The sequence below is a fragment of the Mirounga leonina genome, unplaced genomic scaffold (assembly GCF_011800145.1).
Source record: "Mirounga leonina isolate KUSES-001 unplaced genomic scaffold, KU_Mleo_1.0 Mir_53, whole genome shotgun sequence".
NCBI lineage: Eukaryota > Metazoa > Chordata > Mammalia > Carnivora > Phocidae > Mirounga > Mirounga leonina.
This window is the reverse complement of record NW_023270807.1, coordinates 25,432,356-25,576,534: the sequence shown is the minus strand read 5'-3', so window position 1 is coordinate 25,576,534 and position 144,179 is coordinate 25,432,356. Positions and strand designations below refer to the sequence as shown.

The 144,179-nt window shown below is 36.4% G+C and overlaps 1 protein-coding gene across 6 annotated transcripts; it reads right to left on the bottom strand.

The window, feature by feature from the left end:
• Positions 1 to 44,006: 44,006 nt before the first annotated feature.
• PHF3 (PHD finger protein 3) lies at positions 44,007 to 129,180 on the bottom strand. 6 transcript variants are annotated; one of them, XM_034991466.1, is made up of 16 exons: positions 128,855 to 129,180; positions 118,155 to 118,423; positions 85,924 to 86,085; positions 79,612 to 81,394; positions 73,587 to 73,896; positions 63,790 to 63,973; positions 60,941 to 61,088; positions 60,702 to 60,858; positions 59,027 to 59,143; positions 57,197 to 57,328; positions 56,062 to 56,197; positions 53,186 to 53,381; positions 52,524 to 52,671; positions 50,129 to 50,218; positions 47,825 to 48,020; positions 44,007 to 47,396 (listed from the first exon to the last, which is right to left on the bottom strand). In XM_034991466.1, exons 2-16 carry the CDS (start codon positions 118,396 to 118,398, stop codon positions 45,277 to 45,279), a joined length of 6,123 nt encoding a protein of 2,040 aa, XP_034847357.1. In that variant the 5' UTR covers positions 118,399 to 118,423; positions 128,855 to 129,180; the 3' UTR covers positions 44,007 to 45,276. The 6 variants fall into 6 exon arrangements, with proteins under 6 accessions (XP_034847357.1, XP_034847358.1, XP_034847360.1 ...); XM_034991467.1 differs by lacking the exon at positions 128,855 to 129,180 and adding an exon at positions 128,548 to 128,616; XM_034991469.1 differs by lacking the exon at positions 118,155 to 118,423 and having other exon boundaries at positions 45,277 to 47,396.
• Between the last annotated feature and the right edge of the window lie 14,999 nt (positions 129,181 to 144,179).

The window sequence follows — 144,179 nt, the reverse complement described above, 5'->3', positions numbered from 1 at the left end:
GAAGAGAAGTTAATGAATATGGAATAAGGAGTTCTGTTTGTGGAACTATGGGGTATTATACATCTTGAGTGACCCTCCCAAAGGAAAATGTTGAAATCCGAATAAAATATAAGGTGTACACATTCAGAACACTGTTACCTGAAGTGAAAACAACACATCTATAGATTTCAAATGAAACAAAAGCAAGACTCTAGAAAGTAAGCATCAAAGTTGCCTTTTGCCCTGAGTTCCTGCTAAAATGTGAAGCGTGTATGAACTTACCCTTTGAGGGCTGCACAGGTGACAGTGGACCTGCTTTAAAGACTAAGGACTGCCTGAGGTAGGGGATCAAATAGTGGACTCCTTACAGGTCTGCGACTCCTAAGAGCCACACTGTCAAAGAACAAAAGAAAAATGAACCTTGTTTTAAACAAGGAGAAAGCAAGGAAATTTGCTTATTTTGAACTTGGGATTAGTTTGAAGGGAAAGATGTACAAGAGCAAAGAGCTAAGAATAGACAAGACGCTCCTGAACAGAAAACAAGATAGCAGAACTTGTCATTCTAGTTACCAAGACCTATTAGAAAAGCAGGAGAAATTAAGACAGTTGGTATTGGCGCAAGGTTGTATAGACAGACTGATGGAACAGGATAGAGAGGCCCAGGACAGTCCACACATGGACAGGGCTCATGAGTGGAAAAGGGTGAACTCGTCAGTGAAGAAAGCTAAAACTATTGGTCATCCATATGTAATTGAATCTGTAACCCCGCATCAAACACAAAAAATAATTTCAGATGTATTAAGACTTAAATGTAAAAGGAAAAAAACTATAGTAGTCTGAGAAGACATCATAAAATAATAACTTTCTGACCTCGAAATAGGGAACGCTTTCTTAAATAAGTCATTAAAAAATGCGAACCATAAAGAAAACATTGAAATTTCAACTACACAAAAGATACGAACTTCTGTTCATCAGGTATAGGGTATTGATAGTTAATGCAGTGGCTACATGCATCAACAAGGGTGAATCCCAAAAATGTAATCCTGAATGAAAGGCAGTAATATCACTACATTTATATAATGTTTTAAGAAAAGGAAAACTAAAAACTCTGTTTTCTTCTAGGAGTTTTACAGTTTCAGGTCTTACATTTAATTCTTTAATCCGTTTCAAGTTATTTTTTTTAAGTGGTTAAAATAGGAGTCTAGTTTCATTCTTTTACGTGTAAATATCCGATTTTCTCGGGATTTTTTTTAAAGATTTTATTTATTTATTTATTTATCTATTTATTTTTAAAGATTTTATTGACAGAGAGAGACACAGCGAGAGAGGGAACACAATCAGGGGGAGTGGGAAAGGGAGAAGCAGGCTTCCTGCTAAGAAGGGAACTGGATGCGGGGCTCAATGTCAGGACCCTGGGATCCCAAGACCTGAGCCAAAGGCAGACGCTTAATGACTGAGCCACCCAGGTGCCCCTTTTCTCAGTATTTTTAATGTTAAAATTTGCTTAGAGGAAGTTGTGGAAAGATACATGCCAAGTGCTAAAAAAATGTCAGCCTCACCATGATCAGAAGTTACAAGTGATTTGATTTTCTTGTTTTGGTTTAGTCCCAATTTTATGAAGGTCTTACCTATTGTTTCTATGAAATGGTAAAGGTTGTCAATAATGTTTGTAGAAAGAGTCTCCTTTGTCCTTACTTCCCCCTCCACGTGGCATATAATCTGCCATATGCTGATATTGACATGTATTGTCATGTACTGGTTGATCCACATAGTGCGGACTGCATGAGCTGCCTTTAATCCTCAGAATCTGTGAGGATTTTTCCAGCCTAAAGAAAAAAGGGAACTGAAGATATTTCTGTATTCTACCTGTCTTATCTTGACTTGCTCACTTTAGGAGTTATACTATTGGTGGTGCTTTCAACAACCCCAGCAGCACTTTAACGTCGTCTGTGTCTATAGTTTGCCATTAAGTAAAAACCACTGTAGTGAACTGAGGACAAATCAGTTTGACCCTGGACTCATGGATATATTCATAAAGTAAATTTACTTTTGTTTCTCACTGTCTTTTTAAACCTGCTTAGGAGTCATCCTTTTCTTGGACCTGGATTTAAAACATGGGAGGTCCGTTGAATTTTCTGCTCCAACTTAACTAATAGACACTTTAATTTGCAAATACACTCTCAATTCATTAATTCAAAGGGTCCACTTCAAAATACTAACAACATTTCACTTTGCATGACTGTTGGCCTAAACTCAGCCAGGGCTTACCACATGAACGAAAGGTCTCCGAAAGAGGTGTGATCTGTTACTGCTGTCTTTTCCCAGTCTGGTGGTTTCTGACTCTGCCACACACCACATCCTGGAATGGACTTCTTGATTTGCACCATTGTCTGATGGTTTAGTGTTCCCTGGGCCTGGCAGGGATGAAAAGTAACCCTTTCTCTCATGTGCCCTTGGTATATAGGGTTGCCAGATTTAGGAGTGGAAATACAGGACACCCAGAAAAACTTGAATAACAGATAGACAACAAATAATTTTTAGTATATCTCAAATGTTGTTTATCTGAAATTCAAACATTGCATGTGACATACTGAAAAATTATTCATTGTTTATCTGACATTCAAACTTAGTTAGATGCCTGACATTTTATCTGGCATCTCTACATTTAATGGGTCTCTCACTCTCCTATTGGGGTCTCCCCAATATCACTCTCTAAATCCAGACAGTCTACTTCAAAATGGGATGTCCCCTTTATCTCTCAGATTCTGCCCCAGGTATATACTAACTGGCTCTCACTGCTGAGGTCTCTTAAGCTACCAGGATACCCTCTAGGCAAATCCCTTTTGTATGTCTCCAAGCTGATCCTAACTCAGAGTGCCACAACCCATCCCTGGGATTCACTGCCATTTGCCTCCCCTCTGGAGGGGTTCACAGTTCCTTTTGCAGCCCCAGGAGCTGGACCTATGTGTTCACCAAAGTGAGGGAACGTATAGCAAGCCGAATTTCTTTTCTCTAGGCTCAAGTTTAGGAGGCAGCGACTCTGTTCATAGCCTCTCCCTTAGTGGTGATGTCAGGCAGGGAGAGGGACTTACAATGCTGTTTTTTCCAAAGAAATGATTCTCTAAAGTCTCCAGTTTCCATGTGCTGAACCTTTTTTAATTTTTTTTATGTGGAGTCCAGTAGTCCTATAATCAGTTATTAGCTCTTTCCTTTGACAGTTTGGCTCTTGGTAGTTTGACTCACAGTTCGCTTTGATGTACAAAATCTTTTCTGTCTTGGAACCTCAGTCAAAACTGCCAAGTTACCATCAGCAAGTATATATATCCATATCTGCTCAAGTGTTCCAACCATGGGATCCTCTTTCTCAACCCGCAGCTGTGACTGTACCATCGGGTGGAAAGGAGAATTCTGCACGGAGACCGTTTCCCCCTGCGACCCTGAACATGAGCCTCCACAGCACTGTAGCAAAGGGGCAACTTGTGTTGCTCTGCCTCATGGATACACCTGTTACTGTCCCTTGGGAACCACTGGAGTCTACTGTGAACAAGGTCAGGCAGAAGTTCAAGCCTTGATTATTCACAAATTAACTAAGTCAGTTTTCTTTTGGAAAAGTAAAATGAAAAATATATAATAATCCTGAACTTGCATAAGATCTGGATTTCCTCCGCATTACAAGCACACTACAGGGTGGGAGGGAGTGGGAGGAATAGGGCAGTATTGTGCTAGCCATCATAAATAGAGATGAACCAAAGTCATTCCTCTGCTGTGCTCCTTGTAGCCTAATAGCATAAATTCGTCTTCATGGACTACCACTCAGCTAACACTGGCAGGAGAAGGAGTGTGGTTCTCTACCGCCTATCATCCCCAAATTGCAAGCAAGAACTCATGCTACATTTCAAGCTTTCATCTCCTCCTATAACTTCCCTGACCACCTTCCCCTATTTCTGCCCTTACAGGCAAGATTGATGAGAGGGTTAATAAAACACTGCCATCTTCAAATCTCCTCAATCACACCACAATCCTCTGCTAAAGCTCTAGGAACCCCTGAGGCAAGAGAATCCCTAAGGTGAACAGTGACCACAAACACAAGGTCTAAATGGGGACATTGTAAAATGAGTCTATGGGGAAATCAGGAAAGCATATGCTGTTGAACGTCTCAAGTTCTGCATCTTCCAAAAATCAATGCTTCATATTTCATTTTGTCATATTTAGTGTAGTTCCAAATATCACAGTAAAAATCGTATAAAAGAAGACCTCCATAACACCATGCTCAGACTCCTAAAAATTCAGCTGTGTAACAGGCACAGTTGTGTTACTCTAAGGCTAACGGAATGGCCTGAGTGAACCTGCCCAGCCTGTCAGCATCCAGTGGCACAATCCAAGTGGGTCCTGCTCCTACTTCAGCTTGCTGCCACCTGACTTCTGTCCTTTCCAGATTGAGTGTCAGTAAGGATGATTTTAGGTCTTGGGGCTGGCTGGGACTTCAGAACAGTGTGGCAGGGAATCCATGTAACTCATGGTTAAGGAATCTCAAGAGATTAAGCCAGAAAATAGGGGGTCATGGAGTTTTACCTGCTATCTCCTGGCTTCCTGAGCCTGGATAATCCACTATTACTCTCTCCCACCTCACCCTCCACCTGGAAGATAAAGCTTGAGCCTCTACTTCTCCTATGTAGGAACAGAGGCTGGTGTAGAAGGCGTACAGGAGCCAATCACCAATTGGGTTAGATACACCTTTGCATAATATGCGGGGCTTATTGTAATATCATATTCATATGTGTGGTAAGAACAAACTTAATCTCTCTCAGATCACTTTATCAAATACACTAATGCAAACATTTTTTATCCTATATTCTTTGAGACTCTATGTGTGTTTAACTCTCCTCCAGAAGTCAAAAGTGTAGATAAATGGAAGACATTGAAGGTTTAAAATACTAGTGATTTCGTGACAGAAATTTTAATCATGTCATAAGGTGTGACTGTGAAATAATGAGATGGAGTTTTGTGTCTGGCTTATTATGGAAATCAGTCTTTTTCATAATGACATTAGAGACAGATCTTGATCTTTAAAAAATGGCAGTTCTTAGTTCCTGGAATATGCCACACTCCATCCTGGAATAGGGATTTTTGTCATATCCTTTCCTCTGCCTAAAATGTTCTCATGTTCCCCTCCACACTCAGCTAACACTTATTTATCCTTCAGGTTTCAACTCAGACCTTACTTCTTTAGGGAAGCCTTCCTGGGTTCTCTGTCAGAGAACTGAGGACAGTGACTGTGCCTGTTTTTATTGTTGTTGAATCTCTATCACCCACCATATAGTGCAGAGTAAAAAAAAAAAAAAAAAAATATATATATATATATATATATATATACACATACACATACATACATACATACATACATACATTTGGTATATACATTTCAACTTACTGGCTCTAAAATAATAAAAACTGATTGTAATAGTTTTCAAGAAATAGTTCTTGACTATCGTGAACAGCAAAGTACTCAAAATTTTACCAAGATAGTGTACCTCTATTACTCCCCAAAAGATAGCTATTAGAAAATGAAAGAAATAATAGGACATTTTAACATAGGAATAGTGATTAACAATAGGGCAAGCTAGATTTTTGAAGCTTAATAGCTCAAATGATGAAAACCTGGGGGATTAACCCAAAGTTTGTTTGGGGGGTGTGTGTATATAAATAAATGATATTGCTATGTATATAAATAGATTATAGGGAGATGGCAGATAGAGATGATGGATAGATAGATAGATAGATAGATAGATAGATAGATAGATAGATGATAGATAGATAGATAAATGATAGATAGATAGATGATAGAAATAGTGACAGCAATAAAATTATTTCATAGAGAGTCTATAAAGTATGATAAAAGCTGCCAGAAAACTTGTGTCATCCTCATAGAATTCTGAACAAAAAGTTAACTAATTATATACCCTGCTGTGCTATAAAATGAGTTTGGTTCATTATAAAAAATAAGTCATAAAAAAATCATATCTTAGATGCTGTTGTTTTGACAGGATAAATTATTATGTGGGGGATGGGACTATAGGTTTTAGATTCCCAAATGAAAGTTGTTTTCTATAGTAATTTTTATACTAAAGTTGATTTTAAGAACTATAAACCATGTTTGTGGTGAAGTAGAAATAATGAAGAAAGTTTGATCCAAAATGACAGAGAGAAACTTTAAGTCTAATTTTAAGTCTGTTTTTTTAAATCTCCATTGACCCATTGACTTTGCAATTTTCCAACAGAGTAGCTATGGTACTAAAAGTTAATTTAAAAAAACAAAATAAAGAGCAGATAGCACCCAGGCCTCTGAAACCAGGCCTCAGGGCATTCCTGTGTCTTGCTAGTAGTTGCATTTTTCTTATTCCCAGACAGCTTGTTCCCAGTTGCGTCATAACCAGTACGTCGATGATGCCTCATAATTTCTACTCAGTTATGGACACCTAGAATGTAGAAGAAATGCCTGGGGTTCAATTCACTTTTATTATACTTATAACCTGGTGTGAAAATTATCAATGAATTCAGTACCAGCATCCTTAAACTCACAAATGCCTAACTAATAAGTCCTCTTTTCCCTTCCTCCTTCCTACCTCCCCATTCCAAGAAACCTTAAGTCTTAGAAGGAAAATTAATTTGTACGTGGAACCCCTGACTTACAGCTTTCACACTTACCTAGTTTTTCACCATCTTTATTGTAAATAAGCCCCACCCCAATAAGAATCAAAACTCATGTTTATAATTTCTGAATGACAAGAACAAGATGCAATTGATGGCAAACCTGATGATGCTGGAGAGGGGAAGGATGGTGAAAGGGTGTCACTTGCCTCAAAATACAGTGAAGCACTGGTAACCTTTGTTCTTTTCTCCCTTCCTTGGAGTAGTGCTTGTAGTATGGATTATTTACTAATGTATTAAGATTGTTTACTATTTCCAGACCACATGCCGGGAATAGTCCCTTAAGAAGACAGACAGCTGCCCTGCCTTCGTAGGAGGAGGCTGGCAAACACCATATCCACAAATCAGTGAGGAAAAATACAGATTGAGTTAATGCCAGAAAGGAAATAGAGGAAATAAAAACTCACTGGAAGAGTACATTTTAGTTGGGACGGTCAGGAAAGGACTCTGTAAGTAGGGACATTTGAGCTGACATCTAGAGTGAGAATTAGCCAGGTGTGAATGCATGTGGGACAAGTACTCTAGGCAGAGGCTAAACCTGGCAACAGGAAAATAATATTACATATTTGAGGGAGAGAAAGGCAGCCAGTATTCCCAGAATGGGAGATTGTATTATAAGATGAATTTGGAAAGGCAAGCAGAAGGCAGATCATATAGAATCTTGGAAAACATGGTAAAGAATTTTAATTTCATGCTAACAAAATAAAAAGCCTGTGAAGACTGTAAACAGGAGTCTAAAAAGCAGAAAACTTGCATCCTGATGCTCCTAGTAACTAATGATTTCGTTTCTGCTGTGTCCTTTAACTCTCTCAGTAATGAGATAACTCATTATCTGTAAAGTGGCAATAGTAAGTGTGTCACCTATTTTCCATCTGCCCCCCCTTCCTGGTTCTACTGTCACTCCTCCTGAGGCCCTCGCAGGGGATTGCAGCAAGGGGCTCCCCCTCAGTCTGCCTCCAGTTGAGTTTAGCCAAGGAAGTCATCAACAGGCGATCAGAGGATAGGAGAGCAAGACAGAGTATTTATTTCCCTAGATTCCTTGCCACTAGGTCGCCAAAATTTACCTTTACCCAAGGACACAGTTTCTGTTGGGAGATCCTCACCTACCCCAACGTTAGGCCAAGGAGTGGAAACAGCTCCCCATTGAGACGAACCCCAGGGCAACACCCTGTCTCTTGTAGTTTCCCTAAACCCTGCCCACATCTTTGTAAATGATCTTTTCATTCCCTTATCTTCAAAGTACCCTCTATGAGCATACCATCTGTTCACTGCTAGGACCCTCACTGATATAATAAGTATTATTTTCCCTACCTTACAAAAGTCATAGAAGGTAATGTATATTAGTTCTTTATTAAGTATAAAGTGCTATAAAATACAGAGTATTATTTTCTCCTCTTGTTCTCAAGATCCCAAACTCAGACCAACACTCTTAAAAAAATAATTCAGCTATATTATGAAATAAATATACATCTTGGTATAGGGAGTTCCAGCAGTGTAGAATCATAGGACATTACCAATCATCTTCTAGTCCAACAGTATCAGTTTATAAATGAGGAGACTAATGCTCAGAGAAATTAAATAATGTACCAAAAGTCTCAGAATCAAGTCTCTGGACTCGCAATCCAATTATTAGTAGTTGTGTAATAATTAGTTAATAAATATAAACACGGTAGATAATCTATGAGTTCACTAACACTCTATTTCTAGATCTTAGCAGTCCCTTACAATAGCCATTCCATAACTAAATATAGCATAGGAACTAATGATGTAGAGGTAACATATTTATCAACAACCATCATACTCCAGTTATCTAGGAAAACCTAAAAAAGGGGCAGAATAATCATTAAAATTCAAATAACTTCAGAACTAAGCTTGGTATTTAAATGAGTCATCAATGGCTAGGATTGAAAAGAATCTTAAAAATCACTTAATCCCAACTCTTCTACTTTGAAAGAGGTCAAACTCTGCGTTAGTGGGACTGAGAATTTAAGCCTTCACACCACCAATCCAGTGAGTTTCCCAGGACACTGTATTGTTTATATTTCACAATCAAAATATGAAAACTACCAGTCACATGAAATGAGTGGAAATCTGTGCAGCCTGTGGCATGCAGAACTGGTTAATAAAATGCCCTTGTCCCGGTATTTTAAGTAGTCTGAAGTGTTTTAAAGTGCATGTATATATCTGAGAAGAGAGTGGCAGGAGGAGATTCTCTATCCTAGAGTTACAATTTAAGTGGTGAAATTTGACTTTGTCTATCTACCTTACTCTTAAGATGTCTGACTGATGGGGAAAAGTGATTTTCAAGTCCCTTAAAACATTTTTACCTACAGCTGACAGGAAGAAAAATCCATTTAAGAAAGAGGAGAATTCCTGATTGGCATAGCTTTTCTTCTCACTATGGCCTCACCCCAAACTCCTTAGGAATTCCACTGAGGTATGGCACTGTGATAAGGAAAATATCAAGAGACCACTTGAATTGGATGGCTTTCAGGGTCATAGCCACCAGAAATGATTCAAAATATCTGAGCCTAGTTCCAGAAGTACAGGAATACACAACGTTCACCAGGAGGGCCCTACACCGGCCCTAAAAATTAAACTGAAGCTAAAGAAGGGTGGTCAGCAAGCGATGGCATCTGGGTTTGACAGTTCACAGGACTATTGATCTTAACCTAAAAAGAAATAACAGGTTAAGGTAAATATTTTGCAATCCAGTTTAGTCATTAACATATTCTATTTCTAGCAGAACTCTGGTTTAATTATTTTGCGAGACAGACAATATGCCCAGTTTCTTTTCTCATACACTCAAAGCTTGTTCATTTGCTCTTTTTTTTTTTCGGTTGTAGCTGTATTTCCTGTTAGAATCTATGGTTTACAACTACACATATAACCTTTATTGAATCACAAAATCTCTCCTCTCAATTTATTTTTCCCACATTATTGGTAAATTGCTTTTTTCTTGGAATATTTTTATACCATTAAATTTTAACTATTGCATATTGTTGACATTTAGCCAAATGAGATTCTATAATATGTGTGTTTTTAACTCTTTAGCCTGGAAAATATTGAAAATGTTCCCATTTTTCTTACATTCTTTCCATCCCTAGTGCAATTTTTGTCCAATCATTTCTCATTCCCTAAGGTACAGAAAACCTACTCACATGCTGGCATTTTGAATGAAACAGGCAAATTTTCAAGCTACTTAGACAGTCTTGATGCCAAGGATACTTTATGGTGTACCTAGCTCGAGGTTTCATTGAAATTAATTCAAGCTAATGGAGAAGTTCAGTTCTTCAAGCCTTCCTGACTCATGGGGTGCTTTCCTGCCCAGTCTTTGGCTTTTCCGATAGTAACGGGTCCACAGCACTTACAGATGGCAATTTCAGAAATGTTTGCCTTATTTTCACATGCTCCCTTCCAGGTGCATTTAGCCATGTGAGAATAGATAATTCACAAGCTTTCTTTATAGAAAAAACATGAATTTTAGTCTTTATTTCCCCTACTTTCAATCCCATCTTGATGATTAGTAAGGATGTGGTTACATGTATACTAGATCCTCTATCTCTACAATTTTATAATACATGTAAAAACTAAATAGGAACTAGTTATAATTCCTAGGAACATACATTTTAGTTCTTTAGTCTTCTTTCTGGGTTCCTCAATACAACCTGCTAAATCATAAATGAAACTCAGTGAGAAAATGAATTATATATAACAATTCTAAGGTTTATATGAACATTAAGCTTTTCAAGTGTCTAAAAGAATAGAAGTTGCAGGTGAATCTTAGTAGAAAGAAACAGAAACAACTGCTTTTTCCTAACCTTGGACTTTAGGCAAGTAACTTAACTTTCCTGAACATTGGGCTGCTCAAGTGTGAAAAGAGGATATGTCGAAATCTCTGTTTGGGGGAAATTTTTGGCCAAAATCCCTAGAGGGTCCATTCTCTTTGTCAAGTCCTGAATTAATGATTACTAATTTTTATAAGGTAGTGAGGGAAAGGTTAAAACCTCTAAAGAGACAGACATCTATAAAAGGTTTCTCTTCAACAAAGTCCTTTTTATTTTCTATTCAAGATAACATTAAGTAATGAACAAAAAGCACTCACATTTAATTTGCTGCTCTCTACTACTAATGTTTTCTCCCTTGAAATGTTTCACATGTTGAAACATAAGCCCTGTCCCCCACCTTAGGAAGGCAGGAAAAAAAAAAAGTTTGCTTACAGTCAATTTCTTTTTTTTTAATAAATTTTTTTTAAGATTTTATTTATTTATTTGACAGGGAGAGGCACAGCGAGAGAGGGAACACAAACAGGGGGAGTGGGAGAGGGAGAAGTGGGCTTCCCGCAGAGCAGGGAGCCCAATGCGGGACTCGATCCCAGGACCCTGGGATCACGACCTGAGCCGAAGGCAGACGCTTAACGGCTGAGCCACCCAGGTGCTCCTATGGGTTAGTTTTAAATAGATGCTTAAGTTAAAATATTTTAAACCGCCTAGTTTGAAAAGACAGTAGTTTTATTGTATAAAAGATGTTTAAAAGTATTTCAAACCATTATGATCAACGTAGTAGATATTAACTTTTCAAAATGACCAAATAAAATATTTTTTTAAAGAAACTCATTCTCTATAAAGTATAGCTGATTATTAAATGATTTTAAAAATATATTTATTGAGAAACCACTCAAGCCACATGAAGAGATCCAAAGTACTATCAGATAGAGTTGTCCCTCCTTTCAAAGAGCCAATGATTTAAGTGGAGACCAGGCAAAAGTCTGTGAAAATCAAATCAAAATATGTAATTTAAATCACAGTTCAGAGAAAAAAGGAAGAAATTGACTGCTTTAATTGTTAAACAATGATACAACATGTGCATTATTTCCCACTACTGAGGCCTGAATAGGCAAAAGAAAACAATGGAATTAAATTAGGTATCAACGCATAGGTAAGATTTGGATAGACTCATATGGGGTGGTAAGGTAGCTTTCCTAAGAGTGAAAGCCCCTGTAGGAAAGCATGCAGAAGAACAGAAGGATGCGCTTGCAAATGTGAGTAAACCTCTTCATCTGAAAAGGAAACTTATGCCAGATAAAGTCTAAATTATTAAAATACCTCTGAGACTAGAAAGGAAGAGACCAATGTAAGGCACAATGGATTAAAAAGTCATCAGGGGACGCTTACTGAGCTGGAGGGTGTGCATTTCACATAGACGGTGCTCAATTAACATTTGTGAAGTGAATGATGATTATTTGAGGTATAACCATGGATTGCATATGCATATAATCAATATAATCTCCCAGACCTTCTGTAAATAAGCCTTTGGGACTCCTGAAACAGCCATAAGTCTTCCTACACAAGGTACCTGACTCAATGGCTGACTTTATTATTAATGACACTCCAAGTAGCATAAGGAAGAGCTCACAGTAATAAAATACATATATTTGAAAAGTAGCCGAGATAGTGGTAGAAAGATAAAATATGCCTTTCTCTCAAGGAAAGAAAAGGAAGAGAAGAGAAGAAGGAAGAGAGGAGAAGGTATGTAGAGGGACAAGAAGGGCACACCAAGCAATACAAGACAAAACTAAGTCTAAAATACAGCATGCAACTGAATGTAAAATTAGCTTTAGATTTCCTGGAAATCAAAGCAAAACATAAAATACAAAGATTGCTACTCAATTATTTTCTAATAAAAGAAAGCATACCAGTCATCACATCAAGGACACAGAATTGCGTCCTGGCACTGAACTCTAATGAAAACATATTGAGCAAGCTCCATTTTTTAAAAAAAATGAAATTAAACAGCAAAATATATATTTGATGACAATTTTCTAGAAAATGAAGAGACATTATGTATATGGTCATTTCTCATACTGACACACACTAAAGGCTAAGGGCATAATATAAAGTCATAGATATAGTCATATAAAGTCATAGACATTTTCTTTAAACCATTACTTTTGGATATAAATTGTGTCAGCTAAGTTTTTGATAGTCAAGGCAAAGCCAAAAATTAAAAATTAAGATCTCTGTAAAAAGTCTAGGTATCCTGGTTATTAATTGAATTATATGTTATTTCATGCTTTATTTCATTTACATGCTTTATTTTTAAGATTTATAAGTGACAACGCTGATGTTTTCGTGTGAAAATTAAAAAGTTTAACTTGGCCTCAGTTTAAACCCCCAAATTCTGCTCCAAAAAACATGGAGTAGAACACCTCATCCTAGATTTTGATAGCAGGAATCACCAGATGTTGCTAAGTATCATAAAACAATCTTGTGATTTTATAGAATACTTAATTTTTAAGTGACACTCCATCTTGATGGGCCTCCAAAGATCATTTAGAACCAAATCGCCACCCAAATAACTAAATGAGTTAAACAATTAGTGTTATTCAGCATTATCCATATGGGTGCCAAAGAAAGTCTGCCTAAAGGGATGATTTTATTTTTTTGATAATTGATACTTAACCATTCCTTCTGTTAGCAATTAGCCAACAGGTTCAATTGCTCATTCACACCACTCCCAGTAGACCCTAGTAATAATCCAACAAAGAGAAAGGATTTTAGCTTCCATTTTTGCTACAATAACAAAGTGTATACTTAGTTAACCTAAAATTTGTCCAGCTGCTTAAGTTGAAATGGAAAGGCAAATACTTAAGACTTCACATAGTTAAGGATGGAAAAAAAGTTACTCTATCCATTAGATTCTAACAAGGTAAGAAGCTACATTGAAGTCATATGCACTTATCCATAGACCTTAAAGGCAAATAATAAATTAATAATCAAAATCTTTTGCATTAAACATAATGAAATTGAAAGTATAAAATGGATAGCCCTAAATCTATAATTTGTTGAGAACACAGCAGATGTACATCAGTGAGGAGTATCTGTTTAACCTCATAGGCTTATATGATGTGGAGATTGAGAACTATTTGTTTATTAAGTAGACTATACTTTGAGTCCATCATGAGAAACAGTGTTCTGGGAATTAAAGTAATCTATTTTAGGAATCTTGAGGTCACCGCTAAGAACAGAAACATTTGGTAGTAAAACAACCTTCAATGGGACTTGTTCAATTTAAAGCGATTAGAGGTGTGTTTAAAAAGAGAGGAAAACACCTGGGTGGCTCAGTCAGTTAAGCAATGCCTTTGGCTTAGGTCATGATCTCAATATCCTGGGATCAATCCCCATGTCAGGCTCCCTGCTCAATGGGGAGTCTGCTTCTCCCTCTCCCTCTGCCTCTACCCCCTCCCTGCTTGTGCATGCTCTTTCTCTCTCTCTCCCTCTCTCTCTCTCAAATAAATAAAAATTTTAAAAAATAAAGAAAATTAAAAAAAAAAAAAACACAGTTGCTGCATCCAAGATAGGGAGGTGATGAAATTTTTAATACATGAGGGGAATATTTCAGAGCTTTAGGTTTTAAGAGAAATTTATGCATTTAAAGCAGAGATGTAGGTTAATAAGATGGCAGAATAGGAAGCTACAAGCTCTCCTTCCCCCAACAGACACCAAGTTAACAACAACAAATGGACCATTATACCTCTGTGAGAATTCTAGAGATCAGGTGAGAAGCTACAGTGCCCAGGCCATAATTGTGGAGAGACTGGCTAGATATTACCATTTTGCATCCAAGTAAAGACTTACTTGGGCTAGAATCATCAGTGAGTGTTAAATCTACGGGGTAGTTTTGATGAATAGCAGATATACATGGTCTTACAGTATCTCCCCACAGACAGCATATGAATTGCAGGAAAAAACAAAGCCACAATTATACAATGGAATATTATACAGTAGGAAAAAATCAGTCAACACCTTGACCAGGGTGATCAAAATTAATTTCACCGATGAGGGACAGATAGATATCATGTGTCTCCATATGTGATACCCTGGGAAGAACCCATCATCATCTATGAAGTATTTCAGCCAAGAAAGCATAACCTGCATCTAATTATGAAGGAATATCAGTCAAACCCACAATGATGAATATTCTTTTCAAAAAACAGAGGAGGGGGGCACCTGGGTGCCTCGGTCAGTTGAGCCTCTGACTCTTGGTTTCAGCTCAGGTCATGATCTCCAGGATCATGGAATCAAGTCGCATGTCAGGCTCCCTGCTCACTGGGGATTCTGCTTGAGATTCTCTCCCTCTCCCTCTCCCTTCCCCCTGCTCACATGCATGCTTTCTCTCTCTCTCTCTCTCTCAAATAAATAAATCGATCTTTTTAAAAAAATAACAGGAGGAAAATATTCTTCAAAAATGTCAAGGTCATGGGGAGGAGTTAAGATGGTGGAATAGTAGGGAGACCCTGGGCTTGCCTTGTCCCTCGATTGCAGCTAAATCAACATCGAATCATTTTGAATAACTAGGAAATCAATCTGAGGATTAAGGAAACAATCTGCACAACTGGACAGAGAGAACATGGGAGATGCAAGGTTTGGAGATGTGAATTGGAGGAGAGAAAAGCTACAATGCTGTGAAGGGGAGGGAGTCCTTTTCATGGAGAGAAGTCAGGAAGAGAGGGAGAGAGTGGGAGAGAGAGCAGCGTGTAGGGTTTGTGCAAGACACTGTGGTGTGGGGATCCCCTGGGTCACACTGGAAGAGAATGTTTCCCCTACTGGAACACATTTGGAAGAGGGTATATTGCCTCTTCACAGACAGAAAGCCCACCGGGTGCCATTGCATGGCCATTCAACAGCAGGGGAAAGAGGCACACATAGAGGGCATATAACCTGGTTGCAGTTTTTCACTGTGCTTCACTATAGACTCCTGGAACCTACACAGGTGATGACTGCTTTTCTGGGACAGAACAGTCAGGGCGGTCTCTGGGGTTGAGGAGTGGGTCCATGCCTTGCAGGGTCCTTTAAGATTTGGAGTTTTGAATCTCAGCCACTGGCCAGAGACAAAACACAGGAGAACTGTGGTGCCAAGTATGTTGATGGCCCAATCACAGACAGGTTAAGGGCAGGGATCTGACAAAAGCCTGGGACACAGGAGGGGAGATTTGTTCACTCTTCCATGAGGGCCTCCTGAATAGCAGTGGCCACGAGTTCCCCTCCACAGGGACGAGGGGGAGGTGACACCATCTTCCACTTCTCACTACCTCCCCCCCCCCCCCCCCCCCCCCCCCCACCAGCATGGTTGGACTTCAGGGAGAAACATAGCACCTCCAGTGGAGGCTGGAGTCACTTATGCCAAACCCCACCCCCAGGGTTCAGACCCCCACATGTACCAAGTCTACTGATAATAGAGTGCTCCAAAGCATCAGCTTCAGTTCTGGTGGAACTAGGACCAGGCTTTCCTTTTTTTTTTTTTTTTTAATTTTTAATTTTCTTTTTTTCTCTCTCTCTTTTCTTTGGAATTAGGCTTATAGTTTTTTGTTTGTCTATCTGCGTTTCTGTTCCTTTTCCTTTTTTCTTGGATCAAGTGTTTTTGGTTTTTGGGTTTTTTGTTTTGGCTTTTGGGTTTTTTTAGCAGGCTTATCTTAACAAACAGAGCACACCTAGTTAAGGGTCCAAACACTCACCACTGCAAGCAAGAAGGAACTCTGCAGACGACTGACCTGTGGGAAAGAGCAGCCAAAATGCAATAGCAGAGTGCACACAGCATACACCAGAAACACTTCCTGAAGCACCAGGCCCTGGATAGTGTGGGACTACTTCTTAATATAGTATTACTCTTAGGAGCAGGAAACATAACAAGCTTTCATAACATGTAAAAGACAGAAACCTAGACATAATGACAAGACAGAGGAATTCTCCCCAAAAGAAAGATCAAGAAGAAATCTCAGCCAGGGATTTGCTCAAAACAGATATAAACAATATATCTGAACAAGAATTTAGAAAAACAGTCATAAGAATACTCGCTGGGCTGGAAAGAAGCATATAAGACACCAGAGAAACGCTGGCTACAGAAATAAAAGACCTAAAAACTAGTCATGCCAAAATAACAAGTGCTATAACTGAGATGCTATAACAAATCAGGCCTCAACTGGATGGAATTACAACAAGGATGGAAGAAGCAGAGGAATGAATAGGTGAAATAGAAGATAAAATTATGGGAAATAATGAAGCTTAAAAGAAGAAAGGAAAACTCTTGGATCACGAATATAGACTTAGGGAACTCAGTGATTCCACAAAGCACAATAATATCTGTATTGTAGGAGTCCCAGAAGAAGAGCAGGAAAAAGCAGCAGAAGTATTTAAACAAATTATAGCTGAGAACTTCCCTAATCTGGGGAGCGAAATAAGCATTTAAGTCCAAGAGGCACAGAGAACTCCCCTCAAAATCAACAAAAACAGGTCAACCCCAAGACATAATCATAGTGAAATTTGCAAAATACAAAAATAGAGAATTCTGAAAGCAGCTTTAGGGACAAAAGGTCCTTAACCTACAAGGGTAGACCCAAGGCTGGCAACAGATCTATCCACAGAAACTTAGCAGGCCGGAAGAAAATGGCATGATATATTCAACGTGCTAATGGGGAAATTATGCAGCTAAGAATACTATATCCAGCAAGGCTGTCATTCAGAATGAAGGCGAGATAAAGGTGTTTCCAAGATAAGCAAAAACTAAGGAAGTTTGTGAACACTAACCCAGCTCAGCAAGAAATATTAAAGGGGACCCATTGAGAGGAAAAGAGAGACCAAAAGCAACAAAGACTAGAAAGGAACAGAGGCAACCTACAGGAATAACAACTTTACAGGTAATACAGTGGCACTAAATTCATATTTATCAATAATTACTCTGGACTCAGTGCTCCAATCAAAAGACAGAGGGTATCAGAATGAATTAAAAAAAAAAAAGACCCATCAATATGCTGTTTACAAGAGACTCATTTTAGACACAAAGACATCTCCAGATTGAAAGTGAGGGCATGGAGAACAATCTATCATGCTAATGGACATCAAAAGAAAGCTTGAGTAGCCATACTTGATCAGACAAACTAGATTTTAAACCAAAAACTGTAATAAGAGATGAAGAAGGACATTATATCATAAAAAAGGGGTCTATACAAGAAGAAGATCTAACAATTGTAAGTATTTATGCCCCCAACTTGGGAGCAGCCAAATATATAAATCCATTTATAACAAACTTAAAGAAACTCATTGATAATAATACCATAATAGTAGGGGACTTTAACATCCCACTCAAAGCAATGAACAGATCATCTAAGCAGAAGATCAACAAGGAAACAAGGGCTTTGAATAACACATTGGACCAGATGGACTTAACAGATATATTCAGAGCATTTCATCATAAAGCAGCAGAATACACATTCTTTTCAAGTGCACATGTAACATTCTCCAGAATAGGTCACATACGGAGTCACAAATCAGGCCTCAAGCAGTATAAAGAGATTGAGATCATACCATGCATATTTTCAGACCACAACACTTACCATGCATATTTTCAGACCACAACACTATGAAACTTGAAGTCAACCACAAGAAAAAATTTGGAAAGACCACAAATACACAGAGGTTAAAGAACATCCTACTAAAGAATGAATGGGTTAGCCAGAAAATTAAAGAAGAAATTTAAAAATACATGGAAGCAAATGAAAAGGAAAACATGACAGTCCAAAACCTTTGGGATGCAGCAAAGGTGGTCAAAAGAGGGAAGTATATAGCAATACAGGCCTTCCTCAAGAAGCAAGAAAAGTCTTGGAGCGCCTGGGTGGCTCAGTCGTTAAGCATTTGCCCTCGGCTCAGGTCATGATCCCAGGGTCCTGGGATCGAGCCCCACGTCGGGCTCCCTGCTCAGTGGGGAGCCTGCTTCTCCCTCTCCCACTCTACCTGCTTGTGTTCCCTCTCTTGCTGTGCCTCTCTCTGTCAAAATAAATAAATAAAATCTTAAAAAAAAAAAAAAAAAGAAGCAAGAAAAGTCTCAAATACACAACCTAACCTTGCACCTAAAGGAGCTGGAAATAGAACAGTAAATAAAGCCTAAAACCAGCAGAAGAAGGGAAATAATTAAGATTAGAGCAGAAATAAGTGATATATAATTCAAAAAAGTAGAACAGATCAACAAAACTAAGAGCTGGTTCTTTGAAAGAATTAACAAAATTGATAAACCCCTAGCCAGACTTATCAAAAAGAAAAAAGACCCAAATAAATAAAATCATGAATGAAAGAGGTGAGATCACAACCAACACCTTAGAAATATAAACAATTATAAAAGAATATTATGAGCAATTATATGCCAACAAATTGGGCAATCTGGAAGAACTGGGTAAATTCCTAGAAACATATAAACTACCAAAACTAAACAGGAAGAAATAGAAAATTTGAACAGACCCATAACCAGGAAAGAAATTGAATCAAACAATAATCAAAATTCTGCCAACAAACAAGAGTCCAAGCCCTGATGGCTTCCTAAGGGAATTCTATCAAATATATATATATTTTTAGATTTTATTTATTTATTTGACAGAGAGAGACACAGCAAGAGAGGGAACACAATCAGGGGGAGTGGGAGAGGGCAATGCAGCCTCCCTGCTAAGCAGGGAGCCCGACGTGGGGCTCAATCCCAGGACCCTGGGACCATGACCTGAGCTGAAGGCAGACGCTTAACTACTGAGCCACCCAGGTGCCCCTATCGAACATTTAAAGAAGAATTAATACCTATTAATTCTGAAGCTGTTCCAAAAAATAGAAATGGAAGGAATACTACCAAACTTATTCTACAAGGCCAGCATTACCTTGATTCCAAAACCAAAGACCCCACTAAAAAGGAGAATTTTCTTTTTCAAGATTTTATTTATTTATTTGAGAGAGAGTACACAAGCAGGGGGCTGGGCAGAGGAAGAGGGAGAAGCAGGCTCCCTGCTGAGAAGGGAGCTGGATGTGGGGCTCAATCCCAGGACCCTGGGATCATGACCTGAGCCAAAGGCAGACACCCAACTGACTGAGCCACCCAGGGGCCCCTAAAAAGGAGAATTACAGACCAATATCCCTGCTGAACATGGACACAGAAATTCTCCACAAGATACTAGCTAATTGAATCCAACATTACATTAAAAGGATTATTCACCATGATCAAGTGGGATTTATTCCTGGGCTGCAGGGGTGGTTCAATATCCACAATCAACATAATACACCACATTAATAAAAAAAGGGTAAGAACCATATCATCCTCCCAATTGATGCTTAAGAAGCATTTGACAAAATATGGCATCTTTTCTTGATAAAAACCCTCAAGGAAGTAGGGATAGAAGGAACATATCTCAACATCATAAAGGCCCTACATGAAAGACCCACAGCTAACATCATCCTCAATTGGGAAAAACTGAGAGCTTTTCCCCCTACAGTCAGGAACACAACAGGGATGTCCACTCTCCTCACTGTTGTTCAACATAGTACTGAAAGTCCTAGCTTCAGCAATCAGACAACAAAAAGAAATAAAAGGCATCCAAATTGGCAAGGAAAATATCAAACTCACTCTTTGCAGATGACATGATACTCTAATAGAAAACCTGAAAGATCCCACCAAAAAATTGCTAGAACTGATACAGGAGTTCAGCAGAGTCAAAGGATATAAAATCAACATATAGAAATCTGTTGCATTTCTATACACCAGTAATAAAGCAGCAGAAAGAGAAATCAAGGAATCAATCCTATTTACAGTTGCACCAAGAACCATAAGATACCTAGGAATAAACCTAACCAAAGAGGTAAAAGATCTGTATGCTGAAAACTATAAAACACTGATGAAAGAAATTGAAGAAGACACAAAGAAGTGGAAAAACATTCCATGCTCATGGATTGGAAGAACAAATGTTGTTAAAAGTCTATACCACCCAAAGCAATCTACACATTCAATGCAATCCTGATCAAAATAACACGAGTATTTTTCACAGAATTAGAACAAACAATCCTAAAATTTGTGTGGAACCAGAAAAGACACTGAATAGCCAAAGGAATGTTGAAAAAGAAAACCAAAGCTGGAGGCATCACAATTCTGGACTTCAAGCTCTATTATAAGGCCATAATCATCAAGACAGCATGGTACTGGCACAAAAACAGACACATAGATCAATGGAACAGAATAGAGAGCCCAGAAATGGACCTACAACTATATGGTCAACTAATCTTTGGCAAAATAGGAAAGAATATCCAATGGAAAAAAGACAGTCTCTTCAACAAATGATGTTGGGACAACCAGACAGGAACATGGAGAAGAATGAAACTGGACCACTTTCTTACACCATACACAAAAATAAATTCAAAATGGATGAAAGACCTAAATGTAAGAGAGGAAACCATCAAAATCCTAAGGAGAAAACAGGCAATAACCTCTTTGACCTTGGCCACAGCAATTTCTAACCAGACACATCTCTAGAGGCAAAGGTAAGAAAAGCAGCAATAAACATTGGGACTTCATCAAAATAAAAAGCTACTGCACAGTGAAAGAAACGAGCAACAAAACTAAAAGGCAACTGATGGAATGGGAGAAGATATTTGCAAATAACATATTGGATAAAGAGCTAGTATCCAGAATCTATAAAAAAAAAAAACTCATCAAAATCAACACCCAAAAAATAAATAATCTGGTTAAGAAATGGGCAGAGGAAATGAACAGACATTTCTCCAAAGAAGACATACAAATGGCTAACAGACATATGAGAAAATGCTCAACATCACTCATCATCAGGGAAGTACAAATCAAAACCACAATGAGATACCACCTCACATCTGTCAGAATGGCTAAACTTAACAACCCAGGAAACAACAGATGTTGGAAAGTATGTGAAGAAAGGGAAAGCACTGTTGGTGAGAATGCAAACTGGTACAACCACTCTGGAAAACAGTATGGAGGTCCCTCAAAAAGTTAAAAATAGAACTACCTTATGACCCAGCAATTGCACTACTAGGTATTTATCCTAAAGATACAAAAATAGTGATTCAAAGAGGCACATGCACCCCAGTGTTTATAGCAGCACTGTTCACAATAGCCAAAATATGGAAAGAGCCCAAATGTCCATCAACTGATGAATGAATAAAGAAGATGTGGTGTACATGTATATGGTATGGAATATTACTCAGCCATCAAAAAGAATGAAATCTTGTCATTTGTAATAATGTGGATAGAAGTAGAGGGTATTACGCTAAGCAAAATAAGTCAGTCAGAGAAAGACAACTATATTATTTCACTCATGTGGAATTTAAGAAACAAAACAGATAAACATAGGGGAAGGGAAGATAAAATAAAATATGAGAAAAACAGAGAGGGAGGCAAACCATAAGACTCTTAACTATAGAGAACAAAGTGAGGGTTGCTGGAGGGAAGATGGGTGGGGGATGGGCTAAATGAGTGATGGGCATTAAGGAGGGCATTGTTGGGATGAGCACTGGGTGTTATATGTAAGCGATGAATCACTAAATTCTGCTCCTGAAACCAATACTATACTATATGTTAGCTAACTTGAATTAAATACTTTTTTTTTTTAATTCAAGGTCATAAAGATAATGAAAGGCTGTAGAAATGCTCTAGATGAAAAGACATTTAAAGAGACATGATGGGGTGCCTGTGTGGCCCAGTCGGTTAGGCATCTGACTTCGGCTCAGGTCATGATCTCAGGGTCCTGGGATTGAGCCCCGAGTTGGACTCCCTGCTCAGCAGGGGTCTCTTGTCCCTTTCCCTCTGCCCCTCCCCCTGCTTGTGCTCACTCTGTCTCTCAAATAAATAAAATCTTCAAAAAAAAAAAAGAATAAAAAGGCATGACAACTCAGTGCAACATCTCATTTTCGATGTAATTTCATACTCTAGAGGGAAATATTATAAAGGATATTTGTATCAACTAAAAAAACTAGAATATGAATGTCAGACAAAAGTATAGTATTAACATTACACTTACTAATAACTGTACTGTGTTTATATATAAAGAGAATATCTATAAGTTGTTAGGTGCAAAGAGCCATGATGTATGGAACTTACCTCCAAATGATTCAGAAAAAAAAATATCATATAGATAGCTAGATAGAGCTAGATAAAGGGGTTGAAAATTAGCAAAAGACAAATATGGGTACAATATTCTTTGTACTAGTTTTATTACTTCGATTTTTAATAAATTAAAAATTACTTCCAAACAAGAGGGTAAAAATAATTTTTAAAAGAATATGCAATAATTTGATTAAACTGGTAATTCTCTTCTCCTAGATTGGCTTAATATTGGTTTAATTTTGTACATTCTTTTCTTCCTTTGAGACATAATATTCTAAAATTATTTAAACATTATTCACAGAGAATCTTCAGGCATAAACGTGTTTATTGGCAAGGTATTAAGTCAGGGGTTATTTGACTCACTGTGCAGTGAGATTTGACTTTTCTGGTTGTCTGTTTCTGCTGAGGCCTCCAGGCTGAAAACAAAAGGTGTCATATATACCCACAAGTCTAAAAAGAGTTTATAGACAATGAGATATCACCATACACTTAAAACTTAAGAAATAGAGACAATACCAAATGCTGGTGAGAATGTAGAGAAATTAGATCTTTCACACATTGCTGGTGAACATGTAAACTTGTATAGCCACTTTAGAAAATAGTTGGGTAGTTTCTTAAAAAATAAAATGTTGCTTGTTTTAGAAATCTATGGTTTCCCTAAATTAGATGGAGCATCATGGCAATCCAAGTGTTTTTACTTCCCTAAGCAGGCCATTCTACTTTTTTTACCAGCTTGCACTGGCCTGGTGCCAGTCAATGACACAGCTTTTAAACAGTGGTAAATATAGATATTAGTAATTTCTCAAGGAATCCTATTTATAATTAACAAGGTCATAAAAGTGATGGTCATGACTGAAGTTTGTGTAATCTGGAAAATCACTTGAATTATTAGCTATTCTTCCTCTCAGAAAACTATCCCTTCTGTAACTGCCCCTCACACTGACCATCCCTGAGGCTGTTGGCCAGAACCCAGTAGATCATTTATCCAAGAAGAGGGGTGTTGGTGTTTCCTTCTTAATTAACCTACATTGATTAGTAAAATCTCCTAAAGATGACTCACTGTCAGAACAACTTTGTGTCACTGAAAAACCTGGACTTTTCCCAAATTCTACTTTTTTTCAAGCCACAGTTCAAGTGCCCAGGCTTTCATGAAGATTCCTATAGCTCTTAGCATTCTCCTCCCTTATGTGATTTGTTTTGCACTGTCTTGTGTTTCTGTTCTTTGGGAACCTGCCCTTGCTCTGCCAGCTACTAAAAGTGACCCAGGACAAGTTGCATAACATGTCTGATCCTCCATTTCCTCCTCACAAAGTAGAGGTGATAATAGATTTTACCTCAGTGTTTTTAGGATTAGGTGAGATTACACAGGGCTCTGTAGTTTGTAGTTTGCTATAAAATGTTAAGTATTGGGACGCCTGGGTGGCTCAGTCGGTTAAGCGTCTGCCTTCGGCACAGGTCATGATCCCGGGGTCCTGGGATCGAGTCCCGCATCGGGCTCCCTGCTCCGCGGGGAGCCTGCTTCTCCCTCTGCCTCTGTCTCTCTCTCTGTCTCTCATGAATAAATAAAGAAAATCTTAAAAAATAAATAAATAAATAAAATAAAATAAAATGTTAAGTATTATCACTTCCCATAACTGTATCTCTTCCCTTACCTCCCAGCCACCCAACACAAGTCATGCTGCCCGCCCTCTCTGACCCACCACAGCCCTGCATGTTGGAGGCTGAGTTCCTCACCTGTGCCCATGCTGACATACTTTCATGCTAACCAGAAGGAAAGCACCTTCTCTGATGTTGTAGCTGAATGTACATTCAGTAGGAGACAAATGTACATTATGTGGAAAGATTTGTTTCCTGTTTGAAAATAAGGGTGTACTAAGGGTAACGGAGTAATTGCAGCTTCAAAGTCCAAAGCCAGGAACATCATGACTGCTGTCCTGATTATATTACAAATCTAACAGTCCCTGGAAGTAAATGGCTACAAATAAAGCTGTTGAGATTTCTCTATTGAAAAGATGATTTTGTCATTGTTTGCTGTTGTAGTGATGATATCCCAAAATCTAATATTGGACATAATCCATTAGTTGACTATCATATAGTATATGGTCCTCAAGGGATCCGAACTCCTGTTGCAGTTTACTCTTCTCCATGTCTCATTAAGTGCTTTTGTCTGGTTTGGCACCAGATCATCTCTGAGTGACTTTAAAGTGAAGAAACCTGTCAAACACAAATATGAGCAGGTAATCAAAGTTAATATTATCAGTAGTGAGGTGGGCCTACATCATGTACCTCTTCATGTGCACAGAATCATTTTCTGCAAAGATTTGTGGTATTTCTGATTTCCGCAAAGATCAAATGATTTGAACCTGGTCATGCAGAAACATCAGATGGATCTAAGTGGAAGGTCATCCTAAAGAATACTGTCAAGGATATGGAAAACAGGTAAGATAGAGAAACTGTTCCAGATTGAAGGAATCTGAAGAGACATGACAACCAATTTGCTGAAAGATCACACATGTGAAGGAAGAAAGACAGGAGTCCAAGATAGCTGCAAAGTTTTTATCCTGAGAAACTGGAAAGATAATGTCACCATTAACTAAAATAAAGAAGACTATGGGAGGAACATATTTTTGGAGAAATGAGGAGCTCAGGTTAGGCACAGTTGAGATGCCTTTTAAACTTTCTCAAGGAGGTAGTTGAGTAGGCTGATACATGATCTGGAATTCGATAATAGGTCAAGTGACAGAAATCAGTAAGGAACATAGAAGATTTAAACAACATAATCAACAAGTTTGATATAATGAACAGAAAGAACACAGCACTTCCGGATACACATTCTTGTCAAAAACATCCAAAACATTTACAAATATTAACTATGTTCTAGGCCATAAGACAAGCCTCAATAAATACCAAGAGAATGATACTATATAAACATTTACAGATTTATAGAAAGCTATAATTCAGAGGAAAAACAAGTTAATCCTCCCTGACCATCAGTAACAGGTAGCACTAGGTCTTATAATGATCCGTTTATTCTTCACCTTTGAGGCTTTTGTTTTGGTTTGGGTTTTTAATTTGCTGTACTGAGCTTATTTTTGAGGTGTTTAAAAAGTCATTTTGTCCAATAAATACAAAAGATAGTTTTAAAAAAAAGAGGTATATAATGAAAACAATAAGGAAAATAATTTTTATTTATTTATTTTTTAAGGTTTTATTTATTTTTTGACAGAGAGAGACACAGCAAAAGAGGAAACACAAGCAGGGGGAGTGGCAGAGGGAGAAGCAGGCTTCCCGTGGAGCAGGGAGCCCGATGTGGGGCTTGATCACAGGACCCTGTGATCATGACCTGAGCCGAAGGCAGACACTTAATGACTGAGCCACCCAGGTGTCTTGGAAAATAATTTTTAATAATTACTTTGAAATAATTCTTAACTTACAGAAAAGTTGCTGTAATAAAAAGAATTCCTATATCTCTTTCCCCCATACTAATTGTTTCTTTATTGCATTTTCTTCTTTGTGTCACACACAGATGCCCATGCAGCATTTATCATTAGTAGTCTTTTTCTGAACCTTTTAAGAACAATCTAAAGATGTGATGCCCCATCGTTTCTAAACATCCTTGTGGTTATTTCCCCCAAATGAAATGCTATTCTCTTGTATAACCAACACACAAACCTCCAGATCAGGAAATTAACATTGGTACAACACTACCATCCAACTCATAGACCGGATTCAAATGTCCTTAACTGCCCCAACAATGTGTTTATTCATTTTGATCCAGGATGCTCTTTAGGGATGTATGCATTTGGTTGTCATGTCTCTTCAGATTCCTTCAATCTGGAACAGTTTCTCTATCTTACCTGTTTTCCATATCTCTGACAGTATTCTATAGGATCACCTTTCACTTAGATCTGTCTGATGTTTCTGCATGACCAGGTTCAAATCATTTAATCTTTGCAGAAATACAGAAATACCACAGATCTTTGCAGAAAATGAGTCTGTGCACGTGAAGAGGTACATGATGTAGGCCCATCTCACTACTGATAACATTAACTTTGAAACAAAGAGTCAGTTTGTTTCCTGCTTTGGAAGACAGAGATAGTGTCTTCCTTCAGGGCAAAGAGCAGGCATGCTCACTGCCAATTATAAAAGACTTAGACCTCTAAACTCAGAATTCCTTTTTAAGCAACACACAATATCAATTGTTTCCTCTCACATTTTTCTAAGACAATAGGGGTTCCTGGACTGACAAAAAAAAATTCTGATACTCTTGTTACTGCTTTGCTGTAATAAACTGGCCTTTGTCTCTGACCCAGGTGTTTCATGTTTTCTGCAATTATCTATGAAATGTGGCAGGCTCTTATTAGCTTATCAGTAGGTAAAATCTCAAACACATCACAATTCTTAACAATGTGATCTGGCCCCATAACCTCTTTGAAAATTTTTTTTCTCTTCTCTTTTAAAAATCTCCCCTTCCTGGGGCGCCTGGGTGGCTCAGTGGGTTAAGCGTCTATCTTCAGCTCAGGTCATGCATGATCCCGGGTCCTGGGATCAAGCCCTGAGCGGGCTTCCTGCTCAGCAGGGAGCCTGCTTCTCCCTCTACTGCTCCCCCAGCTTGTGCGTGTGCTCTCTCTCTGTCAAATAAATAAATAAAATCTTTAAAAAAATAAAAATAGAACTCTCCCCTTCTTTATTGCCCCTTCAGTCACACTTCCCTTCTTCCTGTTCCTTGATCATGGCAAGAAACTTCCCACCTCATGGGCCTTGCACCCATTTTCTCTCTCCGCATAGATCCACAGAGGTCATTTATTCAACTCTGTGAGATCTTTATTCTAATATCACCTTCCTTGACTCCACAGGCATACATCCTAATTTTTCTCTTTAGGACATATCAACATCTAACATGTCATACCACTACATACCATTTTAGGCTAAAATCCAAAATACTGACAACACCAACTGCTGACAAGGGTGTAGAGCAGCAGGAACTCTTAATTCATTGCTGATGGGAATGTGAAATGGTATAGCCACTTTGGAAGAGACTTGGACAATTGGAAAGATGTTATAAACATCTTTCATAATTGCCAAAACTAGGAAGAAACCAGGATATCCCTCAGTAGATAAATGAATAAATTAAGCTGTGGTACATCCATACAATGGGATATTAAAAGAATTAAGCTATGAAGAAATGAGACATGAAGACCTGGAGGAATCTTTTTTTTTTTTTTTTTTAAAGATTTTATTTATTTATTTGACAGGGAGAGACAGCGAGAGAGGGAACACAAGTAGGGGGAGAGGGAGAGGGAGAAGCAGGCTTCCCACGGAGAAGGGAGCCCGATGTGGGGCTCGATCCCAGGATCCCGGGATCATGACATGAGGTGAAGGCAGACACTTAACGATTGAGCCACCCAGGCGCCCCGACCTGGAGGAATCTTAAAATGCATCTTACTGAAGAAAAGCCAAGCTGAAAGGGCTACATGCTATGTGATTCCAACTATATGACATGCTGGAAAAGGCAAAACTATGAAGACAATAAAAATATTGGTGATTACCAGGGGTTGGGGAGGAAAAGGGAGGGAAAAATGGGTGAAGCATAGAGGATTTTTAGGACAGTAAAGCTATTCTGTATGATACTATGATGGTAAATACATGCCATTATACATTTGTCACAATACACAGAACATACACTGAAAATGACACTTAATGTAAGCCACTGACTTTGGATGATAATAATATGTCCGTATAGGTTCATCAATTGTACACTGTACAACTCTGTAGCAGGATGTTGATAGTAAAGAGGTTATATATGTGGGGTAGGGGGCAGGGTAGTATATGGAAACTGTACTTTCTGTTTGGTTTTCCTGTGAACCTAAAACTTCTCTAAAGATAGTTTATTTTTAAAAATACTGTGCAAATGTTTAGAAGAAGTAATAGGCAAAATACGCTAACATCAGAGTCTCATGAAGATAGATTGTTGAGTGAAAAAAATAAGTACATTATTTTTTTTTAAATGATTTATTGATTTGAGAGAGAGAGAGCATGCACGCATGCAAGCTCAAGCAGGGGGAAGGGCAGAGGGAGAGGGAGAGAAAGAATCTCAAGCAGTCTCCTCGCTGAGCATGGAGCTTGATGCAGGGCTAGATCTCATGACTCCTGAGATCATGGCCTGAGCCGAAACCAAGAGTCAGACATTTAAGTGACTGAGCCATCCAGGTGCCCTAAAAGTAAATACATTATGCATAGTTTGTATATAGTATGGTTTCTTTTATGTGAAATAAATCAGGTGCTAGATCTAGACACACATCAAGTGTATGTGCATCAGAAAATACAGTCTGGCTACATATTCAATAAACTGTTTACAGTGGTTCATGGGAATTAAGAGAGGAGATAGAACAATGGAATTTCATCTTTTTTACTTTACTTTCTTCTATACTGTTTAAATGTCTTATAATGAATATGCATTACTTTAGTAATATTTACAAACACAATTCCAAAAGGACTCTCACTTTAACTATGCCTGTATTCTTAAACTTTAATTCAATGTTTATGAAAATATGGTCCAAGTAACACCTATGTCAGAAACACCTGGGTCTTTATTAAAATTTACTTCCCAGATTCTATCTCAGCTTTATTAAGGGTCTGGTCTAGGAACGAGATATAAGACTTTACACTCTTAGGAATCATACTGGGTGATTCCAACCTCTTCCATTTTGAACTACAATAAGTCACAATGAATGATGTATTGCTGAATAATCAGCAAATGCCAACACCTCTTGGATAAACACCTACCAGTTGCATATCAATCTGAAAGTGAAGAACAACAGTTAGTTACAGGCCTGGTCTAAAGGGAGAAAAGGCAAAATAACTAGGTCAGTGGTTCAAGAAATATGGTGAACCAACATATACTCTAAGAAGCTCTGTCATATAAAATGAGGCACAAAGAATCTATAGAGATAAAAGCTGCCAAATGTTCAGAACTTTCCTTCTTCCTTTCATAAACACACAGAAGCAACAAGTAATATCTGAGGGACTATAAATCTATATAATGATTCTACTTCAATTCATGTTGAAATGAATTTATTCAGATTTAACAAGAAGGAAAACCCAGAGGTTAGTACTTTCTGAAGAGATATGGATCTAAATTATTGTCAAGTAAACTGATATTTATTTCCATTTATATAATCACTTTAATCTTATTTTGACTTGATTACACTCTACATTTTAATCAGAAATATAGAAACTAAAGAATAATTCATATAGTGATGCCTTCTGCCTCCCACAATTGGAATCATCTTTTTGAAAGCATTCCCAAGAATTTCTATTTCTTGAGATAAGAATAAAACATTCTCAGAATCTATGCATCTGATGCCTCTCTATAATATAATCCAGAGCAGACGATCTGTGCCACACAGTACCAGCCAAAAGGAGCATAGTTACCGCAAGTAATAGGTGGCTTTTCAATAATTGGCTCCATTACAAAAAGCCTACGGTTAGTGGGATTAGAACAGATTTACCATGGTTCAATGTATTTAGTGAGGAGCAACTCTTGGAAGATAAGGTAAGTTCTTAAATGATAAAATTATGTGACTTTATTTATGAGCAATACTGTTTTTCTTAACTCAGGTTTTTTGTTGTTGTTGTTAGTTTTATCTATAAGTGATCCATCTTTCAGAAGCCATGAATTATCCTGGATGTCTTTTGCTTCCTTCCGTATTCGAAAAAAGACACATATTCAATTGCAGTTTCAACCTCTTTCTGCAGATGGCATCTTATTTTATGTTGCACAACACTTAAAAGCACAATCAGGTAAAGTTGGCAGGATGTTTGTGGCGGGGGCGGGGGGGAAGTCCTAACGAATTCCCAGTAGCCTATTAAGTAATGTGTAATAGAGTATTTTTATTTTTTTAAGTCACTGAGCCTATAAAATATGTAAATACTTGATACTTATGTTCTGTTATCACTGCAAGTATATGTTTATGAACTGACTCTCTAAATATAAATTTTAATAAAATAGTAAGAGATTTAGAATTAAAGTTAGCAAAAACCAAATATAGTATATTCTCAACTGTATAACAGTCCCATGACAAAAGAGGTTGAAGTCAAGCATAATAGTCCTATGTCAAAAGGAACAAAATATGTATATAAAAGATAAAGGAAAGGAAGGCATGATTGATATATTTCCAGTAAATCCATCCACATTTATAGCTCCAAAAATTTTCTTTAAGCTATTCAATATATTATCTAAATAGTAAACCTAGGATTCACAGTCCAAAATAAGTTTGTAAAAATATTTTTAACTATAAGAGTAGCACAATTATTACAAAACAATATGAAATAAAAATATCCACGTAGTATATTGCAGTTTAAAAATTGTTTTTTAGTTTTTATTTTACTCTTGATTTCCATTTTCATATATCTTTCTCCAGAATTTTGATGAAGACATTTGAATTTATAGTTACATTTTTATTGCAAAATATTTATAAATTTTACAATTGGCTTTTCTTTCATCTTGTTCCTCAGAAAATGAAATTTTAGTATTGGGAAATAATTAAATCAGTTTTTTTTTCCATAGTCAACATAAATGGTACCCTGATTTTCACAGTCTAATCTAAGTAGCTCTTTTGAAGATGTCTTAATATGCTGCTAAATGATTAGAATATCATTTCCATGTTTCTGTCTCAATGCACTGGTGAAATACCTTCAAAATAATTTCAAGGCGAAAAGATAATTTCAAATAAAAAAAGATAACATGATTGAACTACAAAATATACCTTAGAAGAGATTTGTTTTCCTGAGATTTTATATTTCATTTTAAATTCATGATTAGATCTCCCTGTGAAAATGCCAAATTAAAGAATTGTACACAAATGGAAAATTTCTACTTCTAAATCAAGAGACATTAAAAAACAATCAGCTTTAGTTATGTTGCTCATTAAAAAACCCAGGATTAACCTTTGCATGATAAGGGCATAAAAACAAGATTTTGGATCAAGATTAATTTGGAACTGCACTGGCAAAGAATGTTGTACTGTAGTTTTATAATTAGTATACTAGATACGTATTTATGTTTATGTATGTAAAATAAAAAGCTTATACACATTAACGCATACAGGAGTCCAAGAGCATATTTTTCTTACATCTGTTATTAAATGGCACTGTATTTCAATTCATGTCAGTCAAGATTTTCCTTTTTTCTGCCTCAGACACTGTTTACAAAGAGAGATGAAAATAGATATATTAGTTTCATGTCATGGTTGGTGCTGCATTTGACACTTATGTAAGGAAATCATGAAAACTTTAAAATATTAAAAACCTAAGCTTTACATTCTCAGACTTAGATTAACCTAAAGGTATTTATCAGATGAAAAGCATAAACTTATTTATTAGCGTTCAGTTAGTGCAATGAAGTGGTAAAGGATGTTTCATTTATTTATGGTTGCATAAAATACAAGTGATATTCTTGTACTTTGTACCTTCTTTAAGAGTTATGTCTGATGTAAATGTTAACTAAGACTTATAGCTGACTCTCTGCTGAGAGGAGCTTTTAGTAAAAAATGCCCACTTAACACACAATGTAAAAAAATAAATTTAGATATCAAAAACCAATTAGGTTTTCATATATGAAAAGCCAAATTTTCAGTTAACAAGGTATCTCTATCTCTTTAGAGGTTAATAATTTTAATAATCTCAAATAATATAAAATTTACAACAAAATAATTTCAAAATTATCTTCATTGATTTTAGATCTTTGATTTTGGAAAGAGATTTTAAAGAAATAAACCCTTGGCATCTGTTTACCCATTGCTGTTAAGTATTTTATACTTTAAAGTGAGTGTTTTTATACATAAAAGTTATCAATATTATATTAAGCACAAATTAATCACAGGCAGCCTGAATTCATCTTGATATAGTTATAATCCTCACAAATATGTTTTTTATTTTTTTATTTTATTTTATTTTTTTAAAGATTTTATTTATTTGAGACAGAGAGAATGAGAGACAGAGAGCATGAGAGGGGGGAGGGTCAGAGGGAGAAGCAGACTCCCTGCCGAGCAGGGAGCCCGATGCGGGACTCGATCCCGGGACTCCAGGATCATGACCTGAGCTGAAGGCAGTCGCCTAACCAACTGAGCCACCCAGGCGCCCCTCAAATATGTTTTTTAAAAAGCCTGGTCACCGCAATGTAACTTAACGTTAAAGCATATTTAAACCAGCAATGCAAGATAAGTAAGTTAATATGACCTTCGCTTTCCTTTTCGGGAGATAAAAGTGTATACAATTTGCCTAATACACTTCTTCTATAGTACCTTCATGAATGTTAGATCCTAAAAGGTTGCTTTGATCTCTGATGCATGGCTGGGGTGGAGGTGAGGGGTGGGGGGCAGTGGCAGCACAGATGAGGGAGGGAGGGCCCTAGACATGGTTAAACAGGCATTAAATAGCCAAGGTGAATTCATTTATGATCTCCATTCCATTTCTGAGCTCAGTTTCTTAGAAGGACTGTCCACTAGAGGTCAACTTCTAACGTACACTTACCCTAATGCCAGTCTGTACTTGTGACCCATGACTACAGCCAGGGCCCATATTCTAGTCTCTAAAATAAAGGTTTGCATGACAAAATCTGCTAATACAGTTACAAGAGCAATTTTAGCTTCCAGGGACACAGAGGGGGAAAAGAAAAACACCTCTTTTTGGGTCAAGTCTTCACAAGACAAGAATGTACCAGCAAAACTGTTAAAATAAGCCTTCCTTGGCAGAAGCTATTCCCTTTGCTCTTAGAGTTGGCAACTTGACCAGTGATTTTATAGATCACAGCTTTAGCTTTCCTAATCATTTTTTAGATACTTTATATTCCAATGTAGCCCTTCACTGTAACACCGTTTACCATAGGACACTCTATGAGACAAGTAGCAAGAGAAACTTCTTCCATAATCTGGTGAGAGAATTTGTGTCCACTTAGAGGCCACAAAGTATATTCAGAGTGTTATACATTTTTAAAACTTAGTATCACTTATGTTTCATTGTTCTAGTTTCTTAGAGTACAAAAATTTAGATGATTCAGTCCACATTTAATTTTCTTTTATATAGCCTAAAAGTTTGCAAATGCTGCTTCTCTCTCTTTAGTTAAAATACTATTCATGTTAGAAAATACATGAATAAAGCGAATTTCTTCCTTTTGTTGAGATTTTTTTTTAATTTGCTCATCATTACAGGAAAAAGATGTTTTATTTCTTGCTTTCAACCTCAAGCTAGTATTTGAGAAAGACTCTGAGTCCTCTCACTCCACAACTATACAAAGGTGATTTCTTAACTCAACAATTGTTTACTTAGCATCTAATTATGTGCCAGGAACTGTGCTAGGTGCTGGAGAGCAACCATTGGGCCAAATCAGACAGAGACCCTATTCTCATGAAGTTTACAAGCTAGTGGATGAGGCAGCTGTTAATCAAATAATCACAGATGTAATGGCAGATTATATTCACTAGAAATTCTCTGAGGAAAATGATTTATGAGAACCATACTTTGCATGGACTCACATAGTTTTCTCAAGTGGAAATCATAGGTGTAGGACTGTAGAACTGCTAGGTCTCCCACCAGTCTTAGCGTAATGGTCTGAAGTGGACCACAAGGGTGAACAGAAGAAAAGGACACTATTTGTGGGAGGGAGGTGAGGTAGTGTGGCACTGCCCAAGGAGAAAAGGAAGCAATAGTAGCATGTGACAAGAAATATCCTTGGATAAGAGAAGAAATTTTTATTGGTTGTGAAATGTTCGGGAAAAGGGAAAATGCTGTCTTAAGGAAGATAATGTCCATACTTTGCTAACCTCTTGAAACAATCTTCCATTGAAGGGCTGCATTCTTTTTCTAGGCACAGAGAGTTGCATTTACTTTTCCTCTGAATGCCTCACTGCAACTTCATACACATTCTGGATCATATTTGTTCAGATTTGTTTGCAGATGACTGTATAATTTTAAAATGAGATAAATATTGTGAAGGAGAGAATCATGGTGCAATTAAAGTACTAAAAGAAACAAACCTGACCAACTTCGGGGAATCAAGGAACACTTCTCTGAGGAAGTGGCATTTGATCTCAGACCTAAAGGATAGTAGATGAGGTGGAATGGGGATCTGGCAGAGTGTTCCAAGAAAATGAAAACATGAACAAAGGTTCTGAGGCAAGAACAAGGTCAGTGTTACTGGAGTAAAGAGAGTAGAGGAAGAGGGAGAATACACTCCAGGTAAAGCTAGAGAAAGCAGCTGAGAACCTCCAGAGCCTCTATAGATGTAAGGATTTTAGGCTCTTATCTCAACAACAGTGAATGCCATTAAAGGGTAGTATAATGACCAGATCTTTTCATTTGAAAAGATCATTTTAGCTTCAGTGTAGATTCTAAAATCAATTAGAAAGGAAGGCTCCAGCAATAGATTAAGATAGAGATGACAGAGGCGCCTGTGTGGCTCAGTTGGTTAAGTGACTGCCTTCGGCTCAGGTCATGATCCTGGAGTCCCGGGATCGAGTCCCGCATCGGGCTCCCTGCTTGGCAGGGAGTCTGCTTCTCCCTCTGACCCTCCTCCCTCTCATGCTCTCTGTCTCTCATTCTCTCTCTCTCAAATAAATAAATAAAATCTTAAAAAAAAAAAAAGATAGAGATGACAGTAAACCTAATGAAGGTGGCATAAACAGACAGAAGTTTACAGTGAACTAAAATGTTAATAAATCTGTTTCATTAGAGACCTATCTTTGATAGACTGATTATTGTGGAACAAAAAGATATATGGAATCAGGGATCAAACCTAAATTTTTGAAGAACTGGAGGATGAGGGAGTGACTCGCTGAGTTTGGAAAGACTGGAAGATGCCAGATGTATGGGAGGAAGTTCACAAACTGAGATATGAACTTTGGGATTTGATGTGCCTTTAAAACATCCAAGCAGAGATCTCAACTAGGGATTTGTGTAGTTGTAGACAGAACTTGATGCCAAGGACATGGCTGAAACCTTGGAGAGTGTGTAAGAAGAGGTGTTCATAACACCTGTATTAACTGCTCTTAATTCTTTCTTACTTCCTCAGTCTCTGTCAAAAACAGAATCAGCAGCTTGGAGTAAAACATCTAAGTTACTAATTTTTACATTCATCCTTAACCATATAAAATCATTAAAGGAAAACCTCAGTTTAAGTACCACAATACATTCATTCAGTGTGAAATATTTACAACTAGGAAAAACTTATGTGGCCAATTCCTGAATAATACAAGATATATGTATGAAATACATACACATATATTTTTATCTCTAAATGGAAACAAAATTCTCTAACATTATTGTGATCAAGACTATTGCTTTTTTCCCCAAAACCAGAACTTACTCAAATGGCCAAAAGGGCAAGAGTTTTTAATGGAGCAACATTTTACCATTACTAATTAACTGGTTTTCTTTCTCAACAGGTGATTTTTTATGTATCTCCTTAGTAAATGGTTCTGTTCAACTTCGCTACAACCTTGGTGACAGAACTATCATTCTCGAAACTCTCCAAAAAGTAAAGACTAATGGAAGTACTTGGCATGTGATTAAAGCAGGAAGAGTTGGTGCAGAAGGCTACCTGGATCTGGATGGGATAAATGTAACAGAAAAAGCCAATGCTAAAATGAGCTCCCTGGACACAAATACTGACTTCTATATTGGAGGAATGTCATCCTTAAATCTTGTAAATCCTATGTCAATAGCAAGTGAACCTACAGGTTTTCACAGCTGTGTCCGAGAAGTTATTATAAATAATCAAGAACTACAATTAACCGAATCAGGAGCAAAAGGCGGTTCAAATGTAGGTGACTGTGATGGGACACCCTGTGGGTACAATGTGTGCAGAAATAGGGGTGAATGTATGGTAAATGGCACTTTTTCTTGCAGATGTTTGCCACATTGGGCTGGAAATACATGTGACCAGTCTGTGTATTGTTTGAATTATCTCTGTCTTCACCAATCTCTATGTATACCTGACCAGTCATTTTCTTACACTTGTGTGCTTTGGGTTGGGTGGGAAAGTATTGTGAAAACAAAACTTCATTTTCAACTGCAAAATTTATGGGTAATTCTTACATTAAATACATTGATCCAGATTACAGAAGGAGAAACCTTCAGTTCACTACTATATCCTTAAATTTCAGTACTACTGAAACAGAAGGCTTAATTGTATGGATAGGAAAAGCTCAAAATGAAGAAAATTATTTTCTGGCAATTGGGCTCCATAATCAGTCCTTGAAAATAGCAGTTAACTTAGGAGAAAGCATTTCTGTGCCTGTGACCTATAACAATGGCACATTCTGTCATAATAAATGGCACCATGTAAGAGTAATTCAAAATCAGACTCTTATTAAGGCCTACCTAGATGACAATCTAATTCTCTCTGAGGATATTGACCCCCACAAAAAATTTGTTGCTTTAAACTATGATGGCATTAGTTATCTAGGGGGCTTTGAATATGGCCAAAAGGTAAATAAAGTGACTCAAGAGATTTTTAAAAGAGATTTTGTTGGCAAAATTAAAGATGTATTTTTTCAGGATTCACAAAGAATTGAGCTAATTAAATCAGAGGGATACAATGTTTTTAATGGAGATGAACAAAATTATACAAACTAGTACTTGTGATTTTAATTTACAAAATATATATGTAAATGTAGTTATTTCGATAGTCATTTCTTTGGCACATTGTAGTCTAAATGCTAACACATCTTTTTTGTAAGTTTATAAAATACAGCTAAAGAAACGATTTTGGTTGTTTTCCTACATCCAATATGTCTGTAAATATGTTGATTCCAAAGTTTTCACTCCATTTAGTGTTTGCACATCTGTGAATTGTTTTTAAGTAAAATTTAGGTGGGATAAATGATACAAAGAAAAATAAAATAAAAATGCAAATTAACCATAGGAAAAATAAAAATTATATAAGAAAAATATATAACCATATTCTATTGCATGGCTCAGCTATGATTATTTACATGATTGCAATAATGTGAAATTTAAATATGGACTTAAACCAAAAGTTTTTGCATGAATATGGGAAGGCAGAAGGTGGAGGAAAGGAGAGTTGGCTGGTGAGGGCTAAACACTTATCTTCCACAGTAAGATATTAATAGTTACAGTTTTTGCAACTTTTTTTTAAAGCATATAACATGTCACAAATATGAAGGCAAATATCCTCTAAGAAATGGCTAAAAGAATCGAAAATAGTTACCTCTGGAGAGTAGTGTGAACACTGTTGGGTTTTGTTATAAACCTTATGGACTTACTTTTTAAACCATGTAATTATATAACTGATCAAATATAAAAGCTAAACTTTATTTACACTTAACTTTTCAAGTCTACAGGTCTCAAAATTGGGCATAAAGCAGGTTCTGAATGCCATTGAAAAGTTGTCACACTGATTCTATCTGTACCATTCAAAGCATTAACTTGTGAAAGTCCATTTTACCCAACCACCAGTTATTGATATAATTGTGAGTAGGATTTTCTCTCCCCACCCCACTCCACCACTGCAGATGGGAAAGTAGTTACTGCTGCTATTTAGCATTTTTAGAGTTTAATATTTATGATAATTTGGCCACCAAGAAAGCAACTGACATCACCACTGACACAATGCACTAATAGGGAGGACTATGTGGAGAAAAAAAATTATCTTGGTAATAAGCAACTTGTGAAGTTTGAAAGGAAAAATACATAATTATCTTATTAAATGGAGAAGAGAGTTTACAAATAAAAGGACTGGTGCATGGTTAACTTCTCAGTGCTATTAGGCAGAATTCGGCATGTGCAGGGTCCAGTCTGTATAAAGAAACCAGGTAAGCAACTTATCATTTGAAGGATTTTAGATTTGGGGGGGGGGGTCAGAATGCTGTAGATGCCCTTGGAGGGCCACAGAACTCAAGTTAAGACCTTTGGCACCACTCAATGGGACACAAATTGCCCCCAGGTATATTAAATTGGAAAACGTGTGTGAACAAAGATATAATGTAAATTGCAGAATATTCTATATATAGATTCAAAGTAGTTTGGTTTTGTTTTTAACAGAAACCATGCAAGAAAACTCTGTCCAATATTTGCTGAAAAACTGTGACCTAAATTTGTTTTGGTCCATACCATTTAACTTCGGTGATATTAAAATCAAAGCTGCTCTTAAATTGTTTTGATGGCTGATAATTAGATCTAACTTTAAAGATACACATTTTATGTATATAGGCAAGAAAGCTGTTCTGTGTAAGCCTACCAAAGCTTCAGTGAACCACACCCCCATCACAGCAGGCCACGTGTTCTCTCATAATAAATGCAGAGCACCTATCCTTAAAGCAGCGCTTCCCAACGTTTCAGGGGACCCCTGAAAGCCCATAAATCTTCTGGGGATCCAGAGAACACTTATTTTCTCAATGACAATTCCATGTGAAGTCAGATTTTCTTCATGTATTTCAAACAAAATGACATATTGCAAAACACTGAATGCAGAAGCATATAAGAGAATCCCCCTGTCTTAAGTCAGACTTCGGAGATGTGCAAAAAGGAAAACAATGACATTCTTACTAAGTTTAGTGTAAGTTATTTTTCATACAAATGTCACAGTAACGTAATAGGTAGATTACTGTCAAACATTTTTAAAATTGTAATATTTAATTTCTAAATCGCTAAATGATATAATCCATACATATTTATGGGTTCCCAGTAATTTTTTAGATTAAAAAATTGGGTCCTGAACCCAAAGTTTGAGAATTACTGATTTAGAGCTGCTTCGGACAGCTGCAATTTTACGTTAAGATGTGACCTCTTGGGCGCCTGGGTGGCTCAGTTGGGTTAAGCAACTGCCTTCAGCTCAGGTCATGATCCTGGAGTCCCGGGATCGAGTCCCACGTCGGGCTCCCGGCTCAGCGGGGGGTCTGCTTCTCCCTCTGACTCTCCCCCTCTCATGCTCTCTCTCTCTCAAATAAATAAATAAATCTTAAAAAAAAAAAAAAGATGTGACCGCTTGTCTTCTTCACTACACTGCAAGCTCCAAGAGACTGGAGGCTAGCTACTGGTAAGAACTTAAAACTGCTACCTAGCAATTTCCTGTAAGTCAAAATGACTTGGTGAAAATCTAAAATTTCATGTGGTGAATTATCACCATTATTCATTTTTGCTATCCTTGGGATGACAGTGTTGAAGATTTCCTATGATATGCTTTTCCAACACAAAAATTGATACAGAAACCCTTTAAAACAACTTTACTATAAATGTTACAATGCTTCTGAAACAGTGTTGAATATTAAGGTTTTATTTTTTTAAAGATTTATTTGACAGAGAGAGACACAGCAAGAGAGGGAACCACAAGCAGGGGGAGTAGGAGAGGGAGAAGCAGGCTTCCAGCTGAGCTGGGAGCCCGATGCTGGGCTCGATCCCAGGACCCTGGGATCATGACCTGAGCCGAAGGCAGACACCTAACGACTGAGCCACCCAGGCGCCCCATGTAAACATGTTTTAAAGTAAAGGTGAAACATGTACCAAGCCAGGTGATGGCAATGTTTACCTTTTTCAATATTTTTTATTTATTTGACAGAGAGAGCACAAGCAGGGAGAGTGGCAGGCAGAGGGAGAGAGAAGCAGGCCCCCAGCTGAGCAGGGAGCCTGAGGCGGGGCTCGATTCCAGGACCCCGGGATAATGACCTGAGCCAAAGGCAGATGCTTAACCGACTCAGCCACCCAGGTGCCCAAATGTTTACCTTTTTAAAGATTTTTTTTTTTTTTTTTTAAGATTTACTATTAGAGAGAAAGCCCAAGTGGGGGGAGGGGCAGAGAGAGAGAATCCCAGCAGACTCCCCACTGAGTGCAAGCCTACTGTGGGGCTCAACATGGGGCTCAATCTCACGAGATCATGACCTGAGCCAAAACCAAGAGTCCAACGCTTAACCAACTGAGCCACCCAGGCGCCCCTTAAAGATCTCTTTTAAAGAAGTTGCTGCAAAAAATCATTACTTTGCAGGGTATTCTTTTAATATAAGGAATATTTTAAAAATACAGCTTGGGCATCATATATCCATCCACACTGAATTATTTCACAGAAAAAGCAAAGGTATTTGAGGATATTCGTAGTTATACTGAATTCACTGCCTTTTCTATAAGTCCGTATGTTGAAGTTTCCCCCCATGACTCTGTTCTGAATCTATAAAGTAGACTCATGTTTTCAAGACACTTCTAAGCTATTAACCTAGTATTTCTTGCTCTATACATGAATTACTGAAATTCTTTATGAAGCAGGAATCAAAGAATCAGTGTTGGCACTTTTTTTTTTTTTTTAAAGATTTTATTTATTTGAGAGAGCGAGAATGAGAGAGTACATGAGAGGGGGGAGGGTCAGAGGGAGAAGCAGGCTCCTCGCTGAGCAGGGAGCCCGATGCGGGACTCGACCCCAGGACTCCAGGATCATGACCCGAGCCGAAGGCAGTCGCCCAAAGGGTTGGCACCTTTTTAAAAGTAACCAATTCTATTCATGATTTCGCTTGGGAGACAAAAGTCAATAGTTGATTATGTATATTGCCCTTTGTTGTCATTAGTTAAGTGGTAAACTGACCAAATGTTTTAAAGGGATCCGAGATTGGAATAGTGCAACTGGTATATTTAAATGCTAAAATTAAGTAAACTATTTGCTTTAATAAAATATGATTAACTCTCATAATGCATTTAAAATTAATTCATATCCATCTTTAAACACAGCTACTGGGGCGCCTGGGGGGCTCAGTCGTTAAGCATTTGCCTTCGGCTCAGGTCATGATCCCGGGGTCCTGGGATCAAGCCCCGCATCGGGCTCCCTGCTCAGCAGGAAGCCTGCTTCTCCCTCTCCCCCTGCTTGTGTTCCCTCTCTGTCAAAAAATAATCTTAAAAACACACACACACAACTACTGGGGCATGGGGCGGGGGGGGGGGGGGTGCTCAGTAGGTTAAGCATCTGCCTTTGGCTCACGTCATGATCCCAGGACCCTGGGATAGAGCCCTGCATTGGGCTCTCTGCTCAGCAGGAAGCCTGCTTCTCCCTCTCCCTCTGCCTGCCGTTCCCCCTGCTTGTACTCTCTCGCTTTGTCAAATAAAATCTTAAAAAAACTAGATATTATTAAAAACTAAAAACATCTGATTTAAACTTACCAGTTTTCTGTTACCACATATACATAAACCTGTGTCAACAGCCAAGTGGCTAAACTGTCAACTCCATTTTCTTTTCTATTGTTGGTATTTTTCTTAACTTTTAAACATATTTACTCTGGCCTGAGAGCTGTTAAAACTCCAAAAACTTAGTTTACCTACACATAAGCTAAACTTAAGAATTGTGGTAAGTAGAATGGTCCCTCAAAGTTGTCTACATCCTAACCCCTGGAACCTGTAAATAGGTTATATGGCAAAAGGGAACTGAGGTCACAGATGGCCTTTAGGTTGCTAATCAGTGGACCTCAAAATAGGAAGGTTATCCTGGATTGTCTGGATGGGCCCAATGTAATCACAACGGCCCTTAAAAGTGGAAGAGGGGATCAAAGGATCAGAGATCACAACATGAGAAAGACTCAGCCCCATGTTGTTGGCTTTGAAGATGATGGAAGGGACCATGAGGCAAGGAAAGTGGGTGGCCCCTAGAAGCTGGAAAATGCAAGAGGAATGGATTTTCCCCTAAGACTTTCAGAAAAGGAATGCACTCTTCTGACACCTTGATCTCAACCTGCTGAGATCTGCTTCAGACTTCTGATCTACAGAAATGTACAATAAATTTGTGTGGTTTTAAGCCACTAAGTTTTGAATAATTTGTCACAGAAGCAATAGAAAATAAGACTTCAGAATTAGGATTTGAAATGAATATAAACTTAACAAATCTATACAAGGGAACCACGTGTTTTTGTGTCTTCCTTCTCACTTTGAGAAGTTGGGTTGTTCAATAAAGGGTTTCAGACAGATTGGTGGAATAGAGAGGAAAGGGGATACAAAAGGGACATACATAGTAATCAGGCTTTTGTCTCTCTCTCTCCTGTTCTCAATTCTCATACAACTGGCATGCACACAGACCTTGGAGAAAACTAGAAATGAGCTAGAATTCAGTTCTGACAATAGCAGTCTAACCTTGGGCAAGTTTTTAAATTTTTCTAAGTACAAGTTTCCTCAAGAGACCTCTAAGGTAAGTCTTCAACTTTCAGGCTGACCAAGGCTTATATAAAGCACCCCAGCACAAGGTCTGACATACACAGGGTTCACAGAGACTTTCTTATTGCCACAAGGATTACAAGAGGTGGACTTTTTAAGTATCGAGACACCCTGGTACATTTTACTTAATAGAGGTATGTATATACCATCTTAAGATGGTTCTAAATTTATTTAAAAAGCATCAAACTGTTGTTGAAGAGCAAGTTTTCCTTAAGACAGGAAAAATAAAGATGAACTTCATTTAACTCACGTTTATGTAAGGCTAGTAGTTATAGGTGAGACTTAAACCGAGAATGGCTTTGGATCTACTTCTCATTGAAAACTTTTCTTTTTCCCCCTTTCCTCACAAGTTACAATCTCAGTCATTATGCCTATACTTCTCCCACTCTCCACAATACTTCAATCAACAAGGGGTCAACAGACTTGGTTGTCTGTTGAATATACAGGAGATGGCCACCACTACTAATAGGGGCCTCTACAGGAATGTATCATGTTCCAAAGAGATAGGAAGAAAGAACTTTCAAGCAAGCATTGCAACAATATATACAAGAAACTACTAAGAAGTAATCAAAAACTAACTTAAAGGCTTTCTTTTATTAACTCACTCTTCTTCACTTGTATCTTGTCAAAAAAAAAAAAAAAAATCCAGTGTCTGCTCAACCCCACAACCAGATAAATCAGAGAGCAGACTTACTAACATACATACTTGAAATAAAAAAGCTAACTTTTTGGTTTGAGGTGGTTTTTTGTGTTTGTTTATAGTAAAACCCTGAAAACAATTTCTTCATAATTGTGCAAAAGATGACTTTAGGTTTTATTTACAAACTGACTAGTTTTCTAACAAGTTCATTTCCAAAAGAAAAGTAGACCAAAATTAAACAAACTTTATTTAAATACAAGTCCTCTGTTTCAGAACTTTTATGATGATTAATTTCGGAGGATAAGGATGACAAAAAAAGGGCTGCAAATTAGACAAAATATTTGGTTTTGAATTTACACCCCTTTTTTCTCCAGTAAGAATAGCAAAGCTGATTCAATTTCAAAAGCTATTTTTAACTGTAATCTTTAGACTTTTTAAGAAAACAAGCTTTATCTTTTTAATTTTGTGAAGTCATTTATATTTTTCTTCATTAATATAGATGAGTAAAAATCCTGGTTTCCCCCCCCCCCCCCCCCTTTTTGGTCTCAAGTGTTAGTATCTTTTGGTAGCTACTGCTTTAAATGATAGCAATCAATACAGTAGGTAATTTAGGCTGTAAATAAATTTAAATTTGGATTAACAATAGCCTCCATGTGCTATTTCAAGCAAAACTAGCATACAGAACCGGAGAGTTATCCCATCTCCACCAACAAATCAGAGTTATTTATACATTTTACAAAGAGATTCACACCACGTTTCTCTTAAATAAAAGTTCTGTAATGATTAGTCAGTGTATCAAATTTTGATGGTATACAAGTTTTCAGAAACATACCTATATAATGGGTTATAGCTACACACTTTTTCATTGGTAGTTCTCAATTCTAACCTCTTTAGAACTACATGATTTAACTCAATAGCCTGTAATCCATGACACAGAAATTGTTTTTCCCCTCATCTATTGCCTGACATAGAGAGCTATTACCTGTTTGTTCTTGGTGGAGAAAGAGTTTAGTATCTGATAATTAAAGCTTTAAAGAAGAAATGCTTTTACTACTGAATTTCAAACCACACACACAAAATAGGTGAGAAATTCTTTTATCATATTTAGAATCAAAATATCCCTTAAAATATTTACATTTTACAGTAAAAAGGATAGCAAAACACAAGATCATGTACAAGCTTAAGTATTCAAGTTTCCAAAGAGCCAAAAATGAAAAGGAAAAAAATGGCCTACCACAAAGTTGTAGTATATGGTAATAAATGCCTTCAATGAGTGCAGATTAAAGCAATAAAAGTACTCCCTTGGGCGTCTGATTCTTAGTCAAAAACTGCTCAACTAAATGATTAATATAATCTGATTATGAAGTTGCTTGGCTTTCTGTTGCTCCTCTACAGTTTCTTTAAAAACAGTGCAATTTAAAACAAACTTACAGAGCACACATTACTCTCAAATTAGTCATTATATAAAGGACATTCACTAGAGGCAGTAAATATATTCCATAGTTAACCATATTTACCAAGTAAGGAATAAAACTAAAATTTCTAAGCCTTTATTGCATATTAATAAAACAAATCTTTGAATATACAGCAATGTAAAACTTTTAAAAATATTAAATTCCTATAACTAGGGACAGTTGGTATGAAGAAGGGATGATGGGCACTGATACAGAGAGCACTCTGCACCAACACACAGATTTTATTGTTCTGCAAACCACCAATATTAAAAATTTAAAAGATGGCACAATCCTAGCAGGCAATCAAAGTTTTTAAGATACCACATTTCAGTTATTTGAATGTAATCTTGAAGCAGCCTGCAAATTTTACCTTTTGCTTTTAGCTCTGTCAGTGTGGTCCCTATCTTTGTGGTACCTATCTCTGTCCTTTTCTCCTTCTCTATGTTTACTTTTCTCTCGTTCCTTGTCCTTTTCATGGTCTTCACTTTTAGGTTTATCTGGTTTCTTGTCTACATTCCTACCATCCCGGCTTGCTTTTCCATCTGCTCCTCGATCACCATGTGATAACCGTGCCCTCTCTTTATCTTTGTGCCCTTCCTCCCTGCTTTTTCTGTCTCTGTCCTTGTCTTGGGTTCTGTCTCTGCGTCTATGCCTTTCAGATTCTTGCTCCCATTCCTTTTCATGTCGCTCTCTTTTCAAATGGTGTGAATCACTATAAAATCTCTGTCGATCTCCTTTACCCCTATTAAATGGCCTATCCAGTTGCTGTTGATCTGGCCTACCCCAAGGGTCACTATGGCGCCTTTCTGGTCTTCGAATGTCTTTAACCTGGTAAAAATTTTGTGGGCCTATATACCTTGATGTTTGTGAAAGGGGACCCATCATACGTTGTGGCTGGCCTGTCAGATGAACAACAGGTGGCCAGGGAACCATGGGATTTTGAGCAAAGCCAAAGCCTGGAGGGGGAAGTAAAGGGGGTGGTAAATGTGGTGGAAATCCAAACATGCTTTGTGGGGGAAAATTAGGAGGCCCTGGAAATGGAAATCCAGGGGGGCTAGCCTTGAGATGCTGAAGGTTGGGCTGCTGTGCCCTCATGGGTGAAAAGTTTGCACTTGTTCTGGGGCTGGTGCTTCTGGAAGTAAAGTTGATGCTTTTAGAAGGAAATTCTGATTGACATGTGTTTCCAACTTCAAAATGAGATGATGCTGCTGTCGATCCTCTTCGAAACGGGTGCACAGTTTCGATATTTTGCATTAAAATATCCTCCTGTAAGGGTTTTGCTTGTTCTGTTTGAGAAGTGTGTATGTTTTCTACCGACGGTGAGTTTTGTGCAACCCCTGAATTTTCACCCTGCTGAACACATGAGTTTTTCTCTACAGAAGACAACTTTTCCTCTACATTGATTTGTTCTGTTAAGTGCTCCTTGTGTGACAGACCAGGCAGGATGTGTTTCTCTCCATTCCGGCAATTATCTCCATCTTTGCTTTCTGAAGCAGTTATCTGCTGACTTCGTCCTGCTGCTTGTCTAGGATCCCGTTTCAGGTTGATAAACTGTGGGGACCTTGTTGTATTAGCAACAAGGTTTTCACTGCAACTGACATTACTGTCTATGTTTCCTTTTCCTACATTAGACCTGCATGGAGAACTAGTATTTGAAGTCCGATTATCTTGCAAATTATTCTCTTGATCTTGCAGCAGCTGTCTTTTTAATGTTCTCTCTTTATTCTCCACAGTTTCCTCCTGTTTTGACTGAATTGATAAATTTGTTAAGAATGCTTCTGTAGAAACATCTGGTGGCTTACCTCTGAGGCTAAGACTTGCCAAAGGTCCAGGAGAAATGGAAGAAGACCCCATTACTGATGTTTCTTCTCCTACTACTACTGAATTAACTGTAGATTCTGAGAGATCATCTGCTTTAACCTTTACCTCCTTGGCTTCACCATCAGGTGCTTCCACTTTATCTATTTTCTCTGCTTTGGGGTCGGCTTGCTCATTTATAAATGGAATTTCTTTGACAGTGTTCTGTTCTATCACTGATTGAGCCTGTTCATATACCTGACCAGTCGAGCCCAAAAGGCTCTGAAGTATATCGTCCACGGGAAGAGGTTTATTTGCTAATTCCAGAGTAGAAGGCTGATTTTCCCAGCCAATCAATACCCCAGGAAGGAATCTTAAAGGTTTTGGTGGCTCCTGTTTGGTGACTTCCACTAAAGGTTCAATTACTGTTGGAAGGTCTTCCTGAAGAGTTTGCTGAGGCTTATTTCTCTGCTTATGTAATACAGTTGTAAAAGAATTAAAAAAGTCATTTTCTTCCTCTGGTGTTTCTTCTGCGGAAACGTCTATTTTACTTTTTTTATCAGGTGGCAAAGCCGTTGGTACACTTTCAGAAGTCTCAGCTGTGTGACTAGTACTAGCACTATGTTGCCGTTTCAGTTTCTGACGGATAATTAAGCCCAACAACAGATTAGGTCTATGCAGTTCAAGCCCTGTATGAAATAAAAAACAGCAATTAACAGTCATTTTCGGGACACCTGGGTGGCTCAGTCGGTTAAGCCTTCAGCTCATGACCCCAGGGTCCTGGGATCGAGCCCCATGTCGGGCTCCATGCTCAGCTGGGAGCCTGCTTCTCCCTGTCCCTCTGCCTGCCATACCCCACCCCACTTGTGTGCATGCACGCTCTCTCTGTTAAATAAATTAAAAAATAAAATAAAATAAAAACAGTCATTTTCAACCATTACATTAAAGGGTACATTTTTGCATCCAGCTTATTACAGCCTATTAAATGGGTGCCTGCCCCTGTCAAGTCAGCTCTAGAGGGCTGGATCCTGAGAAAGAAAGCAGAGTCCATTTTGTCACTCTGGTCTCACCTCCCACTTTATTTTATTCATACTCTATTATTAAAATGTATACCTACCAGGCCCATCAAAAGGCACAAGAGGGTGTGGAATTTTATCTGCAGCACCCAAAGGAATAAGGTACATATCTTTAACCTGCTTCATGTTGTTAGCAGCTACTCCATAGCGCTTTCTGCTACTGAAGTATGCAAACAGCAAAGTATAAGAAATTTGATCTTCTTCAGTTACGGGTGTGAAGCGAACCACACAAATTTCCTATTCAAGAAAATAATAAATGATTGTTTAAAATAATAACCTAAAGATCAGCTTGGTTTTAAATATCATTTCTCAATTATAGTAATAATCTAGTAAATTTTATGATGATTACCAAATAACATGATTTACCAACTTAAATGCAGATAAAAATAGTAAAGGGAAGCAACTCTTAGGAAAAGATCTTCGCTGATCCACTGACAGATTTGTTTTATCTGAAGGTGTCCCATAAGACACTGAGTCCAAGGTAATTAATCTGCTCAAGGTGACACAACTTTCAGTGACAGAGAACATATTTAAACCCAAGTCTTTTGGTGTCTACATTATCTCATTTATATGTTTATATGTTTTTATATTTATATGTTACAACCTTCACAAAGGGCTGCCTGTGTTTTCAGCATACTGAAAATTAGTATCACCTACCACCACCACCCTGCCATGTACACATACAGAAAAACACTCAAATCCACTGAAAATCCCATTTACAGGGACTGGATTTAGAAATAAAAGAGGCTGTGTGAAAGACCTCAAATACACAAAGGCCATAAATTTTGTAGAATCCTTTGGCTTACTTGGGAACTTATTTGTGTGCCTCTGGGTTCTAGGTTTTGTTTCCAATAGAAAAAAGAGTTCCAACATAGTATTAATTTGGTAATATAAAAAAAATGGATGCCTTTTCATAAAGGTAGTCAAAAGGGAGAGAGCCAGAACTGCTACAAAGCCTAAATTGATGCAAGTTCCTAAAGAAAACGTACAGATGAGCTAAACTATGGCACAAAAGGTCATCTAAACTGTCCTCTTTCAGGGGTAACAACTATTATAGTGTTTCAGTCAGTTCAGAAAGGAGGCATACTATAAAGTGTTAGGCAGAAATATATGGGGTAGATCAAGAGTGATTCCCAAAATGTCCAAGGGTAATACCAATGCTTTCCGATGACTTTTACTATCATGAGAAAGTGATAGCAAATACATATTGTAACATTTTTTATAGTGCTTCAAAGTTTACTTGTATTCTAACACTGTATCAATTTAAATTCTAAAATCAATTATTGAAAAATATATATTCTTTTTATCTTGAGATCATCCATTCTGGATTATTTCTAATCTTACTAGACGTGTCTAATCTTAAGATAAAAAATTAATGTTCTCTTATTTAAGATTTATTTTTTGAATGTCTGTAATATGCTAGGTACTATCATCCTTGGAGGGAAAAACAATTTCTTCTAATGTAAATTTTCCTGTGTAGTACTGTTCTACACATTAAAGAAATGATGGAAAATAGAGAGAGAGTAAAGAAAAAAATAATATTGTGATAGAGGCTACTAATGATCACCAACTATCTATTCTCTTCCTTTCCTCCTATTACAAAAAGCCTTTTAGCTGGGCACATCACCATCCAATAGAGACAACATTTCCAGAAATTACATTTCCCAGCCTTCTTAGCAGCTTACATAAGACTACGTTACTAAAAAGTTCTTGCCAATGGAAGTTAGAGGAAGTGAAAGGATAACAGCAATTTCCAGGTCTTGCTTTTAAAACAACTAGACAGGCATTCTTCCATTTTTCCCACATGAGTTGATAAGTCAGCTTTGACCACGTTTGACTGATAAGGGTAACATTCTTGGAAACAGGCAAATAATAAGACAGAAGGAAACTGGTCCCTGAATGATCTTGTAGAATCAGAGCCCCAGAACTACTCTGAACCACTGACATATTAAAAAAATAAATTTCTATATTCTTTGAGCCACTATACTTTTAGGGTCTCTTTGTTGCAGCAGCTTAGGCTATGCCCTAAGTCAACAAATGTCTATAATCAAAGCAAGGCAAAATTCCAGGAGGAATCTCAATACTTAATTCTAAAGCATTTCTTCCAAAACACTGACACAGAAATCACTAAGAAAGCATACCAGAAGGAAAGAAAAACCCACCAAAGGAATGCTGGGCTGTTTTGAGCCTTAGCAAATGGCTTTAGTTCAGTTTTGTCAGGAATACTATGTAGATATAGAATTTGTATTGGCTCCTACCCCCAGGATACCCTGCATATAGAACTCTCAGCGATTTACTTTTCAAATATTCTCTCATGTTGGTATAACTAAAGAAATTTCCCTTACCTTGGTTCCTGATGCTTTAATTTTTTCAACATAATCCCAAACTGTCTGAGGCGATATCCTGCCACCTACTTGAATACTATCTGGTAGATCCTACAGTAAAAAAGGAAGGTGAGATCATATACAAAATATAGTATAATAGTCATAATTCATTTAAATTTAGCTCTAAGACTAATTTGAAATGGTAATAAAAAACAAGGAAATAATAAGATTTGCATCACAGAACATAAGAAAGTACAGGGGCAGCAATCAGGCTTTACCTCAAATGTCAACTCCAAATAACTAAGGTGGGTACCCAAGATACAACTGAGATCAAATCTGAGGTCATGTCAGTTCTCATCAGGAATGACAGGCACAGTAAAGGGGTAGTGGCAAGCATACGACACATTGAAAATCCAGAAAGAACACAACAGATTTCAGAATATTAGAGATTGTTTTTCTTCTCTGACCTCCCCCTACCCCACGCCCTCTTCTTGGTGGTAGTGGGCAAGGATATCATTTAATCATTAACAGCTGCATCTCAAAAGTTAAGTTTAATTATAGCACATATTTTTACACAGTAGAGAATAACATTGTAATAATGCAAATTCATTTTTTTAAATGGTAGAATCTTTCTGAAAATAGATGACTATACATAAAATCAGTTAAGTGTGTAACCGAAAATATTTAAAACTAATCAGTATGTTTCTATTTTCTAAGAAGCTGAGAAAACTCATAAAAAGCACAATTAATTGATATTAAGTTTATTTAAATTATTAATTACTTTAAATATTTATTTGGGATTTTAGTCCTAAACTAAAAATAAGCAGAAAGCAGAGGTAGAATTCAGGAAAGCAACCACAAAGAAACTGGCTTAGAAAGGAGAGTAATTTGTTTAAAATCAAATTCCATTGTTTAGGACTTCTTTCCCATTTAAAAGAGTTCTCGTCACCACAGACTGGTCAAAGACTACATCTCTAAACAGATTTGTTCAAAAAGAAGATCATATGGATCCATTTAATTTTCCTCTTATAAAATCAATGTTTCTAAAATACTACTTGCCAAGCAAACTATATGTAAAAGTAATAATTAGGTTGTTTATTAAAACATAATGCTAAACAAATAAACTGATCAATATTAGTTAAGCCACATTACATGTAAACTAATTTCAGCCTAGGGGCGCCTGGGTGGCTCAAGTTGCTTATTCCCCTCAGGCTTTGCACTCAGCAGGGAGCCTGCTTCTCCCTCTCCCTCTGCCTGCCACTCTGCCGGCTTGTGCTCTCTCTCTAATAAATAATTATTTATTTATTAAATAAATGTTAAAAAAATAAAAAATTTTAGAATGTGCTCTAATAATTTACTTATTAAATATTTTTAAAAAATAAAAATTAAAAAATAAATGGGGCGCCTGGGTTGGCTCAGTCGTTAAGCGTCTGCCTTCGGCTCAGGTCATGATCCCAGGGTCCTGGGATCGAGCCCCATGTTAGGCTGGCTCCCTGCTCCACGGGAGGCCTGCTTCTCCCTCTCCCACTCTCCCTGCTTGTGTTCCCTCTTTGGCTGTGTTTCTCTGTCAAATAAATAAATAAAATATTAAAAAAAAATTAAAAAATAAACTCATTTCAGCCGAATACAAAGAAAAGTAATATAATAGAAAATATAATCTCAACAAAAATACAGTACATGTGTACTGATTTATTTTCCTTCTGCATAAACACAGAAAAAGACAACTTTCTTCAAAATAGTTCAAAAATGTCATATTTTCTCATTTATCATAATAGTATAGCTGCTTATTTTCCAAAAATATTTCCATAAATATTCTAAATTAATATTCCATAAATATTCCTTCTTATTCCTGCAGGTATAAAACCAAGGGTACCTGCAGCAACTACAGTCATTGGTCTCATGAGACTGTCAACTTGCTGTAATGTTTCAACTATAACCTGCATCTCATTCACAGAAAGAGGCAGGAAGAACTGTATTCATGCAGTTGGGAAACATAAGCAACAGGAGAATGAGAAGAACTGTTAACAAGAAAAAATCTTCCTGACAGGCTAATACTGAAGACCATACTAAGTAGGTCAATCTTTTATCAAGTCTGTATTTAAAGGAAAACTTAAGCTATCCATGCAGACTCTCATTAATTTTTAATTCTCTGACACAGGAAAGCACATCTTAAAGTATAGGACATGTGGGTTTAAAACTTTCAGAACACAGTTATCTACAGTTCAAAAACTCCATTTGTGAACTCAATAGTTCCATTAATTGAATGGTTTAAGGATCACTGTCAATAGTTTTCTTATGAATGAAAATAAATTTATCATTTAATATTTTTATTATTTATAATATTGTTTTCTCTCCTACTGCTTTTATAAACACATATGTTAATACGAGCAGAAAGGGGCAGAAAAGTTCACAGTACCTCTGTTAAATACTCGGGGGAACCAGACACTGGGTAGGCTTTGGTAACAAATTTTGCCACAGAAGGCATGTTGATAAAACCTTTCCAGATGAAGTTCAATCGAGCCAGGAAGGTAGACTCAACTTCAACAGTTCCAGGCATCTCTGGACTAAAATATGACATTAAAAATTTTCAGCCTTAAAAATCTGCTCATGAATAAATCCATTTTCTACTAAGTCATCAATTATTTCTATTTTAGCATGTCAATAAAGCCAAAATATGTAAAGACTATTGATTAAAGAGTTTAGATTTTCACTTTATAAAAAATTACATTCATATTTACATGGTCGTGTTTTCAAAATCATCCTTCCAGGGTGGCTTAGATGAAGGTACAGAGAAGTACAAGCAATTTTTCTTAAATGACCTATCTCTTGCCTCTTGGGACCAACATAATTAAACGGAATTTTAAAGTCAAGTCCCCACATACAGACTCAAATCTCTAAATTAATTTTGAGTCTTACTCTTTTCTCTCAATTAGTTTAATGTTTTAGAGGGTACAGTTACTTTCTCAAAAGAAAGGTTCCTAAGAAATATGTTACCTTTTTGTTTTTGAAGACCTCCAAGTATAATCTGGCAAAGATCTATAATGATTACTACAGAAATTGTAGCTAAGAGAATATTACCGTGGAGCAGGAGAGAATGTTGACTTCGGAGACTCTTGTTTCTCCTCTTCAAAGAATTCAGATGCCAAAATATTTGAGGTTGAAGACAATGCATCTGCTATACTTTCTGCTTCATTATCTGAATGTTTACGAGATACTCCAACAACAACTTTAACTTTTTTTGGAGAAAGATCATCTACAGGTGGTGCCATTCGACCTAACACCAGATGACATGAAAATAAATCATTTTTGTAAACTGAAATTTCTATAACTTCATCCATTTTGCTTCTAAAGTTACTGTTTTTCTGACTGAATTGTTGCATAACCTTAGATTTCCTAGGGTAATTTTTAACTATCATCTCTCATACTGTGTTGTATTACACCTCTCTAATTGATGGGAAAAATTAGGGGAAGAGGATGCTAAGCAACTTAGATAAGCTGAGATGGAAACATTATAACTAGAACCTAAAATCAGTTTCTTGATACCCTAGCAATTTTTTTTAACTAAACTACACCAAATTCCAAGTCTTGAGAAGAACAGAGTAAAACAACTCTGTATCCTACTTTGTTTTACATATACAGCAGCAGCTCGTGACATAAATGCAGTGCAGTGCTTAGTTACTAAACATGAAAAATATTAGTAAAGTTTAAAAAATGACATTGGTTTTAGGCTATCGCATCAAGAAGGGAAAAAAAATCAAACTTTCTGAAAATAGGTTAGGTCTAGTAGTGTTTAACAAATGTTTTTGTGTGATACCATTAAATTTACTAAACTATTACCACAGAAATGATTAAAATTAATAGAAATAACTAAGAGTATTTTTTATTAAGACAGAGCTAAATGGGTGTACTTAAGAATACTATTACATCATGGATGGCTTTCTTTAAGAATAACAAAGTCTAAAAACACTCTGCCCTTTAAGTCTTTATCACTGTACAGATTGTAAAATATGTAAACAGAATTTTGAGTAGATAGGATTATTTTTATTATAGGAAAATTACTTAATTTGTAATACATTTCATCTAGCCTCTAATCCAATGATGGATGGCAGCAAATAGATTAACCTAACAATTTTTCATGTTACTGAACAAGGTATGTATCATTTCTTAGCATACCACAGTAAAAAAATAAAAATTGAGTCACATCTCCAGAGTTTACAAAATTCTTGATCCTCTATTTTTAACAATAAACTGAATATAATTTAAATTCTTCCTTAATACATCCCCATTTTTTATGCCCTAAATCTAGTCAACCTCCAACATCTATCAATATTACCTAATGTGAGTATTTCAAAGTCTCCACTTATTTCTATCTCCAATGACCACTCTAATCACTCTAATCAAAACTATCTTCATCTCCTACTTGGACTAGTGCAAAGGCTGCCTGTGCAGTTTCCCTCCTTCCTCTCCTGGCTTCTCCCACTCTAATCTCTTCTCAAAGTCAGAGACAGATCTTCATAAAATTCCCATCTGATGTCATTGCCTTGGTAAGAAACCCTTTAGTCACCGTCCACCGCTCTTAGATAAAAGACCAAAATCTTCAATGCAGCTACAAAAGATTTTCAGCATTTCTGATCATGATCTATAAAGTAATATTTTATCTCATGATCCATTACTTACATACACACACTCACATCTCTGTGGGTGTGTGTGTGCATGTGTGTGTATATATATGTATGTGTATGTGTATATATGTATTTTTGTTATAAAAGTAACTGAAACGGGGCGCCTGGGTGGCTCAGTCGTTAAGCGTCTGCCTTCGGCTCAGGTCATGATCCCAGGGTCCTGGGATCGAGCCCCGCATCGGGCTGCCTGCTCCGCGGGAAGCCTGCTTCTCCCTCTCCCCCTCCCCCTGCTTGTGTTCCCTCTCTCACTGTCTCTCTCTCTCTGTTGAAAAATAAATAAAATCTTTAAAAAAAAAAAAAAAAGTAACTGAAACTAAAGTCTCACAAAATGGTGCTCATCTTTGTAAGTGCAGTTCACTGTGGTATTTTCTATTTTGTTTTTCTTTGTTTTTGAAATGCCAGTTAACTACTTACTAAACTGATTTCACTACTAATAAGTCACAATCTGAAATTTGAAAGGCAAAAAGATATTACAAGATGTGATCTCTAAATATCTGTCTCTTCAAACAAATGATGTGCCTCTCTCCTCTTCTCGAATTCACTTCAAGCTCATGCCATTCCCAGTATTCAGAATGGTCTTCCCCTCTCTCTTTGCAGGCTTACTTTTCAACTTTCATGACTCAGCTTAAATGTCAATTCTTCAGCCAAGTCTCCCCAATGCCCCAGTCTAGGCTGGGTCTTTCTGCTAGCTAAATACATTTATAACTGTACTTCTGTAATCCAAATCATCACCTGCCTATCTTTCCCACTAGGTACAGTTTCTCTTAAAGCCTGGATAAGATCTGACTTTTTCACCACTATATTCCCTGCACCAGAAAGTGCTCAGCAAGAACTCAATAAATATTTATTGAATGAATGACCAAATAGAAGAATGCCAGAGAAAAGGTATTTTGGGATTTGTTTCATTTGTTATATATGATAATAAAATATGAATGCTATTTTACTCCTTCACTTAATAAATGACAGTACCATCACAACTGCCCAACATTTCTGATGCCTACTCTAATGCTTAAATTCTAGCCTTTTGCCCCAGGGTTGTTAAGTTCAGATCTTAGATAGTATAGTTAATTCTAGATCACAAACCATACCACAGTATAAAACTATTAACTCAACTCTGAAGACTACCACTCAAAAAATGTGCTACTCCTCAAAGGGAGTGAGCAGGTACCTCACCCCCAATTCAGAGAAAACAAAAACCTATTTAAAGTACAAATACAAGTATCTCTCTTTCAAAATGAAAGCAACATTTCAGAAAGAAAAATTTCCAATTACCTATGCAAATTTTACAGTTAAGATCAAAAAGATGTTGTCTGTGTTGACTAGTGGTATCTTTGGACATAGAATCAATCTCTTCTTTTAGTTTTTCAGTTCCTTCTGTCTTTTCCAATGACTTGTTAGCTGTAGGTTCCTAAAAAAAAAAAAAAAAAAAGAGTAAAAAATTTTAGCAAAGTTTGGCCCTAATTATTAAAATCAACTTATATTTCATGTTGATTTTTTCTAAAATGAAAACTATTCCATTCATAGGTTTTCACTATTTTTTTTTTTTAATTTTAAAGATTTTATTTATTTAGAGTGAGTGAGCAAGCGGTGGGGGGGAGGCAGAAGGAGAGGAGAGAATCTCAAGCAGACTCTATACTGAGCACAGAGCCTGACGCAGGGCTCAATTTCACAACCCTGAGATCACCACCTGAGTGAATCCAAGAGTCAGCCACTCAACCAAATGCACCACCCATGTGCCCCCCTTCACTATTTCTTTAAAAAATAAATGCTAGATACTAATTATTACTTAAAGTAGAGCAAAAACTCAGACATCATTCTTTAAGGCCTCTAACAAGATTTCATATTATTTCCTCACCGATATTTGAAAATAAGAAAAGCTGTACCAAGCTCTCACACCACAGTCTACCTAAGAAGCACTTACAGATTTATAGGCCTATTAAAGAATTCACCAAGTCACAGAGACTCCAGGAATCTACATTTTTTTTTTTTTAAGATTTTATTTATTCATAAGAGACAGAGACAGAGAGAGAGAGAGAGGCAGAGGGAGAGGGAGAAGCAGGCTCCCCGATGAGTGGGGAGCCCAATGCGGGACTCGATCCCAGGACCCTGGGATCATGACCTGAGCCGAAGGCAGATGCTTAACCATCTGAGCCACCCAGGCGCGCCCAGGAATCTACATTTTAACAAGTGTTTTAACAGTGCTTGTGATGCAGATGGTCTGCACACTACAACCAGAGAAACAATATTGTAAACACTCAAAAAAACCATGAAACCAATAAAATGAACTACTTTAAAATATATACATTTTTAAAAATTCTTCTTTTACCTTTAAGAACATTTTAGACAAATCTTTTCGGAACCTTCATGTTTTGAGCACTACAAAACATGACATTTTTATTATTTTTACCTGTATCTCCATGGCTGCTTCCTGTTCTTTCATTGGGGCATCACTCTCAATTTCAATTTCACCTTTATGAGTTATTTTTGTGATTGGTCGTCTTTCCACTTCTCTCTGCTCTTTCTCAATCATTTCTATGGTCTAAAGGAAATATTTTAAAGAAACACTTCATAATTAAATTACACATATTTCCAAATGTACAGCTTTAAATAACAGCTTATCTAAAAATGAAAGCAACATCACATAATTTTTAATCTTTAGGTGGTCTCTCAAACAACAAACATATATTGAGTACTTACAAATGCCAGAGACTATTTTAAGTGCTGGGGTTATAAGCCTTGAAAAGTTCACATGTAACTTAACCAGAGGCAACTAAAGTGCAATGTAATTTGCAAAGGGTTGAAACATGGTATTTATCTGCTTTCTGATTTAGTTTTTTACCGGCTGCCACCAGGAAAATGAGAAATAGCTTCCTCAGATTCCTAATATGATGTTCTTAACATCCCCCCAAAAATGAAAGTTTATTCAAACACCAAAAATTATCAAGTAGTCCCCTGTCAGCTGTCTCCTGACTAAGCATACTTTGTGACAGTGATAATTTAGTTGAACAAACTTGGCAACAAAATATTAAGCAAGTGTAGCAAGAACTACTGAAAAGTAGTCAAGAGTGGAATGGGTTAAGGAAGGTGAAGATGGGTCTGGTCATTAATCTTGCCTTTGTTAGGTGCGAATCACCCTTAAAGAAAGAAATCAGATACATGCCCTAAAGAACAAGCTGGTCTCCAAAGCAGATGGTACTTGCAGCCAGTGTTTCAAAGCAGAAGAGAGCTGTGTACATATTTGGGATATGGAGGGAAAGAAGATGAGGTGATACTATTTTCAACATAAAAGGAAAAATTACACAGGTTGAAAGTGGAAGAATTATATGAATAAGTATAATATATCAAATCAAGGCCTCATGCTTCAAACTAGTTTGGGAAAAAGACCTACACGGAGGCTTAATGCCTGAGATGCAAGTATTTAGAATCAGGTAAATCACGTACAGTTCATATGAACTATAAGTAACCAGTATTTTCTAGCATAAAAAGCTAATATTCTGAGGCCACTGTAATCAAAATAGTAGATAACGTGGTCATCCCACTGTCACAATAACCCCAAGTCATATTCACTTAATCTTTAAAGGTATTTAAAAGTTCACAACCCCCAAATGAAAACTCTTGGCATTGGTTACTTTCAGAATTTTTTAGTTTTAAAAATGGACTATGGTGCACATACTATTTATGTTATATAATAACACTTCAATGAGCTGGGGCTGAAGTACTTAAGCCCACACCAAATATGAACATTCATACATGACAATTTGGATCAGGTTTTATCAATAAATGTGTAAGGGAAAGAAAACCTTGTTTTTCTGAGCTTTTGGCTTTTGAAACTTATGACTAGAAAGGAATTATACACCTATAAAATTTTCAATCTGACTTAATCTAGTGCTACAAATTACCAATATTCATAATACCTTCAAATTGTGTTCTTGAAAAGTACAGATGTGATTAAGATGTGCTTATTTTCCCATCTTTCTGATTTACAAAATATAACAAAATACAAGTTAATTATGTACTCTCATAAATGGAAAAAATGAGAAAAAAGCAGCAGAGACAAAGAAAAACAAAAACTGAATTTTAAGAACTCAGTTAATGGGGGATAAGAAGCACAGAACAGGAAGTTTGTATTACTGTGCATTCTGTGTTAAATTACTTCCGTGTATATATAATTTCCCCCCTATGGCTGAAAAATATAGGTTCTGATATAGTCAAACACCATATTCATAGATAATCTTACATGTCTGTTTTCTCTCCGTCTCCATGCAGCTAACTCTTTAGAAGCCAGTTCTTCTGGACTCATTCTTATAAGATGATCAGGGGTTACTTCTCCTTTCAATACTTTTTTAAATAATATCTGCAAATATTTAAAAATGGGAATGAAGGAGGAGAAAAACATTTTTAAAATGAAATGCTGTATGTATAAAAACTTGTAATAAATAAAGATGTAATAAAAAAATCAGTTCTGAAACCTGATTTACAAATGTTTAATGATTTATATATTATCTACTACAGAGAAATTTATTGACAGCCTTGTATTCTAGGAATTTATCATCTAAGGCAGCAAAATATATCTTTCATATGAAAATCAACACACAGTGGAGAAGCATGTAGAACCATTATGTCTATCCAAAAATTGTACTGAGACTCTGTTCCCTACCCCCGCCCCCACCAAAAAAGACTCTCAGAGTATTCCCAAGGACACACACTCTGTCTTATTAGCCAACCTGTAGTATAGCAAGGTACTGCATAAAAGAACTTTACTGAATGTGAGGTCTTTCATATTTTTAAGATTTCATATGTTTAAGTTCTAACAGGCTTAGAGGGGACTCCAGAGCAAAGAACCCATTGCAAGAAAGAAACCTAAAGGAAATAAATGTTTACTAACTGAAGAAAAGCTTCCAGACTATATAATTCAAAATGTATCTGATCCCCTAGACCATGATGACAGATTGTACATGTAGATTTTTCTTAAGTAGCTGTTAGTATACCTCAAGGAAATACCTCATTTCACATACTATCTATTGCAAATATCATTATACAAACTGACGAACTGTTATCACTTATGTGAAAATCTTATAAAACTTAAGCAAATATACAAGAAGTTTTACACAGTTTTTAGATATCCTCTAAGTCCCAAACAAGAAATGCCAGGAAATGATTAACAGTTCAAGTAATGTTTGCTTCACTGCTAAAAGATATTTATGTATGTATGTATGTATGTATGTATTTTTTAAAAGATTTTATTTATTTATTTGACAGAGAGAGAGCGAGAGAGGGAACACAGCAGGGAAGTGGGAGAGGGAGAAGCAAGTTTCCCACTGAGCAGGAAGCCCGATGAGGGGCTCAATCCCAGGACCCTGGGATCGTGACCTGAGCCAAAGGCAGACGCTGAATGACTGAGCCACCCAGGCGCCCTGCTAAAAGATATTTAGAATTAAAATCATATTTAAATTAACAGAATGTTTTAAAATAGTATTCTTTTTTACCTAAATGTAATTTATTTTCTTAAGGACTGTTACTCTATTTTTAGATTTAAATCAGAAGTACCAATATGCAATATTGTGTTTAGTCACTTAATTTGTCTACAAATTAATTTTGGCTTAATAGTAATTTTAAAGAATACATAATGAATGAATTTTTAATAAGTTGGATTAAATAAGGGACATAAAGCAAAGAAAATTCACATAAATCAGGTTAAGGCAGACTTAGTATTTTATATTTTAATACACTCATTATATAACACTAGTTACCACTATGCAGAATTCATAACTCAGTTCAGTAGCAAATGACTATTAAAATGACAGTCTCACTTGAAATAAATTATAGATCTACTGTATTATAATCTTAAATTCCAATGTATTCAGAAAAGCTGGAAGCATAGATATCTATAGACATGAACAAAACATACTTACATTGTTTTTAGGATCTTTCAGATTGAACATCAGACTTCTGTATTTGTTCTTATATTTAGCATCTGTGTCCCGAAAAAAAGAGAAAAGCTCTTTTTCAATTTTTGTGGCAACTTTTGCTGCTTTTTCCTCTGGTACCTTCAAATTTGAGTCTGTAAGTCTTAAAATTAGAATAATTCAATTATTCTTCAAATACGTGAAGCATATATTATTTAATCTTCTATAATAATAATGTGTGTTACCTTTTCATAAGAATGTCTTTAAGAGAATGTCTGACACTTTGTCTGATCTGATCTGCAGAAGGCTTGGAAGTAGACGTAGCAGGAGGATGCATATTAGGCATTCCCTTTTCAATTTTCTTCTTTTTTAGCTCTTGCTTCTCATGAGTCCCTAATTTAAACAATTATCAAAACTCATTGTTTTTAAAAAGGTATCTTCCTTTTTAATGCATAATGTAAGTTTATAAACAAAATTGACTGATTAAAAATCACTATTTAGAAATAATATCAGAACCCATATTCCATACTGAAATATTTCTGACATTAAAATTCTAATCTATATATGGTGACAGACGTTAACTAGACTTACTGTGATCATTTTGCAATATATAAACATCCAATCATTGTCATATACCTCAAACTAACATAATGTTATATGCCAATTATATCTCAATTAAAAAAAAGAAATTCTAATTTAAATGAATTTTAATGACAAATTAAGTGACTAAAAAGTGGCTTAAAGCTATGAAACGCATATGCCCTTTTCCTATTTTATTTTTTTCCCATTTTTTAAGCTTATTTAAGTATAGTATAATCTCTATACCCCACATATGGGGCTCTGACTCACAACCCCAAGATCAAGAGTCACGTTTTTCTGACTAGGCCAGCCAGGCCCCCCCCCACGCCGCCCCCTTCCCTGCCCCAACAATTCTGAAATCTATCATTTTTATCATTCATGTCATTTTCCCACATAACCAACTTTGATTTGACAGTCCAACATTACCACACTCTTGCATACTAAACACCTTTATCCTCTCTCCTTTAAACATCTGCATTTGCAAAACTACAACCCCGATAAAAGCCAAATAGCCTACAAACAGCTGAAGGCAACTGGAGAAAAATAAACACTGATGCTAACAGATCTTGCTTTAAATTTATAACCACAAATCTGAAGTAGATAACAATCTGCTGTCCTAATTCTATTAAGTTTTCCTAGTAAATCTGCTCTCCACCTCCCAAAACATCTATTTTAGACTTTTTTCTCCTTTCTTCTCAAACCAACAATACCTCCTTCCCCAACTTCAACCTCATTTGATTTTTTCACTTCATATTTTACTAAGAAAAACAGGAAAATGACAGCTATCACATCTTCCCATCACCAAATCTAACCTACCTGCATCTACCCTCCTTCCCACCATATGCAATCATCTTCCCTACTATTAAAATGGATAAGCTGTCCTTTTCTATGACCAACCCTTCTACGTAAATCCCATCCCCTCTTGTTTCTTCATGGATTTTGAGCCCCTAAAAAAGACATCATCAAATTCTCTCTACTGGATCATTCCCACAGTCCTACAAACATGCTATATCTCCCTTAAAAAATTCTTGACCTCCCATATCCCTCTAGCTACCAAACCATTTCTGTTCCCTTTAACAGCAAAATTCTTTAAAACACTAATCAGGATCTCTGATTCCTGGCTTTCCATTCTTCCATAAACCACTACAACTGGCTTTTATCCCCAGTGCTCCACCAAAACCATTCTAGTCAAGGTCACCAATGATTTCCATTTCACTAAATCACATAGGATCTGTGCTCATCTTATTAGATGCCCAGACAACACTGAATTGATCATTCCCTTCTTCTTGAAACTTCATCATGGTCCCTTAGTTCTCTTACCTCACAGACCATCTTTTAGTCTCCTTTGCTGGAACCTCTTGTCTTCTCAACTTCTAATGCTGGTATGCCCCCCAAGTGCTGTGCTTCTGCCTCTTCATTATCAAACTTTTTTTTGTAGCTGTTTATATCTTAGTACATGATTTTAAATAACTATGCACTGATAAATCCCTTGTTTATATACCACCCCTTTAAGTCTTCTCTAAGCTCCAGACTCATCAGCCAAAGGTTTACTCAAACATCTTTACCTGGGTATCTAAAAGGCAGCTCAAAGTTAAAACACCCAAACATAATTTTTCAATTTTCCTCCCCAAATCTGTTTTTCTCAATAAATGGCACCATTTATTTAATCCTCTGCTAAGACTCTCTTTCCTTCACCTACCTATAACTAATCCACCAGCAAGTTCTGCCAATTCTACTATAAAATATATCAGAATCTGACCATTTCTAATTCTTCCACTCTACCTCTGTTCCAAGCTACCATCATTTCTTTCCTAGGATACTACAGACTCCTCCTAACTATCCTCGTTCTCTCTTACTCTCCTACAATCCAATCTTTACAGGAAAACGAAAGTAACCCATCATTACCTTGTACAAAATCCTCTGAAGGTTTCTCATTACATTCAGAATAAAATATAAACTCTTTGTCATGCCCTCAAAGTTCCCACATAATTTTCTCTGAACTCATCTCAACCATCATTCTATCCCATGTATTACTGTCTAACCACTCCACAGTGGCTCTCGTGCTCCTCAAATACCAAGCTTGATTCTACCTTGAAACCTTGAGACTGCACTCTACCCAGTCCTCCAAAAAAAAGTTCCCATCCCTTCAAATCCCACCTCACAATTTACCTCCTCCTACCTAAAACAAACTCCCACCACTCTCCTCAACTGTGACTCTTAACCCCATTTACTTTTTCTTCACAGTGCCTAAACGCTGTAAAAATAGCACACCATTTTGTCTACTTATTATGTCTTCTCCTATTAGTGTTTAAGTGCCATGAGGATGGGGTCTTACTAAGTTCATTAGCCCTTCCCAGAATTTAGAGCAATAGTTTTTAATTTCAAGAAATATCACCTAAACTATTTTTATTGCTATTAAAATGTTAAAATGGTTAAATTTCCCTAAAATACACTAATTGATAGTGTATGAAATATAACTTTATTAATACATAATAATTTTTACTAATCTTACTACCTGGTTTGGAACCTTTTTCTCCTGTGCAAATAACAGTTGTAGTCTCTTTTGGCATTTTTTCACTTTTTTCTTCTGAGGATCTCCGAGGTAAAACTGGTTGTCCCATCTTTCGAAGAGGAGCTAGCTGCCATTTTTTTATTTCACTATCTCTACAGTCTGATGAGTTTTTGCCTTCACCAGATTCCTTGGAAAAAATAGTATTTAATTCATTAGAATGAAAACTACTAAAGCAAGGCTCAAGAGTATGTGGATGAAAAAAATTAAACCTAATTATTATTACAATCTATTAAGATAGCAAACATTATATTCTTTAGCCTAATAAGCATTTAAAGGTTTTTTTTTAAGATGTACAAAAATAACTCTCAATTAATAGCAAAAAGGAGTTTTACTCTCTCATTCAAAATCCATTTGTTAAGCACCTATTCTGCAGAACACATAATAGCCTATAAAGGAGAACTAAAAAACTTGGATACCATTTTCCCAGTAACAATATTAGAAAAAAAAATCAGATATAAGACAGTAAGTAAGAGTTCTTTTAGTTAGCTGTAGATATGGAAAAAGGAGGGAAAGATTGTGGACAAATAGGTATCTATGTTTTACACTATTTTCTAAAACAAATGAAATCACACCCACCTATAAGTTTATCACTTAAGTGCTCGCTTCGGCAGCACATATACTAAAGTTTATCACTTATATTCTCACAGTATCAATTGGCAATTTTAACTTCCATAAAGTAGAACAAACCATCAGGATACTTGCTACTCTCATCCTAATTATAACCAACAAAGAACTACTAGTGAGCTAGAATTCTAAGAGCCTTTAAAGTAATTAATCACATCATGGTAGTGTTTGAAAGAGAGGGAGAAGTTTTTCCATAGGTGGTGGAGGAGTAGGAGACCTTAGTTTCATCTGGTCCCAGGAATTCTGCTAGACAGCTATCAAGTCATTCTGAACATCTGCGAACTCAACCAGAGGTCTACGAAAAGGATAGCTGCAACTCTACAAATAGAAAAGCAACCACTTTCTGCAAGGTAGGAGATGTGGAGAAGTGAATCTGAGGTGATATATGGGAAGATAAGCTGTAGGGGGAGGGAGCCTCTGGCAGCCAGCACCAGAAAGTGATATAGCAGCAGAGCACAAAATCAGAACTTTTAAAAGTCTGCTCCAGTGAGGGGCATCCCTGCCTGAAAGGTGCTCAGATGGCGAAGCACCTAGGTGGGACAGTGTGGTCTCAGGATCCTCGGGGGTCACAGGAAGACCGGGGGGTGCCTGTGTGCGGCAGAGCTCCCAGGCATCAGAGCAGGGAAGCCAGCTGCAATCAGGGAGCCCAGGAGTGGGCTCTCAGCTCATGGTTGCCACATACTGCGAACTGCAGCATGGTCAGGTGACCACCTCTGAGCAAGGGCCCAGCAAACAGCAGAACCACCCCGAGACCCCTCCCTGGGGAGGAGGGTGCTGCAGGAGTCTGTAGGGTTTGGAGATTCGAAACAGGGTCACGTGCCATGAAACAGAAACGCTGGTCACAGTCTGGGTGAGCACAGAATGCAGCCAGAGACCAGGGAGACCACAGTGATTGACTACTTTTCCCTGAGGGCACACTGAGGAACTGGGGTAGGGGGAAGGGGGAGTTCTGGGTTTTAGGGCTGGAGACTGGGAGGCTGCCATTTTCATTTTCATCCTCTAAAGCAGCACAGAAAACCTTCAGGAAACAAAAGTCACATAGAGCAATCCAGAGCCACTTACTTAGCCTGGCCCCATGGCAAGAGCAGTGCAATTCTGCCTGGGAAAATGACACCTGAGAATCAGCACAACAGGCCCCTCCCCCAGAAGATCAGCAAGAACATCCAGCTAACACCAAGTTTACCAATCATAGAGAACTGCAAAACTCCAGTACTAGGGGAAAATAATATACAGAATTCACGGTTTTTCCCATGATAGTCTTTCAATTTTTTTTCTCTTTCCTTTCTCAACCAATTTCTTATTTTATCAACTTTTAAAAATCTTTTTAATTTTCATTTTTACATGGGGCGCCTGAGTGGCTCAGTTGGTTAAGCGACTGCCTTCAGCTCCGGTCATGATCTCAGGGTCCTGGGATCGAGCCCTGCATCGGGCTCCCTGCTCGGTGGGAAGCCTGCTTCTCTCTTTCCTACTCCCTCTGCTTGTGTTCCCTCTCTCGCTGTGCCTCTACCTCTCTCTCTGTCAAATAAATAAATAAAAATCTTTAAAAAAAAAAATTTTTCATTTTTACACTTACATTCTACCCTTTCATTGTATTTAATTTTATTTTTGTATATATGTAAGTTTTTCTTTCTTTACAATTTTGGGATGCAGTTTCTAACAGACCAAAATACACCCAGAATCTAGTGTATAGCTCTGTTCTCTTCACCTGTCTGATCATATTCTCTCTTTTTTATTTTTCCTGTTTTTTGTTAAACTTTTTTAAGTTTTCATCTTTACAGTTACATTCTATCCTTTCACTGTATTTAATTTTGTTTTTCTATAGATATATAAGTTTTTCTTTCCTTACAATTCTGGGATGTAGTTTCTTCTAACAAAGACCAAAATACACTCAGGATATAGTGTACTGCTCTGTTCTGTTCACCTGTCTGTTTATAGTCCTTTTTTTGTCTTTTAATTTTCATTTTTACAGTTACATTCTATCCTTTCAATGTATTTAATTTCATTTTTGTACATATATAAGTTTTTCTTTCTTTAAAATTTTGGGATCTAGTCTTCTAACAAACAAACCAAAATACACACAGGATCCAATGTATTGCTCTTTTCTGTTCACCTGTCTGATTATATATATATATATATATATTTTTTTTTTTTTCCTCACAATTTCCAGTCTCTTCTAACTTGTTTAGTGTATATTTCTCTGAAGTCATTATTGCCATTTTAGTATTTTATTCTCTTGTTCATCTATTCTTCTCTGGACAGATGATAAGATGGAAAAACTCACCTTAAAAAGGAGAACAAGAGGCAGTACTGACTGCTAGGGACTTAATCAGTATGGATGTAAGATGTCAAAACTGGAGTTCAGAATAACGATTATAAAGATAAAGCATAGAAGACACTAGAGAATCCCTTCCTGGAGAAATAAAAGAAATAAAATCTAATCAAGTAGAAATCAAAAAGGCTATTAATGAGATGAAATCGAAAATGGAGATTCTAACTGCTAGGATAAATGAGGCAGATGAGATAATTAGTGATATAGCAGACAAAAGGATGGAGAATAAAGAAGCTGAGAAAGAGATAAACAACTACTGGATCAAGAGGGGAGAATTCGAGAGATCAGTGATACCATAAAGCGAAACAATATTAGAATAATTGGGATCCCAGAAGAGGAAAGAGAGAGAGTGGCAGAAGGTATACTGGAGTAAAATATAGCAAGGAACTTCCCTAACCTGGGGAAGGAAGCAGGCATTCAAATCAGGAGGCACAAGAGAACCTCCCTCAAAAGCAATAAAAATAGGTCAACACCTCAACATATAATAGTGAAGCTTGCAAATCAGGACAAGAGGTCCATAACCTACAAGGGTAGAAACATTAGGCTGGCAGCAGACCTATCCACAGAAACCTGGAAGCCCAGGAAGGAGTGGCATGATATATTCAGGGTGCTAAATGAGAACAATATGCAGCCAAGAATACTTTATCCAAAGGCTATCATTCAAAATAGAGATAAAATGCTTCCAGAACAAAGAGAAACTAAAAGAATTTGTGAGCACTAAACCAGCCCTACAAGAAATATTTAAGGGGATCCTTTAAGCGAAGAGAGAGCCCAAAAGTAACATAAACCGGAAAGGAACAGAGACAATATACAGAAACAGTCACTTTATAAGTAATACAACACTAAATTCATATCTTTTAATAGTTACTCTAAGCTAAATGCCCCAATCAGAAGACACAGGGTATCAGATTGGATAAAAAAGCAAGACCAGGGGGTGCCTGGGTGGCTCAGTTGGTTAAGCATCTGCCTTTGGCTCAGGTCATGACCCTAGGGTCCTGGGATCGAGCCCTGCATCGGGCTCTCTGCTCAGTGGGGAGCCTGCTTCTCCCTTTCCCTCTGCCCTTCTCTGCCTACTTATCTCTCTCTCGCTCTCTGTCAAATAAATAAATAAAATCTTTAAAAAAATTAAAAATTAAAAAAAAGCAAGACCCATCAATATGCTGTCTGCAAGAGACTCATTTTAGACCCAAAGACACCTCCAGATTGAAAGTGAGGGGGTGGAAAACCATTTATCATGCTAATGGACAAGAAAAGAAAGCTGGGGTCATAATCCTTACATTAAATTAGATTTTAAACCAAAGACTATAATAAAAGATGAGGAAGGACAATATATCGTAATTAAAGGGTCTATCCAACAAGAAGATCAATTGTAAATATTTATGCCCCTAACATGGGAGCAGCCAATTATATGAACCAATTAATAACAAAACTAAAAAATACATCTATAATAATACAGTAATGGTAGGGGACTTTAACACCCCACTCACTGCAATGGACACATCATCTACGCAGAAGATCAACAAGGAAACAAGGGCTTTGAATGACACACAGGACCAGATGGGACTTCACAGATATATTCAGAGCATTCCATCCTAAAGCAACAGAATACACATTCTTCTCCAGCGCACATGGAACATTCTCTAGAATAGATCACATACTGGGTCACAAATCAGGTCTCAACTGGTACCAAAAGACTGGGAACACTCCTTGCATATTTTCAGACCACAGTGCCTTGAATCTGGAACTCAGTCAAAAGAAGAAATTTGGAAAGAACTCAAATACATGGAGGTTAAAGAGCATCCTACTAAGGAATGAATGGATCAACCAGGAAATTGAAGAAGAATTTAAAAAATCCATGGAAACAAATGAAAAATGTAAACACAACTGTTCAAAACCTTTGGGATGCAGCAAAGGCAGTCCTAAGAGGGAAGTATATAGCAAACAATATAGCAATACAAGCCTTTCTCAAGAAACAAGAAAGGTCTCCAATAAACAACCTAACCTTACACCTAAAGGAGCTGGAGAAAGAACAGCAAATAAAGCTTAAACCCAGCAGGAGAAGAGAAATAATAAAGATTAGAGCAAAAATCAATGAAATAGAAACAAAAAGAACAGTAGAAGAGAGCAACAAAACTAGGAGCTGGTTCTCTGAAAGAATTAGTAAGATTGATAAAATCACGGCCAGACTTATCAAAAAGAAAAGAGTAAGGACCCAAAAAATAAAATCACAAATGAAAGAGGAGAGATCACAACCAACACCAAAGAAATATAATTATAAGAACACATTATAAGCAACTGTATGCCACCAAATTAGGCAATCTGGAAGAAATGGATGCATTCCTGGAGACATATAAACCACCAAAACTTAACCAGGAAGAAACAGAAAACCTGAACAGCCCCATAACCAGCAAGGAAATTGAAGCAGTAATCAAAAATCTCCCAACAAACAAGAGTCCAGGCCCTAATGGCTTCCCAGGGGAGTTCTATCCAACATTTAAAGAAGTAATACCTATTCTTCTGAAGCTATTTCAAAAAATAGAAATGGAAGGAAAACTTCTAAACTTGTTCTGAGTCCAGCATTACCTTGATCCCAAAACCAGACAAAGACCCCACCAAAAAGGAGAATTATAGACCGATATCCCTGATGAACATGGATGCACAAATTCTCACCAAGATACCAGCCAATAGGATCCAACAGTACACTAAAAGGATTATTCACCATGACCAAGTGGGATTTATTCCTGGGCTGCAAGGGCAGTTCAACATCCACAAATCAGTGTGATACACTATGTTAATAAAAGAAAGGACAAGAACCATATGATCCTCTCAATAGATGCAGAAAAAGCATTTGACAAAGTACAGCATCCTTGATTAAAACTCTTCACAGTGTAGGGATAGAGGGAACATACCTCAACATTATCATAAAAACCACATATGAAAAGCCCACAGCGAATATCATTCTCAATGGGGAAAAACTGAGAGCTTTTCCCCTAAGGTCAGGAACATGGCAACAATGTCCACTATGACCACTGTTGTTCAACATAGTACTAGAACTCCTAGCCTCATCAATCAGACAACAAAAAGAAATAAAAGGCATCTGAACTAGCAAAGAAGAAGTCAAACTCTCACTCTCTGCAGATGACATGATACTCTATGTGGAAAACCCAAAAGACTCCACCCCAAAATTGCTAGAACTCATACAGGAATTCAGCAAAGTGGCAGGATATAAAATCAATGCACAGAAATGAGCTGCATTTCTATACATTAACAATGAGACAGAAGAAAGAGAAATTAAGGAGTTGATCCCATTTACAACTGCACCAAAAACCGTAAGATACCTAGGAATAAACCTAACCAAAGAGGCAAAGGATTTGTACTCAGAAAACTATAGAACACTCATGAAAGAAATTGAGGAAGACATAAAGAAATGGAAATATGTTCCATGCTCATGAACTGGAAGAACAAATATTGTTAAAATGTCTAGGCTACCTAGAGCAATCTATACATTCAATGCAACCCCCATCAAAATACCATCAACTTTTTTCATAGAGCTAGAACAAATAATCCTAAGATTTGTATGGAACCAAAAAAGACCCCAAATAGCCAAAGGAATGTTGAAAAAGAAAACCAAAGCTGGTGGCATCACAATTCCGGACTTCAAGCTGTATTACAAAGCTGTAATCATCAAGACAGCATGGTACTGGCACAAAAACAGACACACAGATCAATGGAACAGAATAGAGAACCCAGAATTGGACCCTTAACTCTATGGTCAACTAATCTTCAACAAAGCAGGAGAGAATGTCCAATGGAAAAAAGACAGTCTCTTCAACAAATGGTGTTGGGAAAATTGGACAGCCACATACAGAAGAATGAAACTGGACCATTTCCTTACACCATATAAGAGAGACTCAAAATGGATGACAGACCTAAATATGAGACAGGAATATATCAAAATCCTAAAGGAGAACACAGGCAGCAACCTCTGTGACCTTGGCCACAGCAACTTCTTGCCAGACATGTCTTCAAAGGTAAGGGAAACAAATGCAAAAATGAACTATTGGGATTTCATCAAGAGAAAAAGCTTTTACACAGCAAAGGAAACAGTCAACAAAACCAAAAGACAACCGACAGAATGGGAGAAGGTATTTACAAATGACATATCAGATAAAGGGCTAGTATCCAGAATCTATAAAGAACTTATCAAACTCAACACCCAAAGAACAAATAATTCAATCAAGAAATGGGCAGAAGACATGAACAGACATTTCTGCAAAGAAGACATACAAATGGCCAACAGACTTGAAAAAACTGCTCATCACTCATCATCAAATACAAATACAAATCAAAACCACAATGAAATACCACCTCACACCAGTCAGAATGGCTATAATCCAGTCGGGAAACAACAGATATTGGCGAGGATTCAGAGAAAGGGAAACCCTATTAGGATGTTGGTGGGAATGCAAACTGGTACATCCACTCTGGAAAACAATATGGAAATTCCTCAGAAAGTTGAAAATAGAGCTATCCTACAACCCAGCAATTGCACTACTAGGGATTTACCCCAAAGATACAAATGTAGTGATCCAAAGGGGCACCTGTACCCCAATGTTTATAGCAGCAATGTCCACAATAGCCAAATTATGGAAAGAGCTGAGATGTCCATCGACAGATGAATGGATAAAGAAGATGTGTACATATATAAAATGGAATACTACTCAGCCATGAAAAAAATGAAATCTTGCCATTTGAAATGACATGGATGGAACTAGAGGGTATTATGCTAAGAGACATAAGTCAATCAGAGAAAGACAATTACCATATGATCTCACTCATATGTGGAATTTAAGAAACAAAACAGGATCATAGGGGAAAAGAGGAAAAAATAAAACCAGATGAAACCAAAGGGAGACAAACCATAAGAGATTCTTAATCATAGAAAACAAACTGAGGTTTGCTGGAGGGGACGGGAGTGGGAGGGGGTGGGGTAAGTGGGTGATGAACATTAAGGAGAGCATGTGATGTAATGAGCACTGGGTATTATATAAGACTGATGAATCACTGACCTCTACCTCTGAAACAAATAATACATGTTAATTGAATTTAAATTAAAAAATGAAAATTTTTAAAAAAGAATGACAGGGAAAAGAACACTATGATATATAATCATAGGTTTTTATAGGCTTTAAGAAGACAGAGTACATACAAAAAAACTGATTTTCTCTAGACTAGAAATCTTCTAATTTTTTATTTACTTATTTTCTATCTCTCCAATTAGATTTACTTGAGAACAGAAACATATTCCAATTAATGCTATACACCCAAGTCTGGTACCATGCTTGGCACACAACAGGAACTCAAGAAATGGTTCAACATAAAATCTAGGTATAAGAAGTGATATTTAAAAAGCAGATTCCACAAACTAGTATCAGCAGAGTCCAAATAAGATTCAACAGTTCACCATCAAAAAGAAAAGGAAGCAGTAATTACTTGGATTGCACATGTCCTTAAAAATCAGACTAACTTCAATTTCTTTTCTGATACAGAGAATGGATAGAGTGGTTTCCTCAAAACATTTAATGTTTCATGTCTTTTCAGACAAGATGGAGACAACTTAGCTAAATGACAAAACAATGAGCTATATTTCTGAATGGCCAAGATATTACATCTAAGAAGTGATGATTAATAGTTAGTAATTAACAGAAATTTTCCAAAGATGTGCTATAAACTGTTCTCAATGGAGCTCTCAATTCTGTATCAATTACTTCGGTGCTAATCAAATCAACAGAAAAAGGACCAGCAAATGTCAGAAGGACATAATCTAATTCTCAAAATGTCTGGGGAGCCAGAAAATACTGGATGCTACAAGGACTGGCAAACTGCAACTTAATCCAGATTTGTAATATAAGAAGTGTCTCAAAGAACTGAGTTTATATATAATGAAGAATATTTTGGAGAAAACATGCTTATGTTCTTCAATCTCAATGGCTAGACTAAAAAATTTCCATGGTTCTTCTAACACTCCAACTCATGTTCATTGTTTCTTGGATTATTATATTTGACTATCCACATATATTTGTTGCCTCTGTTGTCTCTTTCCTACCATTATAAGAACAAAAATAGAAAAATCATAGGTAATAAAAACATACACAATGAAAATTATAAAAATTTAATCAGATAAAGCATTGAATCTTTTATACATCTCTCTGGTAATTGACTAAGTATCTTGAAATTTCTATTTAGAAAATACATTTAGAAATTAGTTAAAAATATAAGGTAAGGGAAAACTACTTTTTAAAGAGAAAAAGTAATGAAGTGAAGTTCCAAGCAAACACTGGGACAAAATCAAAAGAATTAAGTCTACTTTTCTTTAAAGAGACGAAATAACTCTTCTACCTGAAAATAATAATGTCAAATGTGGTTTAAGAATTAGTAGTTATGGACTGAAAAGTTTTAAAAGCTTATCAGCAAGCACAATGTAGAGCTCAGTACCACTTTAATACCACAAAATCACACACACATCCTATCAAAGGAAATCCAAGTATCAAACTAGAGACTAGAAACTACACAAAATACTGTAAGAAATAAAATATATATATTTTGAAGATTTCACTACCTGGTTTCACCACGATTGCCAAAATATTTTGAATAAAAATCCATTCATTTTTATGGAAAAATACATTTGAAAACATACACTTAGAACAATAAAACCCAAAGAGAAATTTCAAATTGTCAGACCATACAAAGTTCTTAAACAGAAAGAATGCATTAATGAGAAGCTTACCCGTTTTAAAATTTTGACCTTGTGCTTCACTGTATCTTCTATATATTTGGTTTTATCATTTGTTGCTGTGTGCTTTGATAACCCAAGCTTTTCATATTCCATTGTTCTATCTTCACTATGGACTTCAACTTTAGCCTGGTTTTCCAAAATATCTGAATCTACTATTTCAGTCTTTTTATCTTCTTCAGCACAACATTTCACACACACGTATTCTTTGTCTTCTTCTCCCATTTGTTGTGCTTGACAAAGACTTAAACCAACACAATCACCATGAAACCAGTCATCACATCTCCCACAGCCAACCATAAACCTGGGAAGAGGGGGAAAAAACTTTGATTTAATACATTAAAAAAAAATGTTAAAAGTGAGCCTAAATTAAATTTTTAATCATTTTCTGATATGTTTTCCATCTTTACCCATTCTATTGGTTCACCATGGAGCAAGTTTTCAAGAATATTCAAGACAGAACTTTTAAGTCAAATATACCCACTCTAGTATGAATGAGAAAATACACAAAACCATAAAGGCAAAATAAAGGGCAACTGACCTTTGTCAGCATATTGCACAGAGTAACAAAGTATAAAATAACCACATTTCTCCTCTGAGAAGGGTGGTAAGATCTGTGAAAATCTGATCACAGACAATCCGTCAAAGTTACAATAACATTTACCCCACACCCCCGAAATCCTATCTAAAACTGAAGAATCGGTCATCCAATGAGTAATTTTGAATGACAAAAGATCGGAGCAAAAACGCAACTCAAAAAATAACAAAATGGAGACTCAGATTGTTTATTAACCACCTTAACTATGTCACTATTCTTTGAGCTCAAAACATTCTGGCTCGTGGTATCAGTGATTAAGCTGAAGAATCTCTTTACATACTTTTGTGTGCAGACTTCCTTACTACTGACCATGCTTTAGATAATAAACTTGTTTCTCTGAATAAAGATATTTTAACATGAAGATATTAATATTCAGGCTGAATTTTTTTTAATTTCCAATCTCTTTATAAAAGTTTCCCTTTACTACATTTTATCTAAGTAACTTCACTAACAATGAAAAAAATCAGTGGACACAAGATTTAGTCTAACTTAAAAATATCTGCAATTACTTTTTAATAAAATGGTAAATAAGATGTACAAATGGCAATTTGAGGGATTTTTTTTTTTTTTTTAATTTTAACCCACTGTTAAGTAAACTAGAGAGCTCACTTAATCATGTTTAACATTCTTCTTTCTTCTTCAGGTTAGTAATTCATGGTATGTTTTTGAAAGGTTAAGATAAAAAGATTTAGGTATATTCTTTAATTAATTAAAGACTTTCTGCTGATTTTGTTAAGAGTGGCACCAACAATGCCAAAACTCATTTTAAGGTAGTACAATAAGTGATACAGCCAACTCTCTTACACCAGAGATTTAAGGTTGAAATTATAAAAATCACTTTCAATCCTTACAGGTCTTGAAAAAAGTCACCGCAACTACTCATTCCTCAGCAGCAGCACGTTTTTCTCTTCCTCTTGTGCCCTTCTACTGTGTATCAAACTATTGCTGCACATTAAGGAAACTTGACTTCATGTTTGTAATTCGCCATTCTTTACCCTAACTAGTAATGCCTGTGCTAGCTTTATCAAGTAAGTCCTCATTTCCCCAAAATGATGGGGAAAGAAACAGAAACAAGAAAACCTCCTGTCTTATGTCAAAACAAAACAAATGTTTTGGATTCATAAGCCAGCAAGAAAACTTTCAAACAATGTGGTATTTGTTTACAAGATAGAAATGGTCTATCTAGGCTTGGGGAAATTTTAGATGGGTCCATGTTTCAATGATACAGATCTTCCAGCCAACAAAATAAGTTTGAAAAATGCAAGTGCACAGTTTTCCTATTGCAAAGTTGTAAGAACTATTTTTTCCAAGTGGGTAATATGAATGTCTTTGAAATACTGAAGGAAAACTAGCAGTCGTTTCCCTTTACTTCCACTATCAGAGCTGTATTATGATTTCTTCAAAGCAAGTCTAAACTAGTTTCAATAAGACACTACTTAAAAACCTACACATTATGGCCATGGTTATGCTGTTAGCCCATATTCAAATCTGAGTATCTAATTATAAAGCACATATTTAAAAATTTCAAATTCTTATTTAATCAGGGAAGAGTTGTTTTATGATGAGAAAACTAAATATTTCATCATGCTTCCTTTCAAGCTTACTTTGGAAATGTCTCCTGAAACTTGACGTTCTGAAAAGCAAATCTCTAGTGCCATCTACAGTTATCGTAATAGTTTAGGATTTTATATAAAAGATATTGCAGTTAAATAAAATTCTGAAGTCATTTATAAAAATAATTTCCACATGTCCTAGGGAAAAATAGAACTAATTCACTTGAAAATAAAACTGATTTTGCAAAAATGTAAATATGGATCATTTTTAGGTCTGAAAGTTAGAAGTACTACAAATTTTATGAACCATATTGAGGGAAAAAAGTCCTATCACAAAGAGGGAATATGATTTTCTTTCCTTTTTGTATTATTCCTCATGGTTTAAAAAAGGGGGGAGAGAGGTGGGAGTATGAATCACATAGCTAACAGAATTATTCCATTTTCTGCTCTGGCCATGAATTTCTGATTACTAATAGGCAAAATCACTTACGGAAACGACTATAACCTGGATGTTAAATATTTCACTAAAAAAAAATAATGTTGTACGGAGTTTACCACTGGATCGGTTAAGTAAACCAGATAGGCATGAATCAGTTAAATAGAAGAGTTCAGAAATATTTGTTGTATTCTTTTACTGTTAACTGTTCATACACAAAGCTTAAAAATAAAAATTAGGTTTGTTATAAGACAAAAACTAAAATTCTAATCTTTTTGGCATAAGCCAAATATATTCTTAGAAAACTTCCAAGTTTCTTCAAAGTAAATCACAAAGGCAAGCAACATTTGAGAACTCCTGTTCTTAGCATATCTGTGTTATGATTACTAACAATGGACCTGTTACAAGATGGTTGTTCAGTTCTGGTAAGTGTGTGACAATCTATACCATATTACTGTGAATGTAGATTCACTCTTTTCTAAAATGATTCTATTCCATATAAACATTAAATCACTGTTTTTGTCACTAACAATCTAATATGCAGACAAAAATACATATCTGTCAAACTCTTAAAATCTTGAGAAAAAACAGAAATCTTTTATTCTGGAAAAAAATTTCCTTCTCAGAAAAAGATTTGTTTGAGTATAAAGCTATGAATCCATCCTGCTATGGAGATTTTGTTTGTTTCTAAACTTCATCCAATATACTAATCATCTACAGCTGGGCAAGAAACTGCAATACAAACTAAAAACATAAACACCTTCTGGAGCGGTAGGGAAACGCTAGAAACGGCAAGATAGGTAATATGAAAAGACCCACACTTCTTCCTTCCAAAATGCCAACTGGCTTATGTAAATATGTCCAAAGATCATTTTTTAAAAATGACTATTAAGTAGTCCGGTTTTGAAAATAATGAGTATACCTTTGTTACAAGGCTGAATGAGGAAAGTAAATGGAAGCAAGAACAAAAGCTTGATGTGTAAATTGTTAGAGTCCATACCTACTGTCTTTAGGATATGTACAGAAGTTGCTTATGGTCAAATATTTATTACATTTGGTGATGCCATGAAGTAATCTATATTTAAAAATGTAATTTCCAACTGAAGCGCAGGCAGGAAGCTAACTTCACTTGTAATACATGTAAAATGCTGAAGTTATAAAACAGTCCTTACAGATGCAAACCTGTCACAAGTGCCAGAAAATGTCATATTAACAAATAGCTTTCCATATGGCTAGTGCATGAAATGAATGAAAATTATCTCCAGATATACCCTTCCTAATAAATTCAAAATCTTACACATGGATTAAAATAGGAAAATTACATGCTGTATGTCAGGTACATTTTCTGAGTAAACTCAATGTATACAAGCACAATGTATCAAAAAAGTAGTGAAGGCTAGTTAATATGTAAAGAAAAAAACAATCAATTACTTACGCTTCTTTATTCACAAAATTGAAGTAATGTGAAATATTGCTTCCCAAATTGATCGTTTCCAGTGTCATTATATATTCATGTTAATTACATTGGGTAAATTCAAAATCCCTACATAGCTAATATTCTAAGTCATTTTCCACAATGAGGCAAAGAAACTCTAGGTTTTACAGAGTAGATACAGAAGGTGGCATGGCAGGGGGAACCATAATGGGACTTAAAATTTAATCTTCATTTTAGGAAAACAACTGATGTTGGTAAAGTGACCCATGGTTAAAAAGCCTAGGCAAACTCCTGAGGACCAGGCCATCAGAAGAGCAGCTTATGGGGCGCCTGGGTGGCTCAGTTGGTTAAGCAACTGCCTTCGGCTCAGGTCATGATCCTGGAGTCCCGGGATCGAGTCCCGCATCGGGCTCCCTGCTCAGCGAGGAGCCTGCTTCTCCCTCTGACCCTCCCCCCTCTCATGTACTCTCTCTCATTCTCGCTCTCCCAAATGAATAAGTAAATCTTTAAAAAAAAAAAAAAAAAAAAAAAGAGCAGCTTATCTGCAACAAAGCTACATGGTGATATACCTAACATGGCTTCCAACTCTAGGCTCAAGTTTCATTTTAGAAACTCATTCAAGTTAAGGTTCCTATTCTATTATTCTGACCACATGTCAGTGTAATGATTTTTAGAAGATTCTGGCAGAGAGAAAAGTGTTGGCTTAAAAGAACACTTAAAAGCACCACCCAGCCCTTAATTCTGAAAATTTAGCAGGCCCACTTTAGAATATCTGAATAAGCTGTTAGAAAAAACCAAAAAACTTAAAAAACAAAACAAAACAATTTTTTAAAACTGGAATATGTTGTTATGAAGAGTAACCACTGACATTTAAAAATAGGACATGGGCTGAATCATAAATGAAGACATAAAAGTTTGTTATGTCTTTGACATAACAGCTGACATAAAACTTTTTACAGAATAGCCCCACAAACTCCCACTGCCTCTCCCCAACCACCAGCTCCCACACAAAATAATTACACAACGTACTTTACTAAATTTTCCCTATCTAAGAAGTTTCACATTTTTATGTAATCTGATAGTACTGGGAAAAGTCATCCTAATATTTACTTTCATGAGTAAGGATAATATTACAATGTGCAAGTTATAATGTTCTTTTATCATGTCAGTGTTGACAGACGTTCCAACAGCAATCTCAACACTTGAACAGGACAATCTTGTACTGCAAACTCCACTTCATCTCCTGTTTTCCTTTTCTTAAAAAGCTAACAAATAAAAAATTCATGGGGAAGGGTCAGGCAGTGTCAAAAATCTATAAACACTGAATCCTAAAATCACTTAAAAGATTAGAATTCATAAGAAATCCTTCAAATCACTAAAACATTCAAAAAATAAATACAGCTTTTCTATTGTGTTACATACACAATTCACCTGGATAATTTAACAGTTGTTTTAGCTACCAAACTTCATTCCAAGGTTAAGTTTGATAGTTATGAAGTGGTGGTATTAAGTCATGGTAAGTGTGCTTCATTTACCCAAAAAAAAAAAAAAAGTCTTCGAAAGAAAAATAGAATTTCCATTATGACCTTTACACTTTATTACTAGTTCTTCTCAAGCCAAATAAAGTAATATATAACTTACAGACCCAAAGCAGTGTAACAATTTTCTGATTAGCAGCAAGCTTTTTTTCTCTTTCAGATGCAGTAACTAAATCACACTCTCTAACTGGTTACAATGACAAAAAAACATTTCAATATATACCAGCCATTGGTCAGGCTATGCTTTTTCAGATGTTCTGGGATGATATATTTATAAATTCAGTGGCTCCATCTTTCTATCATTTATCCAGGATTGATGATTCTTTTTGTTTCTGCAAAAGTCTTTGTATGTTAAATAATTTCTTTCTATAAAAAAGTTCTTACATAACCCCACCCTAAAAAGCAATTTCTCTTTAATGCACATGCCACACACACACACACACACACACACACACACACCTGTTGCCATGTGGTTTTTTGCAAAACCCACACTGCTTGCTGGGAGTCCACATGTATTTGCTTTCAAATGAAGAGCTATGATCTGAGCCTTCTCTTTTTATAGTAGCTATGTTGTCTGGAATGAACAATGGTGGCTCATCCAAAGAAAAACTTCTGCTGCTTCTTCTCTGGCGGGGCTGTAGGTTCTTCTCAGGTTTTTTTAGCTTCAGTTTATCTTCCTCCTTAAAAAGCTCTACACCACCTATATGTTCAAGCTCTTCCTTCACATGACTATTGGTTTTCATTGCTGCAGCCAGCTGCTGGGGCTTATGGCATTGTTTCTGGCTGGAATGTAATAAATGTCCAGTTTGTGCAGGATGATGGGGTTCTTTAGAGCAACCAGGGTGACCATGAGGCTTATCACTCAAAGAATGAGCTGAGGGTTTGGGAACCTGTACTAAATTTTGATCCTGTGATGTTTTTTTCAATGTAGAATGAGCTTGATTTTTCACAGATTTAACACCAGAATTGCAACTCTGAATTTTTGAATCTTTCTCAACTTGTTTTTTTCTCACTTTGACCGGCCTATGGAAATTTTGCTGAGATTCTGGTTCATCAACATTTCGTTTCACACTTTTGACATTAACTTTAGTTTTGTTATGCATTAATTCATGCTTTGCTGCGGCAATTTTTTTCAGAGTATCTGTGGTCATGTTTTGCTTAGAATGAATTATAGGTTTTATTTGTTTGGATTTTACGGTTTTTGACTCTAAGCAAGAAACACTACTTGACTGGCTGTTTCTATCATCCTGAAGGTTTGCTATTTCATGAGACTCCATTTTAAGACTTTCAACAATATTCACCTGTTCTGAATTTTGGTCAGGTGCATCACAAATAGCATTTTCTAAAATACTACTTTCTGGTTCAAAAGCATTAGTATCAACCATCTCTAAGTTTGAGTTATTAAATTCTGTGCTCTCCAACTGCTTATCATTAGACTCTGTGTCTTTACAATAACCCAATGGTTCTATTTCATTTCTTTGAAGGGAGTTCTTAGCTGTATCAGCAACTTCCATGGTATTCTTCAATTGCAAATTACATTTGTTCACTTCATTCACAGAACAAGACAAACCTACAAGGTTCTCTTCGGTCTTATTTGGATTTGCACAAGCAGCAGCATCAGAGAGAGAAGCAGAAGATGCAGGTTCCTCAGTAATTTGGTCATCTTCATGGGATAATTTTACTGTCTCATTTGATTCTTGTTCAACTTTCCCCTTTTCCCTCACTTCTTCAACAACAGTGCCATCTGTTTTATCTGCAACAGAATCATTCTGTTCTTCTTTATCTGAAAACTTAAACTGTGGGCTACTAACAGTCTTGACTTTACATTCCATCAGAGCTTCATTTTTCTTTTCTTCAATACTAACACAAGTCTCTGAAAGGAGTGAACAATTTAATTCATGAGATGTCACATTTGCTTCTCCCTGATTATTACACTTCTGCTTAGAATCTAATTCAGCTTCATCCTTCATTTCAAGACAAGATGACACTGAAGAATGACTTGAAGACATTGATACTTCTGGTACCACTTCAATTTGTCCAATATGTCGGCTGCTCCTTCTGCTCTCTTTATGGTACTCAGGTTTCGGTGACACAGAAACTTCTTTAATCGGACACCTTTCTGGATGTTTCACCCCTGCTTTAGGGGCAGACACAGTCTTCCCAGACGCCTTTTTTGTGCTATTTAAAGGTGCTGCATTTGAACGCTTGGCAATAGTGCTTTGTCGCAAACTTCTTACTTGTTCTATCACAAAGGAAAAAAATAAATAAAAATAACTTAGCTATTTTGCCATGTGTTTTTATTTCAATACAATTTACTTCTTTACTCTGAGTTATAAATTTGCTCATTTCAATGAAAATGTACTGAACAGTTACTCATGATGATGATTTTATATATATATACACACACACACACACACACACATATGTGTGTGTATATATATATATATATACATACCCATGTTAAGTTTTATATTTATCAAAGTTCTATAAATTTTGGCAGGAGAACAAACTACAAAATTCAAACTGTTATTATACTTTACTATAAAACAAGAATGTTTACATCAAGTTTCTTTTCTATAGTAAGTAAGCTGGGAGTAAAATAAGTAAAATGAGCTTCCTTCACATTAATGGCCATCATAAAGCAAGACTGTCATACAGTTTTAAACACCAAATGTCTTTTTTTTTAACATTAAATATCTTCAAATAAATAATACCAAACAAGTTCAGGTCCCAGCAAAATATGAACTAGACCACCTATCATAAACAGGATCTGTGTGAGTTTCAAAACACAGCCTCACAAGAACACAAACTCCTTTTTATGAATGTCCTTCACTTGTATCACCATTTTAGCATATAAGCTATTCCTAAGAAATGAAGCACATGCTAGAGTACTAAACACAGATAAAGAGAAATTACAATCAAAGAAATTTAAGCCAAGAAAATATATCATGAAAGAAAATGTGGAAAATATGAAAATAATTTAATAAAGGTTCCCACCTTTAACAATATTCCTAACAAAGAATCCACTATATAAGTTTCTCCTCTTTTCCCTATCTGGATAAACCCTCCAGGAGAACAAATGGAATGAAAAGAAACTAGAAGGAAAGAGAGCTACAGTAGATTCATTAATGAGAAAAACCCACAAACTGAAATACAAAATAAGCTATTTCCAAGCCTATGCACATCCAATGCCTCCGAATAAACTCTGCATGAAAACTGAACACTATCAATTACAAAAAAAAAAAAAAAAAAAGACTCCTTCCCTTCAATGCAAAACCCTCCTATGCACCAATACTTAAACACTTGCTTATTTGTCATATACCATTAAACTCTTAAGGAAGGTATCATGTGTCTTCATTTGTCTGTAACAGTCCTAGGTGACATGTACAATCCTGATGTGATTATTAATAGCACACTCTTTTACTTTCAAAGGTGTCCTAGTTTGAACAAAAAATTATTTGCTCATCCTAATCTTAGAGACTCTCTTTCTAATTCTCCCAGAACGTGGCACAGTATTTCATCATTAGATAAGTACCCAACAATTTTTAAAAAATTACTTAGTGTGGATTATTAACTATCACATGTCCAGATATATAACATTTTTAAGTAACTAAAAACTTAATGGTTCATTATCAATATCTGGATATTTTTATATACTTTAATAATATTTTTATATATTTTAAGCTTTGAAGACAGCCTGAAATAATTTACAGCTCTACTCTGTCTGCCTTGAAATAAAATAAATGAACTTTTAACACCCATTATCTAGGTTGTTGCTAAAAATGACAAATAAACAGCATATTCAACTATCAAGGTAATTAAGATGAAAAAAACATTTTCCAATAGTAACCGATTTATTGAGCCAAAGATCAAGCTCTAAATATAAACTGCCTTAGTTTGAATCCTGGCTGAAAAGGCCAAGCGTTAATCATTTGTCCATAATTTTCATCCTATTCTTTTCATTACTCAGAGTCACGAGTATTACCAAATAACAGATTTAAAAAGCTGATTAGAAATATAAATTGAGAGTAGGGAGACTGGGTGGCTCAGCTGGTTAAGCATCTACTTTTGGTTTTAGCTCAGGTCGTGATGTTTGGGTCGTGAGATCGAACCCTGCATCAAGCTCCACACTCAGCTCAGAGTCTACTTGAGATTCTTTTCCCTCCCTCTCCCGCCCCCTCTGCTCCTCCCTGCACTCACTCTATAATAAATAAAATCTTTAATCTATATATACACACACATATATATATATATACACACACATATATAAATATAAGTTGAGGAAAAGATGATAAAGTAAATACATGCATCTACCCCACACTAAAGCTATACAAAAGCATAAATCTAAAATGAAAGGAAGAACAGGAGAAAACAGTGACAATTCTGGAAGTCAAACAAGAGATGCTCAAGAAGTAACTGATGCAGGAGAGACCCCCCCAAAAAGACAAACCCTAACATGGCAGTGTCAGCAAGAACCAATACAATTAATACTTCAAAAGGGCTAGAAATTGGTGACCCCAGATGATTCTAAAGTGTGGATGAAGGCAGCGAGTTAAAATGAAGATGAGATGAAAGCTGTTTAAGAAGCACTTAGATCCCTAGCTCCCTCTCCTCCACTCCATCTGCCAGGCAACTGCCCTTTCTTGGTCCTAATCCAAGACTGGAGGCTTGCTCTCTGGAAGAGTATAAAACTGGGTTTCTAGACAGTTAAAAGTGGCAGTAAAGTACACTGAAATTTGTGACATTAAGTGAATTTATATATATTGAAAGCTGAGACACCCTGTCAGCTTTCCTGAAAGGTTCCCATAACATGCTACCAATCTAATGAGCCTAAGGGAATAAATAACCTCAATTCTAGCATCAGGGATTCCTTAAAAAACAAACAAACAACACAACCCCGCATGACCAGAGAACCATACAGTGAAGCTCACAGTAGACAAAACCCAACCCATCCTCTCTTTTAAGTGTTAACCTTTTAGTTTCATACAGTTTTAGTTCCCTACTCTTAAACACGAGCAAACTATCAGACATTTTAGAAAAGTCTCTTGACGTGAAAGATGGAGACAGATAAAGAGAGACAGACAGACAGACAACATGGAGAAAAAAGAAACTATAACTATGAAAGGAGATTAAAAAAACTTTTTAAAACACTTTTTAAAACGTAAGTACCTTATGAAAGATAGCAGAAGATATTGTGTCCATGAAACAAGACCACAGTGCTACAAAAGGACTATTCCCAAAACAAAAAAAAGACTACTCAGAAATTAGAAATGTAAAATTGATGGAAAAGTTGGAGGATAAACATGAAAAGACTTCACCAAATAGAGGAAAAAGACATAGAGGTACAAAGTAGGCAATATAAAGAAAATGGAAGGGCCAGTCCTTCCTACCTAACACTTGAGTAATGAGTTCCAGAAAGCAAGAGCTGAGAAAAAAAAACAGAGGAATTACCAATGAGATAATACAAAAAATTTTCCCAGAACTGAATAATACTTTTCAGACTAAAAGGACCTATGGAGTATCCAGAGCTCAATACTTAAAATACACTTATACCAAGATACATTATCAGAAATACCAAAATACTCGAGCTGAAGAGGAAGATTCCACAAACTTCCAGAAGAAAGTAAATAACATATCAAAAAAGAAAAAAAGGAATCAGAATAAACTTCTCAACAACACTGAAGTTAGAAGAAAATAGAGGAGCACTATTAAATTTCTGAGGGAAAATTATGTCCAACCTTGAATTCTATGTTCAACCAGACTATAATTCCAACATGAGACCAGATTAAATACATTTGCAGACACACAGTTTTAAAATAATGTATCTCTCCATGTTCCTTTTTCACGGCAAACTACTAGAAGTATCACCAAAATGAAGGAGTTATGCCAAAAAAAAAAAGGAAATAAGAACTACAACACCAAACAGAATCGTCAGAAGAATAGTAAAGGGAGATCCTTGGATAACAGCTATGCATCACGCTTATATAGGGCTAACAAACCAGTACACATGGAAGCAGATCAGAAAGCTCCAAGAGACTTCAATAAAATGAAAATGACACAGTATCTGATATGCACACATATTTTTAGGAAAGATTTAGACAACTACCAGAGTAGTTGAGGTGTTATTACTGAAATGTACACAGAAAACTGTGTGTACAAATGTACAAAACTATAAGCAAATGAACAAAAACAACTATTAAATCAGAAAGACAAAAAGTTGTATAGGAAAAGTAACCTTAGTTTATTAAATCAGTCATCTCGAACAGCACAGAGTCACAATAACATAAATAATTACTACTGATCTAACAAAATTACTTACTAGAAGGATGAGAAAATATACTTTTGTGAGATGAGGACAAGAAGACAAACACTAAATTCATCATCTAGAGTGGGAAATCAATAAATACGTACACATCAGAATAATCAGAAAGTAGCAATATACATATGTTACTTAGAGACATGGAAATAAATACCAAAAAATTTAGTAAAACCATCTGGGAAAGTTAATAATGATTTCCTCTGGGGAAAGGAAAATAGGCATTAGAAACTTACAGAATTAGTGAATCCTTCAAATTTTGTAAATATATAATTTCAACAAAAATTTTTTAAAAATTATACCAACAAATTGATATAACCTCAAAATTGATTATTATCAAAATGCTCAGACTAGCAAACATCATGAAAATACAGTCTCCGCTTAGCAAGTTTACAAACTATCACATCTGTCCCTATACCTTTGATTTTCTAGCTCAACCTCTCTGGAAGGATTACCTTGTGCCATTAAACGAGGTGATTTTCTTGGTGATCTCACTGAATTTTCTTCTACTTTGTCCCTCAAATTCCTGTTAGGTAAAATCAGTTCTTCTTCATCAATGGTATCATTGCCACTTTCTTTAACAACTCCTTCATCCATAATATCGTCAAGACCAACAACTAGAGAAAAAACAAAAACAAGAAAATTAATTTTTAAAAATATTGACTACCTTAAGTATTTAAAGGCAGTTACAGAAAACATTGTGAGACATTTTAATGCAATACTATACTACACAGTCTTGAAAATCTAGGTCTACTTCTATTATGTGGTATTGCCACTACCAAGCTCCCAATTCAGCTTTACAAACTTTTACCTTATGAGGTAACTAGTCAAAGAGTGTAGATTAGCTATAATTGTTCTTGATTTGACCTCCACTGTCACTCTCACTTATTATTCACTGTACCTCTGTGAACATCATAAACAACTATACCTGAAATACTCAATTATCCCAATTTTAGTTAAAGTAGTACAAAATTTTAATACCCTGAAAAGCTTGTGATTCTAAGTTCATGCTAGACTTAAAAGATTCAAGTTCGAAGTATAACTCTATTACTTAAAGATTTTATGCTACATGTGTAGAAAGTAATATAGGTACACCTTTAAGTGCTAGCAAAAAAAATATACACAGAGAGAAATGAAAAACATAACTTCCCCCTCTCCCAAATGCCAGGTAAAATAGTAGGTGTATAGCTATATAATTAAATTACCTTCTAGTCAGAGAGCATATCATTCAATGGGGAGGGGGAGATATGGAAAAGGATTGGGGGACATTGAAGAAAATATAAACACTGTATTTATTTATATTGTCATTGGGTTTATTTCTGTACATAACAAATTTATTTCACTTAACTAGCTGACATACAGCAATTCTAAATGTGCAGCTGTACGAAATCTTGTAAAAAGAATGTGATTATTTAGATCAGAAGGCCTGGATTCAAATCCCAGCTAAAACACTTAAATAAAACTTGACCAAGTCACTTAAGCTCTCTTTCAGTTTATCTCTAAAATGAGAATAACAATACCTGTCCTACCTACCTCACAGGGCTGTTGTGAGGATCAAGTGAGATGATGTATGAGAACTCACTTTGTAAACTTTAGAGCACTATACAAATGTTAGTTATTATCTTCATCCTAGGGGTTAGAAGGAACCTCAAGAAGTTATCTAGTCCTCATCTTTGTATCCAAGAAGAACTTCAATTAAAAGAGCTCAACAAGATAGTGGTCTATCCTAAAATTTAAAGAGAACAAAATTCTTTATAAATATACTTTCAAATGGTACAATCTTTTTGAAGAGCACTTTGACAACAAACAGAATAATGAAACTGCTTATATACTTTGACCAATAAATTATAAATAGAATAAATTATGGAAAAAAGCTGGCTAGAAAACACAGTGTGATCTTTGTTAGTAAAAAACAAAATGCATGTGTATGTACATTTAGACAAACAGAAAAAAGATTAGCAGGAAATAGATGAAAATTATAAGTTATTCTATAAAAGATAATATACTTCTTTCCTATTTTCCAGATTTCCTGCTATATGCATGTATTACTCTCAAAAATAGTCTATGCTTCAATCACTATCCTACGCACTAAAAGCTTAAAGAATATACTTCAGGAAAATTCATCAGGACTCACTGAAGATATAATTAGGGGAGAAATGGGTGGAAAGTTCATTTAGAAGGCTATTTCACCATGATGAAATACTTATGCTGTCACACATTCACACACATTCTCAAAAAATTTTAATATTCATTTAAAAAAGTAAAATTTAAGACTACTTTTCATCCCAATTTTATATAAAAGCACATATACAATATATGCATTACAAATATGCATAGATAGAAATAGGAAAAAAAAGCACTGGAGTGTTATCAGTGATTATCTCTAGTGGTAAGGTAGATAAGGAATTTAAGTTTTTTTACGTCATTGTTATACTGTCTCTGTGTTTTCCAACTTTTTTTACAATCACAATGTATTTTGTACTGTAATCAAGAGAAAAAGGAAAAAGTCAAGAGTATGAAAATAATCCAGGAGAAGGGCAATTAAAGCCTGGTTAATAGTGTTTATTGGCAGGGAGTGAAAAGGTATGTTCTAGATTTTAGGGCTATATTGCAAAGCAAAAATCAATGGGATTTAGCAAGCCAAATCCAAAGGTCGATTATTAGGTTTTTATCTTACTCCCTTTCCTCCTGACATAGATGACCCATCTCTCCTTCCTGAATCCCTTTCTCCTCACTTAGCTTTTAAACATCACACATCTTCCTATCTCTCTAGCTATTTTTCAATATCCTTTTATAGAGCTTCCTCTTCTTGCAGAGGTCTACACATTGGAGAACTTAAGGGTTCAGTCCTCCTATCTCTCTTCTTTATCTACACTCAAACCTCCCTAAGTGATCTCATCCAGTACAACCTATACTTGGATGACTCCCAAAATTATCTTCTCCAGCCCCAAGCTTACATTTGACCTCTGGAAGAGTATAATTTGACATCTCCACTAGGTCTAACACGTATCTCAAGCTTAACACACTGAAAATAAACACTGCTTCTACCCATTCCTCCTCAATAAAACTGTCCCTCCTAAGGTATTCCTGGTAATGGAACCACCATTCACCCAGCTGTTCAAACCCAAAACTCTAGAACTATCTTTAGTTCCTCTCTCCTCATATACCACATTCAAGTGATCAGCACATCCTGCTAGTTCTATCTATAAAACACTCGGGGTACCTGGGTGGCTCAGTCAGTTAAGCAGGCCAGCTCTTGATCTCGGCTCAGATCATGATCTCAGGGTCCTGGGATGGAGCCCTTCCTTGGGCTCTGCTTGAGGATTCTCTCTCTCCCTTTACCCTTCCCCCCAGCTCGTGCACACACACACTCCATCCTCTAAAATAAATAAATCTTGGAGTGCCTGGGTGGCTCAGTTGGTGAAGCATCTGCCTTCAGCTCAGGTCATGATCCCAGGGTCCTAGGATCAAGCCTCCCTCTCCCGCTCCCCCTGCTTGTGCTCTCTGTCAAATAAATAAAATCTTTTAAAAAAAAATAAAAATAAGATAAAATCTTTAAAAAAATAAATAAAACCTATCATTCATCTGATCATTTACCACCTCCACAGCTAACATTCTACTCCAAATTACCACCACCTCTTACCAAAACTATACCATAATAGCATCCCAGGTTCTTCTGACACACCCCCTACACACATACACAGTTTACTCCCCACACAGTCATCACTGTGATCCTTCTAAAATATGAAGTCCTATCTTGTTACCATTCTTCTGTGGCCTCAAATTCTTCAATAAAATGGAGAAAATACTAGTGGGTCAGAGGGCTACAGTGATGATTAAACTAATATGTTTAAAAGGCTTGGAACCGTATCTAGCACTTAGAAAGCCCTACATTTCCTGTTAACTTCTGTTTCAGTCTTCCCCGCCCATGTACCCACCATCAAAAATTATGTATTCCTTCTCCCTCACTGCTTTTCCTCAACTCCTCCTAAAACAAATCATATTTTAAAAAGTATCTGAAACTTTTCTTCTAATCCATTCATCTGATTAAAGTAATTCACAATGCAGAATGAATACTCTGGGGCAAAACCTTCCCAAATAGGTATTTGTGTTTTAAAGAGTTTAATCCAACTGGTTCTGCTAAGAAAATGAATAGAAGTAAAGGAGAATCTGGGCTCTTTTCAGAACCCTGCCTATTCTCAGGGACCTCCCACATCTCCCGCTCCTTCTGCCACAAGGCTAACCAAGATTCAGTATTTGATGTCCAACTTTTTGAATTCACTAAAATGCGAACTTTGAGTTACCAAAAGAATGCAATGGCCCAGATTCTTTAGGAGACAAGTGTATGGTCATGGCATACAGAAAAAAACAATATACTTTTTCCTCCCTCCCAGATTCCAGAATTAGATGTCAGTCTCATTTTGAAATTTTGGCATAAAATCTATGATCATACTCAGAAATCCTTGAGCTTGAGTTTAGATCACATTAAAATTCCTCCCATCCCTATCCACAAATGGGCCTAATTAAATCTGCTGAGTTCTGGCGCCAGTCAAGTCTATGTGACGTCCTCCCAACACTAATATTCCAGACTATTTCCAATCTATCTTTTTGGGAAGAGGAGGTAAATGAGATAAAGAAAATAAAACCAAACGATTTGGAGTTAAACTAACTGAATTTCTCAACAACTAGGATTAGTTTAAATCACTTTAATACCATATAAAAGAAAAAAACCACAAGTACAATAGGAAATTCTTCACATTTGACATGCCTTAATTCACACTGGCAGTACAAAGGCCAAACTTAACTGCTTTTATTTCCTCAACTACAATTATTTCCTCTGTTATAAAAGTTGGCATTAAGTATCAGACTTGAGATAAACCTAAAGAGCATGATGTTGAGCATTCCAATAAAGGTTAGATATCTATTTACAGGACTTGTGTTTGAAGTAGAAAAAGAAATTATATGGTTATATTCTCCTAACAGAGGCACCACAACTTTTTCCTCTAATATTGCAGAATACCACCCAGCCTCTACTTAAACTCCCTTCAATGAGAGTTCTTTCCTTTATGGATGATTCATCCATTCATTCCTAGAAGAAGCTGTGGCATGATATACATCAAGTTGTATGTTACATAAAATAAACCATTTTGGGTGAATTTATCACTTTAGATATTAGATGTTCCTAATTTGAAAATATAAATATTGCTACTATGCACATGTATCTTTTTTTTCCTCTTCAATTCCTTCTCTACAATAAACTTTAAAACATAGGTTTACTGAGTCAAAGAATGAAAATATACATATTTTACTATTTTATATATCTCATCATATGTCTTTCCATAAAGATTATAAAGAACTGTGCAGAGAGCGTGTTAATAAGAACTCACTGGCATTGAGTTTCAGATTTTTAAAAGAAACAGTTACTAAAAAACCTTGAACGCTTCAGATGTGTATACTGACTTTTTGTATTTCTTTAGCTCTGCCTACTCCCCCACTCAGGTGTTAAGGTGTTTTTCTCTCCAATGTATACGAGTATTTTTTTGTGTGTGTAAGAATATATATATATATATATATATATTTAAATATTTTATTTATTTATTGGACAGAGACAGCGAGAGCAGGAACACAAGCAGGGGGAGTGGGAGAGGGAGAAGCAGGCTTCCCGCTGAGCAGGGAGCCCGATGTGGGACTCAATCCCAGGACTCTGGGATCATGACCTGAGCCGAAGGCAGCCGCTTAACGACTGATCCACCCAGGCGCCCTGTATAAGAATATTTTATGTAATATCTATGTTACCTATCTGACACAAGTATTTTCCCTTGTTTACCTTATTTTAGTATTATTTGGTGTCAATCTAAGCTAATTTTTCTTCAGAATGTCATCTTCAGTTACTCCAATACCATCAAATTATCCATCCTTTCTGCTATAATTTAACAAATTTATAAAGTTTTATACTTAATTGTGCACAAATACTTCAACTTCTGCCAAACTCAACTTCATACTTTGGGTAAAACTTATCACTATGTCTTGGAAAGGGGATTTTCTATCAAATAAGTATAAAAGAAAGACACTGGGTTAAAGCAAATTAGAACCATTTTTTTCACCACAGATCTTCAGTTTTCAATATGCTAAACAGGCATCATATGAGGGAAAGAACCGCATGTGGTATAACTGTCTTCCAAGCTTTATATTCAGATACACACCCAAAAAACATACACCAAAACACTAATAATGGTTATTTCAGAGATTTTTCCCTTTCTTCTTTTTCATTTTCTAATCCATTTCACAAAAAAATAGTTCTAGAAAAAGAAACTAGAAAGATACACACTAAACAAGTATTACTGGTGCCTCTTTCTTTTTCTTTTTTATCAAAGTTATACATGCATATGGTTTTAAAGAGTTGTCTCTAGTTTTATAAAGTTTGTTAAGAGAAACATTAATGCCCAGGAACCACTTCTCCACTTCCCCCACTAACTTCAATGATCTCACTGGGAAAATGAAGACATTGAACCCTTCATTGAAAGGTTGCTGTGAAAACTGAATTGACTAATACATAACTTCTAATACTGCGCTTGGTATGCAAATAATAAGATCTTAAATGGTAGCAGTTATTAATATATCTTGGCAGATTTTTCCAAATAACTTTCTGTAGCCCTAAGTGGCCTGTATCTGGCTCCTTCTCAACTGTCTAAATAATTTCTCTTATTTTTTTAAATAATTTCTCTTATTGCCAAGATCATTCTATCAAGCTAATGTAAAAGTGAGATGGTAATCATTCCCTAAAAATTTAACATTTTAATTCCATCCTAGAATACTATAAATTACTTACCTTTCAATTAATTCCTTTAAAAACATTTACTGAGTACTACTATATGTCACATGTTGGCCTCGATTATTCTAGATCCCAATGATACAGAATACTTAAGATGAGATGACCTGGTTTCTTCAATAAATGGGTACCAAGAAAGGAGGTTGGGGGGGGGGACTTATAAAGACTGATATATACTTATATACCAACCAAATGAATATATTGACCTTATTTCAATTCCAATTCAAACTTAAAAAAAAATTTAGGGAACTGGGTTAAAACTGAAAGCTGACAGACTGCACATTTGAAAATGTTAAGAACTATCTTTAAATGTTTTAGACTGGATAACATTATTTTGGCTATTTTTTTAAATAAAGAATTCTCATATTTTATTTATTTATTTTTAAGATTTTATTTATCTGAGAAAGAAAGAGCACAAGTCGGCGGGGGAGCAGAGGGAGAAGGAGAAGCAGGCTCCCCACCGAGCAGGGAGCCCGAGGCGGGGCTCCATCCCAGGACCCCGGGATCACGACCTGAGCCGAAGGCAGACGCTTAACCGACTGAGCCACCCAGGCGCCCCAAGAATTCTTTATTTTAAAGATACATGCTGAAATCTTTACAGATGAAATTATATGACTTCTGGGCTGTGCTTCAAATAATCTTGTGGTGGGAGGTAGGTAAGGAGGAGTGAGTAGGGTATAAATGAAATAAAACCAACTATTAACTGTTTAAGCTAAGTAATAGGTACACGTAGGTTCATTACACTATTCTCACTGCTTTGTTTGATGTTTTCCATAAAATACAAAATTTTTAGGGCACCTGGGTGGCTCAGTCGCTTAAGCGTCTGCCTTCAGCTCAGGTCATGACCCCAGGGTCCTGGGATCGAGTCCCACATCGGGCTCCTTGCTCAGCCGGGGCCTGCTTCTCCCTCTCCCTCTGCCTGCCGCTCCCCCTGCTTGTGCTCTCTTTGTCAAATAAATAAATAAAATATTTAAAAAAAAAAAATTTTTTTTAACTGTTTCCATGAAGCTTCAGCTTCATTTTAATGAGGGTGAGACAAGCATACACCATGTTAGATTATAAGTCTTCACACTTCAAAGGAAAAAGTAATACAGAGTGTGGAGAGGGGAACAAAGTATGGTTTGTAATTTTAAACAGAATAGCCAGGGAAAGCCAGGGATACTTGTAATGGCTGTTTACTGCACAACAGCTTCAGGCCCAAAGGGAAAGTGAAGACTGACATCCAGGCCTCTGTCTGCTCTCTTAGAAGGGCACAGGAGAAAAGGATGCCTTTTTCTAATTCCCAAAAAGACACTGTATAGTCTAGAAGGGGTCTGGGGATGACAATGCTGAGATGACTCTGCAGCAAAAACCTGAGCAAGTTGAGGCAACAGCTATCTAGAAGCATATTCAAATACCTAGACTCTGAAGAAGGAACATGCCTAGGATGTCAGAATAGATTCGGGGGCAGGTCTGTGTGGCTAGATTAGGGAAAGTGAGGAGAATAAGAGATAAAATTGCAGAGGTATCAGGGGAAACTAAGAAGGGTCTAGACTACAAGGACTTTAGTTTTTTTCTTTGTGTGAAACACAAAGTTACCAGAGCACTGCACCTGGGTGGCTCAATCGGTTAAACGTCTGCCTGTGGCACAGGTCGTGATCCCAGGGTCCTGGAATCAAGTACCGCATCAGGCTCCTTGCTCAGCAGGGAGCCTGCTTCTCCCTGTGTCTGCCACTCCCCCTGCTTGGGCCTGCTTGCTCATGCATGCGCTCTCTCTCCACAACAAATACAATCTTTGGGGAAAAAAAACGCACATAACAAATTTTCACATGGATTATTAGCTCCATCCCATGCTTCTAAAAACAAGCGCAGAGAAGAAAGCACTTGGCCACCCACTAGCTAACTCTGGAAAAAAGTTCAGTGACCAGGTAAACACTGTTAATATAAGCCTAAGTGTTTAGGGAATACTGGGAGTACTTAGTTGCTTAGGGATTGCTTCTGGATATCTAAATTTCATTTTTTATTTCTTAGTTTTTTTCTTTTTTGGTGGGACAGCACATGGGGAAATCTGTGTTTCACTGTTCATTTACGTATTCTACCAATTATAGACTCTCCTGGGTGAAAAATTAAATATGAATGTAATCATGTAATCACAATCCAAGGGGATAGTAGAGCTATTTTTTAACAGTGGATTACTTTAATCTGACAAAAGGATTGACTAATCACCACTTAAATTAATGCATACTTTTCATTTGCTATTTCTCTACATGGAATGTACTTCACTTACCCAGGAACCCAGGATCTTCAAAGGCTGGCCACTACAAGGCTCTAAGAATGCTGCTATTTTAATGTCACCTCCACAGAGAGACCTCCTCTGACCAGCCCAACTCAAATAAACCATGCCCTCCAGCACCAAACAACCAGACATTCTCTATCGCCTACATTTTTGTAAGCTCCCTGAGGACAGGGGCTTTATTTGTCTCAAACAAAACTGTACCCTCCAGCATTGAAAACAGTCTGGTACCTGATGGGTATGCAATAAATATGTGTTAAATGAACAAACAGTACCAACCATTTTTATGCCAAAACAAATCATTATACTTCACACTGTGGACTAGGCCAGAAGCTCCTGAAGTCCGGAATGCTATTTAATGAGAATGATTCCATAAAACAAAAATCGTTTGAAAAAAATGCGATATAACCATCTTGTAATATGGATCTTACCATTATTTACTGAGTTTCCCATTTTAGTGAATCAGAACTCAGTTATGCACTTTGTTCTATAACACTTGGTTCGCTTTATTCAAATACAAGAGAAAACCAAAGGCAAATGAGGCCAAGAAAAAAGTTCGTAAAGGATTACATATTTTTCAGTAGTTAAGACTTAATATCTCTAATCTGTAACAGCCCAAGAAAAGACTTTTTTTTTTTAAAGATTTTATTTATTTTTTAACAGTGAGAGAGGGAACACAAGCAGAAGGAGTGGGAGAGGGAGAAGAGGCTTCCCACGGAGTGGGGAGCCCGATGCAGGGCTCGATCCCAGGACCGAAGGCAGACGCTTAACAAGTGAACCACCCAGGCGCCCCCCAAGAAAAGACTTTTAATGATATTATAAACAATATAAAATAAAATGTAAACTCCATGAGAGCAGGAATTTGTCATTATGCTTTCTGATATATCCCTAATTCCCAGAACACACCTGAACATAGTATTCACCCTTAAGCACAGTCTGAATGAACTGCATGAAAGTATACAAAAATGTTATTGTTCCCAAGTTTCCATCTCAAGAGATTTGAACCACTACCTTAAACTTGACTCTAGTCAGGAAATTACCCTTAGCAAGCAAAGAAACAGAATAAAACACCTCTACTTCATCACAGTAGTGCTGATTGACCCCTTGCAGGACTCAGAGTAAGAATGCTAACAGTTGTTTACTAAACAAAGACCAGAAATATCCCACCATGGAACAACCAACAACAAAAACCTACTCACTCAAAAAGATACAATTGGTAGCTTTTTTTTCAGGTTATATACATAGGAACTAAATCCTCTGAAGAGTAGAACTGATAAAGTCTCTAAAAGGAACTCTGGCCAAGCATATTACATAGAGATTAAAGACTTAAACTTCCATTTACAATGGCTTCAAAAAGAATACAATACTTAAGAATAAGTTTAACAAAGGGGGTAAAAGATCTGTACACTGAAAACTGTAAGACACTGATGAAAAAAAAAAAAGGAAGATGACACAAATAAATGGACAGATGTTCCATCATGGATTAGAAGAATTAATGTTAGGGGTGCCTGGGTGGCTCAGTCAGTTAAGCATCAGACTCTTGATCTCAGGGTCATGAGTTCAATCAAGCCCTGTGTTGGGCTCCATGCTGGGCATGGAGACTACTTAAGAAAAAAAAAATTTCCAAAAAAAAAAAAAAATTAATGTTAAAATTCCCAAACTACCCAAAGCAATCTACAGATTCAATGCAATCCCTATCAAAATTCCAATGGCATTTTTCACAGAAATAGAACAAACAATCCTAAAATTCCTATGGAATCACAAAAGACCCCAAATAACCAAAGCCATCTTGAGAAAGAAGAACAAAGCTAGAGGAATCACACTCCCTGATTTCAAGCTATTAATTACAAAGCTATAGCAATCAAAACAATATGGTACTGGGCACAAAACTACACACAGATCTATGGAACAGAATAGAGAGCCCAGAAATAAACCCATGCATATATAGTCGATTAATTTATGACAACAGAGCCAAGAATATACAATGGAGAAAGGATATTCTCTTCAATAGTGTTGGGAAAATTGGATAGCCACATGCAAAAGAATGGAAGTGGACCTCTATCTCACACCATGCATAAAAATCAACTCAAAATGAATTAAAGGCCAGAGCATAAGACATGAAATCATAAAACTCCTAGAAGAAAATATAGAGGGTAGGTTCCTCATATAAGCCTTGGCAATCCCGGGCACCTGGGTGGCTCAGTCATTAAGCGTCTGCCTTCGGCTCGGGTCATGATCCCAGGGTCCTGGGATCAAGCCCCACATCGGGTTCCCTGGTCGGCGGGGGGCCTGCTTCTCCCTCTCCCACTCCCCCCTTCTTGTGTTCCCTCTCTCACTGTGTCTCTCTCTGTCAAATAAACAAAATCTTAAAAATAAATAAATAAGGGCGCCTGGGTGGCTCAGTTGGTTAAGCGACTGCCTTCAGCTCAGGTCATGATCCTGGAGTCCCTGGATCGAGTCCCACATCAGGCTCCCTGCTCAACGGGGGGTCTGCTTCTCCCTCTGATCCTCTCCCATCTCGTGCTCTCTGTCTCTCACCCTCTCTCTCTCAAATAATAAATAAATAAATAAAATCTTAAAAAAAAATTTTTTTTTTAAATATAAAATAAATAAATAAATAAATAAATAAATAAATAAATAAATAAATAAGCAAGCAAGCAAGCAAGCCTTGGCAATCCTTTTTTGAATTTGACACCAAACACAAAGGCAACAAAAGCAGAAATAAATAAGGGGAACTACATCAAACTAAAAAGTTTCTGCACAGCAAAGAAAGCCATCAACAAAATGAAACAGCAACCTACAGAATGGGAGAAAATATCTGCATATCATATATCTGAAAAGGGGTTAATATCCAAAGTACACAAAGAACTCACACAATAGCAAAAACAAATAATCCAATGAAATAACAGGCAGAGGAACTGAACATTTTTCCAAAGAAGACATACAAAGAAATAGGTATATGAAAGACGATCAACATCCCTAATCATCAGGGAAATGCAAATCAAAACCATAATGAAATACCACCTCACACCTGGTAGAATGGCTATCTTCAAAAAGACAAAAAAATAACAAGTGTTAGTGAGGATGTGGAGAAAAGGAAACGCTTGTTCACTGTTGATGTGAATGTAAACTGGCATAGGCACTATGGAAAACAGTACAGAAGTTCCTCAAAATACTAAAAATAGAACTAACATATGATCCAGCAATCCCCCTTCTGGGTACATATCCAAACCAAATGAAGACAGGGTACCAAAGAGGTATCTGCACTCCCATGTTGCAGCATTATTCGCAATAGCCAAGATATAGAAACTGAAGTGTCCATCAATGAGTCGATGAAGATGTGGTGTCTAGATAGATAGACAGACAGATACACACACAATGAAATATTATCCAGCCATGAGAAAAGAAGGAGATCCTGTCATCTGGGATTACATGGATGGACCCTGAGTACTATGCTAAGTGAAATAAGTCAAGAAAAAGACAAAGACAAATACTACATGGTATCACTTACATGTGGAATCAAAAAAAAAAAGTCAAACTTATAGAAACAGAGTGTAAAAATGTGGATGCCAGTGGGTGGGGGAAATAGGGAGAGGCTGAGGTTGGTAAAGGGTACAAACTTCCAGCTATAAAATGAATATGATCTGAGGATCTAATGTAAAACATGATGTCTGTAATTGATACGACTTTATTGCATAACTGAAACTTAGTAAGAGAAGTGAAATGTTCTTATCAAAAAAAATATGAACATGAATACATCAGGTGATAATTATTAATTAACTAGATGGGGGAATCCTTTCACAAAGTATACATGTATCAAATCACCATGATACACACTCTAAATACCTTACAGTTTTATATGCCAATTATAACTCATTTCCTCTAATGGTTTTATGCATCCATTGATGATACTTGGTGAATCATTTGTAGTAAAGTGGTGATTTTCTAATGCTATCTTTTCTTTTACATTTATTTGTTGACATTCTTCTGGCAAAGAAAAGTTTTCCCTTATTATCTGCTTATTCTGAACTAGTTCCTCCTGAAGAGGCAGATTAAGGGGAAAGAATGAACATCTGATTATCAGTTTCCAGATCACATCCAGTGTCAGAGGTGGCAGATTATTTTTTTGGCTCTTTCCTTTTAGGTTGTCCTAATTGGTGCACAGATTTAAAAAATACATTAATTGTATCACATTTTTTTTTTTTTAAGATTTTACGTACCTGACAGAGAGAGAGCGAGAGAGCACACACAGGCAGAGGGAGAGGGAGAAGCAGACTCCTGGCTGAGTAGGGAGCCTGATGAAGGGCTCGATCCCAGGGTCCTGGGATCATGACCTGAGTGGAAGGCAGACACTCAGCCCACTGAGCCACCCAGGCGCCCCTACACTTTTTTTTTTGTTGATGCTCAAATTGTCCTTTTTGTTTTATATGCTCAAATTGCCCCAGCTGTAATCAGTGAGATGGAATATTTTAAATATATGTATTGATGTCCAGTCATATACCTTTTTATAGGGAGAATTTACATACTTTGGCTTTGTTACAGAGGTAGAGTGCTTCTTAAAGTACTACTGATTTCCTTTTTTCATTCTGAGATTAAATATTAGTTAAATTTTGGCCTTAGAACCATATTTTCCTGTTTTACATGTGTAATTCAATTTCTTGATGAAAGATTTCCTGATAAGCAGCTTTACAAAAGTACATTTAATGTGTAAAAAGAAGTCATCTTGGTAACTGATCTGTTGATAGGATTTGACAGAAAAATTTTCCTAGGTTTAAGGTTTAACATTGATAGCAATGCTTTAAATCAAATTTGATACACTTTGGTCACAGGAGAATTGTCAAATAAATGACCTTGACTAATGGACAAGCAGTATTGGCTTTTTAAAAATATATTTTTTAGAAGATTTCATTCATTTATTTGAGAGCACAAGCGGGGGGAGGGGTTAAGGGAGAGGGAGAAGCAGACTCCCTCCTGAGCAGTGAGCCCACCACAGGGCTTGATCCCAGGACCTCAGGATCATGACCTGAGCCTGAAAGCAGATTCTTAACCAACTGAGCCACCCAGGCATCCCCAATATTGACTTTAATAGAGAAACATCGATGTGATGTTTTAGGAAAGTAATTATCCCATATAAGATAGTCCCCAAGAAAGAGTAGTTTTAAAATGATTTTTTTGAAAACTATTTTGGGTGGGTCATTTTCTAAAATATGTTACATAACTCTTTTTTTTTTCTAATCAATATAGTGAACATGAATTTAGTAACTGTGGACTGAATTATCTTAGGAAATAAATTATTACATCTTTCAATATTAGTGATATCCTTAGGTACTGTTGTAGTAGGTAGGGCTTTTGGTCCCTACGTTAATTGGACCAGAGACAAATATACTTGGAAAAAAATTTTTTTTAGTGATTTACTTTTCCTTTTTAAATAATAATGTCTTTGGAACTATTAGTGTATCTTTCTCAAGCACTGAGTATATTTTGTTAAGTCTCAGGGAAATGAGATTGTTAAAAATACACGAAATAAAAGTAAGGGAGTGCATGCTTGTAAATAAAGGTGTGTGTGTAACACAGACAAAAATAAACTTTATTAAAGTAGTTTTTCACTGAGGTCTGCTATTAACTTTTCCTTAGGGAGGGCTCTAGATTTAGAATCTTAACTGAAATGAACTTGATAAGGACTCATCCAGTCCAGTTTGTTCATAAGAGCCCAGAGAGACTTAGTGAAATGACAGAAAGTGTGTACTGACTTCTAAACCTACATTATGAAATGGAATGAGATATGTTTTACTATATATACCATTGCTTCAAAGCTAAATACATAAAGTATTAATTCATGTTTTGCTCATTAAACAAGACCTTTACCTAGGTATATTTAAGTTTATCAGGTATTTTTATGTTCTTTTCTTGTGTTTTCCAAGTTGTAATAATTCTCTTATGTGTTCTAAATTTATTGCAGAGTTGACAGGTTTTTTTAACTTTTTTTTTTTAATTTCAGTGTTATTGAGTTATAAAAATCACTTTACTAGAATTAGAAAATCACCACTTTACTACAAATGATTCTACCAAGTATCATCAATGGATGCATAAAACCATTAGAGGAAACGCTAATGAAGAACTAATATTTTAATGTTGCCAAAGTTCTATCCCTACAGATTACCTGCTATCTGAAGTATTTAGGAAGCACAGTTTTGGCTATTGCCAAACCCAGTAAATTGAATTTACCATCAAAACGAAACATTGTAAGACTTCTTGATGTTATATAATATTAATTACACAGCTTCACCTATGAAGGAATCTTGCCAAATGTTTAACCTGAAGAACGTTTTTAAACCTAACTTCCAATTCACAGGAAATAAAAGGAATAGAAAAAGCTAACTAACATCACAAAGAAACAATATTAAAAATCCAAAACTGGGGGCATTCCTAAGAAATATTTGGTCTTATTACTTCAAAAAGCCAGTGTCACTGGAAAAAGAATGTGGGAGGCTTCAGAAACAGAATTAAATACAACACTTAAATCCCTTGATTGTATCTTGATTTGAACAAACCAAATGAAAATGATATTTTGTGGACAAATGGCAAACTTGAATATGGACAGAATATTACATTTTAGGGAATTATCTATTTTTTAGGTGTGCTTATGACACTGTCATGTAGAAATCCTTTTTTTTTTTTTTGTAGATGCATGAAGTTATAAACTGATTAGATGGAAGGAGTGGGTGGATGATCTGGTACATTGACAAATGGATGCAGCCAATAGAGCAAAACATTAATAGTTGAATCGTGTTGATGGTGCACATACACCATGTGTGTATACCGTACTATTCTTCCTATTTCAGTATGTTTTAAATTTTCAAAATACAAAGTTAAATTTTTAGAAAAACAGAGAAGCTCGGGGCACCTGGCCAGCTCAGCTGGTAGGCAGAGATTGCGACTCTTGTTCTCAAGGTTCTAAGTTTGAGCCCCACATTGGGTATAGAGATTACTTAAAAATAAAATCTTTAAAAAGACAAAAAAGAGAAGCTCAAAATAAAATATATCCTTAATCAGGTATCTGAACAGCATACATTTGATATATAGCCCACTTTGTTCCAAAACAGACTTAAAGTGGTCTTACAAAAGATAAACAAGCTAATATTTAAAAAGAAAAATATAAGAAACTAAGATTAAGTCAAGGATGATGTAAGTACCTAGAATGAGTTACATATATTTACATTTTATGAAGCTTAAAAGTCAAAGTTTGTCAGGTATTTATCAAAAACTCTTTGAAAAGAAAAATATGAAAAAATGGTCAGTATACAATAAAAAGGTACTGCCTCTAAATAAAATACCATTTCAACAGGTATCCTTATAACAACTTCCATTAGACTTCAAGTATATACTAAACAAATGGTCTCTTAAAGAGGTATACAGAACTAAAGGCGTGTACACACAATATCTGTCCAGGAATGAAGTAATATAATCTACTGTTATCTAAAAACTAAAAAGAAATTAAACTTCACCGATTTTTAATCAAATAGTATCCTTGCTGAATTGTCAGTCACAACTTATCTAAAGAGAGATACCCCGAGAGAAGAGTGAGAATTCCATAAAGTCGTGGAATTGGCACCCTTAAACGACTTGTTTGTCTTCAACATTTTGCAGTTACAGGATGTCATCAACACAGTTCTTTTTATATTTAAACAAAAACAAAAACAAAACCTTTATAAAGGGTGGACTGTTTACAGTAAGTTTCATAAAATGGGAAAGGACCATTAAAATCTTTATACTACAGAGAGATCTTCCATTAATTCATAGCAAAGTCCTTAAGAAGTGTTATACTTGGGGCACCTGGGTGGCTCAGATGGTTAAGAGTTGGCCTTTGGCTCGGGTCATGATCCCAGGGTGCTGGGATCGAGTCCCGTGTCGGGTTCCCTGCTCAGTGCAGAGCCTGCTTCTCCCTCTCCTTCTGCCATTCCCTCTATTCCCTCTGCTTGTGCTCTCTGGCTCTATCTCTCAGATAGAGAGAGAGACAGGGAGAGAAAGGAAGGAAGGAAGGAAGGAAGGAAGGAAGGAAGGAAGGAAGGAAGGAAGGAAGGAAGGGAAGGAAAAAGAAAGAAGTGTTATACTTAAGGGTGAGTTATACATTTTTTTTTTTTTAAATAAGACAAATGTTTTATAAATGAGACAAGTGTTACAAGCCTTTTCTATTATAAGCAGCTGTAAGGGATAGGTCATATGAAAAAATAAGCACCCTAATCTGTCCTTTTTAGACAAAGGTGACATTTTTAGTAATGAATAAGAAATTGTTTTTCAAAAAGAAACTTGGGCTAACAGACTCTTAACTATAGAGAACAGACTGATGGTTACCAGAGGGAAGGTGGGCAGGGGAAATGGGTGAAATAGGTGATGGGGATTAAGGAGTGCACTTGTCATGATGAGCACTGGTGATGTATGGAGTTACTGAATCGCTATACTGAACATCTGAAACTAATATAACACTGTATGTTAACTATACCAAAATCAAAAGAAAAAGAAAAAAAACTTGGGCTAAGAAAACTGAAGTTTAGAAATGCTTCCATTATTACATGATTTGTAACTAAAAATGAAATTTGACACCTACAAAAAACTCTTATCTGGACACTTTAGATTTTATTTATTTATTTATTTATTTATTTAAGAGCGAGAAAGGGAGCACGGGGGGGGGGGGGGGGGGGGGCGGGAAGAATCTCAAGCCAACTCTGTGCCAAGTGCACAGCCTCATCGCAGGACCCTGAGATCATGGACCTGAGCAGAAACCAAGAGTCGAACGCTTAATGGACTGAGCCACCCAGGCGCCCCTCTTATCTGGACACTTTAAAATTTTTCCAAATAAAAAGGTTTAGTGAGTTCTGAGCTCAAATGATAAATATTTTGAAAGGTAAAAACTTCCTATTGGTTTAAAAGAATAACAGACACAGTGAAGATGGCAGAAATGTTCCCAGTTTAGCTGCAATAAAAGCCTTTGTATACCTGATAGATAGGAACAAAAACCTAGGATTATAATCTGTTATGTAGAGCCTACAGTAAATTTCTTCCATTTAAATACATGTATCTTTCTTGAGTTATGGCTTTCATCCATGAGAGCCATTAAAATCAAGGATCAAAATAAACTCAACTTGGAACCAAATGTATAAAACATTGTATCAAAGTGACAAGATGTAATTTTCAAAAATAATTAAGTATAATGAAACTGCACTCCAAAAAAGTTCTTGTACAATTGATAATTTTTAAAGTGCAAATATCATTTATGTTATCTATAACTTATTTTAAAATATCTTTATAAAAAATAAAACGTTTTATGTTATATAATGAACATTAATATACTAGTATAGTAGGACAAGTGTATCAATACACATACAAGTACTGATGAACTCTCCAAAATGTCTAATAAACATGTACAGTCAAAAAGGTTTGGACACCATTACCTTAATGAAATAAAGGCTCAGATATACAAGTAGCAATTCTGACACCCATCTCTTCAGGGTGAAACAATAGAAGAATTCTCTTAAAATTTTTGAAATGAGCAGACAATCATGATCTATGAACAGACCTGGAATTTTATGAACTGAGACCCAAGTTCCATTAGTTGGGGGTAAAAAACAGATATACAGCCTTGGAAAGTCTTTGGTGAGTGAAGCAGAATCAACTCTGAAAACAAGCCAAGGATTCAAACCTCCCAGGATAACCTGTATGTTGAGGTCAGCTTACCAAGAAAAAGATCCTGATCTTAGCCTCTCCACAGAGTGAGCTACAGAATCTGTGCTTGCAAGGGCTGGCCAACTGTTGCCCAGTATCTGTTCATCCACCCTTCCTCATGAAGAATTTCTGTCTTTTAGCTGAGTATATGGTCACCCAAAATAAAGACTACACTTTTCAACCTACCTTACTGCTGGATATGGCCACTAAGTTATGGCCGCTGGAATGAAAGGAGAAATGGTACATGCAACTTTCAGGACAAAGGAAGGGGACGTACCCTCCCACTCCCCTTTTCTCGTTTACTGATTAGAATCCAGCTTCATAGCTGGAGGAGCCATCTCAAACTATGAGGTGAACCCGAAATTAGGGATCATACATGATAGTACAAGGTAGAAGGAGCTTAGGCCCCTTACACTGTGAAGCTCCACACCAACTCTCAGTTACCTTCTGAGCTACTATATAACAAAATACATTTTTCTTCATACCACTGTTATTTGGAGTTTTCTGTCACTCCCAAGCTGAACTTAATCCTAGGCCAAAAAGCCAAAAAATTTTATCAAGATGACCCAGTAAATCATAATTTATGAGAACCAAATCCATCACAGCGACAGACTAGGGAAAGAACAGAACCTGGAACAGGGAAAGTATTTCTGGGATCAGCCAGTAGGCTGAGGATGCCTACATCTATGATTCGAGTAATTCTAGGTAATTCGGCTTTTCCAATTCTCTAATAACAGGAATCTGCCAGTGCCAAGGAATTATGAAATTCAATTCCTCCGGCTGGCAGGTACAACAATTGCTAGCACAGGGACAGTACGCCAGGACAGGGCCTTAAGACAAGTTAATCTCTCTCTAGGATCACTAAAAGTCAGCCAAACTGTCTCATCATTGAGATCCCATAAGAACTGCAGATGCAGCTCTCATTCTTTTATCAGAATTCCTTTTGGTCAACATCCTAAAGAGATAGAAAAATCAAGATATAGCAAAATGAGAGTTCATTATTCATTTTTCTTACCAATGGAAAAAAATGGTAAGAATAAAAACTATAAGATTAATTAGACAAAGGAAAAGAAGATCAAACCAAAGCCAAGAAGCATTTGCACAAGGATCCTTGATTTTCTTTTTATACCAAAATTTTTAAACTGCAAAGCAGAATTCACTACTTTAAAGATTAAAAAGCTGCTCACAAACCATCTCATGCTGAGTAATAAATACACTAAATATCAATGTTTTCACATCTATTTCACATCTAGTATATAACAAATATTCTGTGACAAGAAGTATATTTGATCAAATTGCTACCACATTAAACAGCTGTCAATTTAAGAACTCGTCTTTTAAACTGCAAAAAGTTTAAACTTTTAAACTCAGAACATTAGCTTTCCTGCCCAAAGAATACTATCCATCAACCACGTATAATACAGAAAGCTTTTTTACCAACTATGTTAGAATGTACAAACATCCAATAACTGCAAAATCATTTGCATTAGAAAGCATGCTCTTTTAATAATATAAGTAGCTCTGGGACTGTTAAAGAGTTATCAATCATGTTTAAATTAGCCAGATAAGCTTACTTTGCTTAAACTGTGACTTGAGATCACAAACAAGGTATAAAAATACGTTTTGATAACAGAGTAAGCGGTTAATTCTGGAGGAAAAAAAAAAACCTCACAGATAAAGAATGAGGCTGAAAGGAAATCAGCTAGGAAGAAAGAGGTAGGAAGGTGAGAGAATTGAGATAATAAAATATAAGATGGTCAAAAACAAGCATATCACATATTTTCAAAATGCACCAGGATAAGGGATTTAACAACACTTCTCTTTCATACTTCTCCACAAAACCAGGCACCAAGGTCAGGCTCACTCTATTATTCTAATTCAACAGAGTATGCGTTTAAAAAGCACGTGAAAGCTAATATGAAATCTAACCATTCCTAACCCCTAACCATTCCTAACCCCATTAATGAGAAAAGTAAATTCAAATTTATACATCACCAGAACAGACTCCTGTTTATGTTCTTCATTTTAACTATAATTAGGATATCTTTAATATCTGACATTATTCTCTTCAAAATACTGTGCCAGCCATATTTTATAAATTTTACATTTTTCTTTTTTAAAGATTTTATTTATTTCAGAGAGAGACAGTACACAAGGGGCGGGGGGGAGACAGGCCCAGGGAGAGGGAGAAGCAGACTCCCTGCTGAGCTGGGAGCCCCATTCCAGGACCCTGAGATCATGACCTGAGTTGAAGGCAGACGCTTAATTAACTGCCTGAGCTACCCAGGCACCCCAAATTTTACATTTTTTAAATAAGAATATTTCCTGTGATGAAAGTTTTTAAAATTAAGACTATACTTAGCTCTGGGAGGAGAAAAAAATACCTTGCTTTTCTGACTCAAAATACAGAAGATATTTTTCTCTTTTCTTGCTATTAGAGGGCACCACCCCTAGGTGATGGTAGTCTAATCATCAGACAGAAGTCTAGTTTTAGACTAGTTTTTCAAACTAGTAGTTTTTTAATGAGATTTATTAGATATGACGTTCATCCTATTTAAGAAGATTAAAAACTATTAAAATAACCAGTGTAATTAAATAATTATCAGATCATTTTAAATAAAAATATCCAAATGTAAACTTAAAATGTTTACTCCCCTAAGCTATCCCAGGCAGCTGTTCACTTAACTTGAGGTATTATTCACACTGTATTCCTGGACTGGTACGTACTGAAGATGTGCAACCCAACTAATGCTTTCACCTTAAACTGAGACTCTGATTATAGGAAATAGCTTTACCAGGGAAAAAGGAATTAGACCAATTATGCTCAGAACAATTTTGGGTATTTCTCTGCTTTAGTAAATAAACTTCTAGTTAATCCTTCCATGATAATTTACCTCTTTTATTATAAGTACACATTTTGTAACTAATTACCATTCGAGATGCACTTAGACTTAATAAAGTCTATGAAAAAAGAAGAGCAAAATTAGAGAAAGGCAGTATTTTAGAGAAGAGATAGCAGAGGACAATACCAACACTAATAGCTAAAGCTAAGAAATCTTTTCAAAACATTCTCCAACTAAGGCAAATAAATATGGAAGGGAGAAAAGTATAAGGGGCAGAAGTAGAAAGAATAAGCCTAAAGAGTTCCAAAGGAATCTAGGCAGTGATAATAGTGAAAATAGCCACAAGGATTATGCAATCCTCCCGTGACTAGAAGAGAACAGCAAGAATAATCGATTGGAACTAAAGAGGATAGAATCTATTAATTTTACTCAACAAGTTGCTACTTAAAACAAGGGCTATAAAACAAAGATTAGCTATGCCAAAATGATCTTCATTTATATCTGAAATATGAGGCTTCTCCTGTCCATTTATGCATTATGGAGGATCCCAAAATCATTTTCTGTGGAAAATAATGGCTCTGTCCTCCTCTGCTAGGGAGGGAGAGAAGCCTCCTATTCAAACAAATACCCCCATCAGAGCTTTTAAATTTACACAATCCCATACACAGCCCTGTTTATTTATAAAGCTTATGTCTATGCATTCACAGTTGCAAAAAAAAAGGGGTTGGGTAATTGCATTCCCACCAGTTCTCAGACAGTATTATATAACTCACCCTCACATGAATACGTTTAAAAATCTGGTGTAAGAAATGACATCCAAGTAAGGTTGTTTGAAAGACAGCGTAAAATCTAACATAGGATTGGGTCAGACCATTCTATTAGTCCTTGTGATAGTGCTCATACTGGGATACATATTGAGTGTTGAGTCCTTTGTTTACTGAGAGTACTTTGCTAAGGATTTTTTTTTAATTGCATCACACATTAGGACAAAACTTTGTGGATAAAATTTCTTTCTAGTTTTAGTGTCAGAAATAGTTTTCCTTTTCCTGGGTACTGGATTTGGTTTTACTTTAAGACACTAATTTTTCACCTTGGAATGTTTTCCTCTTCCACAATGACTGCTAGAAATCTGAGAGCCAAAGCTGTGCCCCACCTGCAGCAAACATTTTATTTACCATCTTAACTTCTGGTCCCACTACCTGGCCCTACTGTTTTTCCTTTCTTTGTCCCTTTCCACCCACCCCGGTTAAAATTTACTGAACACCTACTATGTGCTAGACTAGGAACTATTCTAATGCCAGTATAAACAACATACTGTATATAAAGCTATCTTTGCCTTCACGGAAATAAATCACTTTTTCATATTTAATAATTAAAGTGCTTGGTAATAAGCCCTCATATTATCATTTCTGAACTTCAACACAGTAATATTGAGAACTATGAAGGGTCTGGGATTTTACCCTACTTGCAAACTAAAAAACTAGCCTGTTACTGATACATGAATACAAAAGACATGAAACTACTGAGTCAGAGACAAAGAATTCTGTCATCATGGCAGAGCAAGCAACATGACCTCGATGTTGTCAGTTCTCTTTGCCCCCCACCACCCCCAAGTTCCATAGGGGCAACAGGTGGGCGTACATAGTGGGTTGAGATACAGGAGAGGAACAGTGTGGGGAATTTACTGTTTTCACAGTAAGCAATAAGCAAACTTGCAATTTGTCTGGTGGGGGTAAAGGAATAAATGTTATCTTAGTCTTCAAGGTTGCTTGCACAACCTTAAAAATACAATTTTTTATATTTTTCAATATGCAACCCTAAAAAAATAGCCCAGTTTCAGACTGGTTAAGACCTTGCATTCTTGGCACACTCAGCAGGAACATTCAGGAACACACAAGACCCATGACAGACTACCTCTCCCAGCAAGTGCATGTTAAATAACTAGACTTATTAAGCAACCTCAAAATATCAGAAACGTTACTTCTATACTAAACTTAAAGCTCCTTTAAAAGAGAAACTGAGTTTTGTTTTACTCAGCACTGTATATCTACTGTCTGGCACACTACCTGATACAAAATACACACTCAATAAGTGAATAAAGCCAAAAATGACCCACTGTTAACAAAATTTCTTCAAGTTAATGTTTATTTTTAACTCTCAATTTCAACTATAAAATGAGAAGAGGTTAGATTTTTTTTTCCTTTTATCTAACTGAATAGCATCTTGAATCAGTACTTTACCTGTTGAAGAAAGTTTTACATAGCTTGTAGTACACTTCTACCCGTTGACACTGAGTAAAAAGCACATCCTTAGAGCAACTTTCTAATATTTACAATCGCCTAAATCACTGGCTAATGACTATCTCTCTCTAAAACACCTGGTCTTTAATAGTGAAGAGTCATATCTCCTACAAATCCACACATTCTTTGAAAGGAAAAGAAGACAACTAACCCCTTTGTTCTTTTAAAAATGGAACTTAAAACAAAAAGAAAAACAAAAACAAAACAACACTCCTCATGCTACTTTTGCTGACTATGAAGCCGAATGAAGTTTGGGATACAGTTTAGAGACTTGACCATAAGAGCACTCATGCACTTGAAGGCAAAAAAGACTGACAATCTTTTCTAACCTAAGTTACTATGACCTACTTATTAGTAAACTTGGAAAATGACTTAACTCTCAAAATCTCAGTTTACTTACCTATAAGATTAATAATAGTTATTTACAGCTTTTAAGGTTTTTGTAAAGAGTTAATGAGATAATGCCGGCCAAATACTTTTGTACAGTACTTGTCAGATTAACATCCACAAATACTAGCTTTTCTATCAACTTCCTTTATATATAATCCCTTACAAGAGAAAAGACCTGGGGGCTTTATAAGATACCTCTGCCTGCAAACTCCCCATGAAACCACTTTCTCAAAAATTCTGAGATTAAAAATTGTTTTCATGACAACATACATAAACTAGCACTAATAGTTCAAAGAATAATCTATCATGTTCTGAGAGTTTGGCACCTTGCTCTGATGGTTAATATTATGTGTCAACTTCATTATGCCACAGAACTTATTTATTGACATGCCTATCTAAATGTTACTGTGAATATATTTTTGATGAGATTAACATTTACACCAGTAGACTTTAAATAAAGCAGATTATCCTCCGTAACATGGATCAGGCCCATCAAGGCAACTGAAGGCCTTAAGAGAAAAAAGATGGAGGTCCCCCAAGTAAGAGGGAATTTTGTCTTCAGACTCAAGATTCTTCAGACTCATGATACAACATCAATTCTTCCTATGGTCTCCAGCCTACCAGCCTACCCTGCAGATTTAGGCTTGCTAGCCTCCACAATCACATAAACCAATTTCTTAAAATAAAACAATCTTAATTTTAATATCTCTCCCTATATAATACACACACACACCCTACTGGTTTCTCTTTCTTTGGAAAACTCTGACTAATAAACCTGCAAACTCTGAGGAGTTTGTTAATAACTTTATTACTAACAAAAAACTAGCAATTAAGATTAATACTACTAATAGGTTAAGAAATCTTAAAAGGAAGGGAACAAATGCAAACTGACCATAGAAGAAATAAAGAACAGGGTAAAATTCTAAACTGACAAAGGCAAGATAATAATGGACAGGGTTCCAAAATTCTTAAGTAGGAATTACTGGTTATCAGAAATTTTATCTGATCTAATTAAAAGAGTCATTGGCTCCATATGGCCAACTTTTATCTCCTACTTCTACGTAAATCCCATTAAAATGAGAATAAAGAAATAAAAGGTAAAAGCCCATAATAACAAAGAGTAAGTGGAAGCCCAAAAACAGATGAAAGATTGTAACACACTTCTGAAAGATGAAAAGAAAACTGAAGAGAAGAGATTAATGAAACAGAGCATGAAAAAGTTACAGCCTAGAGCCAAAAGGAGCTGCAACTTAAAAAGGAACAATCCCACCCAGCAAAGGGCACTGGTAGTGACTGGGCTAGAAATGAAGAATTAACTTAAGGACTAATGTGCTAAGTGGTCAACCTCATCTTTTCTCCTGACTTTAATACCACCCACAGCAAGGCCTGCAGCCAAGCACTGAACTCCAAGCAAGAAAATCTTTTCTTAACCCTAAACTGAAACTGAATGAACAAGCTGGAGAGACGAAGACAGTTAGCACCTCATTATAAAGGGCCTCTCACCTTGGTATTCAGAGGTTCCCCCAAATAACTGCAGGCTATTTAGTTAACATACACTTATCCCACAGCAAACCTGACATAAATTTCCAACTCTCCAGTTTAAACATCAACAAACAACCAAAAATAATTAGACATTTGGAAAACACTTGCAACACAATGAGAAAGATCAAAATATACAAATACACAAACCAATTTGGACTATAAAGAGACTCTTACTATATCCCTATAACAACAGAATACTTTTTTAAAATGGTACGAATAGGGGGCTCCTGGCTGACTCAGGACATACAGCTTGCAACTCTTGATCTTAGGGTTGAATTCAAGCCCCACACTGGGTATAGAGCTTACTTAAAATAAAATAAATAAATAAATAAATAAAATTTTTTAGAAAAATGGTACAAATGAACACAAGAGTTCTTAGAAACTGTAATATAATTGTCAAAATTAAATATTCAAAGAGAGAAAATATGGCAGTGCACTTTAAAAAGACAAAAGATGGTAAAGATGCAAGAAAGTAATAAAAAAAGAAAAACAAAAAACAACCATGGGCTCCAGAAAGAGCAAAATCTGTCTACTAGCAGTTGCAAAAAAAAAAAACAAAAAACAAAATTTCAGAGCTGAAGGAATCACTCTTCAAACTGAAAAGGACCACCAAGTACCCGCAAAAATTAAACGCTAAACACCAAAAGATAAAGAAAAGATCCTAAAGCAGGGGTGCGGGGATGGCCACCTAACAAAGGCCACCTAAAAGTCTCATACAAGAAATCAGACAACCCATCCACAATACCAGGTGCTAGAAGCTAAGAAGCAATGTCTTAAAATTTTAAGAAAAGGTGGTATTCAACTTTGTTTTCTTTTTTTTTTTAAAGATTTTTTTTAATTAATTAATTTATTTATTTGACAGAGAGAGAGAGATAGCGAGAGCAGGAACACAAGCAAGGGGAGTGGGAGAGGGAGAAGCAGGCTTCCCGCCGAGCAGGGAGCCCAATGTGGAACTCGATCCCAGGACCCTGGGACCATGACCTGAGCCGAAGGCAGAAGCTTAAGGACTGAGCCACCCAGGCGCTCTCAACTTTGTTTTCTATATAAAAGCAAATTATTACTGAAATATGATGTTATCAGAAAGTTACTAAGGATGTCATTAAGAGGGCACAGATAAAGAAAATGAAATACAGGAAAACAATAGCTCTCTACTCCAGGAGCACGGTGAAGCTCAGGGATGACAGATACTCAACAGGCCTAGAGAACAGCAAACCCAGACAAGAACAAGACAAAGGACCCTGTGAGGCAGACCTCCAGAAAAAAGGTAGATTCAACAGAACCAAATATCCAAGACCTTGAAAAAAGAAGCCTGTTATAACAGCACAGATATCCAAGTTAAATTAAAAAAAAAAAAAAAAAGATTCAGTTAGCAACCCAAAGAATAAAAACTATTCTAGTCTTGATCCAAGGTTTGTATTTTGTTTTTAAGTGAAGTAAGCAATGGGTTACAGGAATAAAAATAGAAATAAACTTTAAGTAATAAATAAAAGAAAAAACCAGAAGATATTAGTTAGGGATATAGTGATGAAAACATGATTTCAGATTTCTTTTTAAATTTTATTAATTTGAGAGTGAGCAAGAGAGAGTGAGCACAAGTGGGGTGGAGGGGCAGGGGGAGAGAGAGAAGCGGACTCCCCACTGAGCAGGGAGCCCGTCCAGGACCCTGGGATCATGACCTGAGCCAAAGGCAGAAGCTTAACTGACTGAGCCACCCAGCGCCCCATGATTTCAGATTTTAAATTAAAAAGAAAATTAAAGGCTCAGTCAATGCGAAGTAAAATTAAAATATACTTGGTTTTATATTTAGCTCAAGCTAAGCAGAGCAAAAGTCAATTGTAAAAAAAAAAAAGCATAAATCTCATATCCCCAGGAAACTATTACTCTATTTTTGGGGAACCCAAGTTCTTCCTTCTAGCCAATCAAACTGTATCTCTCACTGCTACATAATGGATCCAGCTCTTTCCCATTACCCATTAAAAGGTCAAATCTCTTGCCAATTTGACAAACTCTCAAGGATCTATGGCTGCTACTATATCCTACTCTTCCCACCTTCCAGCATTTTCTCTCCTCCACTAAGTTACATCTCTAATTCTACAAACTTTTGCCAATCTTTTCTTCTTTTTTAAGATTTATTTATTTATTTATTTGACAGAGACAGAGACAGTGAGAGCAGGAACACAAGCAGCGGGAGTGGGAGAGGGAGAGCAGGCTTCCCGCCGACGAGGGAGCCCGATGTGGGACTCAACCCCGGGACCCGGGGATCATGACCTGAGCCGAAGGCAGATGCTTAACTACTGAGCCACCCAGGCACCCGCCAATCTTTTCTATTTGCTCTCTTCTAAACATACCCTCTTTTGCCAAAACCCCTCTAAAGTAGAACTCAAAATGATATTTAATATTAATATCAATCTTAAGAAATTAAGTTTTATTCTTAAAGAGCTATGCATGTTCTTACAAGGCTGATCAGTTACTCTACCAATCAATTAACAGAATACACTTTGTCTCAAACAATACATTTCATCTCATTTGTATAACTACTTCACTTACATGTATTAGATTTGTATTTTCTCATTCAAATGCAATTCTCAAAAAGAAGATCAACCACACAAGAGGTTCATTGATTGTGACTTCTTGTAATGGCACAAGAAGTTAAAAAAAAAAAAAAAAAAAAAACTACCATTCAGAATAAACAAAAACAGTGAAAAAGGACCCCAGTGCAAATATGGAATGAATTTACATGTGTACTTGGATTCATGTGTCTAAATAATTTGCACAAAGAGTTTGTCACCCCCGGACAAGAACAATAATTAAAATTTGAAAACAGGATTTTATTGGACCAAAGGTCCACTGTGTTTAGTTCAATGTACTGTCTGATTGGAAATTTGTCTAAGAGAAGCATGAAGCCATAAAAACTTGTGAACACCTTTTAAACAAATCTCAGTGATGCACTAAGACAGAAATTATTTTTTCAGGACAAGTACACCATTTTTCTAATATTACATAGATGAATTCTGCCTCTAATGATGAAGAAGCCCCAACTATAGCACTATGATTGAAAGTTAAAACTTCTGTGCCAAAAAAGGGAATAAATCACACTACTGCTAAGAGGCTTACAAAACCAGTCTTAACAAGTATTACAATACTTTGGTGAGAGGAAAGCAGTATAAGCTAAAATTCTTCTTAAACAAAACTGCTTAATGTCATATATTATCAATGTCATTCATGATAGGAAAGTATCACATATGCATGCTAGCAGAAATTTTCCTTTACAGTTGAAAAAAATACTTAAAGTATACAATATGAATCAACTTAGCAAATAAGCAAGATACCTGTAAGAATTTAATGACTTTCTGAGTTCTTTAATCTCCAAACACCATGTCACAGGAGGGGCTTTTTTTTTTTTTTTTTTAATTTAGTGAATGAAGATTTTGTAAGCCATGATGTAGCCTGGAAAGAACACCTTGATATTATAAGGGTGCAGTAGCTATGAGTGCTATCTGAATGAAAGGCTACTCTGAATACCCATATATCTACAATGTATCTGTCTTCCTGGTCTTAAGAAAATAAATCAAATTACAGCCACTGAACTTTTCAATATACCATGTAAAGAAATAATACAAGATTTGCTTCACATTTATGAATCTTAGTCATCTATGTAAAAGGGGAACATGTTTGTAAAATGATAAACTATTTCTTCATGACATTCTATACCACCAGTTTTTCAAAAACCATTTCAATGATTTTACATATACTCTTCAAATGTTTATATAAATAATATATTTGGCATCTTGAAACTACTACGTGGGCAAATATTTTAATTTTAAGGATAACAGGATTTTTAAATACCAATAACTGGCTTGATTGAACATCAAGACCAAACATTTCCCCAACAATACTTAATGATTTTCCTTACTAGACTTAAAAAAAAAAAAAAAAAAAAGTTTACTGGGCAAATCTAAAAACCATAAATAAATACTGCAATATGTATATAAAGAAATGCTTTAGAGTCTAAAGCATTAAAAAAAAGGGGGGGGATGAGAAATCTACTGGTTATGTCCCAAATGAAGCAATTAGCATCCTCTTTTGCCTTGAACAGAACCCTAAAAGTAATCTTCCATGTTTCCTTCCTATTTTTGTAATTTTTAAAGCTATTCTATGATTTCTGGAGACAACTGAAATATATGCAAGCTACTCAACCGTGTCAACAAAAAACTGGTCTTTAACAACTACAGCAAATCAACTTGGTTCAGCATAGCAGAGAACAAGACATAGCAGTTACTTTGTTTGCTAGTTTTAGCACTACCTAAACCAAAGTTACAAAATAACCATAATCTATAGCTTTCATTGACATGAGTAACACTGCCAGGATCATTTCCCTGCTAAAGGTCAGTCAAGACAATTAGTAAAAATCTATGGACCCACAAACAAAACATCTGGGTAAAAACTGTCCTTTTTATAACAAAAAGCTGAAGTAGTATGTGAATAGCTAAAACTTATAAAAGTTGTCCATCTAAGGTTTTCACTAGTTTATAATAAAATTTCTTCTTTCCAACTTTCTCTTAAATCTAAAATTATGTCAAAACAAATTCTTTTAAAATTGAAATGATTTCCATGTTGCTATCATTAGAAAATATACAGGTCTTTTACTCAAGCAAATATCCCAAACGGCAAAGGGAACTTCAAAGCAATCAAGATATATGCCCTACCTGGTGGCAAAGAAACCTCAACAATCCTAGACAGAAGAGCTTTATTATTTAAAATTTCCTCTACAAATTCCCTACATACCTTAAAAACACATATACTACACACATGTTAATACAAACAATTCTGCTTCAGAACAAAGATAAATTGTAGCAATTTAAAAAAATTTTTAGAAAAGAATTCACTTATGTTCTTAAATAAAAAAGTCAGTTTGTAAGATAATAGAATCACAAACAAGTATTAATTAATCATACCTCAAAAAAATTGTCAAGTATCTTCAAATAACAAAAGAAATGTTCACCAAACTGAAAAGACTTTTCACATCAATAAAAACTTTTCATATCAACAGAAATAATTTTTTTAAAATAGGGGAACAGCAAGTAGGAATACCAGTAGTATTACTAAAGGGCTGAAATTTTATAAGTAAAGAAGTCTAACAAGATGATACATTTGCCAATTTCAGACCTAGAATAACATCCTTAAGAGGATCTATATTTCCAGTAACAAGCACATTAAGTATGCAATAAATGTTTTTCCCGAATTTGGACTGAACTGTGAAACTGTGTATACAACCAAGAACTGTCAAAAGCACTTGACAATAAAGATAATTAGGTATATTGTACTGACACAGGAACCAAAGTAAAAAACTTGAACAATGCATACATAAAACAAAATTTTAAAAGCTTTGTAACATTTAGAATACAACAAAAACAATGTAAACCTACGCAATAACACAACACAATGTATATAATTCAGAGATACACCATTAGCAAGCAGTTCAAAAGACCTCAGCATTAAAGAGTTGTTAAAATGAAAAAGTTCCTGGCAGTCAGTGTTGAGGTCTTCAAGCTGAGTAATCTGACAGATTTATGGATGAATAGCAGGCCAGCCTAATCCAAACTTTAAATATCATTAAAATATTAAGTAGAAAATATTAAAAGGAAACAAAAACTATACTGAAAAACTACAGTGCAGAAGTCTAGAGTCACTGAAAGACAGATCAACACCACATAAACCTGTGAACTATTCCAGGGAACAGTGAGGGGAAGCCTAACTTCTCCATGTGAAGCTGATTTTCCTTTATTTAATTTTAGCTTAAGGAATAGCTAATTGCCCCAAGGTTTGTTGTAATATTTGCTTTGCTTTATAAAAGAAAGCCTACATATTCTTCCACATATTAATATATCTCTGAAGTAGTTAAGAATTAGTTTAGCCTTACTAGAAAGTTACTATCCTCAATCTTTCAGTTACTTCAACTACAGAACCTAGAGCAGTGTTATCCAATAGAAATATAATGGAAACCACATACATAATTTTAAATTTTCAAGTAGCCACTTTAGAAAAAAGGTAAAAAGGTGAAATTAATTTTAATCATAGATTTTATTTAACCAAAAGTATCTAAAACATCACAAATGTAATCAACATTTTAAAAAACTCTGGTAAAATATATTTTATATATTTTTTCATATTGAGTCTTTAAAATCTCATGTGCACTTTATGGCCCATCTCAATTAAGACTGGACTCCTCTCAAGTGATTAATAGTTACATGTGGCTAGTGGTTACTAAGTTGGACAGCACAGGTCTAGAGTTCTCAAAATGCCAAAATATCTAAAATGGAAGCACACAATATATTAAATTTGAAGGGCTGGAAGGGGCACTGAAAAAGGTCTATTCAGCAGTTCCCCTTGACTCCAGCAGGCCTAGGGTAATATGATGTCCTGATTTGCTAGGAAATCCCTATATACTAGGGAGGGTCCCAATTTATACTTTTTGTCATGATGTAACTATTAACAGCACCCCTGTAATTCTCAAAAAGTATCCCCCTTTGGATAATAAATTATATTGTCATTGGTCATCCTATCTACATCCATAATATCCTCAAAGATAATTCCACATTCCTTGGAAGAAAATTTAAAGTCTAATTCTGATGTCTAGAAAAGAGCTCTAAATTCAAGTTAAAGAATCCTAAATCCACTACCCTCACCAAAAAAAAAAAGAAAAAAAAAGATGCTGCTGAAAATTTTTATTTTAAATTGCAGACTAAAAAAAAAAAGAAAAAGAAAAAAGAAAAAAAAAAGTAAGAATTACCTGTTGAACAAGGCATCTGGAAATTGGGATCATTGCTATCCAAAACAGGCAAACAGAACTGGTTACTTGCAGATCCTAGCATAGGATCCTTATCGCTGAGCATGTTCTTCAGCGAGTCCTCTAAGACATTTTGACTTGTACTAAAATCCTCACAGACTTCATTCTCCAGGTTGGATCCTAGAAATAGGGCATCATCTAAGTGTTCAGTAGGAATTAAATGATTAAATGTATCAACTATATCCATGAAGACTTCTGTGTGTCTTTCAGCCCTATAGAAAGACAAAAAAAATACCATAAGAAATAAAGCTATCAATTGATAATCACCTAAAACCAAATTATTTTAATAGTTTTGAGTCTAAGAACACAGGTATTTCTGAATTGTTTAAAAAAAAATCCTCACTGTTTTTAGAATAAACATTTGGACATGTAGAACGAATCTTTACTAAATGTTTCTTTATCACACATGTAGAGTATCATTTTACCATAAATCCTATTAAATGTTTACTCGATTCATTATTTTGAGGGGGGGAAACCTATGTATATAATCCATTAATTTGATACAGTTGAAAGAATGACATGGCTTAAACCATAAAAACCGTATGTTTTTAACCATAATCTTTTCATAAATTAAGAATGACACTGCTTTTACAATAAATCCATATAAAAGAGCCAAAATCAAATTATTGTCCCATACCTATTAAAACTGTAAAATAGCCTTGTTTTACTTACAAAGCATTTACATTATTTAAAGAAAGGTAATATAGAAAGAAAAGGTTGTTTGTAGGGGTAGGAGGAAAAAATGGAAAGAAACTATTAATTAAACCCAACAAATCAAAACTCAAAAAACTACACATATGCAGGCAGAGACGTGAACATACACTCATTTTAGTGGGGGGGACTCCTTTAGTATAAAATGAGATAAATGACAAGAAAACAACATAGCAGAGATTTAATTTTATTTTAGTGAGTTATGTGAGATATATACAGATGTCAAGCTAGTCGCCTACTGATACTAGGTACTGCTCAGAAAGGTCATCTAATGCCCTAGAAGATCCGCAATTAATCAAAAGTTGAATTATCTTCAATACTGGTTTCAGAAAAAACTGAACCAATGTATTCTGGAAGGGGGGGGGCCTCATCAACAAAAACATCTAATAATATTCAGTTAGCTAGAAAATCAACTAATTGAGAACATCTTGGGTTCCAAAATTCTAATGATTTTTAGATTGACTCCAAATCTACCAAAATTTCCTCAAACTGTCCTTGATCTTTCCCCTATAAAGATGATGAAAGAAGAGGAAGTCCAAAGACACTCAACAACTTACTGGTTATATATTATATGCTGCTAACCATTTTACTTAAATTTAACCCATTTATTTCCAATAATAGGCTCTATATAGAAAATACATGTAAATAATCTGTTTTATGAAATAAAATTCATTTAAATGATTTAAATGTCTTCCCCCAAAACCAAGAAATAGCCAAGATTCAATCCCAGGTTCCAAGGCTCCATAGCCCATAGCCATACCTCTTCCTCTTTCACACTGAGCTACAGAGCTAGAAATTGACTAGATTTGATTCATCAAAGGCTCTTCTTTAAAAATAATTTTCCATAACTTTCAACAAATCAGTGGTTGCCTGGGTCCTCGGGTAACAGAAGGCTAGACTGCAAAGGGACAGGAAGATACTTTGGGAGATGATGAAAATGTCCTAAATCATGGATTCATCAACCTGTTCATTTTAAATGGAAAGTTTATTGTAACGCAATTTAAAATTCTAAAAAAAGGAAAGACAATTTCCTCATTCTTACAAAAGTTAATCCCCTTCTAAATAGGATTTTACTACTAGCTCTTCTCAAATTTTTCAATTTACTTAAAATATTGATAAAACACTGAAATAAAATGTTAACTATTTGATTGATCTGCTGGTTATTTTACATGCATTCTGTAACTATACCATTAAAAGAAAATTATAGCTCACAATGCTGACAAAAAGTCAGGAAAAGTTTTAATTCCCTAATGTTACCTGATTCTCAGTACTAAGAAAGGCTCAATTATCATACATCACCAATACTTCCACTAATATGTTTTTAAGTTCCAAAAAAAATTTTAGTATAATAAATTTCTGCTAATTAAAAATAATTTACAAAGAGGTTACTAAATGTTTACACAATCAGGTAGCTAGAACTACAGACAAATTAGTTTATCTGAATGTGCTAGAATCCAAGACTACCTCCTCTTCAAAGTTGCATCCCAATTAGGAATCTTTTCTTTCCTCAGATAAATCAAAAAGAATAAAAGGGCAATTCCAGTTCTAAAAGCAAAGTTAACTTTCCTTCTTTAAAAAAAAAAAAGTATGCTGAATCTACTAAAAATGCACTCATTCTCACAGCAACACGAGTCTGGTAAATTCTACAAACTTCACCTGAAGTCAGTCTTTCTGTTACTACTAGCTGTGTGTGTGCTTTCAAGTGATGAGACGTTCAGAATATTCAGAAATTATGATCACACAGCTCAAACTCACAAAGCTATAGGGAAGACCAGCCCATTCTAAATAGTGACCTAAAAAGGCAACACATGTTTTTCAATAACACTGTTATTAGTGAACCATCCTTACCTTAAGAGCCTGTGGCATATTTTTTAATCTCAATGGTAAACAATATTTAGTCTTTAAAGACCAATTTAAAAAAAAGTAAAACATATTGTAAATAAGATGGGTGAACCAAACTTTCCTTTACAGGTATTTGGCCAAAAGTGGTATATGACTTAAAAGGTGTGTTTTATCTGGATTTAAATAAGCACATCAGGGAAAAAGCTTCCGTGGTCAAATATTGAGAAGGACTGGCAAAACAAAATTACATTTCTTTAATAATACCTTTAATTCATTCAACAAACGTTTGCTAAGCATCTACCACTGAGACATCTTTAATATGCCAACAGAGAATAGGGTATAAAGCATCCCAAACTTAAGGGTCCCAAGAAGACAATTTTTACACAGCACATCACAAGACTAGTTTTCTTGTAAAATTGTTATAAATTAGTAAGACTGACTTTTCATAAGCAGCTGCAACTGGCTTTGGGGGCAATTCCAAAGAATTCCAAAAATGATAGTATATAGTCATCCCACAAGACTATCTTGAAAGTAACATTTAATGGAAGTATAAAGTAATTTATTTTTAAAAATCAGTTTCAAGTATTCAGGATCAAAAATAATAACATTTTATTGTTATTTCCATGCTAAACTGGAAAACAAACATTAAACTGACTGCAGGAATATTAAGTCACTTAACATGAACATAAAAATTTACTAAATGCAGAGTGGTTAACTGGGTTGGATCATGGAAGAAAAAAAGGACAGTAGTAGGAAAACTAGTAAAATCAAAATAAAGTCTGGAAGTTAGTTAACAGCAATGTACCAATTTTAATCTCTAGTTCTGATTAAGGCACTAGCATTATGTCAGATGTAACAATCAGGAAATTGGGATGAGGATATATATGAACTCTACACAATGTCAGCAATTTCTCTATAAGTCTAAAATTATTCCAAAATAAGTCTTTTTTAAAACACTAACCTAAAATTAGAGAAGGGGCAGCTGGCTGGCTCAGTTGGAAGAGCAAGTGACTCTTGATCTTGGGGTCATGAGTAGCCCAAAGCTGGGTGTAGAGATTATTTAAATAAATAAACTTTAAAAAAATGATATTGTTTAAAAGTTTATTTTAAAAATAATAATAAAATAGAATTAGGGGAGATACCTAGTAATGTGGATAAACAATCAGATCTAATTAAGAAAAAAATTAAGAGTTGATTTAATATCTGTTAATTAAACAGAGTTAAACAAATTTCTATTTCTTACAATGACATTATACTTAAATGCTTCCTTATATTTGTCATTATAAATTTAATAATTAAAACAGGGGAGCCTGGCTGGCTCAGTCAGTGGGGCATCCAACTCTTGATCTCATGGTTTTGAGTTTGAGCCCCACGCTGAGTGTAGACCTATTACTTAAAAATAAAATCTTCAAAGGGCACCCGAGTGGCTCAGTCAGCTAAGAGTCCAACTCTTGATTTCAGCTCAGGTCATGACCTCAAGGTTGTGAAATCAAGCCCACATCGGGCTCTACACTGTGTGAAGCCTATTTGAGATTCTCTCTGTCCCTTTCCCTCTGTCCCTGCACCCCCCATAAAAAAAAATAATAAAATAAAATCTTCAAAAAAATAAAAATAAAATATAACAAGCCTATTTAGGGTGTATGCTAAGTGGCTAATGACACGAATATATCCAATTAAATCGATACTAATAATTTGAGAATATATATATGCTAAAATCAGAAATTATTTCTCAGTTCAGTCACAACTCATGTTTACAGACCATAAAATATATCCAACTAAGTCAGAGAATTGGATAATCCACTTAATTAGTTATCACAGGTACCTGTGAAACAAACACAATTCTCAAAATTCAAGGAACTCACAATATAAAAAAGTATAGACATATAAACAAATACAACAACATGTAAACATCACAACAAAATATGAAAGTGTCATATTGAAGGACTGACATCATCACAGAGGAAGGTGAAACTTATGAGGCCAAGAATATCTAAGCAGCTGGATCCTCAAGGTCCAGAGGATACTCCAGGCAAAGGGAATAGCATGTGCTAATTATGAATGACAGAGTTTGGTCCTAACAGACCATTTAGAAAGACTCAGAATACAATTAAAAAGTAAGTATTACTACCAACATTCTGAATAAAATTTAATCTGAGTTTGAAGATATTTACCACTTTAAAATACTTGTTTTATCTTAACTCACAAAAAATTATACTGCAGCCAAATTTAGTTTATGCTGAAAAAAGCCAACATGTATTTTTCCATGTATGACTAGAAAGCAGAAAGATTTACAAAGCACCAACAGCACACACACACACAAAATTACACTTCTACAAAAATCCCCTTTAAATTAAGAGTACATTAAAATTATCTCGACTTTTCAGAAGCATCTTCAAAGTAAAACTATGTATTTTACCATGTTATCTCCCTAAATATATATAGAGAGAGAGATCTAAGCCTAACAATAAATAACTAAAGCTATCAAAGGCCCTAAGAGGTTATCGCATGATGAAGCTCTGTCTCATACAGTCTATATCTGTGTGTATGTGTATGGGGATGGCATGGGGGGTACAAATATATTCAGGAGATTATAAAATCTATGATGAAAATTTAAACAGGGTAATAGTGATGCGGGGAGGAGGAGAGTTTCTTTTTTTTTTTAAGATTTTATTTATTTATTTGAGAGAGAGAGAGAGAGAGAAACAGCATGAGAGGGGATAGGGTCAGAGGGAGAAGCAGGCTCCCTGCTGAGCCGGGAGCCCGATGTGGGACTCAATCCCAGGACTCTGGGATCATGACCTGAGCCGAAGGCAGTCGCTTAACCGACTGAGCCACCCAAGCGCCCAGGAGGAGAGTTTCTACATAAAATGCTAAATGAAGATCTTATTACAGGGCAACATGTAAGCCAAAAACTGGAAAGAGAATGATCCATACAAAAATGGGGAAAAGCAATCCAGGCGAAGATCTAAACGCAAAGCCTGGAAATGGAAACTTGGTGACTTCCAGCCCCTATACTACAGTTTAAATTAAGCCATCAATTCATTAGTCATCCTTACCATAAACAAATTTCTAATAGGCAGTAGTAGTAGAAAAATAAAAGTACCACTACTAATGGTGACGAAAACGTAAAATGATGTGCTCTAATTTCACACCAGGCAATGTTCTACATGCTTTACATCAGTAATTCTCAATCAGAGGTGATTATGCCCCTCTAGAGGACATTTGGCCATCGCAACTGAAGGGCAGGCTACTGGCATCTAGTAAATATACTACAATGCGCTAGGAAAGCCCCACAACAAAGAATTATCCAGCCAGAAAACTGCTAAAGTTAAGAAACTCTGCTCTACATTTATTAATTTAATCCTCACAACAATGCTGTATTATAATCCAGTAAACAAAGGAAGAAACAAACAATGAAGGAAGGAAGAAATTAATTGGGATCAAGGAGATTAAATTACTTGCTCAGTGGTGCTGAAATCTGAACCCAGAAAATTTCATTCAAGAATCAATGCACTTACCACTACCCTATAATATCTGTTTATAAAGTAAAATGCATTGGATATTTATTATGTGCCAGGCACCACACTAAAGCTAAATGCATGTCATTTAATCTTCACAACCACACAATTAGGAAGGTACTATCATTATTCTCAAGTCATAAGAGTGGGGCTAAAGCTTAGCGAAGTTACACCCAGTATTATAGAATAAATAAGTGACAGAGCTGGGACTCAATTCTGCTCTGAGACAAAGGTCAGTTCTTAACCACCATAATATAACAACATTAAAGATGAATAACAGATTATCCTTCCAGGATAGAGATAAGGAAAATCACTAAATGGTTAAACCATGTGGTATGACACAATTCTAGAAAGTATAATTCTATAGAGCAACGCAACCTCATCAACTGCTCCAAACACACACATCAAATTCTACTCCAGTTTCACTGGTTAGAATGTGTAAGAAGCAGCAAGGTTCGTAACTTTTCTGAATTTATCAGGTAAGAGAATGTAAGAACCCAAGGCTTCTGCCATACTAAGACTAAAGTTGACCTAAGAATCTAGAAAAAGAACTATCAAGTACAAGTTGAAACTGGCAAAAGCAGAATTACACTAGCCAACCGTATTGAGTTAACTTCAAAGTTTACAACTATATCCTATTGATATTATGGGAAGCATTAGCAGTTTGGATTAACCACAGAAACAGTGGAAGTAGTTCATCATTAGAACTATGGCCTAGGTAATAACAGTCCTGCTAACATGTCCTTTTAGCATATACTATGTGCCAGGCCCTATGCTCAGTGTCTTGTATGCATTATCTCATTAGTCCCTCTCAACAACACTGTGAGGTAGGTGCAATTATTATATCTATTTTACAGATGAGCAAACTGAGGCCCAGACCATTATGTAATTTGCCCAAGGTCACATATCCAGTATACCCAAACTGGAACCCAGGCAGTGTTGTGATTCCTGAGTCTGCACACTTAAACTACTATACTTTATGCACTCTACTCACAACACATACTAATTTTTCAGTTCTTAATATATCATTAATGAATCCTAAAAATACTAAAAATAAAGTGACATACACTTCTTCCAAAATAAGTTAGAAAATACACACTAAGCCACTCCCTACATATAAAAAAATACAGTGGCTATCTATCCTCAGTGTGTATAAACATCATTTTGGAAGTTATCCACTACAAACTCTGCAATTTATTTTCACAGTCTACAATTTTAGAATTTTTTCATGTGGCCAACTCACACAAATTATGAATGAAACAAAAGTATTACATTTAGCCTTTCTGTACAATCTACTATGCCATTTAAAACTTCATCTAATAGATTGTGCGGATTAAAACTTCTGAATAGTATTTTGAAATTTTTATTCAACTATTTCTCTTCATCACCTCTCTTCATGGTACAAATGATCATAAAAATTAAAATCCCGACCATTAAAAAATGATCTAAATTAAACATACAATGCATAGGAGTAAGTGTCCAGTCTATACATTTGACAATTCCTCACAATACCTTTTGTAATTCTTGAAATTTCTTCTTTTAACTCTAATACAATGATTTAACACCTCATGTCTTTGAATCTTGTTTCTCAACCTAGTCCAGGTTTCTTGAGGGTACAAACAGCACCCGGGTCTCAAATATTTTGAATCAATACCCTCATATCTTTTCCCAGTAATCAAACAGCAGAAACTAAAAGGGAGTTAGTTACCTTTTACTGTTCAACACACAACTGTATTGTAAGTGTCTAACAACTTGCCAAGTCATTTTTGTAGTTAAAAAAATAAAATGTCTAAGCTTCTGAAAAGATACTCCAGGATTCTCAGAGGTGCTCCAAGAAGAAATAAAAGAGAAACAGAGCCCAAGATGTACTGCTCCACACAAGAAAGAAATCAGCAGCCACTTGTCAGAAAGAATTCCTGAAACATGGATGAATGAAAATATTTTGAAATCAGCCCTCCTCCTGATACTTCATGACACTGGTGAAGTAGTTATGGGTAACCTACAAACCTGAGATGGTGATCAATAAATCTCACTACCTCAAAAAATAAAAAGATCTTATCTCTAGACAAAACATTAAGTAAAAAGGATTTCATGAGAAATCTGTGTAAAAAACAAGGAAAAAAGTGCACATTTAAGAAAGCAAAATGTATCAAAAAGGCAAACACCATATTACCAAGGAAGATAACCATTACGTTTCAGCACTCAAAAAAACAGAACTGTATGCCTAATTTTAATTTACATTCATCGGTTTTTTCCAAATATAATCCATACTATGTAAAAATCTAAATTCAAGATAATTTTGCAGTAATCCAAATTGTCAATTGCTGTTTTCCAAACTTTTATCAGTAATAGTTTTATTAATATGCTATTACAGAACTCAAAAATTACCAACCTTTCTTAACTAATTCCAATCTCAATACATTTTAAATTTTAATAGTATGGTTTTAAACCATTTTAACATAAAGACAACTTCTTTACCACTAAATTCCAATCTCAATACATTTTAAATTTTAATAGTATGGTTTTAAACCATTTTAACATAAAGACAACTTCTTTACCACTTTTCTATTCTGAAATTTGCACTTAACCAACGCTAATTTTCACCTACATTTACACATACCACTTCTTTTATATTTGACTTATTTGAATATGCAACAGAGTATACCAAAGGATCAACTAAAGTTATGTGAAGTCTATCCCAATGACATGTGATAGATAAGGAAGTTCACTACCCTCCCAAACGATGCAAAAGCAGTATAATAAATTACATTCTCATGCTCTTCAATAAACGGACCTATAAAGCGTGCAAGGAACAAGGGAAAACTGGTCCCATCAGTAACTCATTTGTTATCCTTTTGACAAATCACCAATACAGCTATGAAATAAAGCTTAAAATCTATTGTTGAAATTCTGCATACTTAAAAAGTGGCCCACTTCAGTTGAGTAGAAGTCTTTCGGCAGCTCAAGAATTGAACAGTGTGTGGCTTAATCAGAACAATAATAGTTCCTACCTAAGTCCCCTCTCAAATTATATGTAATTTAAAATAGTGATAATGATGATGGAGAAAAAATTCGTTATTGTACTATAGGGCTAGTCAACAGAAGAACTGGACAGATAATAATAGAAAATTAAGAAAAGGTCGAGTGGTAGTGAAGGTAAAAACTACCCGAAATAATAATCTTCACACATCTCTTGTGCTCTGGAATGAATATACAAACTCAAGAACAGAAGAATGCTGCAAAGATTTCTTGGTTCTTTGACTCACGTCTCTTTCCAACCACAAACACATCTACAAACATTTTCACAATCCCAAACACTTCATTCAAGAATCAAAAAATGGTAGGAAATGAATGAGTAATGCAGGCGTAGTTTCGGAAGATCTCAAACAACGAGTTTGTAAAAAGGAAGACAAGTCCGACCCCAAAATAGTAACTAAATAGAACAATGTACTATCTAAGTACTCCCTAAATAGTTTACTGTATCTTTTTTTTTTTTTTTAAGCTTAAAATAAGGTAGTAAAGCATTTGGGAAAGGCTCAGTAACCAATGTCTGATTTTAAATTAAGTATCTCTACACATAATGAAGATTTTAAAAAGGTAGATAACAAAGCGTTGTTGCCACTTACATGAATGATTATCCATGATCATAATCTGCGAATGATTCCTGAATAGCACCAATAATCATGCATTCAAACTACCTCGAATCATAGTCTCTAGGAAATAGCACTTAAAAATCCAAAGATGGGAAAAGGTCATCGGACCCGGCAACACATTGCTGGGGGAAAGAAGGGAAACAGGACTACGCGCGGTACCAACATTCTCTCCCTTTCTTCCTCCCCCCCGCCCCCCCCCGTGTCAGGTGATCAGTTATTTAGCACCATTAACACACACGTATCGACAAGTGGTTCATTAAATTACTCGTATTATCCGAAGGCCAGATTCTAGGCTCCCCATTTCAAACTAAGCAAAAGGAGTCGACAGTTTGGGTCCCGAGCACAAAAGCGCGCGGTAGCAGGAGGATGGATAGAGCGCCAACTCCCCCCTCTCCAAAAGCTGGGACGAGGCTCGGCCTCGCGGCAAAGGCCAATCCCGGCTTCCCAGACCCAGGGCCCAAAGCTCAAAGCCGGACTCCTCCGGAGGGAAGAGGTCCGAAGGGCCGGGTCCGGGGGCCTGCGGACCAGGCCTTCCTGGCAGCGCCCGCGATCCCCGCGGGCCTGCGCGCCCGCGCGGCGGCGGCGGCGGCGGCGGCGGTAGGGCACACTCACCGCCGAAGGCCCGGGAGCAGGAGCCGGGGAGAGGCCGCGGCCCCGACCCTCCCCGCCTGGCGATCTCGCCGCCGCGCCTCCCTCCCAGCCCGCGGTCCAAACGCTCCAGGGCTACAGAGGCGCGGCCCGGGCAGGCCGAGGACGTTGCGCAAGAGGCCGGTGAGGTTTCCCGGCTGCGCGGGAGAAAGGCGCGGAGTGTCCGCCGCGGGAGGGGCGGGGAGGCCCGCGGAGGCGCTGCGCGTGTAGAAGGGGGTGGGGGAGGGGAGGACTGCCCGTCTCCCTGGCCGCGGCCAGAGCCGCAACTCACCCAGCTCCGCCAGACGAGCGCTACCACTGGCAGCAAGAGGAAGATGGTGGCCGCTGCCGCCGCCGCCGCCGCCGCCGCGGAGGAGGAGGAGGGGGCCCGGTGGGTGCCGAGGCGAGGGGGTACGCGCAGGACGTCGGCGTCGCTGCCACAGCCTCTCTTCCTCACCGGGCCGAGCGGCTGCTGCTGACGACACTAGCCCGGCTTCCGCGCCGCCCTCTTTATCTTCGTAGCAGCCACCGCCGCCCAGGGCCCAAGGGTCGCTCGCCTCGTGGGGACCGTGCGGCGGCGCAAGACCCCGCAGCCATCGGCGTGCGGCGGCGGCGCGGGGGCAGGAGCCGGGCCGCGTCACGTGACCCCACTGTTTACCGTTCCGGGGGCCGCGGCCTGCATGCTGCGCCTGCGCAGTGTGGGCCCTCCCGCGCCGCGCCTCCGCGGGGCCCAGGCAGTCGCACTCCCCTGCGCTTCCGCGCCCCTCCCAGTCTTCTGAGGGCGCGGCACGCCTGCGGGCCTTTAGCTATCATCTCGCCGGCGGCCCGAAGGGGTGAGGCGTAGATCGGGTTTTCTCGATTGTAATAAGCACGAAGGCTTCATAGATAATGTAATATTGATGATCAAATTTGCCGCCCCCCATACTTTTCATTAATTGGGTTTGCTTTCAAAAATGGAAGACTAGAGCGGAGTAGTTGAGCCCCTTGCCCAAGAATCCCTGCTGGGTGTGCACAACAGTCCCATCATTAACCACCTCCGTTCCCCACCTTGTCTCTAGATAGCTAGTCATCTTCAGGACTCAAGTTGCCTTCTCCAAGAATCATTCCCGGTCGAAGTCAGCAGTTCTCAAAATGTATCAAGAGGATCCTCCGAAGGATTCCCGAGACCTTTCAGAGAAGCTTTAACTCTGACAATTCCATATGTTTAAGGCCAACTTTTCTTCATCTTCTTCAACCAAAACATGTAGCAACTGATTAAATTCAGAAGCAGGAGAATCCAGCCATCTATTCAGCCAGACACTGAAGAAATGTGCAAAAATTTAAAACAATGCCACTCTTTTCATTAAATTTTGTGGGAAAATATATTTTTCATAATCGATTATGATAACAAAGAATTTTGTTATTTTTTAAAATGTTTTATTCTTAGATTTAATTCCTATGATGATAAATAACTAACCCATATAAACAAAAGCCCTTGGAAGTGTATAGGGGTCCTGAGACAAAAAAGTTTGAAAACCTCTGGTCTAGATTACTTGCTTCCACCACAGCTTGGGCTGACCTCTATCTCAGTCCATTATAAACACTGTGAGGTAATTGTTGCTAGTCATCACTAGGACCAAAATGAGCCCCTTTAAGGACAGGGATTGTGCCTTCTTTTTGCAAGGACCATTACAGTACCCACTAAAGAATGATAGCCAGCACCTGCTGGGCTCTTCAGAAACCTTTACTTGTTAATTTAAGCCTCATGCCAACCGTAGTCCACACTGTAGGTTTTGTGCAGAGTAGAATAATAGCTCACAGGCATGTGGTGAAGAGCTGTTCTTTACTCTCTCCAGACTTCTGGTGTTTGGAGCATTCCCAATACTAATGCTCTTCCACAAAGGAGGTTTAAGATTGTCCTAATTCTACTGGAATCCTAGAATTCCATCCCCTGCCTTGACTCATCAATCCCTAAAAACTTGGTTTTACTATCTTTTTTTATGGGTTGTTTTTTTTTTTTTTTTGAGAAAGGAAAATAGAAATGAGTAATCAATTTTTTTTTTCCCTTGGAATGTCTGGGATGAATTGCACAAATAAGTCTTAAATTTATTTTTACTCATCTTCTGGACCTTAATGTGAAATTTGAAAAAGGCATTGGGAAAGAATAAGATTATAAACAAAATCCAATCCTAAGGGACTTACTAGAGTAGAACTCAAATGGAAAATCATTAGATGGAAAATTTCCTTGGAAGAGTTGGGGAAAACTTATCTTGTTAAAGAAATTTTAGTAAATTTATGAAAAAACACAATGGAGCTAAAAAGAAAATATAGAAATGACAAGTCTGTCACATTCACAAAACAAAGATTTCTCATCCTAAAAAAGCCAACAAGCTTACCACAAAGCATGATGTTTTGATTCTTATTTTGAACTAGCCAAGCACCCAGGTTCAGATTTGTTCATTAATGATCTTTGCTTTTTGCTTCTAGATATAAACACAATCTGTCTTTACCCAGTCTATGAAAAGGTTACAAGAAGAAAGAACCATCATAATCATACTGGGAATGGCTTTAACAACATGGAGGACACTGCTTTGGTTAAAGGACCTATTGGAAAATCAGATTGTATTGATAGTGTTGAAACCTCACAACTCAGGAAAATTAAATTTGGTAGAAAACAAGACAAGAAAACTAACAGTGGCTAATACTAACCAGTATACTTGTAATCGACTAAAAATGATGGAAAATGAAAACTGACAAAATTTGGATCTTGCAAAACTTTACCCAGGAATATTGAGCCTGGTCCAGAGAGTGAGGCTCACCAAGCTGGTATGCAGGTTAAGTTTGATATGAAAAATGCTTGTCATCATTGAAACACTGGTCTCTACAGTATCAGTTCATTAAAGATGAAAAAGTGGAAAGAGTTAACTGCAGCAAACAGAAAATCAATAAAAATATCAAATATATTTAATGGGTTTTTTTCTGGAAAAAACTTTCTGTATACACAGACACACTTTCCTGTTAGTTTAGAATAGATGTAAATGTTTTTATTCTTAAACATGGGACCAAGGCAGGGAAATCAAAATATTCGGAATTCATTTTACTAAGTTCATTGTGGAATTTAAGGGCTTAACCCAGAACACATTGTTCCTTATGTCAGGCTTCCGCCCTTCCCACACAATTTTTTACCTACTATCTCCAGAAAGATAGCTCCTAACTACTCAGGCTTTCAGCAGGAAACAATAGGTGAAAAGGAAATGCGTATCCTGACCCAGGGTAAATCATTTGGACAGCATACTGGAGATCAGAGAGGCCTAGAGAGACTAGGTCAAACAATAAAATAAAACTTTTCCATGCACAAGGCATAGAAAGGACTTTTGCGGACTTTAGCACGGGGAAGGATCAATTCTCTCATTAAGTGCTTTGACAGCGCTTGGCACAGAGGACATGTATTCATGTTTTAACTGGCCTGGAGTGGAGAGAAGGCATTTCTGACATAGCGATGCCTTCAAGGACAAGAAAGTTCCAGAAAATCCGTGTGGTTCTGGAGCTGCAAACAATTCATTATCTGGTTGGACATACTGCAAATGAAAATAATGAAAATGATTGAAAATCTTTTAACAAAGAAACTGTGTTAATGAGGGATGCCTGAGTGGCTCAGTCAGTTAAGCATCCAACTCTCAATTTCGGCTCAGGTCATAGTCTCAGGGTTGTGAGATCAAGCCCCACTGTCAGGCTCTCTGCTGACCTTGGGGCCTCTCCCTCTTCCTCTCCCTCCCATCTCTCTCTCCCTCCCTAAAAATAAATAAATAAAGTAAGTGTGATAATGTCCCTCACTGATAATGTCATCTCCCTACTTGAAATCTTTCCCTGTTCTCCAAAATAAAAAGAATAAATCCAAACTTCCTAATATGACCATTAAGACACTTTAGTATTAGTCCTTGTCCAGCTCTTCAACATCTTCTCTCACTATTCCCTGCTTTTTAAATTTATGATACAGCAATATGTAAGTTCTTACTGGTTCCTACACACATCCATACTATCTCTCAACCTAAAGTCTTTGCTCATGCTGTTACCTCTGACAGGAATGCCCTCTTCTGAACTGACCCCAAACATCACCAAAGACCCTCCCACCATGTTAAGTGGATTGCTCCTGCATCCTCTTAAGATGCAGCTCAACGATAGCTATAGATTTTATTTATTTATTTGTTCGAGAGAGAGAGAGAACATAAGCACGAGGAGCAGCAGGCAGAGGGAGAAGCAGGCTCCCTGCTGAGCAAGGAGCCCCGACACGATGGGATGCGGGACTCCATCCCACAACCCTCAGATCATGACCTGAGCTGAAGGCAGACGCTTAACCAACTGAGCCACCCAGGCGTCCCAGAATATATAAATGTATCATAATAAAAATGGCATGAGACTGTCTGGAGAACAGAGACATGGTTGATTAACAGAATAGGATGGCCAGGAACAGTGGGAATGAGGATTTGCTATTTAATGGTTACAGAGTTTCCATTTGGATGATGAAAAAGTTTTAGAAATAATGCAACATTCTGGATGTAATTAATGCCACTAAGTTGTACATTGAATCACGTTAAAATGGCAATTTTTATATATGTTTTACCACAGTCTTTAAAATAAATAATATACCAAAAACAATTAAATTGCACAGTTTAGATGGATTAATTGTGTAGTTTGTGAATTTACATCTCAATAAAGCTGTTAAAAAAAAGTCTGGAAGCAGAAAAATGAATATCAATAAAATTTTTGTCTCTAATAAAGATGCCATCTCAAGTCTGTAGGGAAAGGATTATTTGCTACATGGCAACAATTGGGGGAAAAATTGAAGTTGAATCCCAATCTCACACTTTATGCTAACAGTATTTCCAGATATGTTTAAGACTCCAGAAAATGAATCTTTAATAAATGTGTCAGAAAATGATCAAATGGGGCACTTGGGTGGCTCAGTCATTTAAGTGTCTGCCTTCAGCTCAGATCATGATCTCTGGGTCCTGGGATAGAGGGAGTCTGCTTCTCTCTCTCTCTCCCTCTGCCCCTCCACACTGCTTGTTTTTTCTCTCTCTCAAATAAATAAACAAAATCTTTTTAAAAAAAGAAAAGAAAATGATCAACTTCATATCATCTATCAGCAGGCAGATAGCTAAAATATTTTTAAAAGTCACCATTTAGTGTTGATGTGGGCATGTATAAACTGTCATATACTAAGGATGGAATATGAATTGATAATTCTCTAGAAAAAAATTTGGCAAGGTGTATCAAAAGCCTTTATTTTTTAAAGATTATTTATTTATTATAGAGAAAGAGATAAGCAGATGCTTAACTGAATGAACCACCCAGGCATCTCTGAAAAGCCTTTAAATGTGCACACTTTTTGATACAGAATTTCCATTCTTAGGACTTTATCTAAAGAAATAGTAGGAGAGGAATTGGGGCACCTGGGTGGCTCAGTCATTAAGCGTCTGCCTTCGGCTCAGGTCATGATCCCAGGGTCCTGGGATCGAGTCCCGCGTCGGGCTCCCTGCTCTGCGGGAGGCCTGCTTCTCCCTCTCCCACTCCCCCTGCTTGTGTTCCTGCTCTCGCTATGTCTCTCTCTGTCAAAAAAAAAATAAAATCTTAAAAAAAAAAAAAAAAAGAAATAGTAGGAGAGGAATCTAAAGATTTATGAATAGGGATGCTCATAATATAAAATTGAAAACAACCTATAAGTTCAGTCATCATATTATTATATATCTTACAGACTTTTGTTCTATATAACAATATATATGCACACATGCACACACACACACACACCTGCACCCCGTCCCAGATATATTTTAAACTTTTAATCTTCTGACTTTAGAATTCAACCTCTAGAAATTTATCTTAAGAAAATAAAAGTTGAGTATGCAAAGATTTATATATAAAATGGGATTTACTGTATGTATTACTTTAAGTTTGTTTTTTAAAGATCAATTATATATAGTAAAGATTCCTCCCAGTTAATCATGTAGCTCCACAACAACATTTTAAAGGATGTGTAAAACTTGGGGCACCTGGGTGGCTCAGTCAGTTGAACATCTGGCTCTTGATCTCGGCTCAGGTCTTGATCTCAGGGGTCATAGGCTCATGACCCACATCGAGCTCTATGTTGGGCTCCAAGCTGGGCCTGAAGCCTACTTAAAGGATGTGTAAAACTTTATTTACAACTTCTGAATATTTAGAACATGTCCTCTGAAGTAGTGATTAAGTTATTAGAATGACCAAATGAACAGAATGGTGCCAAATCCTATCCATTCTTCCTCCTAGAGATCTCCAAAATCTGCCCCTCCTCTGGACTTTATTGTGGAAGTAGTCTCCCCTCTAGTTTCCCTTCAATCTATTGACCACAGGTCAGGACACAATCTTTCTCAAAAACCAAGGCTAATTTAATAATGTTAGTCCTCTCCCTATGACCTTTCAAAGTTCCACACTGACTAAAATATAATCTTATGTTTAATTTCTTAGCACGATTTATAAGATCATCTATGATCTGATCTCAATTCATCAGTACCTTTTTCTTGTTCTTATGGTCTAGCCACCAAATTCCTCATAATTCTGTGGGGCAATCTCATGCTTCCATTCCTTTGCACATGCTTCCTCTACTGGAAAGTTCTATTTAGCAGACTCTTACTCACGTCTCATTCATAAAATCTTTCCTAATTGTCTCCCTCCCACAGCAAAATACTTCATCCTCCACTTTGTATCCTGTACACACTTCTGTTATAGAACTTACTAGGCTGCTGTCTTTCCAGTTAGAACTTGAGCTCTTGGGGGCACCTGGGAGGCTCAGTCGGTTAAGTGGCCGACTCTTGATTTTGGCTCAGGTCATGGTCTCAGGATCCTGAGATTGAGTCCAGAGTCAGGCTCTGCGCTCTGTGGGGAGTCTGCTTGAGATTCTTTTCCTCTCTTTCTGCCCCTCCCCTCTGCGTGTGCACTCTCTAGCTCTCAAATCAATGAAGAAATCTTAAAAAAAAAAAAAAAAAAAAAGAATTGAGCTCTTCGAAGACAAAGACATCATTTCTTTTCTGTGTCCCTAGCAGAAAGCTGACTTATTGCCTGGCTTATTTGGTTAATGTTGCCCCACACCGCACTGATTTTTATGTTACTTGGTTCTGAAATATTTTTCTTTAAAGATATATATATTTAAAGCAGCCATTAGTAGACATTGATATATTGATGTATTTATGCATGTTCTGAGTGCTATTGCACACTCTAAGACATTGAGAACTAACTTTAGGTAGACTGAACTGTAAACCTTTAGTCACCATGCGTTAGCACAAATCCTGCTGTACCCTCTCTTGGGCACTGTAGGTTCTGCTGCTGTTCTCATCATTATGTCCTACAAAGGGTGTGTTTTGCTTTGCTGGAATTCTCTTTCTGTAATTTATTTTAGGTTAATCAAGAACAGTTTTTGGCTCATAGTGTTTAATAAAAGATGTGCAATTCATAGTGATGGCTTTGCCACATAAGAAATAAAAGAATAGTATCAAGCTTGATAAGAAGAAACTAGCTGATTTGCAACTAACGCTCCCTCCACAGAAACAGAAGGAGAAACAGTAGGTAATGAGCACAAAACAGGCATGGAGGCAGAGATGATGTGCATAGCAGCTGATTTGAGAAGTTTTGTTGTTAAGGGAAGCATGGAAACAGAGCAACAGCAAGAGGCAACAGAGCTCTACTCAAAGGAGACTTGTGTGTGTGTGTGTGTGAGTAGTTAGTTTGCTGGTTTAAGTGCTGACCCTAAACCTTTGGAAGTTGGCCTTATATAGGCATAAGGATAATCTCACCATTTTAAAGGAGGGGAGAGTGGATAAAGCTACAGTTAAAACTATTGTTTTGTCGTTGTGAGAGGATGAGGGAGTTCTTCCTAATGACTAACAGTAAGCAAAGGAAGCATATTGGAATATTTGAAGAGAAAGGAAAAGCAATGAAGTTGATGTTTCTAGGAGTGGAAAAGCAAGCTTACTAAGGAAATGGAAGAGATGTTTTGGGTAGTTTTGGGGGTCTATTTAAGGTTTCGGTGATGATAAAATGAAGCCAGTTAGCCTGGTTGTGTGATTTACCTCAGCAATAGTCTACTACACAGCAATAGGCATTGAGAATGTGGATAACTGGATTCAATTAGAGTTGAGGTTTTGCCAGACAAGTGTAAGTGGAAGAAAAGAGAAGCAATGAGTGGTAGATAATTTTTAGGGAGTAGTAACATTGATAGACCATAGTCTATAAAGAGAGGGATGCAGGAAGTAAAGACAAGAAGAACATGCTAGATAATGAGAAAGTAGTGAGGTTCAATAGGTTGGCATCTGAATGAGGTAGAAAATAACAGTACAAAGGATGATAAAGTAAGGGTGGTGGAAGGCCAGGCTGGTGACTAAAATGAGGATTTCTGAAATCAAAACAATTGGAAGTGTTATAATTTCAGGGGATTACAAGTTTTCAGGTATGACTATGAGAATGAATTCTTAAGGTGAAGTGGAAGTGAGTGTCAAGGATGTGAGAGTTCAGCATATTAAATGAATCCTTTACATGAAAACTTACATTGTGAAAATTACATGATGGTAGGAGTGCAGATGGCTGAGCTAGAAGCTAAAGGCATCATGAAAAGACCAGGAACAGATAGATGATGGTAATGAGAAGAGGGATAGAGTGGTAGCAGTTTTGTTTTGCCCCCCACCCCCAGAATGGAAAGAAATAAATGAGCTAGAAGAAGCTGGAGTAGAGAAATGGAAAGCCTAGCCCAAGGTAAGAGGGGTGTGAAAAATAGGTAGTCTCTGCTTGAGAGAGTTGCAGAGCAAATAAGATCCTCAGGGAATAGCCAGATTTCAATTAAGTCAAGGACATGAAGGGGATCTGTTGAGATGCGGTTAAACATAACTTTCAACTAGTTGAAGACTGATCTCCCAGTTGCTAGAGCTGTGATTTGTCCTCTGAGTAGTAGAGAAACAGATTTATCAGATATGATTAAGACAAGTTTTATGCTGCCTGCACTAGGCCCACTCTCAGTGGAAAAGCAAAAAGGTAGGTCCATAGCCCAAAGGCATGGGAAGGATTACAACTGTCTTCACACCAAGCAGAAGATAAAGAAGGAGATGGTAGTCATTTCTGCAGCTTGCAGTTTCCCAAGATGCACTGAGTCTATGTCACTCAGTCCAGAGGTGGAGAAGCCACTTCAACAGGAAGCTCAGCAAGTTACAACAGAACATAAGGCCATGAGGCAAGACTGACTTGGAATGAGGTATGAGGGACTTCTTTTCTTATGGTACTAAATGTAGTCATGGTTTTGTTCAAAAAGGACCAGTCCTGGCATTCCTAGGCCAGGATGCCCATTTAAAACTTTTTCGAATTATATCACCGAAAGCTAATAACTTGTTTATAATTTGTGTTTGAATTCAAACTATTGCTGAAGAAAATAAGTTACAAAATATTATGTACAACCTAATATCTATAGAGTCAGAGCCTCAAGAAAATGTAGCATTTGCTAGAAGGGTCCAGGCTTTATGAGAAAAGTTCTCTCAGGTAGTTCATTCAATAGAAATATGTAGGAAACAAGAAAGAAAGAAAGAAAGAAAGAAAGAAAGACAAAGAAAGAAAGAAGAAAGAAAGAAAGAAAGAAAGAAAGAAAGAAAGAAAGAAAGGGAAAGAAAAGAAAAGAAAAGAAAAGAAAAGAAAAGAAAAGAAAAGAAAAAAGATGTAGGTAACTTTAAAAAAGGGGGGGGAGGGGGGAAGCGCACATGTACTTGGCTGGCTCAGTTGGTAGAGCATGTGACTTTTGATCTTCGGTTGTGAGTTCAAGCCCCACGTTGGGTATAGACATTACTTAAGAAATAAAATCATTTTGAAAAATTAAAAAAAGAAATATGTAGGAAACTTTACTGATCCTAAGGTGGAAATTTAGAGCACATACTGGAAAGACTGGAAGGGAGGACCAGGGAAAAGGATTTCATCAGACAAGAGGAAGTAAGGGGATGAGACTGTGTGACAAGAGACAACCAGGGAGGTCACAATGGAAGAGTACTCTAGGGAATGAAAAAGCTAATTCAAGACTGTGATGGTAATGAATTTGGGATGCTCTAGAAACAGAAAAGGCTAGTGTGACTGGAGCATATGGTGCAAGACAGAAAGCTGAGAGATTGGCAAGAACCTGGTAGGCTAAAGCAGAGAAATTAGAATCTATTACAGACAAAATTGAATGCCACTGCGGAATGTGTTAAGCAAAGAATGACATGATCTGATTTTTTTTTTATTGGTAACAGCTTTATGGAGACATAATTCACATACTGTATAATTTGTGCATTTAAAGTGTGTAATCCAATGATTTTTAGTACACTCACAGTTGCACACCATCACCACAATCAATTTTAGGAGATTTAAATCATTTCAAAAAGTAATCTCATATCTTTTAGCCATCACTGTCCAACTTCCATCCTCCTGGCAGCCCTAAGCAACCAGTAATCACTTTCACTAATCTAATTTCTGTCTTTGTAGATTTGTCTATTCTGGATGTTTCATATCAATGGAATCATGAAACTATATAATTTTTTGGTTTTAGCTCAAACATCGCTTCTTTCAGGACACCTACATCACAGGTCCTCCATTATATTTTCTTGGGCATCCCTCAACTTTTTCCTAACCCTGCCCACTTGTAACTATTTTATTAAGCATGTGTATATTAATTGTTCAGTGTTCCTTCTCTCTTCTGGATTGTAGGCTTCAAAAGAACAGAAACTGTATGCAGCTCAAATCTTAGCCTCTAGCTCTCAGCACAATATTTGGTTCATAGTAGTAATTCAATAAACATTCCATGGCTTGATGACTTAAATCTGCCAAGAATGGATTTGCTGGAAGAATTTAACCTCTACAAAAGGATTTTTGTTGTGTTTCATTGTCATCCTTTCCTCTGTCTTTATCCCATCAATGCCCCAATCACCCCACTCCAGCATCCACCAGGCCAGGGGTCAAAGAAAGTGGTGTCTGGACAGCATATTGGCTCATAAGCCAAGGGGAGCATTATTTTGTCCCAGTGCTTCTATAGGTAGAAGCCAAAGAGTTTCTCAATGAAGGCGTTCATAAAATGTGAAGATACAAAGCACTGCTTCTTTGGTATCCAGAAGACTAAGTGTGGTGTGGACGGGAGACGAGGTCATTCCTCCATGCCTGGAGTAGAACATAGACAGCTTTGGCACCTACCTTCAGGGAATGTGGTGTTTTGCTGGCACCTTAAATGTTCACAGTTTTGATAGCTCTGAAAGACATGATCTTCAGCCCACCATCACTATTTTCACAGTGCTTCTCCCTCACCAAACATATTTGTAGTGATTTAGTAGGCAATGAACATGAGGAAAAGTGGGACATAGTAATAGGAGAAGACTGTGAGCATATATGAAACTCACAAAACTTTAGATTAAAGCAAATACATCTAAACCAAAAATTTTAGGGGCAAGTGGGTGGCACAGTTGGTTGGGCATCCCACTTTTGGTTTTGGCCCAGGTCGTGATCTCAGGGGCTTGAGATCAAGTCTCGTGTCAGGCTCTGTGCTTGGCGTGACATCTGCTTGGGACTTCCTCTCCCTCACCTTCTGCCCTTCCCCCTGCTCTCTCTCTCTCTCTCTCAAATGAATAAATAAGTCTTTTAAAAAACAAAAGCAAAACCAAAAATTTTAGCCATTGATACTTCTTACGGGATCACTAGATTCTTGTCTGTCTGTGTCTCTCCCTCCTGTCCCCCAATAAAAGTGGTAGGAGGGATGTTTGGTTCAAATATGTTATCACTAACTAGAATATGAGGAAATTGAATTCCTACACACTAAAGATGGACTGGAGCACCCCAGTTCCAGCTGGGGCAGGAGGAAGTGAGCATCTCTTTCATGTTACAATAAAATGAAATAAGTATTTAGGCACATAGAGGTTAACATTTTAGGCAAATGACATATGGCTGAATGGTAAAATGAATATGCAGCAAAAACTGATGCCAAACCAAATGGCACATTAAAAGAATAAACCTCTAGGGATGCCTGGGTGGATCAGTGAATTAAGCGTCTGCCTTCATCTCAGATCATGATCCCAGGGTCCTGGGATCAAGTTCCACATCGGGCTCCTTGCTCAGTGGAGAACCTGCTTCTCCCTCTACCTGCTGCTTCCCCCTGCTTGTGCGTATGCTCTCTCTCTCTCTCTCTCTGACAAATAAATAAATAAAGTCTTTAAAAAAAAAAGAATAAACCACTAGAAAACAATAAAACTTTAAAAAATTTTCATTATTATAAGTTTATTATTAAAAATATTAGCAGTTCAATTTTAAGTTTGATTTTTTAAAATATTTTATTTTATTTTTATTTTAAGTAGTCTCCATGCCCAACGTGGGGCTTGAATTCACAACCCTGAGATCAAGAGTGGCATGTTCTACTGACTGAGCCAGCCAGGTACTGCAACAGTTTGGTCTTTATCTTATAGCATATGCATGAAAAACCATTGTTCAACACACAGCAACTATGTTGCCCTTATGGTCAATATATGTGCATTTGTGAGACTAAGTATCATATTGGAGTTTTTTATTTACTTTCAACTGAGATCTTTAAAGGAGCTACAGATTTTTCTGGGTAAATCTGTCAGTGTAGGTACTGTTGATAGTGATGTTGCTACTGAGGGGATTAAGCTTTCCTTCTTCTCTAGAAGTAATTGACTAAAATAAAGATTTATTTTTATTTCTGGACTTGAAGATTTGCTTGGTACTTTTGATATATATATTTTTAAAGACAATATTATGATATAAACATCCTGTTCTTCCTCAAAAAGGTGTTCCTAAGAGTTATTGTCACAAAGAGAAATTTATTTTTTCCTTTCTTTTTAATTTATCTGTATGAGAAATGGATGTTAGTTGAACCTATTGTAGTAATCACTTTACCATACATGTAAATCAAACCATCTTACTGTACTCCTTAAACTTACATGGTGATGTATGTCAATTATTTCTCAATTTAAAAGCTGAAGGAAAAAGATGTTTCTAATTATTTTTAGAAGCAGTCTTTTTAATTTACTTATTTTTATTACTTATGTATTTATTTTTTTAGAATCAGTCTTAAGATTGTTGTTCCCTTCACTATGAAGATACAATCAGGCAAATCCAAAATGTGGAAAATTCTACAAGTCAAAACACCCAGTTTCTTTAACAAATTAACATTACAAAAAAAGAACAAAAAAGAAGGGAGAAATATTATGATTAAGAGAATCTTAGGGATGCCTGGCCGGCTCAGTAGATAGAGCATCCAACTCTTTATCTCGGGGTCATGAGTTCAAGCCCCACATTGGGCATGGAGCCTACTTAAAAAATAGAAGAAAATAAAAGAAAAAGTAAAAGAAACTTAAAGACATGTGAAACAAATACAATGCGTAGATCTTAGATTCTGATTTAAACAAGCTAATAAACAATTGGATGAACTAATAACTAAACCACAAAAAAGACTCTTAATGCAATGGGTAAAAACTGAACATAGACTGGGTGTTTACAAAATTTTAAAAACTTCGTTAAGTGTGATAATAGTATTTTTAAAGAATCCTTATCTTTTAGAGATACATGTGGAAATTCAGATGGGGTGAAATCATATGATATCTGGAATTTTATTTAAAAGACTCCAGAAAATATAAATAAATTTAAAAGTTACCGGAGATTAGATAAAAGAAGAGTAATAAAATGCTGGTAATTGTAGATGCTAGGTGACAAGTCCAAAAGGGTTTATTATACTGTTCTTTCATCTGTGTATTTGAAAAGTTTTATGATAAAAAGTGAATTTTAAAAATTTGCTTTTACATACACACATTTTAAAAAATATTTTTGCATCAACTACTACCTTTACACAAACATTTTGTGCTTACACTTTGGATTCAAAAATGTGGCAGTGGAAATGGATTTGGCTTTAAGGAAAATAGAATCACCACTGAATTTCTATGTCCTTCTCAGCATTCATTACAAGCTTACTAATTCCAGAATCTTCTTGGAGTTAAATGACGGTAGGATCTTTACACTAGGTATCACATGAGAAAGGCTTACCTTCTCCAGGCACATCATTTTATTTCTTCAGCAGCAAATGAACTTCTCTTGCAGGCAATCAGTGGTTGTTAGTAAATTCTGCTATGCTAGTATTATTATCTGCAAAGCATAGTAAAAAGGCTTTCTTTGGTTCTATCAGCCTGGGGGTATCTATACACATGATAGCAGATATTTCATCCTCCTTGAATAGTTTATAAACAAGCAACTCCAGAATCTGAGTTGACAAAATTAATATTCTTTTTAATTCTGCCTCACAGAAGTAAAAAATTCCCAAAGGGATTTTTTCTTCAAAGACTTTTTAATATAAATGAAATTAAATAGCTAAAAATAAAATACAGTTCTTGAAGATGATTCTGTTTGATGCTATGATTTCAGCATGTCAAATGGTTCTACCAAAGTTCTACAAAGATTATAACTATGATGATGATAAAATCTCATCTCTTTTGTTCTTTTATTATTATTTAAGCTTTTATAAACATCTGTTCACTCAAAATGGATATAGCATTCTTCTTAAAGTTTCCTAGCAAATATTTTCTCTTAACAAAATTCATACATTGAAGCCCTAACCTTCAATGTGACTGTATTTGATTAAGGTCTTTAAAGAGATAATTAAGGCTAAATGAAGTAATAAGGATGGGACCCTAATCTGGTATGACTGAGACTTTATAAGAAGAGGAGGAGCCCCCAGGGATGCGAGTGCACAAAGAAAAGGCCATGTGAAGACACAGAGAGAAGGCAGACATCTGCAAGCCAAGGAGTAAAGCTTCAGGAGGAACCACCCCAGCTGGCACCTTAATCTCAAGACTTCCAGCCTCCAGAACTGTGAGAAATAAATTGCTCTTGTTTAAGTCCCCCCCGCCCCCAGTCCGTGGTATTTTGGTTTGGCAGCCCTAGCCGACTGAAATATTTAATATGTAGTGAACGTTCAGATTCTGTCAGCTCTTGTTAATATCTATTATTTTTCAAGCCCGTTAAGGGTCTAACACCTCTCCTGTTAGGTTCTCAAGATGAAAAGGCTGTTCTATCTTCCACACTTACCTACCCCCAGGTATCATTTTTTATAGTTTTCTATTCTCTGAAGATATCTTCGATGCTGTATTCGTTCCTTTAAATTGTCAGCAGCGTGTTTATGGAGTCTCCATGTGGTGGTTCCAACACCTGAAGTCTCTGAGGATCTGCTTCTGGCTCATAGTAGCTAGTTTTTGGTTATGTCAGTTTCCTGGGCATGATGTTTGAAAATAAAACACTTTGAAGTTACTTTCCTCCAGAAAAATTAGCATTTGTGTCTGGGCATGTTATAAGTCCTGGGCCATAGAAAACCAGGTTCATGTCTTGAGTTTTTCTGGATGTCCCAGGGAATTTGACTGGGCTGTAACTCTACATATGCTCTTTCTCAGTTTGAAAGAAGAGTCCCTGTTTATTGCAGGGATGATCCTTTAGAGCACACCCCAACCCCCAACCGTTGTTCCAGATTTGGATGGATTTATCTGCCTTACAGTCCATAACGACATCAAATTCTTCTCTCACCCTTGATCTTGGGAAAATGTTTTTGGTCAAAAGCA

Coding starts and splice junctions, on each gene's coding strand:
- PHF3 (XM_034991466.1), bottom strand. CDS start 118,398: ATGGATATAGTTGATACATTTAATCATTTAATTCCTACTGAACACTTA. Junction 57,329..59,026: donor GACGGAGAGAAAACAGACAT/GTAAGATTATCT, acceptor TATTTCCTTTAG/ACCATAGAAATGATTGAGAA. Junction 53,382..56,061: donor TAACTGTAAAATTTGCATAG/GTAATTGGAAAT, acceptor ATCTGGTGTTAG/GTCGAATGGCACCACCTGTA.